General features: G+C 40.1%; 2 protein-coding genes across 6 annotated transcripts; one reads left to right on the forward strand and one right to left on the reverse strand.

The window, feature by feature from the left end:
* Positions 1-45,741: 45,741 nt before the first annotated feature.
* SPATS2L (spermatogenesis associated serine rich 2 like) lies at positions 45,742-121,023 on the forward strand. 5 transcript variants are annotated; one of them, XM_064717758.1, is made up of 13 exons: positions 45,744-45,848; positions 63,642-63,702; positions 82,007-82,070; positions 92,378-92,486; positions 95,950-95,999; positions 96,445-96,685; positions 98,685-98,885; positions 99,293-99,428; positions 111,456-111,514; positions 114,888-114,997; positions 115,529-115,631; positions 118,428-118,648; positions 120,443-121,023. In XM_064717758.1, the coding sequence occupies exons 3-13, from the start codon at positions 82,032-82,034 to the stop codon at positions 120,836-120,838; spliced, it is 1,665 nt and encodes a 554-aa protein (XP_064573828.1). In that variant the 5' UTR covers positions 45,744-45,848; positions 63,642-63,702; positions 82,007-82,031; the 3' UTR covers positions 120,839-121,023. The 5 variants fall into 5 exon arrangements, with proteins under 5 accessions (XP_064573831.1, XP_064573828.1, XP_064573829.1 ...); XM_064717759.1 differs by lacking the exon at positions 45,744-45,848 and adding an exon at positions 46,136-46,355; XM_064717760.1 differs by lacking the exon at positions 45,744-45,848 and adding an exon at positions 46,418-46,436.
* A 5,061-nt stretch (positions 121,024-126,084) lies between these two features.
* Positions 126,085-131,488, reverse strand: KCTD18 (potassium channel tetramerization domain containing 18). Its single transcript, XM_064718432.1, is given in 8 exon segments — positions 126,085-126,115; positions 126,494-126,604; positions 127,326-127,365; positions 127,368-127,427; positions 127,772-127,865; positions 128,900-129,091; positions 129,991-130,202; positions 131,298-131,488. Coding segments are annotated over 8 exon segments (921 nt in total). The 5' UTR covers positions 131,479-131,488.
* Positions 131,489-133,676: the final 2,188 nt, after the last annotated feature.

Consider the following 133,676-nt stretch of genomic DNA (forward strand, 5'->3'; position numbering starts at 1 on the left):
TTCAGTCACTGCACCTTTTCCACTTTCCCAACCAAAATGTTTAGGATTCCTATCAAGCCTGCAATTACACAGGAGTAAACAGAGTAAGAAGTATTTTTACAGAGGTGTTGGATCTTTAACAAAGTAAAAATTGTTACAGATGTGTTTATCCAAGTTCACTAGCTGTAAACTCTTTGATTGTTTAGTTTGTTGAGCATCTCTAGGTTTAGGATTGACTCATCCCTGTATTCAGTTACATGGCCAGATGCCCAGAACTGTTGTTTTGCAGAAGTGGTTTACAGTACTGCTCCAACATTGTGTGGGCTTGTTCTGCCCACATGTGCCTACAAATATGTAAAAAGCCAGCTCTTTGCAAACTTTTTTGTGTCATGTGTCCTGTGTTAAGCACAGTGTCCCACTGCCATGCCACTTCCACTCAGGGCCACCTGTTTGTCTGCATGCATGGTAGCTCCTCCCAGCAATGATCTCAGCTGGTTTTTAGTTAGAAGAATAATAGTTTGATGTGACTTTTGCTGTCTTTAAGACAAATTGCTTGCTGTACTACTTGAAAAAAGATTCATGTTTGCCCCCTTTTTTTTACTGCTTCTCTCAAGACTGTTTCCAGAGAATTTGCACTTTTATCAACTCCTGTTTATACCTGCAGGAACCACAAATAGCACCATAGGAAGTAATGATGTCATTTGAGAATGTTAGGAAGAACGGTGGTGAGGTGTGCACAGCAATGTGTCATCTTCTTGCCAAAGCAACCTGTATGGGCATTGATATCTCTGTGTATCTTTCACTCTGATCCTGTGAAGTGCTTTTGCTGCACTGGTTGCAAGTGAGATTCTGTGAATGTCAGTTTGGGTTGTGCAAGGCCCCTGCATATCAGAAATGTGAACTAAACTCCTGTGTGCCTGGTCCATCATCAACATAAAATCAAATGGCTCAGGTTCATCCACCTTGAGGCACTTGAGCAGACAGTAGTAGTACCCAGGGGTACTATGTAGTAGTAGTAGTAATGACAGCCCATAGTAGTAGCATCCAGGGGTACTACTGCTATGGGCTGTCATTATTCCATTATGGAATCATACCTTTATGGTTTCTATAGCTGTTTGCTGTTTATTATTGATTAGTTTTTAAATTTGCAGAACAATGAGGAAAACATCAACTCAAGTAATGTATTCTTCCCTATCTGTGCAGATTCAACCTTCTTGATCACAATTAATTTTCCTCATTGTCTTTCAGCCGTAAGATTTAGATCATGTCTAAGGAGTGAGAAAAATACCCACAAGTGGACATACATTCACACTCACTGTGGCAGTCAAATTATAGGAAAATGTGGCATTATGACATATGAGAGAGCAGACACAACAGAAATGAGGTCTTCTCTTTTTCAGTCCCTTGACAAAAGCATGAAGGCAGTACAATCCATCTATCATTGTTGTCTTGGGACGTTATAGCCAGGCCTCCAGGCTGTAATTGCTTACTTTGTGGCAAGAAATCAGAGCTATTTTTGCTTACATAATCCTCAAGCCAGTCAGGTTTTTTAACTGGCTTGTCCTCATCCCTACTTCTACCACCGTAAATTAGAGCAGTCTTGAAGCTCGTTTGGAGGTACATTTACTACATGTATGGCTGTGGCTGACTGGAATACTTGTCCTCTGGATTTAAGAGGAAATGTTTTGAGCTAAAGAGAGTAGGCAGTGTAAATCCAGATCTAAAAATATACTGATAACTTTTGATTAAGTATAAACTCTTCAGAGATGACCTGACTTTTCTGAAGAGGTGTCACCAATGAGGAGTCAGCTGATGGTCTCTGTTGATGTGAATGTCAGAAATACCAATAAAACTTCTAGAACTTCCAAATTTAAACTTTTCTTTCAAGTACACACATTTTTCTGTGTTTCAAAGAAGGCTGTTACTGGGTTTTTATATGTGCTGAAAATTTAGAGTAATTTTTCTGCTTGTAAAAGTAAAAAAATTATAAAGAAGCTGACAGCCATAGCCAAGAAGTACATAATGCAAAATGCTTGCCCAAACACATTCCTTCTAACTTACACCACATCCTGTTAGTCCTTTAATAGATCTTGTATGAATGGATAAAGCAGATTAGAGGGTCACCAACACCCCAAGCTATTTCAAAAGGACCTTAAACGAGAATTCTACCACCAGGACTATTCATTGGAGTTGGCTATAGTGAGAGTGTGAATGCAGATCCAACTCTGGACATTTTTCTCATTCCTTAGAGATCTGAAATAAGAGTGAAAGATTCTTAACTTCAAAGCAAAACAGACAAAAAGGACTTCTTTGGGTATGCCTAAATAATACTTACATAGAAGTAATTGATTTGGGACTGCTAGTAAGGCTAATTCTTGTGATTAAAATCAAAGTCTGAGAAGGAGCCCTGTCCAGTGTATGAGAGGAAATAAGCTCTTAGTTCAGGCTGGAGTCAGAAGTTTGGTCTTGAGTAGACAAGATCTGTGCTGGGATCAGTCTCTGCCCAAAATGAGCTTTCCCTTGGGGAGTTATGATGAGGTCAGTCAGGCAGCTGTATGATAAGCAAACTCACTTCCTATCTGTCTGAATAGCCATGTTTCCCTGGGTTATGCCTCCACAGTATAAATGTGGCAGGAGTAACTTTCTGTAGAATAGGGAGTGCAAAAAAGGTTCTGCTCAGGTCCTTAGAAATATCTTTTGGGCTTCTTCCTCTTCATTCCCACCCTTCCCCAAATTCAGTTTAAGCAATTTGTCCTCTCCTTTTCTGAGTGCTTTCCCTTCATTCACTTTGAGATGTAGCCATCAGACGGACACAGAGCTGTGTGTGTTTATCATTGCAGTATTTGAAATGTAAATGGCTTGCAGATGTCTACAGGCTGTAACCAAACTTGGCTGTGTCAGTTTTAACATACACATGACAAAACCACACTGGCTCTGGACAGGCCTCAGTGTAATAAACTCTCTACATTCTCCTCCTGCATAAACACTTTTATGTTCTTATTAATTAGAAACAGGAGTCTGTTTCTTTCAAAGTTCATGTGATAGCTATCAGGCCAAAGAATGAGGTGCATGCAATATCTGAATGGTAATATGTTGATAATACTGCCAGGGATCTGAAGTTTATTTTTTGGGAAATATATGTTTATGAGTGTGTTTGTGTATATATGCGTGTATATATCTATATAAAGTTAAACAGGCATAAACAGTAAAGCTCCTGGAATATTTGATGTGGTATATTTGCAGTTAATTAATTTCAGTATATATTTCACATGACATATTGTTGACCTTAAACTTTAGTGAATATTTTCTTGCCCTTATATCTTAATGTCTTTCAGCACAAACAGATCTTGAAGCTGCTTTATGAATTGGCAACAGCACTGTGACTTACTGAAATAAAAATATAAGAGCAGTCTGGTAATAATTATATAAATCTCCACTCAGAAAGGTCTTTAGGTTGGCTGTAATTAGGAGTATATATCAGTAACTTCTGTTTTATAGCACTGACGGCAATATTTGAATGTGAAGTCTTTTAAATAACTGTGGCCATTTTAACTTTGGGCAAATGGGGAATAACTTTGTTATTGATCATTTATTGACAGATAAACTTGCACAAGTAAGTGAGGACATGGTTTGATTACAACAGTCCAATTACCAGAGTAAATTTTGTCAAGAAGTTGTTACCTGCTGTGCCAATCAACAAATAATTTTCAGAATTTCCTTTGGTTATAAATCACTATAAACTGTAACTTTCTGTGCACTGGTGTCATGTAAGTTGCAGATGGGTGGTGGTACAGAAGCCAGAAAGAGGATGGAGAGAAGGCAGATGGTAATGAAGAAAGCCCCCTCTGGCATGAAAGGGTGTGTTTGCAAGTTGCAGTGATGATGGAGGTAATGAACAAGCAGAGATTTGGGGCCCTTAGTAGGCCCATCTCTTGGGGCTGTAATGTTATTGGAGAATAGTGGGAAATTCAGATAAATGTTGACAAAAATTCCCTAGGCTTACTGAAGAAGCCAGAAATGTTGATGAGTTACAACTAGTTGATGCTGACTGCTTCATAAAGACATGGCCTGGTTAGTACATATCATCGAGTCTGCTTCCCTTCAAAATCTCATCAGCATCTATTGCAGTCCCAATCACTTTCCATCTCCAATTTATTCCAATTTAAACTCCCCAAGAAGAACAATTTAATATTCTCATGTTTAAATTTCCCTTGCCATCAGAATCCCACAAGTCTTGCTGCTTTTGTCCTGCTTTGTGTGAAAAGAGCAGTAACATCTCAAGTGAACTTTTCCATTTAATTTTTTAAAATTACTTTGTGCCTTTAAAGGATTGTGTGCATTTTCTCAAAGTCTTTGAAATTCAACCTATTTTGGTTTTTGGGAATATTTTTCCTGAATGTTTTATTTTGTAATTCACCTCTGTGCCTCTTCAGGAAGATGTTAAAATGGCTGTTTCAGGTAGTTGGTAGTTGGAGCTCCTTTCAGAATCTTGGTTCATTGCACTCTGCCCACCACTGATGTGAAGGGGATAGTGCTGCCATTTCATTGCCCTTCTCTTGGCTGTAATCATGTACATGAAAAATAGATGTATAAATACAGCAGGTTCTTTCCATGTTGCTGCTGTAGGTTGTCTGCCTTTGCCATCTTTTCCTCTCTCTTTAGAGAGAAAGTACTCCAAACATATTCTGGAGACCAGGACTGTATTTTGACTGTGTAATTAAGACATGTCAGCTGTGTTTCACAACTCAGTTTAAGGTTTTCCTTGTCTGGATTGTGGCATGTATGAACTATACAAATGCTTGAAAGTGAGCTATTTGTGAAGCTGTAAACCTGGATCAGAAGATTCTGAGTTTGGTTTCTGCCCCTTCTGAAGTTTTTCATGATTTTGGATGAAATGGTTTCATTTGTATGACCCTCCTGCCTCCAGACAGTAAGGACTGACTGGTCTGCTTTTCATCCAATGCTTTCTGCACATGTATGCTCAGACCCAAGCACCAGGGCTCTCAAATGTGATCATGGCTTTATTGATACTGAAGTGCTAGATTAATTCTGTGTTTGTACAGCACTAGCAGATGAAAAGCAGAGCATCGTTTGGGACATCTAAGTACTATGGTGATACAAATAATGATGGTACATTTTACTATATAACAGAGACAACATGCATACTTTGGCAGTGAAATCTGTTTTAGATAATTAGCTGCTTAGCAGATTGGAGAGAATTGCAATTAGCTATAATCACTAATGAAAAAGCATGACACTTTGACAAGGAAACAATTTAGGGGATTAATCTGCAGGATGGATGTTGATTGTGATTTCTAAAGGAAGTAAAAAGGTCAGTACTGATACTAGAGTTTGTATGGCATTAAGATAATTAGATTGAGGTATCTTTATTTTGAAAAAGTCTTTAGTAGCAAGATAATATTAGTTCTGCAAAAACTGTCTTACACTGAGGCTAAAATATGATTAGTGGTATCAGTTCAAAAACTCATGCTGGATAGAAATCATTTGACGGCAGCTTTACATATTGTACTGCTGTTGGGACATTGAGCTGTAACTGCTGTAAGTGGTAATTTTTTAAATAATTTAAAATATCAAGCTTTGTTTTTCCAGTCAGTTTCTATACTGTAGCTGCATTGTTATTTAAATAAATGTCTGTTCTGTGTAAACTGTAAGAATATTAAGTATTTCCTGAATTTGCTGGTTAAAGCAAAAGAAAAACTACATTTTTCCTTGGATTGATTCTGTTTGCCATTTGTCCCTGGCCCTAATGGAGAACTGAAGAGAGTGGCTCATATATCTAATGCTGGATGGCAAATTAAAGGCCAGGTGTCATTAGGGTTTTGGTTTTCTTCTAAATTCTCAGCTGAGCCAGTGTCTGAGCAGCTCTGTATCTATTCTCAGTCCTTTCCATTGGCATCAAAGCACCATCTTTTCAACAAAACATCTGATTCATGAGACAACCATACAGGAGTTAAATTAGGAAAGGAGTGTGCCGTATGTAGTCACGTTGGATTCATCTGTTGTTTGGAGAAGGAAAGGTAGTGGGTGTTTGATGCAAATCTGTCCAGTAAAAACACTTCACAGCTCACATCATTTCCTGTGCTGGGATAAACTTGGGTGAAAAAAGCCTATTTGTCCTCTTTAATTACTTGCTTTACTCTGTCCACTTTCATCTTGTTAATTATGTACAGAACAGAGATTCTGCAAGGGCAGTGTCTTTGCACTCAGTCAGGACCCACCAAAACAACTTCCTCACAGGAAATTCTCCAGGACTTCATAGGCCTGGGGTTGTGACTGGCATCTTCTGACTTAAAGGAGAATGGAGATCAGTGAGTACCAGGAGAAAGGATAATATTTTTGCTTATCTGAATCTTCTTTAAGCTCTACCCCTGACACTAGGAGAATGACAGTAAAGCACGTCAGCTCCATAAACTCTAGTTTGAGACCTAACAGACTTTTCTCAAGGTTGTTTTATAACCTTGAAATTAAATTAAAAATTTTATATTATTAAAGACTGCAGAATGACAATCTCTCCCTTATGATCCCAGATTTCTTGTTCCACCAGAGCACCCTGAGCACCTCAGTCAGGTGAAAACCATCAGGGCTCTGAAATGTTTTCAGCCAAGCCTGAGATGCATCATCCCAGTCGGAAGGGTACATGGCACTTTCAGCACTGGAAACACACAATATCTGGTGGAAATCAGCAAAGTAACATTTACTCAGCCCTTTGTGCAATGGTCCTGTTTGCCTCTTGCTTGTAGAATTTATTATTTCTGTGACAGCCCTCTGTTATAATTGGATGCCTTTATATGACCCAGGGTCACACACTTCTGGAACGTGAGTCCAGCTGTACTGACAGCAATATCTGCTGTCATGCTGGCAGCAAAATCCTCTGTTGTGACACACTTACATCTCAGAGTGAGCAAAGCCAACAGGTTTCATTAGCACAGGCAGCAAAGAAAACACTTTCTTCTGTATTCAATGAAATTCCATAAAGATGAAGGGCAAGGTTAAAGTGAAAACTGAGTTAAAACAAGAATTTGAGGGAGAAAGGAAGGTGGTGCCAAGAATACTTTAATAACCTTTTTCTGCTTCAATTTTTGTACCAAAGTAACCTCTTAACTTCTTAAGCAAAATACTATATTTGTTGTCTACCATTCAATCACTTAGGGGAAACATTTAGTCCCCCATTTTATATGTGCTGTGATACTGTAATGGGATTTGTGTACCACTGACAAATCAATGTGGGAATAGTATCCCATCCAGAAAAGCTTTGAACTTTTCCTTCAGAACAAAAAGAACAAATGAAGTAACAAATCTGGTTTCTATAGATTTCTGCTTCATGATTTATGCAAACTTTGACTTTTTTATGGTTGCAAAATTTGGAAGAGTAGCATTCCAACTATGTTCTCTGATGTCAAAAGCTGTTCCTTCAGCCAGATGCTGAAGATAGTGTCCTCTATTTAGCTGCCTGTTTCCTCTTAACTCTGAATTGCCCATTCCTCTGTGAACTTTGTTTGAAATCTGTTAATGAATTTACAAGTCACACAAGATGCGAGCCTACACGCACAAAAAATTCCTAATCCATTGTGACTGTGACAGTCCCATTTCCTTTGGGAACCAGCTGATTAACCCAAAACAGAACTCCTTGAGCTTCCAGGAGGTGCTTTGTAGCTGAGGGCTAGACTTTCTCACACAGCTTGGCAAATCTGGGCTCTCATTACCGGTCAGCGATGAGTCAATAGTTTTTTTTGGTTGTCTGAAGTCTGGGTTGCAAGATGTGTGGTGGTGTATAGAAAACACCTCTGAGTTTGTTGAGATAGGTCAATATCCTGTAACACAGACATGCTGAAAAACATTGCTCCAAGAGAAGTGTGGAGTGATAGGCCATCCTTCCCACCACATAGTGGGCTGATATATGATTATATCCTGGTTTTGTAGTAGTTTGCCTTTCTTGTTTTTAAATAAAATACCATTATCTCTCCAGGTAAGATATTTTCAGAACTTTCTTACTGCTATCACAAGATTGTGCTAAGAATTAAGAGACTTTTGAAAGTTGTAAGCTCTGCTATCAGTTATATCCAACTGAGAGTCTGTTGGCCCCAGCATCATAGAGGAAGATGTAAATAATTAATTTATTAGCTGTGTTTAATCTACTAATATGCAGGGTATAATATAGATTTCTTCCTTATAGTGAGGCCTGTGGAGTGTCATCTAATTCCTGTTCTGTACTGATTCTGTGCCTCTGAAGGGAAAGACTCTGAACCCAAGCTTTTCTGCCCATGGATGTAGGGGGATAGAATATGAGTAAGTAAAGGTAGTATAGAAAGTAATCTTACCCCCTAAAGAGTTGCAGCTGAGCCAATTATTAAAGATTAGGAGCAGGCCTGATGTTAACAGGCCACAGCTGCAGCCAATAAGAAGAGTGTTATAAAAGAGTGGATTGGTTGGTTGAGGGGACCTGCAGGCAGTTGGCCACTGTGAGGACAAGGAAGAGTCAGTGCCTAGAGGAGCTGTCTATGAGAAACATCAAGGAGGTATGAAACTCTAGCAATGTGGAACCCTTGAATGTAATGGTAATAGAACTCTTGTGCTATATTTACAACAAGTGGAGGAGTTTATTTTTTTTCCTCCCATTTGTCCCACTCATCCTTTTTCTTTGTCTTGATCGTATCAACACTTTCACTAATAGAGGTGTATTGCTTTGACAAAACACGTGGGCTAAGGATTGAGGTGTAACTGCACACTGCTTTAATGATACTGTAATGTGAGCACAGTCACATGTGAAAATGGCACATGAAAGACCTTGCTGGTTTCTCTCACAGGTTAGATTGTTCTGCTTGCTCTACAAAAAAACACCTCAGCTATGACATCTGACAGGAAAGCTGAAAGAGTAAAAAGGTCTCTTATAAACATCCACACAAATAAGTATCGAAGCCTTCTGGGCTAATCCCTGTACTAGGCATGTGAGCTCATAGGGGTGCAGCTCTCTGCATTTCCAAACCTGTTTCTTATAAGAATATCCTGATTACACAAGGGCTGAAACACATGAGGAATATCCCTACTAGCCCTGACAGCATCACCCATCCTGTTGGTGGAAGGACACAGTTTTCATTGGTCAGTGATAACCTCTCCCAGAGTTTGTAATATTTAATGCTCAGATCAGACTGCTCTGGAGGCCCAAGAAGTTTGCTGCCTGCTGCTGCCCGGTAAAACTCTGTTTTGCAGGAACTCATGCAATTGGAGATCTTTACTCATGCAATTGGAGACCTGTCTGTGTAATTCTCTGGGAATCTGTCTGGATGTTATTCAGTAATCCGTTCCACATCTCTGTTTGTAGGGACTGTCAGGGTTTTTGCACTCAAGATATATAGCTGCAGTTCTTGCAATCTGCTGTGTCTCTGCACTGCTCTGCTGACTGCTCCGTGTGCAGATTTGGAGCCTCCTTTGTTAAGAGCTACTTGTTAAGAAAAAGTTGCTAATATTTTCTGTCTTGCATTATCAATCATAGCTACAATTAAATTACTCATGTATGGCTGAAATATTACTCAGAAGTGGGTTTTTTTGTTAACACTAGACAGGTGCCTCTGGAAAATCCTAACATCCCTATCCATCTGTAGTGTAGGAATTAAGAGTTCTGGAGAAAAACTGTAGGACAGGGTGTGAATGGCAAAATGCCTTGGTACTGTTACAAACATTGCAACAGACTTACCATGGATAGATCATTTTGCCTCTTGGGTTCTCTTTTTCCCTGTGCCCTTGTGTCAGTTTAGACCATGATTTCTGAGGAATGTGGTCCTCTATTATATATGTTCTCTGACTTATGCCTCTGCCATAATGCAGTTAATGAATACTTTTTATTGGCTGCAAATAAGCCACAGTCCATAAGTGTTTAGCATCATTCCTTCAGTGATACAGCTCTAGTGATCATAGAAAAGCAGTGTTAACTTCAGTTGAGAGATTTGCCAGAAGTATCTTTGCTTGCTTGTTCAGTCCATCACGCTTGCCCATGGAGCTGCAAATGACACAAAGCATTCTCACCACCACTGCATCCTTCAGGGCAAGTAAACACATACCTTGCAGTTTGGGCACTTGTAATTGGAGGCCAGCTCACTATAAGCTGTTAAAAAGAGAGGGTTTTGACACAGGTGTGTCCTACCTTGGCACCTTAGAAAATGAGACTAGTGAGTTCAGTGACTTTTGGGCCACATTTAGGACTGTTAGGAATGGGTGCAATTCTGTTAAGACAAGTGAAGTCATAGTTACTAGTTACTGTTTTTAATTTAACAGTCAGAGTTCATTATTAGAGTGCAGTAAGGAGAAGCCTGAAAATTAAGTAGGCTTGGTTATTAACAGGTTAATGGCTTTTTAACCTAAAATTTGTGTGTCATTAATTCATATGTTACCTCAATGTTAACTGTGTTTTGATGCAGGTGTACTTCAGAGCAAGAGTTTTGTCCTCTGCAATAATCTAGTTCTGACTGCACTGAAAAATGAGACCACAGTGGTGTCTGATGTATGAACACTATGCTAGAGAGCAAGTGTGTAGAAAGCTGATACAAAGTGTGAAAATGTAAATCAGGTGCCTGCCAAGCCAGGACATGTGTGAAACAAATGTTATCTCAGTGGTGCTGACAGGTGTTAGCAGCAGCCAACACAGGGGTTTCTGCTAATGCTTAGTAGTTAGATCTTTCTGTTAAGTGCATCCCATGTGGAGAGCTTCTCTCTTTTTATTGCTTTTGTATAACAACAGATAGGTAATATGGTGGAGTGCTTGGTTTTAGACTAGTTTGGGTCTTGCAGCCCCAGTGCTTTTGCTGACAGCTGGGATAGGCCTTCAGTGCTCTCGTATTGGCCCTGTACCTGGTAAGTCCCTGGCTCCTCCATTTTCTGGTGTTTTCTGCAACAGATTAGATGATACAAAAAATGCCTTGGCTTCTAGTTGCAACTTCACATATGGTGAAATGAGCTCAGCACTTAGTTATGGGGCCTTTTCCTCGATCCTCCCTCCTGGTGACAATTCCAAAAGCTTATTTGGATAATTGAAGTGGAAAATAGGAAAAATTGAAGCAAGTACTGGAGATCTCAAAGCATCTAGCTCTTGACACAAGCATATGTCAAACAGAAAAGCATCTTCATCTCTGAGAACTCACAGAAGAAAATATGATGCATGAGTCTTGTGCAAAAGATGAAGAATCTGGAATGTTAATGCTCTGAGCTAATTTGGAGGCATCTGTACTGGCCTGATACAGAGACAATAGCATGAATGAGAGATTAAAACCTATCAGCCAACATTTGCTGGAAACACAGAAATTGAATGAAGCAGTAATGGAGCCAGTGGGACAGGAAACATCTGTCATACTGGCATAGTCAGCATTATAACTGGAAAGGGCCTTACCTTGCAGTCTTTGCTAGGGTGGGCTGAAGAATTTTAGGTTGAACTACATGTAGTTAACATTTTAGAGAGCATATTCCAACTTTCTGCATCAATGACAACTATGTTATTTTGTTCTCAACTTTGATGAACTGGAATTTACTTACTCAATCCTAACCATTTGGTGGGATTGTTTAAGCTATCCTCTTGACAGACCACTGTTAAATGTTTTCCTCACTTGTGCACATTTGCAGTTCAGCTGCTGAAAAAAAAAATTCATCTATAGTCATGACTATTACGTCAAAACATTTATATCTTCTTAACTGCAGAATGTCTAAAGTTACTGAGTGTGGCTCTTATTAAGTGACAGAAAAAGCAAAGTTGCCACTAAGAGCCAGGCACTGGATTTATAAAGATACATCAAAGTACAGGAACTACAGGATGCCAAAGTCCATCCTCAGTTCTGCTTTTCAGGGTAGTGATAGAAATAGGACCATATGCAGGTGGGCTCACCAGATTACTTTACACAGGCTTACCCAGTGATTATCTCAGCTCTGTGTAATTGCCACTCAACTCACAGCATCTGCCAAGACATGCATGGTTTTGACAAACCTTGTAACAGACAGATATCTGCCCTTGAGCTCTCTCTCAATTTCCTTTTCTTGCATAACCACTGGTGATGCTTTATGCTACAAGATTATAATGCTGAAGCTGAATGTAATAAAATTAGCATCCAGATACAGTGCTGAAGAATAAAAGAACTTTTAAGAAGGGAAACATGAAAGAGCCAATAAATACTCCCTAACAAGCATCTCTGCTATGAAGCTTTGTTTACATGTTTAATTTAACGGGCAAATGATTAACCAGCAGTCTGTATCAAGAGCTTCTTTTAGTCTGGCTTGCTCCTACTGTTTTTCTAGTAACTGAAGAGAGTGCTGCTGACCATTTTGCAAGGCTAGTGGAAGAACAGACCCAAGAGATTTCAGAGATACAAGTAAGTTCCTAATAGCTGTAAATAAAAAATGTATTATGATGTCTTCACATTAGGTTGTATTTTATAGTTCCAAATACATCCTGCTGTGAGCCCTGTGGGAGATGTGCTCCTGCTGTGCATCTCCGCAGGGACATGAGGCTCTTCCAAGGTCACACAGAGCTTTCAGTGCAGTGTGTTTTCCTCACTGATGTGCAGCATCAGCGCTCTGTCCACAGCAGGCTCCAAATATTCCCGAGGGAGAGGCTTTGCTCTTGTACTGTGCCATATGGAGCTGAATGCTTTAACACAGCCTGGCAGTCAGAGTGCTTCAGACTTGTCTCTGAGACCATTAGGACTGATGCCTCACTCTTGAACTTGATGATCAAGCAGCTTTTATTACCAGCTGAGCTGCTCTTTTGAAGAGGAGAGTCCTTGGCTCCTGATGAGACTTGAGACAGGAGACTGTTGGTTGTGGATGCACACAAACACCCTCTGCCTGGAGAAATGGAGCTGAATTGCTGTGTAGCTGTGGCAGAGCCACTCCCACAGGGCTCTGTGGGGCAGGTGCCTTTCCTGGGATAACTGCATTGGCTGGTGTGGATGCAGGAGCAGGAGGGCTGTGCATTGTCACTGTAGCATGTCCGCCAGAAGTCCTAGGAGCGTGTGCCCTCTATGACAGGAGCTGAGGGGAGAGGGACAACCTTCTCAAAACTTCTCTATTAAATCAGCCTCTGATAGGGGACTCTAGCTGGATACTGTGGCTGCAGTGGATTTATACTTGAGTAGATATTAACCTTTAACCTTTACAAAAAAAAAAAAAAGGTGAAAAAAGCAAAAGGTTTTTGATGCATAAACTGAAATCAATACCTATGTTTTCCTGGAACTCCTGAGGATGTCTGAGGATTTCTTCAAAGTGAATCACATGAAGCCTTAATATTTGCTTTTTCTGGAATAGTATTACATAAATACATCCTGGGACCATGACATCTTTCTTACAAACATGAAAATGATATCAGACTGATGCATGAATGTTTTTCTCTGTGGATTCCCATTTCCAAGTATAACTCTGGCATATGCAATGGGATTTTTACTAATTTTTATGAGAAGGATGGGCAGAAGTCCAGTGATCTGTGAGACTTTTGCACAAGTTTTGCATTCTTAGAGTACAGGAATTGCTCTTGAACCTTATGATCATTGCAGTTGCTTGAGATTCCTTAATTTAGTGAAATGTGTGCCCCAGTTCTGAAGCAACATAATTAACTCTGTTGTCTCTGTTACCTAGCAGATGATGTTTGTTCTAAACAGGTGACATTAACATCTAAGAATTACTGAAGTTTTAATACTTGTTGAGGATTTAGATGGAAAACAAAATGCTGCCCTTGTAAATTGTTCTTTGAAATGAATTATATAATGGCTAATTGCAGGAACTTAATAGATTATTTAAAAGAAGTGCTGGTACTGGTAACTCTTGTGTTGAAGGATTTTCATAATGGCCAGAGTGATTCAGTTTTAAGTGCTACTAATGTTCTTACTGTGAGAACTGTCAGTGTATTTGATGTATCTGATACCCTACTGAAATCAGTAGGGCACTTTTAGCATGTAGGATGTGTTTTATGGGTCATCCAATAAGTTTCCTGCAAGGACTTGATGACAGGAGAAAAATTTTTGTTGCATGAGCTTACACAATATCTGAATTTTTGCAGTGTACAGTGGTACAACTCTGTGAAATGAGTTCTGAAAATGTATGTCGTTAAACTGCTAAGAGCTATAAACCCACTTTGTTAAAGTACAGTGTGTACTTATTGTACAGGAGGAGCTGTAAAGTTTCTGGAGTAGAATCTAGCCATAAATTACCAGTAGTTTTTAAAACTCTTAGACAAAGTGGTTCAGTTTTTCAAAATTTTCATCATTTCATGTTGACAGTAGTTTTCTTTACAAAATTATGATCTTGCCCCTCTTGATGCATCCACAGCCTCTTTATTCACATTTATCCAATGGAAGTTAAAACTGTGAACCAAGAGAGGGATCTGAGATTGTTCTTCTTGGTTCTAATGCGCCACAAGTTTTGGTACAACTAAACAATAAAGTGTTAGTTCATGATGTGATGCATCACAAAGTATTTAAAGCTTTGTCATCAATTGCTTTGTATATGGACTGTGACCGAGCTACCATGGTGCACATCTCTGACATGGAGAGGTGTGGGGGCAGTGAGGCAGAACTTTCCCAGCCTGTGACTGTGGGTCTGTAGGGGAAAGCTGTGGAGATTATTGGAACCACCAGTACTTGACTCTTAGCAAGTCGGGGAGAGGAGAATTGTGAATTCCGATACCCTGATATAAACTCATACAAAACCTATTCAGGCTTTCACACAGTGAAGAAACTCAATCATCAGTACCCATACAGCACATTATTGCTTTTAGAAACTGGGTTTTGCTACCTTTACCTTCCACCTAACAGAGTAATAAATCCTAGCTTTTCACTAAGTGAGCTCCTGGGCTAGGACACAATCAGGTTGTGTGTGTTATTCTGAATCTGTCCACTATGTGCTTAACAGAGGTTTTGGATAAAGGGTAACACATAGGTAGTGCAGCTGCCTTGTTTTTCTTAAGTCACAGAACTGGAATAACAGGACAGTTTTGTCATATTCACGGAGCTGCTCATTTGCATGTGGAATTCATTTGCATGCTATTGACATTTGGGGGGGAAGCACTGGGAAGGTTCTGGGAGGATCTGCAGTTGATGCAGAACAGATCTCTGGCTGCAGTTGGATGGGAACAAAATTATCCTGGTCTGTGGGAAAAGTTGACAAACTTGGCTTTACAAAAATGTCTCAGTCGTGTGCATTTTCTGTTTGGAAAGATGCAGCAGTACCTTGTAAGTAAGGCATAGATGTTAGGTATTCATAGGAAGGAGAATTTAATTTCAAATCACCTTGTGCACAGCTTCCTTTTATCTTTGGGAAGTTCTTGTAGATTCACTCTTTCCATCCTCAAAATGTTTTGCTGGTTTATTGCAAGGCTTTATATAGTCCAAAGTTCTGTTCTTTACTGTGCCAGCCAGGTGTGTGATCTTGTATGAAGGAGACTTTTTCAGACATCACCTATGATTGCTTTCTGGGGTTCTGAAATACACCAGCTACACACTTGTCAGCAAAATGATCCTTTGGTTTAATAAGTACAGGAGCCAGGAAAACTTGTTCTGTGTTTACCAGGACCAAACAGTCTGGTGGAATGAGTATTCAAGGTAGTGAACCGTGGCTGGAATGACGCAAATGTGTGTGGACACACTCAAAGCTACTCTTTTGCTTGGGGTGAATGTTAATGACACTTCCATGTCTCATGATAAATTCATTCAGACATTAAGTCACTGGAAAAATTACTCTCTGAAAAATATGCATGTGTTCCTGCTGACTCAAACCCTTGTAATAGCAGCATGCTTGGGAAGAAAAAGTTTTAGTTATTTTGTGATCTTAAGAATCAAAACTTGGCTGAAAATGTCACGGATTCAGATTAACGTGGTCATTTCAGCTCTTCCAGCACATCTAACTTCCCTGTGGCTCAATTAAAGACTGGAATCTGGGATGTCTGTGATTAAAGGAGGAGGCTCCTGTTGCATATAACTAAAGAGCATTTTGAGCAAATGGTGTATATCTGCACTGCAGAGAGGACTTTTATGTTCAGTTATTGTGTTTGGTAATTAGTTGAATTTTAAAAGTCTTTCTCGAAGATGATAACATGGTTGTGATCTAATTTATTTACTTATTTCTATAATTAATTTCTAGACCGGTACTGAAAGGTTAATTTTAATTAGTGAAATACTACTGTCTGAGCAAACAGAGCAGCACCTTTAGGGACATCACCTGAGGTGAATGTAGAAGAGCATTTTCTACACAGTCAAGCAGTAAAAGTAATTGTTCAGCTTGTGCAGTGGGGATGTGACTGTTCTTGGCAAGGAATGGCCAGTTCTGGACTTGATGAGCCTTCCTGTGTGATTTTGGTCTCCTTTAACTTGATCTTTTTGTGCCTCAAGTACATCTGTTCAAAAGTGTGGTCATTTACCTAGATGTGTTGGTTTGGTTGTTCTGTGAGGATCATAGATATTCTTCCAGGCAGAGCTGTCTCCTTCCTGCTCGTTTTGTGTGTAGCACCTGGTACAGAATGTCCTCAGAGGTGCTATTGTGATACAGAGCTCACTCCTATTAATAGTTATAAAGCATTTCCATTCATGTGAGCAGGAACTGAGCCTTGGGAAAACCAGGGAAAAGGTTTCACTGAGTGTTTGGAGGGCATCTTGGCCTTGTGCTCGTGTCCCTCAGAGGAACATTAAGTGTCTGCAGCATGAAGCAGGGCTGGGCACTGTGTATGCCTCCCTGGTGTTTTTTCATGTGAGAAAGTTTCAGGATCATCTTTAAATTCTAAATGTAGTTCAGGCACCTGAATGTTTGATATATGTTGCATAGAGTAGCTTTTCAACAAGGGTTTAAGGCAGTTCAGTTTAGAGTGGAGAGGAAGAAATATATCTAAGGAAAAAATTCCTCTTCACTTCTACAAAGATATTGTCTAAATGACCAGTTTCTGGCATGTCCTGTATAGGGAATACTTGCATTTATGCTTATATATGAGCAACCCACCCCCACTAAGAAGCTTTCTGCTAAGAAATGCATAGCAATATGCATAAGCCAGGAACTGATAAATCAGTCACAAAATAAAGGCTTGCCATTTCCTCCTTAAAATTCTTTTTTAAAAAACCCCATATATACATGTTCTTTATGTGCAGGAATATGTAAGCTTGTGCTGTTTTTTTAGTGTGGGGACAATACACACAAGCTTACAAATCAATTCAAAACTAAGGGCTTAGGCAATATCAAGCTGGAAGATGAATTTGCAGCAGAAGTTGCTGCTAGGTGAACACTGAAAGGAACATTAGTTTCCAGTTTCTCCTTCAGTGGCTCCTAATAGGAACATGGATCCCTCAAGCCTGACCTTACATAAAAATATTAGTGTATGAATTCCAAATTTTGTGCCTTTTGGCTTCTGAACTCCTTGATTTAACCACATAAAGACACACCTTGGAAAGGTCTGAAGGATGCTGATTTACATCAGTTGAGGATCTGATGTAGGGGCTGCATCATCACCTCAACAGGCACAAATCCCTCTGTGAAGAGTTTTCTGCAGTTCCTGTCCTGTGGGCACTAACTTCAGTTTGCACAGTGCACTGTAACTGAACTGGAATTCACAACTAACCCAGAGTCACTTCTGCAAAACTGTTTCACAGGGGACTTTATTTGGGTTTGAAAGATATCCAGGCACTTAGAAATGGCAGGTAAATCCCTCATTGCATTAGAAAGTCTCATTTAGTGCTTACTGCTAGTTACCTTCCATGTGAATTGAGTTTGTTTGTGTTTTTGGAAAATCCCATGAGTACTTATATGAGTCCTCACCTACTCAAAATTCTGACTGTTGACAGTTTTGAAAGTACTGTCTGACTAGCAAAGTGGGGAGTTGTTTTGTGTTCCTGTCTTGGGATTTTAGTGCTTGCTAACATGGTCCTGTCCAAAGGGTGAAAGTTGCCTTTAGCAGGAAGATTACCCTCTGGCAAATGACAATTAAATGATTTGTCATTTAATTTACATTTGTGATATTTCTTCTGCCGTGTTTTAAGGTGTTGAGCTGCATGGATCAGAAAGGATTTCTGTGCCTGGAAGTTAAAAGCATTCAACAGAAAAGTGTTTCTGACCTTTAGAGTTGCCAGCACTGTATTTAATGTGCTTGTAATTTATTGGAAGGCTCCACTGATTTTTATTTTAGGTTTTAATATCTGACACATTCACATTACTTAAGGGATTCTGCCAAAAGCAATTCCAATCACAGCTGAAAAGGAAAAGATGCAGAGTCAAACGCCTCGCCCCTTATTCATTGTTCATAGAAAATCTCTGTGAATGGGGATATCAGATATCTGCCTAGTCTCAGAGATCAGTGATTTTTGGAAAGAGTATCAGCTACTTGCACATGCAAAAAGTGTCTGGTTTTTAACAGCCAAGTAAATAACTAGAAACACAGAGTGACTTTCACCTTATGAAGTGTTGGTAGTGAAGAAACTGACAGATCATGAAAGCAATCCATCCATCCAGCAAAAACTAAGTTGGACTTGAGTAATATATATGAAAACTTCAGAGTCATTTGTTCTTTGAGTGCTGGCAAGAAGCAGTAGCCATGGCTGTTTGTCTTGCTGCAGTGATAGCCTGCAAGAATAGGCAGCCAAGCCAGGAGGAACAACTGCAGCTGACATTGGCTGCTCAGGGAAAGAGCTCAGATGGGTTTTAGCCCTCTGGATAAAGTTTACTTGCTGCAGCTCCAGACCCAAAACTGTTTTGAGACAGCAAATCTTCAATAGGAAACAGAAAGGTACAAACACTGCAAATAGAGGCCATGGGCCCCACACTGTGAAGCATTTCTGACTGAAATGAGTTATTTGGCTTCAGAGTTGAGTAAGACTGTAAAAATACAGAAAAAATACTTCTAGAAATGGAATTTCTGCCAAATTCTAAATTAGCAACTGAGTGACAATAGTTAGCAGATGTCAAGTTTCTATTTATTTACTTGTTTTATGGAATGCTTATAAGTTTAGTTTTAATTTTTTTAATATGTTAGCCTTTCAAATTGTCTCATGTGAGGTACAGAAAATTTGTCTACCAGCTCTTTAAAGTGGCATCATTGAGGCATCTGGGTGAGATTGTATAAGGAAATTTCTCTGTATGTTTGTTGTTGCTGTGGATCTTGTTTGTTTACATGAGATGTAAACAGAGTGTTCACAGAGTGAAACATTATTAAACAGCTCAGCAGATAGGCAAAGCAACCAGCCTACTCTCACTGGCCTTTTGTTGGCCATTATCACCCACCTAGCTTCTCTGCAGAGCCTGCTGATAAAATTAACATCCCTCCAAACACTAAGTAGCTGTCAGACAAGGAGTCTGGGCAATGGCAAGGCCATTTCCCTTCCCTGGAAGAGAAGAGCAAGGACTTGCCAGGACTTACCATGCCACAACTTAGTGCAGCAGCTCGGTGCTCTGGAGCAATGCCGGGAATTGGTCTCTGCAGAGTAATTGCCACAGCTGGGGCTGTCTCCTGTCACTCTCCACACTTGCAGGGAAAGCATGAAAGGAAAAGGAAGAGGTATATAATGTTGCTTCCAAGGCAGTCCTTTCACTCCTGGCTGACATTGTTCTTGATACAACAGACACTGCAAAAATCAATGTTAGCAGCTGTTTTCCCAATCAAGCCATTTGCCTTGGATGAGAGTGTCAGCTGGCTGAAAACTGTCTCCAACCATCTGACTTTCCACAGTGGGGTTGAGGGTGTTACTTTTATCACCAATAAAATATGAGAACCTTTGGATGTGGCATTACCTGTCTGACTTACACATCCTGGTAACATTTCCAACAGCTTTTTTATTACTGTCAGCTTAATTTAAATCTCCTAAATTTTCTGTGCAGGAAAATGAGTAATGTGAGCTGAAGGGTGGATTTTTCAATTGGCTTCTTCACCAGAAGGACATATATTTTGTATGTTGAGGAGGGTAGAGATGGAATGGGATGGGACATAAGCTTACTTCTCTGCAGTTTGAAAGAAAATTTGAAAAATTACTCTCAATTTATTTCGAACTTCCTTGTGTTGAAAAAAGTTAGAGCATTGGCAAGGACTTAGTGTCCTTCACTTCAGGAATGATGTCTTGGGAACCATACGTGTTGACTGTCTGGTTTCATTCCATGTCAGAAATATATGAAACATATATGAACAGCCTACTTCAAGAAAACCGAAAGGTGGGCTAGAGAGGGCAGAATTCTGAGAGGTCAGACACCTAGGTCCTATTTCCATAGCTATTATCTGATGCCAAATTGCAGGCAAATCACTTATATTTTCTTCTCGTGTGTTTTTCTGCTTGCCTGCACCCTCAAAAGTGCTGCACTTGACATAGAGGTGTGAGTGGGGCTGCCCATACAGATGGCAGTATCTCTGCAGTGTTTCAGCTGTGTCATGTCTTCCAGTCCTTACCTGTCCTATTTGGCAGCAACAAGTTGATTTACTTACAGGTCTGATCAAAAATGTACCTTTCAGTGATCTGGAAAGTTCTACAATGGTGAATACAATAGCGACTCCCGGCCAGCATCCGGGGCTCGTATAACTGTTGCGCTTCCTGTGCTAGTTAAAGTGTCCTCAGGCTTAATGTGTCCATCACACTTTTCTTGACATCTTCGTTCTCTGCTGGATACAAGGTGTTCCAGAGATCTCCTAGGTACATAGGTGTCACTGAATGTGTGCCCAGATAACTTGACCATTACAAGTGCTCCCATTTGTTTGCTATTGCTGTGGAATATACAGAGAACAAGGCTTATGCTAGAAGGTGTGGAATCTTCCTGAAGCCTCTTCATAACAAAGCAACAAAAAAGACACATTATAATACTCTTTTCCTTTAGTGGGTATTGAGACAAAATGGTGGAATTAACATTTGATTAATAGCTTCTTTCATCTTGATGGGTGAAATTGTAACTCCAGGCAAGATGACTGAAAGTCTGTTAAAGACTTAACTGAGAAAATACGCCTTCTGCAAAAAGGAAATTTGGATTTGAGGCTGCAAGCTACTGTCTGCAGCTATTGTTTATTCAGAGCTCTAATATGTTGCAGAGATGGAAGATAGTGAAAAATATTTCAAGGTACAGGTACTCAGAAGCCTGTCTTCATTTCAGTGCTGGCATCCTTTCAGCCATAGGCAGGGGTGACATTGCTTAGCACTGTCTGCACCTGCCTGCAGAACAGCATCTTCCATCTGGGCTGTCAGACTGCTCTGCTTACTTGGCTCTGATAGTTTCAGGGGCCCCCAGTGAGTTACATCAGAGATGGACTTTGTCCAGGGATTCAGCATTAATTTGAATTTACCACCTCCCCACCCAGAAGCTAGGCTCTGAGGTTATTTTAGGAGTGTATGTGTAATGATTCTCATGTGTTTGCCTCAGCAGGGTCTGATGGACTGCTGCGTTATTTTCTTTATTTCCCATCTTTGGCATAATGAATTGTAGCCACAATTGCATGAAGCCATCTACGAAGTAATTTTTTCCAATGGTGACTTTTTTTCCAAAAGGTTACAGACTACTCTGCTCTCACTGTTTACTTAAACAGAAAGAATGTAGCCACATATGTTCACATATATAAACCATAACTGGTCTGATATTGTACTGTGTACAATGCTTTTTTAAAAATAAGTGAAAACAGACCAGCACACAGCTTCAAAAGCTGAGTGTACAAGGGAAAAGGAGGAAAAAAAAGCTGAAATTCTTGTTCCAACTTTTTTACTAAGTATTGGGAATACTGTACAGCAAATAAATGGGTAACTTGTTTGAAGTTTCTGCCCAGTTTGATAAAACCAAAACCCTGTTGTAAACGTTTGGAAAGACAGTGATACTGACGTGGGATCCCCTGGTGCAGTGTAGCTGAAGCATATCTAGCAGCAGTGCTTCTGAACAGGGCGGGAATGGCTTTGTAAAATCCTGCTTGGCTGGTGATTTCTGAAGTAAATAGGTCACAGACTCTTGATGGTCTTCTTGCTAAGTCTATATTCCTCAAGGTAACCTCAATACTTGGCTGAATAGGCTCTGTATCTTCCTGCCAAACGAGGCATGGCTTTCAAATTAGAGCGAATCACACCGGTAAATGATTTCTGAGGCCCAGTTATGACACCCTTGTTCCAAAGGCTGAGGAGGACATGGCATTTCCAGCTCTCCTGCTCTCACTCCAGGACTGTCAAGTAATTTGGCTACTGTGGTTCCAGGAACCTGGCAGAAGTTATTTTCCCTGTAAAAATTGCTAGAGCGATTGCTGCAGCTTTTAGTTTCAATTACAGAACATGAGAGAGACTGTGCAGAAAAACATTGGGTTATGGATAAAACACTGAGCAGAGATGTGCAGGAGAATAAGCCCCAAATTATTGCAAAGGAGTAACACAGGCTAAATGTGGCAAGTAACAGGGAGGAAGACAGCTCACTGTGATGTTTGGATACATTCAGCAAAATATGGTGATTTATCAGAGCCCCACCTGTACCCCAAGTGTGGTTATAAACATGGTTTATTCCATGCATTATGTAACACTCGGGGGTCATAAACCATGCAAGGCTGGGATCCATAAGGTTCTTCTGAAATGTCTGATTGCTCTTCTGGTAATTCACAAGTGGTCTGCACATGCAGACCTTGCTGCTTACACCATAATATTGTTGTGTGAACTCTTAGTTTGCTAGAAAAAGTACATTATTTCATGTTAAAGAAAAGGAAGGAAGATTATAGGAGCAAATAGGAGATGTAGTACAGGTCAGTAATAAATTTCTATTTCTCTTTTCCCAATAGTTACATATGTGTGTTGAGCTATGCTAAGTACAGGGATGTTGTTGCAAGTATGTATGCAGCATATCAGTGACCATAGAAGTATGCAAAAAATTATCTTCACTAGTACCATGTGCCCTGGCAATAATGTGCATTTCCTGCTAAATGTTTATCTTATTCTATCTGTGTTTACTTAGATAGCTAAATGTGTGCTTTGAAGCTATGGGGGCTGCTTGTCTCCCTGACCAAGGATTATGTGGCAGGCAAGCAAACAAGCTCATTAATGAAATGTGCTGAAGGGAATTTAACACATTTATATCCTCTGAGTGCTACTCTTCCTCTGGATTGAAGGGTTGTGCTGTTGATAGTGAAATGATGCACAGGGATACAGGATGATAAGTTAAAATCCAGTTGGAGTAACTGAAAAGGCTTGACTGACAATGTAATTTAATGATAAACACAGAGGAGTCTGTTGCTGAACTGGGAACTGTGCAAAGAAGATTACTTGCTGATGTGCACTGTCTTTGTGGGGTAGCTGTAAACTTACTGAACTATCTTTGTTTCTTCTGAAGACCTGAGAACAGGATGTGTAACTAGCATAGGATTCTTAAAAATAGCAGAGAAGAATGTGTCCTTCAGATAACCCTCAAAACTCACTGAAGGACAAAGGGCTCTTCTACAAACCAAGGCCCAAAATATTGAATTTAAAGAATATTTTCTACCATAGCCTCTGCTGCTGATCTGTGCTGTTGGACTCTGTAAGATTCTTAATTGTTTTGTCCTTCTTCTGATTTATGCACTGTGCTTTCCTCTGGTGTATGTACTCTAACTTGTCCACCATGCAGAATCCCTCCTTACTAAATAATACAGTAAGAGCTCTTCAGAGCTCTTGGTTATCTCTCTGCCCATAAGAAAATTCACTGACAAATTAGACCTATTGAGCCTGAACCATTCTTTTTCGTAGACCAAGGCTTTTCTCTTCTGGTTGCTGTTTTTGGTAAATGTGTTCTTTTGCTGTTTTTAAAGGTATTTCTTAGAGGGAAAAATACTTAGTAAAAAAAATAACACACAAGCGAAACACTTTCCTTACTCTGCTGTGAGTGTTATGACAGAGTGTAACAAGTAAAATATGTGTCCATTTAGGGAAATAAAAAAGACAGACATCTAGCAGGAATCCATTTGAGCTTATAAGAATGCAGAAAGAATTTCTGGTTTGAAACAGGAGTAATTGTGCTGACGGAGGGAGATTTGACTTCTTATACCCAGCTAGTTATCATGTGATTTTATTATTCTGTAAAATCTCCTTCACAACTGTAAGCAATGTCATACTGAAAAATTGATATTTTAGTTCCTCTGTTGTGTGCTTAATGACATTAAAAAATGCAAAAGATTCTGTGTGAAATGGAGAATAACTTAAAGTAGAAGACCAAACAAGTCTTATGGTGTCAGCCAAAGTCCACTGAGTTCACTTGTGTGATTTGTATCATGCCCAAAATAACTAAATGAAGCTTATAGATTATCAATATGTTCATTTTCTTGCTGACTTTCTAATGGAGTAGTAGATTTTCCCAACAAAATTGAAAAGTGACCTCATCATTTTAGAAAGGGGGAAGTAAGAACCTCAGATTACACATTGATTTCTGAATATACAGTGCTACATAAACATTTGAAATCACTGAATGCCATGCACATGCTTAGAAGGTAAAGCAGTTTTAAAGATAATTGATCTGCTGTCAAATTGAAAGAAGTTTCCAGAAATGCTTTTAGTGAAAAATAATAAATAGTGGATGAAGAACACTTCTGAAGTGTATCATTCTTATTCTACATTATAAACTATAGTTGGAAAAAGCTGTTAAAACAAGTCTGATTTCTGTAAATGTAAAACCACCACCTCATGACACATTTTTCAGCTGCAGTTTGTAATCAAATCTTAGGCCCAAGTGAAAAGACTGATTCTGTAGTAATGTAACCCAGGTTACACCACTCGTGTGTGCAGTCAGTGGATTGACAATGGTCTGTGCTGTGTGATTCGATGTGGATTACTCTGAGTTTAGCAACTCTGAGGAATCCAGCTTGAAATAAAGTGTGAGCACTGCTGGATGCTCTTCTGGATGTGTGCATCTGTGACCTTTGCAACAGTTTTGCTGGAGGCCAGTCAGTTATTCAGCTGCACATTCCAAAACCATCAGTGCATCTGCATTCTTTCACACAAGCTGATACTCCCTCTCAGAAGATACTGCATTATCTTACCCCAATGCTAGCAGCAAAAGCATGTAAATCAATTTATTAAATTTATTAAGGGGAGTAGGCTCATGAAAAACCTGTTGGATCACATCCTGTAAGATTAACTTCATTGGAAAAAATAAATTATTGTTTTCTAGAATGGATGCTTAGCAATAGATTATGGTATTCATATTTGGCCAGTGCTGAGAATTGAATTCTCCTACTCATATGTGCTGAAAAGGCACTAAAAGCTATGAGTGTGTTTTCTGTTCCAAAATCTCATTACTCAGTAGGACGTGCAGGAGATATCCCACTGAGCTATGGTGAGCCCACCCATTGTGCCCTGCCCTGAGAGCAGCAGTGGTTCAGTGAGCAGAGCAGTCACCTATGAAATGCAGAATGTTCTAGTTTGAGTTTGATGTGTGTTGACATGCCACAAAGTAACACACTGGTTCCACCAAAATATTTATGGTGGCACCGGTGGGAGTTCTCCCATCTGCCAGGTGTGGAGAGAACCCATTGCTGGGAGCTGGAGAGGGAGGGACACTTTGGCACACAAAGCTGCTGCACCAGAAAACAGAAGCATATAGTGGTTGTGAAATGATGCTACTTGTTTGGGTATGAGATTAGCATAATCTGTCACATAGTGTCATTTCTTCCATTTATAATAGGTTGCAATTATGAATTACTCTAGTTTTGAATTATATATAAAATTCATTTGCTTCATACCATAAGTACCTCTCCAAGCTTATCTGTGAATTTCATTATAATTCATAGCTTTCTCCTAAGGTAGCCCCAAACTAATCAGTGCTTTACAAGCTAATCAGCTCATACTGTCACAAGTGGCATAATGCAAGCAATTATGCTTTAATTCAACTTCTAAACAAGGAGGGGAAAAAAATCAGATTGAAGAAAAAGAGGCTTATCATGAACTCATGAATTGATAATCATGATTAATGGAGGCTCTCTGGGAGAAGATGTGGTTAAATCTCTTGCCTGTGACCTTTTCATTGAGTATGGTAGAAAAATAAGTGCATGTACATTGACCCAGCCAGCAGCCAAGAACCTGCTATCTCCAGCATCTTCTCCTAATCAAATCTGTTATCACTTTCACATATTGTTTAAGAGAAAAAAGATTTTTTTTAAATCTCACTGTTAAATATGTATGTCCTGGTTCTCTATGTCACCTATATATTCAAGTGAAAGGACAAACTGTTTCTCTAAAATTGCATAATTTTGACAGTGAGAGTGAGTGAGGATTTTCAGGTCCCATTCTTCATTGTGTTCTTGAATCCTGATAAACATATCAATAATTGTCTAATATTTATGTCCAAATCTGCAAGGAAAGATGATGTAAGCACAAACCAGTTTTCCTAGACTAGCTAACTTTTAGTAGGTCTTTGTTTTAGATGAAGGTTTCTGTGGTTTGGGTGGTAATTCAACATGACAGAAAGAGAGAACCTCTGTGACCTCACTAGACAAGCCAGGTGAGAGGGGATCCCTTTGGGAGGGGAAAGGGAAGTAGTCAAAGTTCCACCATTCTATCAAAAACAGATGGTATAGTGTCTTCTCTGTATCAGAAATCACAAGCCAAATATACCTTCTTTTCCTGGAAAATAAATCAATATCAAAGCAGAAGTTTCATCTTATTTAGCACTGGCAGGAATTATTTCTAACTTAGGCCCATAAGGCTGCTTAGAAGTCAGTCACTAATTCAGTTAGAACTTGTGTTGCGTTAGAACTGGTGTTTGAGGAATAGATAAATTAGATTTCACTTGAATATTTGCCTTTGCCACTTTGCAGAAATAATGAAAGGCATGAAAAGGGTAAATCAGGATAAGACCCAGACACACACAATCTGTCAGCTCTGCAGTTTCATTTTCTTGGAAATGAAATTGAGATCCATATGAGAGTACAGGGTTGTAAATGGAAAAACTTTTCTATTTCACTGGACTGAGTCTAGTGTAATACTCAGGATTTTTTCATGAGCCAAGAAATTCTGCATGATATTGGATTTTAAAATTTTATTACTTTTAGAATTTACCTCACAGAATTTGAACTAACAGAACGGTAATAATCTGATGGGACTGAAATACAAGTATTTTATACTATTTAAAATAAATACACATTGGTTTAATATATCGTGTCCTTTGGTAATGAGTTCCATCAGTTTAAGTGCCAGAGATTAGCAGGATTTAAATATCATTAAAATGTAGATGGTGAAATCAACTGTTACGTATGCTTTTTAAGATTAGATTATATATTCCTGAATCACATAGCTGGAGGATATGAGAAGAAATCTCCCATTTATCAGGTCTCCAGTGAAAGCAACTGCTCAGTTAACCAGACTAGAAATGGGAGGGCTTGGTTTATTCTCCAGGGGGGTGTGATGTGCAACCTGAATGTGAAATGGGCTCTCTAAGTGCCACAGAACTGAACACCAGCCTCCACTTGCTGCATTCAGCAAGGAGCTGGAGGCTGGCCCAGGCTGCCAAATGTAAGTGATTGACATCAGTGGCTACGTTTATATCTTAGGGTTTTATAACAGGCACATATGTAGGTAAAGTGCTCCTCAAACTGTGTACTATTGGACATAGAAGGAAGAAATTCCAGGCAAATGCTGTTCTGCCCGTAGGAATGGTTGCAACTCTGGGTAGTTGCAGTAAATGCAAACACTGAAGTTAGGTTTATTTTTTCTCCCTTTAATGCAAGGTAAGCTCTGTGAAAGCACAGTACTAAATAAAGTTCCTGTTCTTCTAAGCAGCACCTGACCCCAGCCAGCAGCTGCTGACGCTCCCTGCAGCAGCTCCTCATAGTGGGGAGAAAATAGGAAAAAGGAAATTGAGAGAACTCTACGGTGGAGATAAAAACCAGTTTAATAGGTGAAGAAGAGAATGGATGGGGAGAAAACAAATGAGGCAAAGGAGATGGCATCACCTCCCACAGGCACAGCAGTGCCCAGCCAGTCTCTAAACATCCGTTTTGGAAGCCAAAACAACCCCCAGTGTTTTTCTTCCAGTTTTTATTTCTGCCCTTGAGGATACATGACATGAAATGTCCCTCTGGTCACTCTGAGTCCCAGCTGTGTCCCATCCCAGTCTGTTGCCCACCCTCAGCCTGGCTGTGGGGGTGTAGTGGGAAGCAGAGGTGGCCTTGACACTGTGCAAGCAGAGCTCAGCAATAGCCAAAACACTGGTGTGTTGTCAGCACTGCTGGAGCCACAGAGCCAGAACCCAGCACCGTGAGGGCTGCTGTGAGGAACGTTGACTCCATCCCAGTCAGACCCACCACAACCCAAATCATACTACTTTTTTTTTTTTTTTTTTTTTAGTTTAGCTTTGTATATCCTAGTTTAAAATTCAGATGATCCATTTTCTTTGAAATAATTTTCTCACTGTAGAGACATTGAATACTCAGTTTTCCTCAGGTGGCTGCCACATTTCATTGCTGCTGAGACTCCTTGGCCTATTCAGCTATGTTATAATCTCCGTCATGTTTTTCACTAGCAGGCTGAGACCTATATTTGCTTAGGTTACAAGGAAAATCTGTTTTGTTTAGCCTGGCATTCTTCTTGATACTCCTGGTAGGTCTTCACAGGTTCTTCAGAATTATTTATTTAGGACCAGTAGAAAAAGTTATTAGGCCTCTTTGTTCAGTCACCAAATGTCTTTCACATTTCTCCCTTTTATGATTGCTTTTCTACCCATCTCTGTTGTGACAGACATCTGCCCCTGTCTTGGCAGATCATGGCCTTGCAAGCACACAGAACAATCTCACTTCGATCCAGTTGTCAAAATCATTATTGGGAGATTCTGGGGCAATGCTGCATCCCCATTACAGTTTGCTACTAGACAAGGTGTGTCTAGTTTTTAATCAAATGGCTGGGTATAATGCCTAGCTCTAGACTTTGTGTCACTGCATATTTGCATGTACTCTGTATTTTTCTTGGAGCAATTGTGAGTAATTTTCTTTTGCCTTCACTATCATATTTCCCTATGACTGGAACCCACTTCATTCCTTCAGTTTCTCAATGTCTTTATTAAAATTGACATCCCACATCCATCTTCATCTTTGCACAACAATTCTTTCAGGTTACTGGTTTGGAGCAGCTGGATGCCAATTTCACTCCCTAATTCACAGTGCTGAGGAGCCTTTGTAACCCTTATTTGCCTGCAGGAGCAGCCCCAACCCTGCACTGACCCATTTATAACTCTTACTCTGCTGCAGTCTCCCTGACCAGTTTCAGAAGTTCCTCGTGGCTGATTCCATCTCCTCAGGTCAGTTTATAATCTCCCCCTACAGCTTTTCTGCCTTTCTTCAACATTTTTAGGTTAAAAAAAATGCTATGTCTACATGGAGTGAAATTAGTCATACAATTTGCCCCCTTCACCTGCAAAGATACTACAAATACTTGTTGAATCTGGGGAAGGGAACTCTTTTGATATCTTCTCCTTTCCTGTGTCTCCAGACTTCTGAGCTTCTCACAAGACTTCTTTCTGAAAAGAAAACACTAAAATGTTTCCAAATGTCATCACCTTTAAAAGTAATGTAACATTCCAGTAATTGTGAAATGTTTAAAATTCAGAACTACTAGTGATATTATCCAAGGGGTTTGTATATTGTCTTAAATGTAAGGTACAGTACAGAATAGGCATCAGTGAAGTTCTTCAACCAAATGCAATTGAAAAAAGTACTGCAGGAAAAGAGGAGGATTGGTGTGGAGGGGTCGTGAATCTTTTGGCAGTGATGACTCTCTTGACTGGCAAGTTAATATAAATATTTTAAAATGTAATGGGGGTTGGTTTTCATTGGTTTAATTGTTGCTGTTTATAAATGTACTTTTTTGGGTGTATATATAAAGTAGGTGACAAGTTTCTGTAAGAACTGTTCAAAGAACCCAAGCCTAAGGAGGTTGGAATAGTGTGAAATCTAAGAAAATACAGCTAATGAGATCAAGTGAGGAAAGGGACTTCTTAGTCCAAAAAAAGGAAAAGCAAAATGGAGATAAAAATGAAAATATAGAAATTGTTCTAAGAAGAACAGTGATAAGTTGTCCTTCCACTAGGCATGGGAAATTAATTTAATACACAACAAGGAAAACAGAAGTTTGATAAGAGGAAATATTTTTTTATTATACAGGCTTTGAAATGCTGGAATTTTGAAGGAGGCTGAGGAACTTTCCTCAGCAATGTTGAACACACACCTGCCAGGATGGGCTAAGTCTGTTCTGGCATTTTTTTCTGCATCCCATCTATTTCACATAATAACTTGATTTTTAATACTACAGTACAGGCAAGATTTTTCCCACTTTTTGTTCTCACAGAAAGCTGATTCTTAATATTATTAATGTGCACGCAATAACAAGACCGTAAACCTTTTGGTTTTTTAATTTTCCTTTTTAATTTATTTTTTCTGTTATTTTTTAAAGGTTCAATTTAGGGACACATCAGACTTTCCCCTATTTGGTTCAGTTTTGTTCACTCTCACAATTTAATTATGATTTCTGCACTATGTTATTTTTTTTTTCTTTCAAGTTTCCGCTCCTTGGCAGCTGTGATCAGGTAAAATGTTGCTTCTGGTTTTTCAAAACTAGTAAAAAATTTATCCATCATGGGAATGTTTGACTGAACAGCAAACATTCAAAAAATCAAAGGTAAACAAATTATTTCTGAAAGATATTACTGTTTGAAAACAAACTCATGCATTTGGATATGCCTGAACCACAATTTTTAAGGCAGACAGTGCTGAGCCTGTCTAGACTATGCTGAATTATTTTAATGTATTTCCCCAGTGTTTCTGATAGGAGAGCTGACTGGCACTACATGACTCCTTGCTTCAGGTCCTCCATGGCAAACAGGAAATGGTTTTGTGCAAATGGCAGAAGTGCTGGATTTTGTTAAAGCCAGTGAAAAGATTTTCAGAACAAGAATTTTGGAAATGGAGAGAACTTTATACTGACATAGGTTGCTTTCGTTGAAATCTTTGGGTGACTTGCTGCTGAGAGCAGCTGTGTATTTGATTTACGGAATTTGGCCTTTTAATTTGTGTATCTTTTGTATGTATTGCAAATTATTATGCAATATTTCTGCCCTGTATATGAACAAACCCCAAGCTTTCTACATTTGACTGTTACCTGTGACTATATGTAATGGTAATAATTTTTTTGTTTAATTTTATAAGTACAAATTTTAGGTTGATACAGAAAAATGAAATTCACCTTAATTTATCTTGCACTTCTGACAATATTTTTCTGATTTATTTTACTGATGGTTTTGGGAACATGTATCTTCTTGTTTGCAAGAATTACTAAATCCCAGACTTCTTTTGGTCTCTTGACTAAGAAAAAAAATGCAAGAAATAATTATTCAAGTAATTATTATATATTTAACATGTTTAGGAGTTGGGGATAAAATTCTCCCCCAATAAAGTCAGCTGCCTTTAAAGAAATTAAATCCTGAAGCTGGGTTGTTTCCTTTCCTAGGATTGAGCTGCAAGTAAGTTTTCTTTATGTGCTTCCTTTACCTTAGGCTGAAGTATTCTAATGCTTGCATAACTTGTTAAAGTTCTTTGGAAGTTTGCAAAAGTGGAAGGAAAAAGATCTCCGGTCCGGCCCAGTGTTTTTGGGGGCAGAAGTGCCCACTCCAGATGATACCTTTGAGTAACCACTGAGATCATAACAGAGTTTAGGCTTGCCTTTGAAACTCTGGCAGCCTCAGAGTAAAATCAGCCAGGATTAAGAAATTATCCTCCATCTCCCATGGTCCCTTAGACTTTAATGTTTCAGTTCTGCAAGGGGCTGAGGAGCCTGGCCTTGATCCAGGCAACTATTTGGATTTTAGGAGTTGTCATCCATATAAATGACACACTCAGGTGCTGTTCACCATTTCCGTCATTCAAAGCCTGAAAGATTAAGATCTTCATCCTGATAATTTCCACTATGCCAGAGGGAAGGTGCCCAAGATGCACAGTCCTGGGAACTGGGAGACTTTAGTGGAGAAGACACACTGCCCATTTTCTTTTTTGTCACACTATTTCTTAACCATTAATTACTGACTGTGACTGAGAAATGAGACACTGAGGTCAGATTTGTGATATGCCCCTGTGCCTGGTGTTAACAAGTTCAAGTTTTCTTTCCTGGCTGAAATGTCACTCCCTCAGCAGACAGAGGGTGTGTCTCCTCATCTTTAAAATGTAGAAATGAGCATCACTTTACCAAACAAATAATATCTGAAAACCACAACACTGACAGGCTTTTAGTCCTGGTGTTGCAAGCTGCTGAGCTGGTAGGGAACAGAAGAAGAGATCTTAGTGGCAGTAATGGCAGTGGGCCCCTTATTTTTCCTGTATTGTTTTCCTGGGACCAGGTGTTTTAGATGACTGGTTCAGAATTTTACTTCCCAGCTTATCTTTTAACTCTTTTATTCCAAATAAAAAATAGGAATAAATATTTTAATAAAACATACTTAGTAGGAGATGTGAGATGCTAAAAGAACTAATCTTATGGGTATGGAGAAAACTCTCAGTGCTCTGAACCACTTGTAGGTTATACTTAATGCCAGTCCTATATGTCTGATATGATGGGAAAAGATCTCTTAAAAGAAGTTACTGGTTTATGAATACTCTCAGGATGTGTGTTTTTCCACATGTCATTTCTGGAGTGATTATTCTAATTATTGTTAAATACAGTCAGAAAGTGGCAATAAATATAACTGAAGTGAAAGATTATTTCAAAAACCCTCACAGAAACTTCTTGGTTCATTCAACTATCAGATAAGCAGGTTGGCTAGCAATAAATCACACTTTAGAAGTGACAGTTGAATATCTTTTATCTGGAGTGATACTCAGGTAAGAGTAAAAGATGTCAGAGAACATGAAATTGAATTGATAACATCAAATGATTAATAATGAGTAAAATTTGGAGGTCCTTCCTTGGTTTTTGATTCAGTGCTCTACTTTAACAGAAGCTGAATAAACATTAAGTAACAACTGATTCTGAACCTCAAAATGTGACCCAGTAATACTTACCACTTATGTTGTGCTCTAAACTTTCAGACCTCTTCTGTGGGTCAAATTTTGAACACAAAGGGGCTATTGAAGTGAGCATGATTTGGTCAATTAACCTGTTAAATCTTTGCGTGCAAGGCAGTCGGAGGCCTGCTGTGGTTTTGGAGAGGGCTTACTCAGATCCAGCAAGTTACAATATGCTGAGAATCCCATAGAGGTTGTATCCAAGTAGGGGCCTTGTTGGACCCCTGCTCCTTGTGGAATACTAAATCACATGGAACTTTTTCAATTGGAAAAACATATTAACTTGTCTGCTACTCCAGCTGGAGAGAATAAAATCATAATGTTTTATGATAAATTGCATATATTTCTTATATATACACCATTCATCAGACATTTTTCTCCTGAAGTTGAAACTGCAATGTCACATATAAATGGGTTTTTTATAATGCCCCTAAATGGGTTTTTATAATGCACCATCCATGGAGACTGGAGGAGTATTAAGGATTAATTAAAAGCATAAGTCACCAAAGTTGATTAGAATGCAAACTAGGTTTAATTTCATGCAAGATCCATTAAAGGAAGCCAAGGTTGTAGCAGAGAGAAAAAAAGACTGAAGAGCTGCTATATTTAGATGAAAAAAAAATACACTACAGGGAAGAATCCCACAGATGGGAGATGAAGGGTCAAAGGCAATAGGAAGCACAAACCAAAGTGGGGAATACTGTTGCTGGATTTCAGTCACACTGAAGACTTCTCTGAGGTGACTTACAAGAGCAAGCTAAGCAGTGTTTGGTTGGAATTGCTGAGTGTCCTTGAGTTCTGCTTTCATGGAGGCAGAAGTGCCAGCTGGTTTTTGCATGGACAGTCCATGTAGGTCTGTCCAGCAGGCAAGATAGAGGCAGAGTCCCAACAGTGGCCCAAGAAAAATCAGTTTTTTGTAACTCTGGCATTCCTATTGCCAGCTTAGGAAATCTGGTTCCAGTTGGTGTGCATCATTCACTGTTCTTATTCTTTCTCCTGGTGTTCCCTGAATTTAGCCAGTGACTGCAGCTGACTCAGAAGACGACAAAGTTTCTCTGCTTATACCAGGTGAAGAGATGTATAGACACACTTTTTGTTTAAATTGTGAGCAGCAGGCATAAGTTCTTCTCCTTCAAAAATCAGCATGGCACGATATGGCGTTTTTTAATAAAACTTTTGATAAAATTCCTGTGTTGTGGGTATTAGCAATTACCATGCTGCTTTTCCATTTCTCTAAAGCTTTCTACATGCTAATAGCAGCTTCACTTATTAATTTCTAGCACCATCCTTGCAGCCGGCTGTGTCATCACAATTGCTCAGCCATTCAACTCACTGTAGTTACTGGTTTGATGGATTATAATCAGGATTTTGATCCCAGAGCAGCTTTGCAATAGCAATCAATGCTGAGCATGACAAATTATATCATCCTGAACCCATATTTGGCTAATTGCCAGCATTTCATCTCACTTGGCCACTGTGTAGCTTTTGGTCTTTTTTAATCACAACTCTTTGCTAAGGGGTTTGTAGCCATTTTTTGGTACCTCTGGAACAAGTATTAGAACTGCATTTTACTGTACCTTAAAGTCCCATATTACATTTTATTGTAAATCTGAAGTTTTCTCCCTTTGGAGAGCCATTTTAGAAGAAATATGTGTAGGCTTGTCTTTTCTTCATTGCTTTTTGTTGTTTGGGGCTTTGCTCTTGGAAATGCAGCTGTTCCTTTATATAATTTAGTTTAAATTAACAACTGCTTTCCAGCCTGTTTTATTACAGCTCAGTACTTCTGGGACTTAAGGTTTGATATTGCACATAGTCAAGTTTGCAACTCTTAATTTACAGCTGTTACAGAAATACAAATGCACAGCAACTATTTGTTGAGGCCCTCTTCATTAGTTCTCATGGAGAATATAAAACTTTGGGAATTTTGATACTGATATAAGTGCAATCAAATCTCCAAAGTCCTGGTGATCTCCTAGGGAGCAAGGGTGAACCCTTTAAATACTGAAGCAAGATCTATACACAGATATATAGAAAGATCTATAGAAAATAACAATGACTTTCTCCCACTGTTGTGTGTGTACATGACCTATAATTTTGAAAGCTCTGTTAGACATGCTTCCTGTCCTGCAACGTTCTGGTTTTAGCAGAAAGATAAATTTTGTGGATTTGATTGGCAAAATTGCCAAGCTTCCTCAGATAGGTGCAAACTTAGTCTCCATTCAGGAAGTTATTTGCTCTTCTCCTTGGTATTTATAGTCTAATTTAATGAGGTGTAGGAGAGAGGAGAGTGCTATGAAACTCAGCTCAGCAGCTTCAGCATTTATTTGTTCACATGAATATTCTCTTTTGTGGCTCTTGAAGATCTTTTCAATAAATGAAGTTCACAGACATGATACATGCTCTTTTTCAGTAGTTAATTCGACTTTTCCACTGTGAAGCTGTACCATTCATTGTAGAGATGAAGGTAAATTTTTGAACTGTGCCTGCAAAACAATGTCACTTGCAACTGTAACATTTAATACTGCTGCAGCTAATGAGTGCTGGATGTGGGGATCTGCGTAGAAATTTTCCGCTGTTTTTTTCAATGTTGAGTATCCAGTTTGGATTTCAAGTGGGGTAATTTTTGCAACTGTAAACACTGATGCAGACTGAAAAGCAGCTTTTTTAACATAAAAAAAAACCCTGTTCTACTTCAGAGGGTTGATTTAAAGCTGGGAATCAGACAGCATAGCTGTTGCAGCCTGCAGCTTCACTCTATCCACTTTCTTGATTTCTTTTTGTCTGCCTCTGTTCCTGCGCAGATATTAACTCTCACTTTGCTGTAGACAAAACACAGCTCATACAGTGTTTATGACATAAGGGGGAAACAGCTAAGTACTTTGTGATTTTGTGGTCAGCTCAACAGGATGAACTTGGATTACATGACAGGTTTTACAAGAGAGAACAGGTTGTTCAGGTAACTGTCTCCCAGGACCTACATGAGCAAACTACAGTGTTGGGTGGAGAAGACCATCTGGAGCTTTCATGATGTTCACACTCACACACTCTGAACCTCCTGTTCAGAAGAGTGATACTTGCTGCCTTCTGCTTCCCCTGCATCTCTCTGTCTTCTCAACCTTCCCTTCCAGTTGTTGTGCTTGTTTGTGTCAGAGTTCTGTTTCACTAAGCCCTGCTCTCCTGCCTGCTATATTTCACCCAAATTGTTTCTACTCAGGAATGGCAGGAGAGCTCCTGTGAGTTGTTCATCCATGAAGCTTTGATGAAGGGGTTTGGTGGAGGAATTTTTTAATGTCACAATGACCTCTTAATATTTAGTCCTTTATGGAGTCAGGTAAGAGCCTGAACCAGCTAGGCAGTGATCATATTCCTTAGGTTATTTGTCTGTGGCATTCTTTCCCTTTGTCTTTTATTCTCTAGACAGGTTCTGAAGTGTCAGAGTAAATCAGAAAATGCAATTCCCAGAAAATGATGTCCCAGAGCCTCCTCATGCACCAGTTGTCCTATTAATACTGATAACATACTGGATATGCAGATGTGAAGTGTAAGGATGGCTGGCATGTTACATGTTCTTGACTACTCCTTTGGAGTGCTCCACTCACTGTTTCCCACATGTTTCTGATGAACCCATTGTAATTTTATTGTACGTGTTCCTTCTTGGCAATCACAGGTGTCCTGCAGGCAGCAGCAGCATGCTGATCCCTGCACTTCACTGTGAGCAGCAAAAGAAGATGCAGATAGTTTCTGTGCACATTATACCCAGAAAATACTTGATCTGAGTTTTGTTTGCTTCTTTTTATGCACGTTGTACTGCAAACAGCATAATCAGCCTCCTAATGCTCAGTTAGGCTTACGAAACGACAGCCTTTTGTTCCACCTTTTCATTAAACTTCATATCAGATTGAGCTTTCAGGACACAATGCAAAATCTGGCCTCAGACATTAGTTTCTGTTAAGATTCTGTATTTGGAAGCGAACTGTCAGTTCTGAGGGAAGAATGGGGCAGAACAAAATGGTCTTTGCCTTGCTGCCATGGTAATGGCAGTGAAGTGCTGATAAGTAACAATATCCATCTATGTGTGAGTTAACTCCTTATGTATTCTTCAGGGAGAAGTACTCTGGCATAGAATAATATCATCTTTCTCAAAAAAATAAGAAGTCAGCCCAATGATTTTAATTAATAATGGGTTATATTCTTGTGTAATAAATTGGGTCACAAACAGTACGTGTTCATTACATTGTAGATGATTTGGGCACCATGACTACAGAAGTATTGTCTCAATTCTGTGATATGAAGTAAGATACTTGTACAAAGGATGACCCCAAAGTTGGAGGGTTTTTATACTGAATCTGTATTTGTATAGCTCCCTTTTTCAGTTTTGTCTTCTAGGTTTTTTAACGTTATCTCTCTCTTCTCTTAGTCCACGAGCAGTCCTTTCTGGACTTTAAGAGTAGCAGGCTGTATTTGTGCATTAAATCAGGTAACTCCACCTAGATGGGTTTTGTTCTTGTTTTTAGCCGGAGTGTTGTTTCAAGCAGATTTTTTTTTTTTTAGGATACCTTTCAACAACCACTATAAGGTAAGTGTCCTGGTGGAGGGCCACATTCAGTCCTCACACAGCTTTCGTGTGCAGCCATGGGTGAGGCACTTTCTGAGCTGGGACTCTCTCCTTGTTAAACAGAGGTGCTACTCTCCTAGTGCAGAGCCCTGGGGACACTTTCCTTTTCCTTTTGAAGAATTTGGATTCTACATAGTGGAGCTTTCCTTCAGTCTTTTCTGAGATAAACCAAATCTATGCTTGGCATTATTCCATATTAAACCTTAAGTTACCTTGGTAATTTCTGAATCACATTGCTCACATATTTTCTGTTATGATCACTGGACTTCTAAAGCACTCTGCTGATTGATCAAACCTTGGGGATGTGATACCTTTTACTTTGTTCTGTAATTAATATGTTTTAGTACTTTGCTTTAATTCCCTGTATGCTGTGTAACAACACTAAAACTATAGTACTTCCTGCATTTACTGTTTTTTCCAACTTGATGATATGTTTTTGCCTGTTGATCATCCCTTCTTTCAAATACTGTCAGACATGTAATTGTATCAACCATAATCTCAACTGCCAAACTCCTGATTTAGTAGTTAAATCATCATTTAAATGTGCCACTTTTGTTATTTACATTGCTTCCCAGGTAAGTTTCATGTTGATCTTGAAACCACACTTCAAAGCACTCAATACTTTTGCTCGCTTTTTCCTTAGGCTAGGATTATCTTGTGCAGATGAGTTTTTGATGTGAAGGAGACCAGAGTAATGTCCACATGCAAAGCCAGTCCTGGAGTGTGGTCCCTACTTTTCATGGCTGCCTGCTACATGCATTTTTTCTTTACACAGGTGTAAGTGTAGTTAAACTCCCATACATCTCCAAATGGCAGGGGAATACTTGGTTATCAGATTTGGTGTTTAAGGGAGATTGTCTTGCTTTGTATTAGTAAATGATATGGTGTTTTTTGCATGGAGATTTTTGTTTAAATTAAGCCTGGCATATTAATAGCAGAAAGTAAATTGTCATCTATAAACTCATCTAGCCCCATGGAAAAAAGTTCAAAGTGTTGTAAATTATTCTTGATAGCAGAAAGGAGAGTAGGGCAGGGGTTGAAGTAGCATTTTGAACACTGCCGAAAACAGAACTCTGAAGCAGAAACTGGAATTGCTACACTTTTTGTGGAGCTTTTTTTTGGTCCAGTGGTGTGAGAGAAAGGATTGTAAATAGTTTCTACTACAGATCATCTTGCACTGCAAAACCTGGAAGCAGATCTGTGTCTTTTAGATGTCAATTTTTTCATCTGTCTTTAGTTCCCACATGAGATTAATGAGACACTAGGACTGAATCCACTTTAGAGAAGTGGAACAACATTTAGAAAGTTAATTAATTTAAAAGTCATGGTGCACAAACTAAAGATTGTCACACAGTTGCAGCATTTGTACACCATATCTTTAAAGCTGGAAAAGTTTGCATACTGGACTATGACTCAGTACTGAGTTTTCATGTTTTAGAGTTACAGTCATAAAAAAGAAAAGGGCTTTTTTGCTAGATTTTGTTCAGTCAGTGTGTTTGCTTTAACATCAACCCTCTGAGTTGGCTGTGCATCTTTGAAAGTCAAAAGGGAAGAAGTGACTTCTCTGTCTAAAGCAGTTCTCACAGACCCTCATTTGCTTGTGCCTGGAAAGACAGGGCTGTTGGTTTTAAAATGGAGACTGTCATGTTCATAAGCTCATTTAGCTTACGAACTCTTGGTTTTCCCCTCACAGTACCAAGTCCAGACAGAGGACAGCAATCTGCTAGTGCTACCAGCTAGTGGAAGTTCCCTGTTCTTTTGTTGCTGACGTTTTGGGGTGGCCCAAGCCCTGTTGGAATATAAAGCTGCTAGATCAGACAGTGGCACAGTGCCTTCGGGTTACTGAGGGCAGTTTTCTTTACAGGCAGGTGCTTCAGGAAAGTAACACAAGCAGCACTGTGACAAAGTCATCACTGCACTAGGGATTTTCACAGTTTAACTGTGGGCACCTCAGTCTAGTGATCTGGGGCTGAAGGCTCCTGCAGGGTCAGGGGGACACCCACAGCTCCCCTGACAGCCCAGGCCCTGAGGCTGCTGCCTTAGGCACTCAGGCTGGATGCCTGAAGCTGAACAGTGAGAGAGAGCAGCCTCTGTAGCCCAGGGTCCAGTTCAACCACAGAGCAGGAGTCCACCCCAGCCGCTACCAGAGGTACCTCTTTGGCTGTCTCTTTAGCGCTGAGTGCATACCAGCACTCTGAATGCATGGTGGGACTCCTCAAAAAGATGAGCATTAACCCAGCTTCAATATCCTGGAACTGCAAGCCATGATCAGGAGCTCTTCCAATCAACCACTTTGTTTGTTTGTTTGTGTAGAATTTTTTTGAGATTGACTGATGTCACTGAGAGTTGTCCCTGTATCTTTCCCCTCCTTTTTGGATGCTCCCTCAGGGCCAGGAGTGTTGTGGCCTCAAACAGCTCTATAAATAAGTACAGAAATTTTTTTTCTTCATATGCTTTTCCACCAACTGATGAATTAAGAGCTTGTGCAAAAAGAAACAGAGAGAGGACCAAAGATACCAAGCCTCATCTTGCTCACACAGAATCTGCTGCTTTGCAGACTGCCCTTCTCTAGAGTCCTGGGAAACACAGTGAGGAAGAGCATGAGGTTGCTCACCCTGTGTGTTGCTCAAGCAAGAATGGGTGCCAAAGTCAGAGTCAGAATCCCAGGACCTGATATATATGGTGTATTGTTAGCTGTGTTTGTTTTGGGAGCTTTTGGTAATTTTTCTTCTAGGTTTTTGTCTCTCTATTTAATTATCCTTTTCATTACTGATTTCCTGACTTAATCTGAATGTGCATAAATCTCCACCACAGATTTATCATCTCTATAGAAAGCGCTTTCAGGGTGGTTGTGCCGCTTCCCAGAAAAGGGACACCGTTGGAAAATGAAGCTTTCAGATTCAACAATAAGCCCACTATTATGCTGATTTTTGCCAAGCTTTCCCTCACTTTTTTCCCAGTTACTACAAGAGTGAGCTCAAGGCTTTTTTTGTTTGTTTTTGAACTTCAGTCATTCTTAAGTGTTTATCACCCTGCTCAAGTCCACTCACTCTGAGACATCAGACACAAGATACAGCTGTGTTGCTTCTGGAATCAGAAAATGCTCAGGTTCTTTTTTTCAGCTGCATGTTTCTGTGAAGGTTTTAACCAGCCTCTTTGTCAATCTTGAAAATGTAAAAATAAAAATATTTCTTAGAATATTGCATTCTGACTGTCACAGTCCTTTGGGGACTTTGTGAGATCTCAGAAAAGCAATTGAAATTAACTTTGATATAAATAGTCTCATTGCAAGACAGATTTTTTTTTTTTAATATAGTATATAGTCTGCATGCTCATAAGCATTTAATCAAATTCAGGTCTTGTCTGAGCAAACATAATGGCCATTGACTTATCTGTGGATTGTGAATTATTCTTTCTGAATTTGACCTGCTTTGAGAGCTAAAAAAGATGCTGTCCTTCTTTTTTTTATAGGCGAGTGGAGAGGCTTTTCTATTTCTAAATTTTTTTCTGAATTGTGAATACAACTTTCTTCTGATAACATGTAGGAAGCCAGCCTCTCTAGGGTTTTGGTCCACTGTGGCTGTCAGAATTTTTTGTAGTTATAACGAATTTTCTTTTTCTTCTTTCCATGCTTTCACTCTATATAATGCTTTTCGGGATTCCACCCCAGGTTCCTTGAAAGGATCCTCTGTCTTTTCTTTGCTTGGCTGCTTTCTCATAAGCCAAGCATGTAAACACCTATCTCCAGAAGATGTATTCCTGTTAATCACTTATCTCTTTGAACTTCTTCATGCTAACATTCCAGTTTTTAAACTGCTGTTAACAAAAGCCAGGATAAAATGTTATTATCACTCCTTCTTCTGGCTTAAAAAGACCCTTGTAATACTTATGCCCTAGATTAGCAACTGCTGCACAACTTGTAATTTGCTGTTTTCTATATCTTCACCCTCAGATCTGTTGCCAGACCACTGTGACTGTACTACTTAATTTACAAATTTTTGTGTTGAATCAATTTTCCCTTGTTGTGAGCCAGAAACAGTTTTGAGCCAGGAGAATATAAACTGATTTATTTTGTTGCCAATTAACAAACTCCTAATCACTGACTCTGGTATTGAAATCAACAAACTAATACATATTTAGAGAAACACACCTCAGCTCCCTTCCAGACATCCCTGCTCCACAGTCTCCTGTTGCTGCTGCACGTGGCACAGAGTCCCTTTGGGGAGGCAACAGACCTCACCAAATAGCAGGAGATGAGGCTTTGCAGTCAGTGCATTGGGCAGGACTCAGAAAACCTGCACTTGATTTCTGCAGCTGAGAGGTTCTCTGCACCATTTCTTTCTTTGCTGCTGTCTCTTTTCTGTAGCCAGGAAAAGCAGCAGTGAGCTGCTTGGGGCAGTACCTTGAAGCTGATTGCCAAGAAGCAGTCCAAGAGGATGTGGTGTTACTGATGCAAAGCAAGCGCTGGAGTCTGTCAGTCCTGTGCGAGCAGTAGGTGTGTGAAGGAGATGAGATCAAATATATCCCTGTGCAATTGTCCCATTACCTTTGCTTTCAGTTGGCTCCTCTTCCATCCCTAGCCCCAAGGCTAATCAAGTAGAACCAGATATTGAACCCATATCATACGTGAGGGGGGTTTTTCCCCTTCAAAAACAGTGACTTTACTAAGGCTGTGTTGGGACATCCCTCTGGATTACTGCAGCTCATTATCTGATGTTAGAGTATTACAAGTCACTTCTTGAGGTCCTTTTCATGACAGGTCACCAGCTGCTGGAGCTTTAATAACAACTGGATCTCAGTTAAAAAATCTTTAAAGAATGAGGGGTGTGATGTGGTATTTTTAACCCAGGTCATTTCAGTGGTCTGGACTGCAGTTAGGTTTCAAAAACTGAATAGAATAATAGATTATAGTGCCAGGATGGAGTCAGGGAGGCTGCAAGTGAGCAAGAAATCGTTCAGGCACCTTTCCTGCCAAAGTTACTGCATTGTACAGTTACACCTGGAGTATCTGTTAATCTTTGTCATATACACTGAGGGCTGGAAATTCCTTTCTTTCTTTGCAGATGGCAAACTGAGGCTGAGAGAAATTAAATTAGTTGTCTGGGATCGCCACAGAAATATGGCCATGGTTGTACAGGAAATAAAATGACCTAAGGATTTAATGCGAAATCCCAAGTTGCTGCTTTGAGCAGGTCATCTCACTTCTAATATAGCCCAAATGTTTTAGCTGGGATGCTTAATTGTTGCTGCTTATCATTTTACCTTTATCAATTACTAATATCTACACATAAAGTGAACCACTGCAACATGTATTAACCACAAGGTTCATACTGCTATTTGGCATAAACAGAAGATGAGAATTAAACTCTGGGCAGCTAGTGTCCTCCTTTTGCAAGTGTAAGCTCAGCATACAGTCAAATATGCTGCAAGTCAATGCACATTTGCACATTTGCTGCAAAAAATTAAAAAGCTGGTGGAGTAATGCTAAAATCCTTTCCATTTCTGCTGTAGAATCTCTGTCACCTTGTCTGTAGATTGCCTTCTAGCTATTGGCCTATTTCCTAGGAAAAAAAGGTTGGCAGATGTTGCATCAGTCTCTGTGTGAAGAGCTCCCGTTGCCTGAAGATTTGTTTGAGGCAGCCATTCATGACCCCCACAGCAAATCATACATTACCCCTTTTATGTTCCCATTTCAGCCTCTACTTTCAGTTGCTGTAGATGGAAATTTCCTTGTGCCAGCTTTTGCATGCACCTGAAAGCTTCCCAAAGCTGTTATTCCTCCTCTATTTGTTTACAGCTGCCTAGTACTTAGTGGGGTTTTTTCCCACTTGTGTTTAGAATCCAGAAAACTCCCCCTCAAAATTATCCATGTACACCATTTCTCACCAGAGCAGTGGATGAGAAAAAAACCCTTAGGAATTAATTTCAGTTTACACAGAGTATATAACTTTATAGGAAAATACATTAAAAAGTAGACCACTTAACTTTTGTTTAACTTCTCTAAATAGATTTCCACTTCATCTTAAATAATTAACTTTAAGTCACTACTTTTTCAAAAGCCAGAAGTAAAGATCTGGAATGAAGTTTCAGTTCAGGTTTTTCTTCCTGCCACGCTGTCACACAAAAACCCTAAGCTATTTCTGGCTGTTCTTATTTTTAGATTGTTCTTCATATACCATTTACTGTCATTGAAATTAATGAGAAAATAAAAGGAGTGACCTTTGGCTAGACACATACAGTTTATGTATGAGCTAAACAGCAGGATCCTTTTTCATTCTTCTTTTTCCCACATTCTCTTTCTCCCTGCTCTCCCTCATCCAAATATAATTTGTAAAGCCTTTAGAGCCTTTCATCCTGTGTGTTGCCACTGTGTTCCTTTAGATGAATCTCATCTCACATCTATTCTCGTGTGCTGAAAGGTTAGTGGCACCCTTGTTTTATGAATATAATCTACCATTCTCCTGAACTTCAGAATAATTTCCAAAACTCCCAGGCAAAATTCATACAGCTCAGGGTGCAGACAAATGGTGGCATTGCTGTAAAGAGCACTCTCCCCACACAAATACAAGCCTGGACATTCCAAGTTACCTTGTTTAAAATAAACAAGCATTTACTGAAGATCTGAATATTTTTAAAGACGTGATTACAATTGCAGACATAATTCTCAACCTGTGGCCTCACCATAACATTGACTATGTAATTCATGCCCAGCTTTCTGCAGCAGGTGGACAAGTGCATTTGACAGATTCTCACTCCACGAAGGCACTGTGCCTGAGCAGAGTAGAAAGTGCCCAGTGAGGTTTCCTGGGGCACTGTGGTCACAGTGAGCCTTGCACTGTCCCACTGCAGAGACTCCTGCCAGGAGGAAACGCTGCCAGCTCTGCCTGGTTTGCAGGGTGGGTTGGAAATGTTCTCATTATAAATTGCACCTTGAATGATTTTCAGTGCAACAGTTTCAGAATCCTTGGTTGAAAGCAGTAAGGCTCAAGTGTTGCCTGCGGCCTGTGAGGGTGAAAGTTCATTTCCTGGCTGAGGGGAGGGAATCAAATAGAGGTGTGGTATGACCAAGCAGGTCCCATTTGTGCCAGCTGGAAAAGAGGTATGCAACCATTCTGTGAGGGAACACCATGACTTTCCACTACTTGTGGCAATCGTTGCTAACAAAAATGAGAACTGATATGTGCTTGGCTTAAGGGAAATGCTTATGACACTGTAAGACACCAATGCTGATAGTATATCTGGCTTGTAGTTACTTATGGAATCTTGGGCGCTTTTTTTTTTGTTTGGTCGGTTGGTTGATCTTTTGTTCCAAGTGCATGGTTGTACCTGTGCATTCTAGTGTTTAAATTTAAGTGTATAGTTATTGCTTCTTAATCTTTGTTTTAATAATCCTAGCTGCATTTTATTTGCACCTTTTAGGTGGTACACTGATTGCTGGAAAACTTATGGTAAATTTTTATATTCTCATTGTTTGCCATGAGTATTCATAGAGATCTATAGCATCACAGAATGGGTAAGGTTGGAAGAGATGACTGTGGGTCATCTGGGCCAACCTCCCTGCTCAAGCAGGGCTATCCCAGAACATAAGGCACAGGATTGTGTTCAGATGGTTCTTGAGCATCTCCCAAGAAATACTACAGCCCCTGGGCAATTGGTTCCCATGCATGGTCACTGTACAGTAAGGTTGTTCTTTGTCAGGTTCAGGTGGAACTTCTGTGCATCAGTTTTCTGCTCGGTGCCTCTTGTGCTCAGCATCACCGAGAAGAGCTTGATCCATCCTCATAGCACACACTCCCCTCCTCCTTTAAATATTTATACACATTAACGAAGAGGGACCCCACTCGGTCATCTCTTCTCGAGGCTGAAATTCATCTGCTGGCCGTGACCGATGTCGCCTGTTTACTTTCACTTATGGAGAAGTTCGTGACTAGTTCCTTACAAGAGGCCCAGCGCTGTCCTCGCGCGCCGTGGGTGTTTTATTTGTGCGCGGCAAGCGGGGCACACGTAAATCACGTGCCCAGCGCCTGGGGGCCGCTCCCCGCCCCTCACAGCTCCCCCGGCCCGGCTCGCAGAGCGCCCAGGACGCGGAGGCGCCGCCTCGGGCGGCCTCGCCCCGGGCCCGTCCCGCCGCTCCCGCCCGGCGGCGCCCGGCCCCGAGCCCAGCCCGGGGCGGGCCGGGGGCGGTGCTGGCGCGCGGGGCGGGGCGCGAGGCGTGTCCGCGGGAGGGCGGCGGTGCCACGGCCGCCACCGGCCCCAGCCCCTCCTCGGCCTCCGCCGCGGCCGCACCAGGTAAGGCGCCGCCGTCGCCTCCCCTCAGCAGCACCTGCGGGGAGCCGGGGCCCGCCGGGAGTTCCGTGCCGAGGGGTGCCGGGGAGTGAGGGGTGCGGCTGCCGCGGTGCCCCACCCGTTGCTCTGTCGCCTCGGATCCCGGCGCCGAGCCGCGGCTGCGGGTGGGCCCCTCCTGGCGGCACGGGGACCGCAGCCAGGCCGGCCCCGTTCCCCGGACCCCGCCTGGTGTGCGCCGGGACCCGCTCCGCCAGCGCCCGGGAGCCGCTCGCCGCCGCTCCCCCTCGGCCGCCGCTCCGCCAGCCATCGGCGCCTCCGGAGCCGAAGCGGGGCTGGGCTGGGCTCTTCAAGGCTATTCGGTAACAGCCTCAGCCATAAATGATTAACTGCGAGCCGGCTGTCGCCGAGCGTGGCCGCCCGTGCCCGGCGCGCTGAGCCGGCGGAGCGGTCGGTCCCGAACCGCCGCCGGGGGCTCCGGCGGGGCTGGGAACGGCGCTGCCACACCGCAAGGTAGGCACGGAGCTTGCTGCGCCTCAGCTCCCGTTTCGGCGTGAATCCACCCATTTGCCGTTCTTTTTTATCTCTGCCAAGGTAAAAGACCGCTAGGATGATAGGGGGGGTTTTGTAACTGATTTTGTGTTTGGTTTAGGGTTCGGTGGGTTTTTTAAGTCTTTGTTGTCTTTTTTACTATGCATAAAAAAATTAGTAGGTACGGAATTCATTGATAAGCAGTGGCAGCTGGCAGTACTCTTATTCTCTATCAGAATGCAATGCTTCCTTTGTTGAGCTGTAAATTAATAGTGTAAGCTCCTTCCCCACCCTCAGCCTCATCACTTGGAGATGTGGATCTCTTGTACTACCAGATTTGTTTTCTTTAGGAAAACTAAGAGGCACCACAGAAAATCCATCTGTTTCATTCCAGGTCACATTGCACTGGATTGATTTGGTTGATTTCAGCTTGAAAATGTGCTTCAAGGCAACTAATGATCTTCTGTAGGAATTTTTTTTTCTTTTGTTAACCTTTTAATTTGAATTACCAGTGTATGCAAGAGGCATTTTCCTTCTGTTTCCTTGAGCTCTTGATGTAGTTATAAAGTATTTTCCAAAACATGCTGATTTGAGAAGGTAAACTAAAAACTTCCAGCACAGAAAGTGGAAAAGGCTGCTGCATGTAGAACATCAGGTTACCTAGGAATGTATTTGCACTGTCCCTGAAAGAAATCCTGGATGGCAACCTGTTGAATGCCACTAACTAGAGTCTTCAAGCTGCTGTGAGCAGGACACCGTGCCCTTGCCACAATTGTTTCTGTGAATGCACTCAAACCGTGCAAATGCAGAATGATTTCCAGGTCAGAACAGGTTGATCAATTTCGTGAGGCACCATCACAAGCTGCTGGAGCCGAACACTGATGCTAGGTTGAGTGTTCTCCCTCTAGTTGTGCTAGGGAAGTGGAAGGAGTTTGGCCCTTTGAGAGCAGCAGGATCTGTTAAATGTAATGAGACACTAATCAAGATAAGGCTTGTACTGTGTCAGGTGCTGTATAACTGTGTAAGGAGGTAAGGTCACAACTACGGGAAATTCACTGCATAAAAAAGTGCTATGATTAAGATGAATTAAACTAAGTACCCTTCAAAATGTCCTCAGGGTTATCCTTAAGTGAAGGGTCTGTTTCCACAGTCCTTATGCCCAGGCAGATGCCGGAGAAGAAATGTGCTTGAGCATTATTGTTTTGTCTGACATACAGTAATGAGCCTACAAATTGAGCACAAGCATCTTTCTGTGTTGGGAAAGGTTTGGTTCTGAATGTAGACTGGTTATTCTTATCTAGTCCTTCTTGCTCAAAGAAACGGAAATGAGGCTGGGTCAGGACACCTTCCTGCTGTTTCCCAAATTTTAAGGAAATGCTTGTCTGGAACTGAAATTGATTCAGGCCTGTTTTTAAGAGAAAGTACAAAGTTTCCAGTGGCCTACAATGTGTTTCATATTTTCTTCATGTTTTTCTCTAGCAATCATGGAAGTACCAAACGTGTGCCTGTCAGCAGTTGTACACAGCCTGTATTTTGCATTAATTCTCACAAACTGTTACATTTGTGTACTTTTTGACCCACACACATGACCTCTGTTGTCATTCTAAGGGACTATGTTTCCTGGTGTGTTTTCAGAGACCAGGTTTGTGACTTCTTTAGCTGTTAACAATGTTAGTCTTGCAGAATAGGAAAAAAACCCACCTCAGTCATGTTCTCAAAACAATCTGCTGTGGTGCTTTACAAATCTGAAGGAAAGGTCAAACTCCACTTTTCACTGTGCACTGGAGGATAAAAGTAAAGCTGTGTAGTGACTTGGAGCAAAACACCAAAGGGCAGTGAGACTTTGCAGGAAGATCTAGGGAAGAAAAATAACAGTTAACTGCTAATTGTAGTTGATTTGTAGCTATTATCAAGGATTTTATTGTCCATGTTGCTCTTGAGAAATATGGCTCCTGTCTGGTGCTACTCTTTACTCTGTGTTTTTCTGCACTTGTTCTAATGCTTCAGTTTTTCTGTTCCTCCTGCCTTCCTTCCTCGGATGTGTCACCGGCTTTCTCACAGTTTTCTTCTTCTAGTATAAGAGGAAACAGTAGTGAAGTACCTTTATTTTAGACTGGAAAGCTTCTCCTATTAAAAGTTGTTTGAAAGCAGTGCTTCATATCATTAAATCAAAGAATTTGGATACTGAACTTCACTGAGATTAACAAGGGGCTGTGCATGTCACACCTCTATGCCCTTTGGGTTTCTGAGCACCTTGAGCTTCAAGATGTGTGGCATTGTTTAGCTTCTGCTTTGCATTGGCAAGAGTCTCTTTACAGTCCTCAGAATGGTAAGCTCTTGTTTTGAGGGAGCATGAGTTGAGGGGGTGTAGTTACCTTAGGGGTATATTTGTCATGGCAGGACTTCCCATGTAGATATGGGAGTGCCATTGTTGCTGCTTCCTACAGCAAAAGTTTGGCCCTCGTGCAGTCTTGTAACATGCCAAGGACCAGCTCCTTGCCTGATGTAAGTTGATAAGGTGGTCAGAAGAGCTAAGTGTAACTGGCACCTTGACCAATGGTGTGTGCAAAATAGATTGTTAGCCTTCGGTGCCATTGTGGGAGCTCAGGGAATATAAATTTTGGGATATGGCAAGGAGCTGGGTGGGGAGTGACAACTGACACTTTTTGCCTATTTAGTTTCATGGTATGTGAGTGGAACATACAGGGAAGAGGGTAAGTCTGTCAGCTGTAACTCTCGTTTTCCAGTGGAAGTGCAGTAAGTCCCTAGTTCTGGGTATGGGTTAGAAGAAATGTGTTTCCGGTTATTAGCTTCCACTGTCATTCCTGCTGAAAGTTTGTGCATGTGAAGCTTGTTTAGAAACTGTGATGGAGTCATGTGTGCAAGTCCCTTTTTGAATGTGTGCACCTTTGTGTGTACAGTCTGGGAACTGAAGTGTCATTGGGGTAGGCAGAGAAGTAAAACCTTATTTCTTCTGGGAAGTTGTCGGCAGATGTGGTTAACTTTTTTGTGAGGGACTTCAGAAACAGACTTCAAAATTAGTCTAATGCTGGTTTCTCAGTATAAAAGAAGTCTTTCTTGAATTGGCCATCTTATACATCATGGGCAATGCCAAATTTGCTCAATTACTAAAGTGATTATTAAGCAACAGTGACAATGGTTTCACTTATTATCCCAGTACAATTACACTTTTACTAGATGTACCAAAAAAAGCTCCCGATGATTTTCTGTTTATACAATAGTGCTGCAGACCCTAATTAGGATTTGGGAATAAAGTCAAAACTCTGCAAGCGTTTTAAGCTTCTCTTATAAAACAACAATAATATAGAATGCCAGCCCATCTTTTTATAATACAAAAGAGACCAAAAATATGCTCTGCATGTACATAGTAGGAAAGGATTGTGGCATAACATTTTCAAAGCTTGTTCTTTTCTTGGTTTGCTTTTAACTGAAGCTCTGCAGTTTCTTCAAAAGCCATGAGTTGCAAACGAATCTGCAATACTTTGTGACTCCTTGTCCTTTCCTTCAGACAAAAGGCCCTTTCAAACTATTGTGGAACAGTCACTGATTTTCATGTGGTCATTCAAGAAAAGGATAGCGATTGGCCTTCATAATAGGCCTTTCAGTACTCTCTCAAGTGGTTTGCTGGCTGAAAAAAAAGCCTATGGCAGTGTACTGTGTCCAGTATTTAAATTAATGATGAATCTAGTCTCCCAAGTGTTGGAAAGGTAAGAGTTCAAATGGCAAAGAAGCCTCACCTGTTTGTGAATACCGGTGTGCTGCTAGTCAGAGTTTGGGACAGATTTTGTCCAGTGTGAACTGGTGCTTTTTTATTTGATTTTCTTTGACTGAAGGTCTGTTCTATTTTATTTTTTTTAAGTGGTAGCTTAAGCCTGGTGTTGCCATGAAGTGTGTTTCTGAGAGGGTTGATGCTGTTTTGTGTCCTGGGTGGAGCTGAGCAACGTTATCTGTGCTATGCATAGTCAAGCGAACTGTGAGTGTGGTTTCTTGGATGGTGACTATCCTTGAAGGTTGTGGGTGTGTTTTGAGTTGGCATTCAAGGAGCTGCTGCCACTGTTGTGTAGACAGCTCGGTCTCATGGAGTTATCTTTCTGTGCTGGTGAAGTCAACCTGCCTGGCAGCATTTCAAAATAAACACCTTACATTTGGGGTAGGTCGACTGGTGTTTGTTGGCCCAACCTTGTGTAAAATGTGTGCAAGAATTTATGGTGCTTGACTGAGTCTTACCTGGAACACCACCAAAAGATATTGTTGGTGAGACATTTCCAAATCAGCATAGCCCTTCAGGATCCTGGCTAATTTTCTTAAAAATGTGTGCAGTTCTTGCCCTGAAGGTTCAACGCCGGAGTGTTTGCCTGAATGCTGCTGTGGCACCTGGCTTTCATCACTGCAGGAGAGTGGTTCATAGTGGCAGATCAAGACTTCAGACTTTCTTGTTGGTTAGGTACAATTTCCACCAAAGAGTATTTGGGCTCTGGATGACTTGTAGCTCAAGCACATACTCATATGGGTGTTTCAGACTAAATTACTTAGTAATGCATAAAACCAGCAGTGTCCTACACACATCCAGTTTGTGGCTTCCTATTCTGCACTACACATAAGTTATTCCCTTTTAGTATCTAAATTACAGTGCTGTCTGTGGTTCTCTATGTAAAATTAAAAGCAATAAAACCATTGCACATGCAGTTTGGGTGTGGTGGCACTTCTCAGTTGGGATGAGTTCAGAAGCTGTGGTTTATGGTAGCAGTGGAAAACCTGCAAGTCCCAAAATGTCATCACTCTGGGACTTCTCCTTTCTGTGTTGCTGAGGGAATAACTGTCTTATGCAGTGATACTAGCCTGTGTAGATTTTGACTTAGTGATCTTTAGTACAAGGTCTGAATGAAGTGGTGTCTTTACTCTGTTTCTGTTTTCCATTAATAACTCAGTTTTGGCTAGAAATTGTTTTGAATTGGCCAGTTTGTTCAGGTGCTGTCATGGCATTGTGCTTTGGTGTTAGAATTGGAGCTTGTTGTCCTTGTGCTGGGTTTGTTGGAGTGAGGGATGGTGTGGAGAAAGGCTGCACAGCTCTAAGGTGCAGACAGGCTTCATCATCTGTTCCCACAGCTGCAGAGGTTTTCCATGAGCTGCATGCACTTTGTTAGTAGGATGAAAGAAGGAAACTTACTTCTCATTAAAGTTCTTGAGCGTTTCTTCCTCTTCAGTAACCAAATTATGTTGTATACAAACACAACGGAGGCCAAAAAGGACTGGATAATTGATCTGGCCAGCAGAAAGGCAGGCAAGTCTGAAATGTAAGGAAAGAGCAGGAGAAGGAAGGCAAAGGGTCAGATGTGTGTTGTCAGGTGCAGAGAGCTCTAGTGCAGGTGGGGCAAGAAGTGCCCTGAAGAAGTGTGAGGCAAATACAGATGAACTGGGGCAGCTGCTATGTAAGTAAAGTGCCTGTAGGCTTGTGAAGAGATCAGAAGGTGGTAGTTGGAGGAAACCCTGGTGGGGAGGAAGATTGGGCTTTTTGAAACAAGATGATCCAAATTTTGTGCTATTGGGTCTGCATCACAGCATGGCTGGTAGCCTCAAAATTTTTCATGTTGTGAAAGACACAAGCCCTTCATGTCTGAAACAGGTGCAGTCTACATCCTCTGTAGCTGAGTTTCTGGGAAAGAGATATTTCAAATTAAGGTCCTGTCAGACCTCTACATCCATTGGCAGTTTTGCAACACTTTGATGTGAGTAGGAGTTTGGTTCTAGGTCCTTAGCCAAGAATATGACATGAGAGCCAGCCGTGGAGCAGTCTGCAGCAGTTCCACTGAGTGCTCAGTCCTGAAACTTGTGACTGTTTTGTCAGAGGGTTCAGAGTCCACAGGGTGTTTCAGGATGAAGGGTACTCTATAATTAGAAATGATGTACTTTATTTTGTAGTAAAGAGAGTGAGTAAGCCTACAAAGCTAAGGAAGTTCTGAGCAAGGAAAGCTGTTTGGATGTGGATACCATCCCTGGAGGTGTTCAGGGCCAGTTGGGGTGAGGCTCTGGGCACCCTGATGTAGTGATTTACGTTGTTACCCCTGTGGCTTGAGGGTTGGAACTATGTGGTCTTTAAGGTCCCTTCCAACCCAAACCATTCTGTGATTCCATGATTTGGCAGTCTGGGAAGTCACTCTGCTCTTGCATAACCTGGCAAGGGATGGTCATGTATGTAAATTCATCCATTGCACTGCCATGGGTACAACAAGATGACTGAAAGGGACTCTCATCAATGTGTATAAATATCTAAAGGGAGAGTCCCCAGAGGATGGAACAGGCTCTTCTTGGTGGTGCCTAGCAATAGGATGGGAGGCAATGGGCAGGACCTGTATGGGACGCTCCACCTGAACGTGAGGAAGAACTTCTTTACTATGCAGTGACTGAGCACTGGAATAGATTCCCCAGAGAGGGTGTGGAGTCTCTTTCACTGGAGATACTCAAGAACCACCCAGACCTAATCCTGTGAAGTGTGCTCTAGGATGGCCCTGCTTGAAAAGGGAGGTTGGAGCAGATGACCCACTGTGGTCCCTTCTGACCCAACCCATTCTGTGATCTCTTGACAAATAATGTTGGGTTTCTGGGTTTTTTTGCTTCTGGAATGAGGTTGACATATTGGCATTTTAACACCTGATTCCCCTCTCTGAAGTTAACCCAAGTATACAACCATGATTATTTTGTGCATTAACTTACAGATGAGGAAATGTTAGAAAATTTTAATTGCTGTCCTGGTGTTGGATTTCCAGAGATGTTGAATGCAGGAAGTTAATATTGCAGTTGTGTACAGTCAGGTCCTCTAAACATCAGCCTGTAAATGAGTGATGGTGCCTTGCAAAGCTTATTAGTGAGAACTGCTAAAAAGCAAAACATGATTTCTTAAGCTGTAACAAGGGACTTCTTAAAGGAAAGAGGGATCATCTTGTAGTTGCAAGGTCTATAAAACTGCAAAAGGGTTAGTCATTAGCATTGTTGCCCCATATTAAAAGCATGCAGCAATGTAAACTCATTAGTTAAACTGAATAGCACACTTTCAAACTACTGTTCACTATTTTAAGTTAATAATATCTTCTTCCATCTAGAGAGAAACTTAGCCTCATATTAGAGATTTCTGTGAATTAAAAAAGAAAAACCTCAGGATTGCTGCTACTGATGACAAAAACCAGACATTTTGTACTATGGTATAGTACCTGTTCTGGGCTGAACTTGACCTGCCAGGCTGTGCATCCTCACTGAGCTGCTGTGTAGTCAGAGCCCAGCTCTGCAGAAGTGGTTCAATAGAGGGAAATGGTCAGACATGTGATAGCAAGGGCAGTTTTTCTGCAGTGCCAAAAGAGCTGGGCAAGGACAGCTGATTTTGAGATGTCAGTCTGTAAGGTGGGAGTGTGGTGAGGGTGCTTCCATGTGTGGGAGCGGGGCTCCTGCAGAGCTGTGTTCCCTCTCCAGGCCTCTGGGCAGCGAGGGGACCGCTGGAGCTGCCGCCAGCTGGCAGCTGGGCTGCTTTGCAAGGGCTGCTGCTGAGTGTGCTGGTTTTGGTGGATTTTGTCTTTAAACAAATTTGGTACCAGACTCCATAAAAGGCTTTGCCTTTTGCTCGTTTGGGATTTTTTCTGAGCAGGACCTCAGGGACTCTTATTGCTACAGTTTTGGACATTTTCAGTTTCCAGTACTGATCACAGAGCTTTGGGAAGGAATCTGCTGTTATTTGAAATTGAAAATACAGCAGATGGACTCCTTAAGAAACAGGCCATAAATCATTAACTGTCTGTGTTAATACAAAGCTAGAAAGGTATCTGTTCGTAGATTACAGTTTAACACCCCCTACTTCCAAAAAACAACCACAGAAGGTTCCACCTTAATGTAAGGAAGAACTTCTTAACTGTAGGAGTGACTGTGCACTGGAACAGGTTTCCCAGAGAGATATTCAATATACCTGGAAATATTCAGTAACTGTGTGGATGAAATCCTGTGCAATGGGCTCTGGGATGGCCCTGCCTGAGCAGGGATGTTGGTCCAGATAAGCTACTGCTGTCCCATCCAACCTTACCAGATCTGTGACTCTGTGAAAAAATATGATCATCTCACTCTTATTTTGCAATTCACTAATTCTGCTTTTAATGCTCAGCTTTTACAGTGTGCTGTATTCCTGAACATAATCCAGGAGTTGCTTGTCTGGCTGTTCAAGGTCACTGACTTTGGTAATTCACTAGAAGAAATGTACTTATATCCTAGGGTGACTGAGAAAATGTTAGTATTTAATATATTGGTGAACATGAGGCGGTCAGTCAGTGTGTGTGTTTGAAATCTGCAGCTATGGATGTTGAGGGATTTGCTTACATGTGAAAGCTTCAGTTTTTCATACTGAGGACCAGAGTAATGGGTGATGTTGAGCAGAGCCCCCACCTTGCAGGTCCAGCTGTGGAAGCCAGGAGATCTTGGAAACAAGAAAGATAGATTGTAGTTACTGTGTGCCACTCCTCTCTTCTACTGAAGTGGCGACTGTCTTGGGAAATAAAATGGAAAAATAAATAACGTCAACGTACTATAACTTTGCAAAGCTAAAACATACAGAAGGCTGATAATTCACAAAGCAGAGGTTGGGCTACAGATAGTAGCTTGGCCACATGGCCTGCATGTAATGTTTTTCATGCAACTTTCTGTCATTAAATGGGATGTTATTTTTTTAGTGGACCGTGAAATATTCAGACCATGTCCTGTTGGCAAGTGGTTATTACTGGAATAAACTTTACTCTTGGTATCTCAAAGGCACTTGGAGCGGAGGTGCCAAGTCATAGATCAGTTGCTGAGTCTCAGTGTCAGCAGTAAATGCGTGTTTGTTCCTAGGAAAGTAAATGCAGACATGAATTCAGAGTAAATGATCCATATAGAAGATGCTAGCCGAGAATATGGCATGAGAGCCAGCCATAGAGCAGGCTGCAGCAATGAACTGAGGCAAACTCCCATTTGCTTTAACAAAGGGTTTATCTGAGTTCCCTGAAGGGATTCCAGATTTGCACCAGCACCTACTTGCTTTTATCCAAACTTGCTAGCAGAATAGAAAACCACACTGTGTTTGTGCTTTATTTTACCCGTGTTCCTCCATGACTAAAATACTGACACAAGCATTTCAGCTGAAGCCCAGGCTGAAATAATTTAAATCATCAGGAAACAGTCTAAGTTCCAGCGTGAGAAACTTGCTTAAAAACTTTGGGTGTTATTTTGTTATTTGTATGTCATTCCCATGAAAAGGCTGCTTTGACGACCAAATTACTGTTTCATGGAAACCTTCTGTCTCAGGGCTGTGAGAGCTCTGTGTTTTCCTTTGTGATGTGAAATACCACATGGGAATGAGATCTCATTTGCACTCATGGCTGAGTCTGACCAAGATCCCCTGGATAATTTTGCTTCTCCTTCCTATTAAAGCTTCAAAAGAGGCTAGAGTTATATTTATGTTTGTAAATTGATTTCATCCTGCATTTTTGTTCATTATGATCCCACTCTTAGAATCTGAATGCACAAGAGTATTTCTGCATTCTAGGTGGAGAAGGATTGGAGTTTTATATAAGAAGGACTATGCCTAGCCTCTGTGCTGTACAAATATTCTAGTGTAGGACTGTCAAGAAGAAATGTGAAACTGCTTAGGTGATGGCAGTCTGGGAGTTCTTAACCCTCCTCCTGTCCACTCACCAAGGCCAGGACAGTGGAGTGAAGTGGAATTGGACTTGAGGACCCATTGCTGCTGCCATGCTGGGCCCTGGCACTGTGCTTTCTTTCTGAGCAGGATGCAGTACCTCCTGCAGTGGGTGATGCAGAGTGTACATCCCTCTGCTGGGCTACCTCCTGCTAGAGATTCCCAGGAGCTCCTGTTCTTTGAACCTCACCCATGTACCCCGTTACACGGGCACACTCAGCACGTGATGTTGTGTTGACAAACAGTTCTACTTTTCACAGTCATGGTGTGATGTTTTTCCAGAAGTCCAGCAATGGTAGCAGTAGACCAAGTTCCCTGAAGCCCCCTTGTGTCTGTGTCCCAGTGTAACTTTCAGGGGACATCTTTACATGTAGTCTCTTGGGGCTTTTTGGTGATTTTAATACTTATTTATTGGAACCTTTGATATTGGATGCTGCACAATAAAACCCAGTCTCAGCTGGATGTCCGTATGAGGAAAAGTTGAAACCTGTTCCACAGGATTGAGCTTTTTAATGCCCTTCCAAAACCTGCATCCTCTATGTCTTAAGCACACATCTGCTATGGCTGAGCTGTCTTGCTGTTGGTACTGATCTCACTGTCTTACCTGTGAGACTGAGGTGCTGTCTGCTGAATGGCAGCATAAACTCAATATCCACAGCCTTGATGGATCCACCCACCACACATTGGTTGTGTGCAGTAGTCACCCTTTCTCTCCTAAAATAACCCCTCATTCACTTTTAAGCATATGCACTCAGACATATTTTCTCTGCCACCGCTTTTTTGAATAGGCAAATAATATAAACTTTTTTAAAAAACATCATTTGCATACTTTCCTTTCTCAGAATATGATTGTCTTGAAATGTTTGTACAAAAATATATAGATTGACTTTGCTATTAAGAAAGAGCCTACTTTTGTTTTGGAGCAGTTTGAAAAATTTTGTTATAAAATGCTGAATAAAAACCATTTGACAGAGTGGGGGCACAGCTGATTTTGCTAGTGTGCAAAGTAAGAAGTATTGCTTCCTTCAGAAGCTTCTCTCCTTCTTTGGGAGGCTGAAGACTGATTACATGGAGGATGTGCCAGTTTGAAAATAGTGCTGATTGCACTTGCATGGAAAATGAGTTACTTCAGCTGTTGTTCATTGCAGAAGCTGTAAAATGCTTGATTCTTCTGGTGTGCTTTTCTGACCAGAAAATAACATTGCAGATTTTTTTTTTTCAATTTAGTTACACTTTTTATCATCAACATTTGGTTGTGTTCTGTGTAAATGAATACTCAAATTTACATGGATCCACAGTGATATTTCTAATAAATCCATGGATGTTATTTTTAATTTCTTGGCAGTCTGAGACCCAGTATTTTTGAGTTCCCAAGCCTTGGTAAGGGGAAGCTCTCCTGGCAGACTGACCTTGCAAAAGTGGCAAGTAAAACTCACAGTGGACTCCCAAGTGGCAGCAAAATTCATTTCAGAAGGAGACAGTTTTCATACTGAGGCATGGAGAGTCCACAGATTGTACAGAATATTTTCCTCATTCTTTTTAGAATCTTGTGGCCCCTAGAATGTACAGAAATGGAGATCCCCTAGTGCTCCTCTAGGCACTGAACACATCCTGCCTCATCAGGGTATCAGCAATTGTCTTAACTAGGGCTTTCCAGGTTTGTGGTGTTGCTTGGTTACCATAATTCCCACAAGTCTCAAATAAAGAAATTAAGACAAATGTAAAAAAATAAATCCACCTGGTTTCTATTTATGGGCAAGGCTACTGTACAGTTGCAAACAAAACAGAATTATAAATCCTCTAAAGCTTCTGTAATGGTCATTTTTTTCCTCAAGTATTCTACTAGGCTACTCCCAAAGGCTTTCTGTTTGAAATATGTTTTATATTGGACAATTTCTAGGATTCAGCACAAACTCATCATGTTCAGAAGCTGGAATCTTGACAAATTATGGCTTGTGTCATCAGCCAGTCTTTCTAAGTCCAGCTGGGATACCTTTTTGTGCATCCTTAGATCAGGGCAGGGAAGAGTGTGCAAATCATAGCCTGGAATATGTTAGGGAGTGTTTTCTTTAGTAGTGATGATAATGAGCTAACATAAACATTCGGCTGAGGATGTCGTGTCATTTTTTTAGTGTTTCCAAATGTAGTTTCAGAAGTCCTCACCTGCCCTTAAGGGGAATAATTTTGGCGTGTGGGCTCATGTGTTTCAGGGAAAATTCTCATCTTAATTTCAGTTAGCTGATCAAAGTACACACTCTGAGAACTTGATTATAGCATATATGTCTAAGTAGCTATTCTGCTGCTGTCCCTGCTCCACCAAAGAGTTCTGCAAAATGGAAAGGTATCGTTTTTTTATCACTTCCAGGCTGAGATAAATAACAACTCTTAAGACAGTCATTCTGTTGCTGTGTAACAAATGAGTTTAGGTTGCTTTTCATGAAGTTAACTCCCAAAATAAGACATTTTTGGGAAATTGTGGATTAGTTTCTTAGTGAAGAGAGCTTTCCATAAATCTGCTAGGGTCATAGACAGTGTACCTGGTTATGATACAGTTGGTTACAGAAACCCTCTTAGTTTCTGAGAGTGGAGAAAACTAAAATAAATTGAGATATCTGTGAGTCAGAGATTGAGGAAAGATAAACACATCCAAGTAAAGCATTCCCAGCTGTGGAAAAAAAGCTATCCTCATCTATCAGAAGTATGGTATATATTTGAAGCAGACAACAGCTCTTGTAGGAAGTTGAACTTGTAAGGATGGCGCTATGTTAATTGTCTGACAATTTGTGCTTCACTGGGACATAGAACTCGGTCCTCTAACCATTTTGGGCTTCCAATGGGTCCAGTTCTTCTAACAGTGGAGAGATTTCCCATCTGGTGAGATACCAGGTGTTCAGTGGTGTGATGTTGGATTTCTAGTGTTATCTGGCTCATCTCTGTGTGTGTTGTGGATCTGTTCTGGCTCCAGTACTGTCAGGAGGAATTGGATTAGGCTTGTAATGCTTTGGGAGTAAATTGTTGACTGATGTTACATTAGGAGGAATAAAAGACTGAAATAATGAGAGATGACTGGTAGGAGAGAATCAAGGTGCTTGCAGATATCCTATCATTTGCCCAACTGTGATATCATTGTCTGATATCACTGAATGTCACAATTGTGTCACTGAACAGAAATCTGGTGTAGGATGAGAGGTGATCCAGTCCTGAAGCTTTTATTTGGTTGTTTCCCAATACCAATGCCAACAGATTTTTCTTCTATACAGTCTTTGGCAAATACCAAATGTGGATGGTTTTAGCCAGAAGGCCTCATGCTGCTTTACAATATTATACATCTTTTGTTGCAGTAAGAAGCGCACGGTGTAAATGTTGATATGAATTGTGCTCTGAAGGCTGGATCCTGCCGAATGTGCTTGGCACTGCATGCCCTGGCCAGGGTTAGAAACTGCAGTGCACAAAATGGGGCATCTTGGGTTAAAGGCAGGCAGAGTTCAGCTTTGGAAGTTGTTGTTACTGACTGACTGATACTGACAGGATCTTACCGCTGTGTTGAAGTGTAGCAGTGGCAGACAAGGAGAATCCCTGATTGGCTACATCTGAGCTTGCAAGGGTAGATGTCTTAAGGTCTCACTGTCAAAGAAAGTGAGGTTTGCTTTCCATGTGCTGAGCAGCTGCATTGGCAGTTAGGGAAATGTGACTCACTAGCTAGGCCAAAAGCAAAACCCAGAAAAGGGCCAAAAACCCCAAGTGCCATAGTCATCAACAAAATCTCACTTTTTTGTGTGTGGACCAGCCGACTGTAAATAGCCTTTGCAGTCATTCATAGCAACATTCAGAAGATCACCTGCCTTGTGCTGACTTTCTTCTCACCTAGATGTTCCATCAGTGGCCTTACCAAAGAAATATCCTGAAGTAAAAGCTAACTGTCTATAGTCCAATGTTTCCTTGTGTTATCACCATTCATCCCAGCTCAATATGCCTCTGATTCCACTATAAACTTAGCTTTTAATATTTTTTAAAAATAAGCAGAAAATCATCCCAAACCAGAAGCCAAACAAACTATTCTTAACAGACTCTGACAACTTCCAGTTAATTACAGTGCTGCTATAGTCACTATGGGTGATATGAGATGTATTTAGCACAGTATTTTGCACAGGTGTGCCAATCCTATTTGTGTAGGAAATTTACTTGGGGATGGAGGGATTGCAGGTTGTGTTTGCTCTTAGGGTCCAGAAGGCTCATGGGTATACAGTGGAATTAGAAGAGTGCAATGTTGGAGTTTTTGTGCTTTTCTGTGTGAAGGGCGTGTTGTGAAATCCTAGGTTAAGGCTGCAGTCAGGGTTAGACATCAGAAGAAAAGGGGCCAAAGGCCTTGTTTTACTATCTGAAGAGTAAAGATTCCTGTAGGATGAGGACTCCAGTCTAGAGTGTTATATAGCTCATGCTTTGATTCTGCTATTTAGGTTCATTAAGAGCTGTGCCACAATGAATAGCTGTTCTGATCTAGAGTTAAACTTCGTGTCTCGTTCTTCTGTTGTCACATATCACATTAATGCTAGGATTAGGGAACTGCCGAAAGAGTCGCAGCTCAAGATGGGGAGGGATTAAAATGCTTGGGTTATTTGTACGTCCTGCAGGGCTGTAGCTCTGTGATGAGCGCTGATTCCTGGCAGGTGTTTGGGCCTATGTTGGTTTTGGTGCCGTTGTTTGTCACCGAGCTCTGCTGCATGTGCAGTTTGGTGATGTGATACCTGTAGCTCTGCTTTTTCCCTCTCATACTGTGCAGAGGAGGACAGTGTGCTGAAGGTTCTGTGAGGGGGTATCATGTAATCTCCTCGCACATGGCTTTCATCAGCCATGGATCTGCCACAGAGGAATATGGGCCAGTGTTCTTCAGCCTGCATTGTAAGGCCTGCAGAGTGACAGCATGCCTTCCTATTCCAACATCTTTTCATTGTTTAAGAATAAAAGTCACTTCAAGAATTGACCTTTCATTATAATGGAAAATTACTTGAACATTTGCATGTTAAGCAACAGTATTATCTGTGATGATACATAAGTTAAATAACTTCCTTTTAACTGTTGTACCTTTACTCATGATTTCCTTTCTCCGCCCTTGAGTCATTTTTTCCCCACATAGTGTTTGATAACATGTCATGGACCATTGAGTAAAGACAAAGTGGTGATTTAGGAGAGGTGATCAAACTGTGGAAAGATGTCCTATAGAATTAATTAATTTTTTCAAGGTAATATATCTCATTTGGTTGGAAAGAACAAGTCTTTACTGTTCACTGTAAAATGGGGAGGGTTTAGAATTGTGCTGTTGGCTATCTGCTTTGTTACTTTATGGCGATGCAAAAGAACAACTTTGGACTTCAATTTTTTGCTTATGTTCCTTTGTGTTTTAAAATAATTTTTAATAATACCTCTCAAGGGGCAATAATTATAATTTGAGCTTGATTAATTTCATACCTGTGACGATATTTCTTGACCACATCAATAAATGGGATTCTGACATTATCTGTCACTTTCTTCTTCAAATCTTGTCACGTTCCAAAGGACAAAAATTATCAAAAGAACTCACGTAGGAAAAAACCAATTTTTTCAAGTTATAAAGCTCTTCCCATTTGACTTTTTCAGGTTTTAGTTTTCCAGTGAAGTTGGAGATGATTCTCCTATGTAGCCTGGGTTGAAAAAGATCCAAACTGGGGTTTAGCAGGAGATGTGATGCAGGGGAAAAGAATTGCTAGGATGCCTCAGTGCAATAATGTCTGTGATCTGATTTGCTGTGTTTAAATCCTAAAAATACTTCCTGCAGACTATAGGCAGTACTGGAAGGAGTTCAATGTCTGGATGTTGACATAAGAAGTGCAGTAGCTATGAGGAATATTTCTGTCTTCTCTGCTGTGATTCAGGTGCTCACTGGACAAAATGGATGAGTTCTCAGCCCTTCTTTGTGTCCCTTTGAGAGAACAGCCAAATCTTACCCTTGCTTGCCCTGAAGACAAAACTCCTGGTAGGGCCATCACATAGGCCTCTTGCCCAGTGCTTGGTTGGGGTATTCTGCCCAAAGACAAGGAATTGGGTATGCCTCCCTCATCAGGTTTCCTAGCCCTCTCTTCATCTCATGGATCTGTGCCTGTTGTGTAGATTCCAACACCCAGAAATGCTCTTTAACACTGACATGTGTGACTACTTGTATTTCTTCATTGAAGCATCACATTTTAAATTGCTCTATTCATTCCTTTGATTTTGAACATAACTGTGACTCAGCAAGCCATGCAGAAATGTGTGTTAAGATGGTAATGGACTTTGGGACATAAGCTGAGAGAGTCTTTGTTGTGGGAGCCTTTGCCAGGTGAAGTGCTTCAGGGAACATCTGGCTGTTTTGGATGCAGAAGCAATTAAGAGCTTTCTGCCTTGCTTTAAACTAAAATCTGTGATGCTGACAGGACTTTTGCAGTCTAAAACTTGTTTTGGCCGTGGCAAAATATGTAGTTTCAATAAGGATAAAATGAATTAAATATGACAGCAGTCACACATTTCTAGTCTGTACACAGAGGTAGTATTTTGTAGTACAGAAGGAAAAATTTGTCTGTAAAGACAGTCCAGTCATAGTGGCTTAGTAGAGGCTGATTTCAGCAATCAGGATGTTCAGAAACATTGCAATATTCTTTTAGGATTAGCTGAGGGACTGCTAAACAGATCTTATTCCAAAGCAAACAAGGACCAGTGTGCAACTCACTTAACAGCTGCCAAAGAGGAATAATTTCTATCTGGCATGCATGGTAAGTCAGAGACCATGACTGCCTTGTCCTCACAACTACACAAGAGAATACAAAACTTAACTACTTCCCTGCACTGATGAAATTGGGAGACCAGTTTCCATTCATCCATGTATGGATGTAAATAGGCACTCAGTTTTCCATGTGGTTGTGTGTCTTTAACTTTGGGGACAATTCCTCTGAAATTTATATGTAAATCAGCAAAGACCTTGTATTGTGAACAAAGTGCTGGTGTCACCCTTTGGGTTTCCCTTTGTTTCATCTGAGTTAGTATTCTTGAGATGATAATGTTGTTTCTGGAGAATGACCACCGTGGAGCTGCACTAGTGCTGCTCAGAGGGGTTGGATTAGTAGCTGCTATGTTACTGTAACTTGCACCTACTGCTCTCTTGCATTAATGATAAAATAATTTTCATTGCTTAAGTTTATCTTTCTGCATATCCAACGTGCTGGCTAGTTTGAGCTTAAAATACAGGCTTTAAAAACTGGGTTTGTTTCAGGAGAGAATTGTATCTGTGGTCAGGAATGGGACTAACAACGAAGCTTAGGTGATTGCCTGAGCTTTCATGGCAGTGGAGATAGACCCTTAGAAAAGAAAGGCCCTGTAAAACAGGTAAGGGCATCCCCACGTGTTGACCACAGCAGTAAAGGAATGAGGGATGTTTTTTTCACAAAACTCTTCTGTAAGAAGACAGTAAAGCAAATTAAGAAAAAAATCAAGTACTTGTTTGGGTTTTTTTTTAACTTCAGCTATTTTTGCAGGAGATACAGTCTTTTGGAGAAGACAGAAAAATAGGAAGAGAAACTGGAGTAATTTGCAGTGGTAAGATACTTCTTATTTCTTTGCTGATCATTCAGATAGGAAGTTTCTTTGCTTACAGGTCTATCAGTGCAAGAACAAGAAGCCAAGAACTTTGGGGGCTGCTTTCACCAGAGCAGTGCGGTTCTATCCTGGAACTTGAATCATATGTAAATCATAGAGTGGCTTGGGTAGGGAGGGACCTTAAAGATCCTCTTGTTCTGAGCCTCCTGCTGCAGCCAGGGACACCTTACAGTAGACCAGGTTGCTGAGGGCCCCATCTAGCCTGGCCCTGAACAATCTCAGGGATGGGGCAGTTTTTTCTCCAGAGTCTGTCACTCACCATTCTGTATAAAATTCTCTCCTTTGTCTTCTTCCTCTCTGTCATTAAGTTAACCAGCTTATGCTGTATGGTCCTACTGCTTCTCCTCACCATTTCCTCATGTTTTGTAATTGTTTGGATGACTATGAAGATGTAGCATGATTTGTAACTGAAAGTTCTGCTGAACTGATATTCTGAAGTCATATCACACTAAGTATAGTCCAAAGTGATGTTCAGAGGATAGTGGGAAAGGGTAGTATTGTAGTAATTAAAAAAAAAATTAAATGCACATGTAGACTACAAAACTGAGAAATGGGAGCTCTGCAGTTGCCTAATTTTAGAGGTCCAAACTCTATGGGTTTTGTCACTTGTTTTGGAGATAATATTTGTTTGAACATATCAAGGAATTCCTTTTGTCTTTTTGTCCAAAGGAGATAGATTTTTAACATGCTGGACACAGAGAAACATAAGCTAAATCTGTTCCAAACCTCAATCTAACAAGTTTAAAGTTTTAAGGACCTCATCCTTCTGTGTAATTCTAATAGAGATGACCAATTTTTTCAAATGTCTGTAAGGTTCTCCAGTTTCCTTGCAGCTTAGGACACCTGGATTGTGTCCCCTATGAATGGCTTCCTGAGAAATCTTCACTGCATCACTTAATTCCTCAATTTTAAATCTGTAAGATGAGATAACAATACTCCTGCACTTAAGCACGGGTGTCAGAATGATAAATATGATTATGTATTGAAGTTTCTGAAATGCTCAGCACCATAAATAAATAGATGGAAGGAGAAGTAATTTCATTTGCCCATTATTCACTTCATGCAGCCTGTTACTTTGGTGGAGGTAGTTATGCTGTTTCTTAAGGATTTCCCTTTTGCTTCAGACTTTTTACACAGAATTGCCACATGGCAAAGTTTCAAAGCTTTTGGTAGTGGAAAGCTCACAGGGAGTGGCTGAATGGAGTCAATGTGGTAGTTAATAATTCAGCGTACTGAACTCCGTAGTGGTGAGCTGTGTGACTTCCTCAAAGGAAAGAAGAAAAAGATACGTGCCCAAAGTGGTTCTGCGGCATCTGCTGATCACAAGTGTGGCCAAGTACATGATGAAATATTGCTTGTCTGGCTCTGAGCTCTGTACAGTACAAGCAGAGTGACTCATTGGGTCAGTTGCTGACCAGAAGTTGAGCTGTCAGAAACAGATGGGCTGCCTAGAGAACGAGATCTCTTGGAAGCATCTCCACCCTTGTCAGCAGTGTTACACAGCACAGACATTTCTCAGAAGCAGTGATTTCTGGGAAAGATGCTGGTTTTTCAGCTGCACTTGGTCTTTCACACCAGAATGATGCCTTGTCACCCTGAGAATAAGGAAACTTACTGGCTTGTTAGTAAAGATCCATATTTGTGAGTCTTGTACTTGGAGGGGTAGTAATAAGGGAGGTCAGTAAAGATCTTAAACTTGCAAAGAGATTGTTTTTCAGCTCTGAGAAGCCTTCATGTTGCTACTAAAAGATAGCTGTGTGTAAATGTTCTTTTTGCAAGTGAGGCCAAAATTTTTAATCAGCTCTGAAAATCTTTTCCTATAGTTCCCTCCACTTCTTTACCTTTCAGCAGAATGAGAATAACAAATGCTTCCTCAGATTGTAGAGCTGGGGTGAGGATTATACTCAGCTCAGATATATGGAGGTAAAGTGCCCTTACAAGTGTCTAGAGAAATAGAGTTTTTGTATACACTGAATACTGGGGCAAGTTCTGGATCAGAATCTGAGAAGAGAGTACACCAATCTGGGATGGGTTTTCAATGTTACTTGCTGTGGTAGGTTCACCCTGGCCAGCAGCCAGGCACCTACACAGTTCCTAACTCCCTGCAGCAGCTCTCCACAGGAGGGTGGAGGAGAAGATGGGAGAACAAAAGACAACCCCTGAGTTGAGTTAAAAAAAAACATTTAATAGGTGAAGAAAAGCTCAGGGGCTCAGGGGTTGAAAAAGAAGCAGAGCAAGGGAGAGGGCACACCAGGTGATGGCAGACTGATACCCAACCAGTCTCCAAACAACAGCCAAAAAATTTGCTTGAAAAGAAAAATATCCTTTTGTTCCTTTATCCCAATTTTTATTTATGATCTTGAGAATACATCACATGAAATATCCCTCAGGTCACTGAGTCAGCTGTCCCAGCTGTGTCCCATCCCAGTGTCTTGCCCACCCTCAGCCTGGCTGTGGGGGTGTAGTGGGAAGCAGAGGTGGCCTTGACACTGTGCAAGCAGAGCTCAGCAATAGCCAAAACACTGGTGTGTTGTCAGCACTGCTGGAGCCACAGAGCCAGAACCCAGCACTGTGAGGGCTGCTGTGAGGAACGTTGACTCCATCCCAGTCAGACCCACCACAACCCAAATCATACTACTTTTTTTACTTACTTTTTAATATAGTACTGAGAAAGGAATTATCAGAAGAACAAAATCCTTTTGTAACATCTTAAGAACAGAGTATTCTTCATTAAAAATGTTTTCTTGTATGTGCAGATGTGAAATTTTCATTAGAATCATGGACATTTCTGAAACAGTTCAAAAATACTTAAGAATTTGCTGAAGTTCATTTTTCACTGAAAATTGTGTAAAAAAAAGTTGTTTCAGGAAATTCAGTAGCACTTAAGTGCTTGTCTGAATAGTGTTTGCAAATTCAAGCTGACTCTGTCCTGCAAGAACAGTTCTGGAGAAATTTAACCCAGTGTGAACATCAGACCTATGTCAGAAATGGGTAATTCTCTAATTGCCCATAGGTGCATCTTGTTGCTGTCTGTGTAAGTATATAAAATTCTGTGCCTTAAAATAATCAGCTCTGTGAGTCTTATTTATCATGAGACTGGACCAATAAAATGCTTTCAAAATTGAAACATTAAGAATTAGACTTATGGGCTCATCATAAGAAATGGAAAAACTAAAAATTAAAAGATTTTAAGTAGGAATGAAATCTTAGTTCACTTCTGAAAAAAAATCAGTGAATGGCCCTGTTCTTCCCTGCAGCACCTTTTGGTTATGTATGCTGCTGTCAGTGAAAAATAACTGGCAGCTATGTGATGCAAAGAGTTCAGGTAATTGAGATTAGAACTCTCTGATTACTTTGATCAATATCAAAGTCTGAAACTGAAAGCAAGTTGAGCTTTCACAGATTTTTTTAGAGAAAATAATTGAGATTAAAGGAGACTCTCGAGTTCTTGAATTGATTGTTTATTTTTAGGGTATTTGGCCTGCTTTGTTATTGGTGGCACTTCTTTATTCTACTTGTTAATGTCAAGAGAGATAAGTATTTGTTCCTGGTAGTGAGAAACATCACAAAGCATACACAAATGGGTAGCAGTGTGACCGGTCTAAATGTCAGAGTTCAAGGCAGCCACCTCCAAACCTCTTACTAGGTTTGTCAGTCAATGCTGGCATTCCAGGAGAGAGATGACATTATGGGATTTGGTTGATCATGCAGTAAGCACAGTGAAACCGAGACTTCAGTGCCTTCATAAAAAGTTCTGTGCAATTTCTCATGCCTTTTTAACATTGAAGCCCTGACTTCAATGAAACTTTCCTTGTATGGTGGAGAAGAGTGAACATATTCATAAAGGGCAGCCCACACTGAAGGCAAAATAGAATTGCCCCCCTCCAGTATGTTTTGAAATAGTTCAGCTGTAAAGTTTATGATTCGAGCAGGTAGTTTTTCTTTGCCAGTGATAACTTCATTTTTTGTTCCCTCTATGGAGCAGGAGTTGGAGCAGGTTGGAAGAATTATGGAAATCTTTGTTTTCAATAGCAAAGGAAGAAATGTTCTCTGGGGCTACTAGGATGGAGTGTGTATTCTGCTACAAGGGAGGATCAAGGCAGTAATTTGTGCCCTGTCCAAAAGCGAGGTGTATGTGGGGATAAAGTGGTGAAAGAGTTCTTGTATTTTTCTCCAACTGCACAGTTCAGGCAGTTTAAAAAGAGCCAAAGCATTCCCTGTTGCTGTGCTCTGACTGTGAGCAAGGTGGCTAGGCTGTCTGAACTCAGTTAATGAGCAGAACCCATGGAAAAATAGTGATACAGAAAGTTCAGGTCTTGGCAATGTGTCAGTGTTATTGGCAAGTAAATTTCATGTTTAAGGAAGACAGCCAATGGAGCTGAATCTCATCCTGTGTAAATTGTGTCTCATATATGGGTCTTTTTTTTTGTCCTCCATTATTGGAGAGTCCAAATATTGAGCAACTATGAATCCAGCTCTCTTCATCCAAAGTCCTTGGTTCTGTGGATGCCAGCGACAGAGCTCTGTTAACCACAGAATGCAGTCACATCTCATGTCTGCTCCCTGCAGAGCCAGCCCTGCTTGTTTTGGTGTGTGGCTAAATTGGAGATGTGAATTTGTGGCAGCTCTGTGTTTTTGTCTACAGTAAGAAATATGTATGAGTGACTGCCAGGACTGCTCATTATGAATGAAGTTGATAACTTTGTGAATGGCTTCATGAAAATACAGTCAGACAATTTGTAAAGGACTAGCTGTTCAGGAGTTACCTCTGCCTTTACTTGGTGAGGCTGTAGAATAATGAAGGAAAGGCGTGACTGATACAGCGCTTTACTTGATAATAAATGCTGTGATCAGCTCTTCTGTGTCTGCACAAGCCACAGTAACTTCCTGCTTTGTTAAGCTGAACTTTGCTTATCTCAAGTTTTGCTGTGATTTGGGCTTTTTGGGAAAGGATAGCTAGCTAACAGGGATTGGGGAACCCTTGCTTAGCTGGTGCTTGAGAAATGTTTTGGCTATGCTGAAGCAGCTTCACCAAACCCCAACAAAACCCATTTGATTGGGAAATTCCTAGCTAGCTCAGTTTATTGTCTGGCAGTTGCAGATCTTACTGCTGACAGGATGATTAGAGCAAGTTGAGATACTGGGTGTTTGACTTGCTGAGACTTTGGCTTGCTCAGTGTGGTAACTGTTAACCAGCCTGGGGATTTTGATAGTGCCTACGTGCAATACATAAGAGCTTGTCAGTGCTGTTGTAATGTTGGTAATTAACAGCAGTGAGAAGAGAGACATAGCAGTTAAAGCAATTTTGAGATTCCCATAGAAAACGTGCTTTTTTGTGTGCTTCTGGTGGATTGACCCTGGCTGGATACCAGGTGCCCACCAAAGCCTCTCTGTCCCTCCTCTCCTCAGCTGGGTAGGAGAGAGAAAACATAACAAAGGACTCGTGGGTCAGGAGGACAGGGACAGATCACTCAGCCATTACCATCACAGGCAAAACAGACCAGACTTGGATAAATTAGCTTAATTTGTTACCAGTCAATAAAAGGAAGATAAAGAGAAAAAAACCCCTAAATTTTGAAAAAACGCTTTCCCCTCAGCCCTCCCTTCTTCTCAGCTTAACTTTACTCCCAATTTCTCTAACCCCTCTCCAGAGCAGTGCTGGTGGGTGGGTAATGTGGGTCATGGTCAGTTCATTGCCCATTGCATCTGCTGATCCTTGTTCCTCAGGGGAAGGATTCCCCACACTCTTCCCTTGCTCTAGTGTGGGGTCCCTGCCAGGGAACATAGCCCTGTGTGAAGCTCTCTAACAGGGGGCTTCTCACGAGCTACAGTTCTTCACAAACTGCACCAGTGTGGATTCCTGTACTGCACCAGCAAGGGTCCCTTCCCGTGGGGTGCAGTCCTTCAGGCACAGCCTGCTCCAGCGTGAGCCCCCTGTGGCATCACAAGTCCTACCAGCAAACTTGCTCTGGCATGGGCTTCTCTTTCCAAGGGTCCACAGGTCACTGCCAGGAGCATGTTCCAGTGAGGGCTTCCCACAGGGATACAGCCTTCTTCAGGCATCCACTTGCTCCAGTGTGGTGTCCTCCACGAGCTGCTGGGGAATCTCAGCTCTAGTGCCTGCGGAACCTCGTGCCCCTCCTTCTCTACTGATCTTGGTGTGTGCAGAGCTGTTCCTTTTGCATAGTCTTTCTTAGTCCTCCCTTCACCTGCAACTGCTGCTGCACAGCTTTTTTCACCCTGCCCTTCTTAACTGTTATTCCAGAGGCACTGCCGTGGTTGCTGGTGGGATTGACCTTGGCCATTGGCAGGTGCATCTTGAAGCTGACTGGCATTGACTCTATCGGACACGAGGGAAACTTCTGGCAGTTTCTCACAGAAGCCAAGCCTGTAACCCCTCCACTATCAAAACATTGTCACACAAACCCAATCCAGTATCTGAAACCTGCTGGTATCCATGTTTGCCCAAGTAAAGTGGGTTTGGCATCCTTTAGCACGCTGAGAGTTTCAGCTGGTAGGGCCTGCAGTGATAACTACAAGTTAAAGCTTAACTCTTGAACACTGAATTCTGTGCAGCAAGTAGTATTTTATCTTATCCTCCAAAGCTGTGTTAAAGGTTCATCTTCAGAAATTCTGGACAGATGCAAAGTAAAGGTTTGCCCACAGATTTTATCATTTCATGGATTCTGGCATGCCAAAAATAGATCATTTATGGTGAATAGAGACAAGCAAATGAGCTGAAAGATGCTCTAGAATGTGTATCTGTGCTATACAGTGTAAGTGAGCTTACCTGGCTTTGAGAAAAACACCTTACAATAATACATACTTTTATTTTCTTGAAAATTTTCCTCAATAAATAAAATATCTTCTTTTTATTCTGTTAATAAAATTACTCCATTTGCTGTCCATATGTTGCAGCTAGTCAGCTTTATCTCTGGGTTGTCCTTTCCAAGTTAAAAAAACCTGTAATTTAAAAAAAAAAATCCAAAATCTTAATATATCTGTCTAAACAGGGACCTCAGTTCATGCATTTCAGCAACATTTCATATGCTGTTGACCTTCAGAAACAGAAAAGTTTTTGAGATTGTCCCTTTTCTGCTGGGGAGGGTATGAAAGGGGGGACTGGTTAAGGCACTTTTGCATATTTTTGGCAGTATGCAGTCTGCATTGATTGACTGTACTTTTGCAATTAATGTTGACGTTGCTAGGTAGTGTGGGTTTCAGTTAAAAAATTTATGGGTTTCCTTTGGGTTTTACCTCTAAAAAGTGCAGTTCATAGTCCAGTGAATGCTCTAATAGCTGCTTATTCATGTGTAATAGCAATTAGGTTGAAGGACTGTATGAAACAATAAGCAATTATTGGTTAACTTATTTATGTGCTTTTGTTGTTGTTTCCAGGAATACTTTTTGTTAACATTAGAAAATCAATGTTTTCCTCAGCAGTAGGAAGGTGGGGGAGGAGAGGAAGACTGTTATGTGTTGTAAATCTGAGAATATCAAAATGTCAGTGGTGAAAACAGTGTAGTGTGTGATTCTACAGGTACTGTTAATATGGGAGTGATGCTGGGCCTGTGTCTGTTCATTGTGGATATACATCAGGTGATTTTACTAGAGAAACTTGTAAACATTTGTTAGAGCTTTTATGTACATATATTTTGTATGTGTACATATGTACATAAGATATAATAATTTAAATACTGTTCAAGGAAAAATTTGCATCTTCTTCAAAGGAGCTATATGAGGTGACTTGGTTATAGAAAATGAAAGACTGCATTTAATTTCAGTGTTTGGTTTTGGAAGGTTCAGACTGCTTTGCCACATTTAAATCAGGTGTTTACCTTCAAGCATATACATAACCTCACTGACTCATAAAGTATGCTTACTTATACTTTGAATATATGTTATTTACCTGAGGTCTCACCACACTAAGGCTTCTTCAGGTCTGTCATGCCTCCAGTTGAGCACCTGGACTTATCAGCTCCCTTCAGAAGCCCTTTATTCAGAGAGCACTTTCAGAGCTCTGGTAAAATGCTTCCTTTCCCCAAACTCACTGTAAACTTGTCAGTTCATCATGACTGTGGTGCTTCCTGGTGCGCTTGGTCAGGGCAGCTCTGCTGACTTCTCTGTCTGCAGCTGGAGGGGCTCCTGTGGGACCAGCAAGCAGCTGGTTCAAGTCCATGTAGCTCTTTGAATTCAAAGGATTATATTTGCTGAGAGCCAGCCTTGCACATCTAACAACAGTCAACTGGTTCTTCAGAGATGTCTGAGCAAGAAAGAAAGGTGATGTGGACTTTGAATACTTAATAGAAAGAAGGCTGAAATCAGAATAGCTCCAGAAATCAGATTATCTTTGAACTTGAGGTTTATTCCAGCCTTGAAAATTTACTATACTCTGCCAGCCTGCTGGTAGAAGTTTGATTCCTTGTGATAATTAATGATGTCCAAAACAGGTGTGAAATTGTGTACTTCCTAACATTCGCTTTTTTACTTCTGCTCTTACTGTTTAGAGAAAACACTGTGATTGAGGCGAGTGGTGCTCCCACTTTCCATCCTTGCCTGTTAGCATTCCCATGCTGTGCCCTTGTAGCAGTCCACATTTGGGCAGCCGCAAAAGCAAATGAGCCAGCGCTGTCTCTTGGCACCCGGTTCTGAGCTGAAATAGGAGCCAGCGTAAATGGCTTAATAGCTCAGGTCCCTGGCAAGAACAGCTTGGGAGATAATACCTCGTTTGTAAAAACTGAAAATTAACCTCTTCTGTTGTTTTGCAGGAGGGTCATGCAGATGTAGAATTGGAGTGGATTGGTTTTTGCTATTTCACTGCTCTTTATCTGTATGTTTAGGAAGATATTTTGAGGCGTTTGAGGAGGAGCAAGAGGCTAATGTTTATTTTGGCAAGTCTTACTGTGGAAAGTGAGTTTTCTCAGTCTGATTTTTTTTTTTCCAGAACCACCATCCCTTCCTCCTGCCTATCAGAGAAAACTGTTTACTGACCATGTAGCTGAATTCATCTATTGTCAGTTGGGCTCAGCTCTCCTAGTATGATATACATAGTAAAACCAGGAATTCAGATTATGCTGAATCACAGTGATGCTCTGCAGATGTTCCTTTAGGATGCCAGCCAGCAGAACACAGGCTCTAGGCTTCCAGCAGCATTGTCCTGCAGAGTGGGGAGGGTATGGAGCCCCTGCATGCAGTCCCTGAACTGGTGAGCATCAGAAGCCAGCAAGTGGATATTTTATCCTGAGCAGCCACTGGGTAGTTGTGGTAGCTATACAGTGATGCTGAGTTTCCTGCCTTTGGAGGTCTGGAGTGGAGATATGCCTTTGCTGGCTCTTACCTGGTTCTAGGAGGCTCATAGATGTGTTGGAGGGAAATAGGAAAACTATTTAGAGAAAATCCTTTGCTTTTAAGAATGGCCTAGGGGTTAAAGTACTCTTCTGGTACAGCAGCAGGCAGGTTTGGAACAGATACTAGATCTTCAGTGGGCTGGAGGCTTTCTCTTGTCACTGGGCTGCTGAGATGAGTTTTTTCTGTCTCTTCTATTTGAGCTATTTCATGTTCTTTGTATAAACATTTCTAGAACAAGACTCCTCGTTTTTTCCAAAATTTCCGAAGGATTTTAATGAGTCGATAATTTCCTACCATGAAATGAAAAATTGTTACGAGAATTTCTGGCTTATACTATTTCAGCCTTCTGGTATTTTTGTAGTTCACTAGAGCTTCTTGATGTGGAGTAGAGTTGGTGTTGCTGAGCGTTCCGTTCTCTGGTAAATGTGTGGTGTAAATTGGATGGGTCAAAAAGAAGAGCAAAGGAAGTGCTGTCACCTCAGTTTAGAATTACATGTGCATTTGACCACTCAGACTTTTAGCAGTATATTTGATAGCTGTTCAGGTGACAAAACCAGCTGGATAGGGACTTCAAACACATGATTTATACATTAATTTAGGTGGAAAAATGTTGGCTTTAGATTACCGACTCTGCTTCACATGGCAAGTTATGCAATTTTAGAAAGGATCTGGCTTGAAAATAAGTGTTTGGCTCCTAATCAGTATGGAAAGAGGATGGGAGGAATTTTCAGAAGTTGTGCCTAAGTCCCCTGAATGTTCATTAGAAAATTACTCTTCTATCCTGTAAAATATCCTTTCATGGAAAAGCCTGCTGCTGTGCAAGACTCCTTTCCAGAAATTTGATATTTTTTTGAATTTGAATTCCTAGGTTTTGTTTAAGAGGTGTACTGCCACATGTGTTTTGGGGAAGTTTTTATATATATATATATATATATGTATGTATGTATATACACCCACACATATATATATATGTGTGAGTGTATATGTCAGCAGTTACAGAGTATTTACTTTGCACTGGTACCTATCTGTTGAAACAATGGAAACATAGCTCTACACAGGATTTGCATGTGTCCCCTTCTGCAGCTCTGTTCTTCATTCTAGTAAGTTGCTGTAAATAATGCAGAGCTGACCTTTCTTTATGTGCTTTTTAAATTGCTCTCCATTGCTCAGATGCAGGATGGCATTAATGACCTTCATATAAACTACTGGTTTGGATCCTTTTTAGCCCAAGCTGTATTCTACAGAGGTAGGATTGGTTGTTACACCTCCAGGTCCCTGTATGTAACTGGTAGTCTGTAACAGTGTAACTGGTGGTCACTGTTTGAGGGTGTCAGTCACCTGTCATGAGGGAGCACCAGCTCACACAGTGACACCAGTCTCTGGGGAAGCCACACTGAAGCTTGTGTTAAAGAAGAGCTTCACTTGGATAGGACAGAGCCAGGATTCAAAGGCTGTACAGGAAGAGGTTTTGCTAGCTGCCTTGCTTATAACCAGGGGTGACCAGTGATAGAAAATACAGCCAGAATCTTTTGTGATGTCAGTATCAAAAGATGTGGTTATGTCACTGAATACTTGTAAACTGTTTGGATGAAATATTAATGGAGTTGGGAGAGATGCCAGTCAGTAGCTTTCTTTTGACCCACTCTTATTGTGACCTTGTTAAGGGCTAGAGCATTCCTCTGCAGGATTCTCATATAATGGAGCTGCAACACCAAGTGCAGGGAGGACCTGAGGACCCCTCACGCACCACATCTCTGTGAAAACACTAATGCCTGTGCTGCCCACATAAGCAGTGGGCTGGCTTCTCACACACTGGAGCTGGGAGAGGGAAGCAAGTCAGCTGACAAGAGGGGAGAAGCACAGGCTCTCCCTGGGTTACATGGATGGTACCATCTCTGCTTAGGAGGGGGAGAACCTAACAAGGTCAAAGAGCAATGGGTTTTATCAGAATGAGGTACAGAACTTACTGATGCCTAACTGTTTGATTGCAACACTGACTGGACATGGCAGTGTGTCTGTGGTACCTGCTTAGAGCCATTCCTGCCCTTGGCAGAATTCTGAGGAGGATAGGAGACAGAAGGATGCTGAGCCAGGTGCTAAGGTCTGTCCTTCCTCACATATCCCACTCTCACCTTTGTCCCTTTTTTATTTTTAGCAGATAGGTCTGTGTTCTCTCAGATATGGACTTTATAGTGTTAAGTAGCATAATTGAGTTCTGATGTGCCACTGCACATTTTCCAAACCTTTACCCTTACTCCCCATTTGCAAGCAAGCAGCCTGCAAACCTGTAGATCTGAGACATCTGCTTCTTCCTCAGACTGTGTAGTCAGACATTTCAGAAATCCTCAGGAGAAGGTGATAAACAATGGAGGAGCATAAGCCTCCTTTCTCTAGGACTCCAGAGCTACATGTGGAATCAGTGAGATGCTTTATTTCCTGCATCCTGTTTTCAGATCTGCAGCCAATGGGTTTCAGACACAGTGTGGTGACCAGCAGAGTCTGGCTGCAGTAGCTGAGCAGGAGGGAGAATGCAGAGGCAACAGCTGCATTCTGTGATTGAGACAAGCGTGACCGGGGACAGTAGCGGGACTGGACTCTGCAAATGAGGAATATTCTGGAATGTTTGTGCACTTCCATACATATCTTTATGCAGGCATTTAAAGGAAAGGATTTTAAAGCCCTCAGATGTCATGAAACTTATCTGGGGTGTTTAACTAGTCTGAAGTGGCTAATCTCAGACTTCCAAAAACCAGGAAATACCAAATGATGGTGTGCATAGAAAACTTCTACATGCAGTCATTAGAAAGATATAAAACAGTACTGGAGAACACCAGTTCTGTATTTATAACATTTTATGTTGTTTTTACTAGATGTGTTCATTCCTAGTGCCACAAAAGACTCAAAGGAGAGCTGTGAGGATACTTGTTAATGTGTTCTGGGCGCTCCTGACTCTGGTTATGTTTATGCATTTAATTATTATGTTTGTCTTTAGACGGGAGACTACAGCAAATAGAAAATCATACCCATTGCTGATCTCAAGATACTGAAGACAAATATCTGAATCTTGGTATTTCTTGTAGCTTTACACACAGTGGCATGCTGATGTTTGCCCATTTGACCTAATTAATTTTTTCTTCTATTTAAATAAGATCTGAAAGAAAACCAAAATAATTCCTTTCTGAAATGCTTGAATTTTGGAATCTCCCCCTCAGTTTTTTTTCAGTCTTTCTGGTGCAACAATATTAGCTTAAAACTGCTTCAGAAAAATTGTGTTCATCTCAGGCTTCATGTGCCTGCAGTTTTCTAGTAGCATTTCTTTATAATGAGAAACAGTGAAATGTGCAATGGAGGCCATGTGTCTCTGATTCTGCTGGTTTTGGTTTTACCTAGACCATGTGGAAGTCTGCAGGCAAGACAGTGTAATATAATATATATGGATGGATAGGAATCTTATTTGAAAATGAGATGTAATTCTGTAGAGAAGGTAGAAATAGAGAAGATGAAAGCATAGTGCAGGCTGCTACAATCTCATTAGATACTGCCATGGTTTAATCCCAGCCAGCAACTAAGCACCACACAGCTGCTCATTCACTGCCTCCCCATGGGAGTGAGCTTTGAGTGGCAGAGCTTTGTATGCTGAGCCTGACATCATATGATATGGAATATCCCTTTGCTCAGCTGTCCCTGCTCTGTCCCCTCCCAATTTCTTGTGCCCCTCAGACTCCTTGCTGCTGGGATGGGGTGAGGGGCAGAAAAGGTTTTAATGCTGTGTAAGAAATGCTGGCAGTATCTACAACATCCCTGTGTTAGAGCTACTGTGAAGAAAATTAACTAAATCCCAGCCAAAACCTGCACAGGTACTTAGCTTTTTTTTTTTTTTTTTGTTTTATTTTGAAGTTTCTATAAAATTGTGATTCCTTTGTTCTGCCCATACCTGTCTAGCTTTTAGGAGCTGGGGGATTTTGACTGAACTATTTGGAAATGAGAAAATTATCTGTAATTAAAAATAGAAAATAATTAAAATTCATATTCTGATGCTGTTCTACTTCATGAAAAAGTTTGAGGGACAAATTTATCAACTCAAGTTTCTCTCTTAATAGACAAAGCTCACTCAGTGACTGGGATTAGGGAAGCATTGGCAAGGGTCAAGTCAGTTAGACCTGAAATTCTTGGTTTGCTGGGGTAGTGTTTCCTTATAAAAGGAAACAGTTGCAGTGGGCAGATGAGGAACTAAGACCTTTTTTGGGGTGTAGGAAAGCATTCATCCATAAGCCTACAGATGGGAAATCCTCCCAACACCAGATTATTAGGTGCTGTTTAATGGGGAGTTCTCTGATCCCCCTTTCCAAAGTTGTATTTTCAGATGTCAGAAGTGGTACAGCAGGTATCACACACAGTCTCTACTCTGATAGACTTTACTGTGACTGGGTATTTTCACAAATTGTGTCTTTCTGGCAGCCCTCATGTTTTTATAGACTACTTTTCCACTCTCTGTATTTGCAAGAAGATTTTGTTGTTGTTGTTGTTGTTGTTAGAAGTGGGTAGCACCTGACGGAGTTTTAAAGTGTGAAATTTAAATGTGCCTGGTTTTGCAGCAGTGGCAAGACACAGAGTAGTTGTTGTGATTCTTTGATGCTTGAGATGCAGGCAATCCCCCCCATCCATAATGTTGTATAGAATGGAATGTTTGTCAGCATTACCTGAGTCTGGCTGGCTGGAAGGTGTCTGTGGGCCAAACACCTCTGATGCTGGTACCAGTGGGAAGGTGGTGGGCATTCTTTGGAAGCTCAGCACAGCAGCAGTGGGGTTTCACTGCTGCTTGGAGACAGGAAGGAATCTTCTGTGAAGGCTGAGGCAGCAGGCACATAGCTTAGGCTGTGTCAGGTGAGCTTTGACATGTTTTTGTGCAGTGGTTAAAGGCCGTTCCTGTAACTGTCTGCCTGTAACGTTGCTGCTTACAGTTAAGGTCAGCAGGACAGAGTAGGTGCCAGCGCCATAGATGCCCTGGTTCAGGTTCATGGTAGCTTAAACTGCATAGACAAATACAAATTGCTTCATTTGGTAGGGGAGAGAAGTAAAAATCTGCCAAAAGTAGTCCAGTCTTCTCTGAAGCATTCCCTTGAATGCAATTGAAATGCTTCATTTTGCAAGGCAAGTGAAATGTCTCATTTGGGTGTGTGTAATAGCTTTAGAAAAAACACCCTGTCAGTGTTTGAGGTCAGGATGTAATGAGAAACTGAGAGTGATCTCCTGCTGCAGGTAATGCATTTGGAAATTTATAGCAGAAATTAATGACCCATTTATAGAAGGGATTTTGTAGTTTGTTGGGATTTTCTTTCATAAATTTTTTTTCTTGGAAGTTTTTTGGCATGATTTGCAATGACATTTCAGGAGCAAAAATGCAAGCAGGAGATGTGGAGAAAGACAAAGCATGTAAGCTGACATTCAAGCTGAGAATCTCTCATATACAGTATGTTTTCTGTGTTTTAAATTTAGTACTTGTATTAACTTAAGCTTGGCCAGTGCAGAAAATTTTCTATCAGGGATCTTTGTCCAAACATTCTTTTGTCTGCATGCTGTTGGCAACATGTAAAGTACTGTTTCCCATTGGCTTTAGGTCCCTTTTGGGCTCAGCTGAGGGTCCTATTTTGATGTTCCACAACTTGCACAGAAAGAAGCTTTGCTGAAGAACTGAGGACAAGAAGATAAGGAGATATTGAGGACTGGAGATAAAACTTCAGTGGACTATTTTGTTCATAAAATTATGGATATGCTGTAGTCTTTTGCCACAGAAACGAAGTAATTGTTAAACACTGAGATTAAAATAACACCAGAGCAAAAACACTAGTTAAGTCAATAAATCAGTTGGTGCTACAGTGAGAAATTTAAATTTGTTAGCTATTAAGTATAGCCATAAAGGATGATGCTTTTAAAAATTAGTGCAGCATTGACATTTTCTTTTTAATGTATCATCTGTATTTTATGTAACAAGCAGTGCTGGACTGAGTTATATAAACGAGCAAGTGTTTTATAAATGTTATTTCAATTATCTGTCCTTGGAGAAGGTGAATGAAAAATAGCTCCAACTCAGTTTTAGCATCTTCATGTTGACAGTTGTAAAATGCATATTAATGAAGTATGTGAAGTACAGAGAAATGGGTCCATTTGTAAAAGCTGGTGTCCTCTTAGTTCTTTATCTTAAAAGGGAAAGAAAAAAGAGAAAGGAAGAAAGAAGCAAAGTGTATGTTTTGTGTAGTATGCCAGGTCTTTTTGAAATAGCTTGCAGTTGCAAGCTAGCTGAATCAGCACCACATTTATTGGTGGAAGGCTATAATCATAGAAACACCTGCAGTGTACAGCAGAGAAGAGACACATCAAATTCTGGCAAGGTGTTGAATGAAGTTTTTATGTCTGGTTTTAAATCAAGTCAGAGCATTGCTACGAAGAGTAGAATTGGCTAAGTAGTCGGGTTTAATCAGCAAAATTAATTTAAATTTCAAGAATTGCTTAGCTAGTATCTTTGAAGAAACCTTAGTTGAGAGGCATGAGGGTTTCACAAAGTATCATTATTTGGATTAATTTGCTTCATACAAGATGCAGTTTTAAATTTTGGTACAGAATTGATAGCACATGTTGAAAAAGAACCTGAAGATTTAAAGTGACAAAGATCTTTTCCCATTACTTAGTGGTTTTTATAGATTAATAAACTTTGAAGGCCAGAAGAGTTTGTTACCTCCCTTAGTGAGCTTGTTTCTGTGTTTTATGCTTGGTTCTTCAGGAACAGATGAACTTTTTCTTGTTAATGTTGCTCTGAGGTTCTGGATCAGATTAAGTGTATTTGAATCAGTATGCAAGAGTGCATTGATCAGTTGTCTCTAACATTACAAAATCTGCTTTGTACTGGATACAAGAGCAAAACAGTTGGATTCCTTAACTAATCCTTACCATACACTTACCCCTTAAACAGAGAATAGGACCCCTCCAGCGTGGGTTTGATGTCACTAGATAGAAGCCATGCTTTTATGAGAAGCAGCAAGGCAGGTGAAGACGTAGAGTAGCTTTAGAGCTGACTTTTCCAGTCTGCATGGGAAAATTTATCACCTGTATCTCATGTTCTTTGCCCCTTTGGCATGAGAAATAGCTGACAGCAAAAGACAAGAAGTACATTAAAAAAAGTTGTCTAGAGACTACAGGCTACAAGCATTTCTCAACACCTTTCTTTTGTTATTGGAACACACTAAATATTGGAAACGGAATTGCCCTGAACTTACCTTCTGAGTGATCTTCCTGCCTGCTCTGTCCAGATGTTTTTAATTCTGCTTCTAGCCTTTGGGTGGGCTTGACAAAGAAAAACTAATTTGAGCTCTTTGATTCTGGGTGTAAGGAGGGGCAGGAAGGGCAGCCTTACGCTCTGAGATACCTGCAGACAGTAACAGTGTCTGCTTCCCAGGGACACAGCGGCCCAGCTGCCAAGGAGGCTTATCCAACATAGTGACACTCCAGGCTTGGCTAAGCATTTGGGCCACTGACTTAATACAGGTAAAAGGCATTTGAGTTCTGATAGAGCATCTCTTCATAGTATAGTAAGATGGAGATGTCACAAACAACCTTACTTATTTCAAGCATGTCTTTTTAATAGCTGGTAATGGAAATGGTTACTTTTGTCTTTTTGCTCTTCATCAGACCAAATCTCAAATGAACTTCTTTTTCTTCTTCCTGTTATCTCTTCCCTGTATGCTTCCTCAATTCTCATCTCTTTAGTTAGAAAATGGCTGCATACAGAAATTAATTATATGATTTAAAAGTTGTCAGTGAATACTGCAAGAGACGTGCTTAATTTCTGGAGTTTGAGCTCTACTAAACTTCTTTGTTTCAAAGAAGAAGTTGAGGGAGCATTGTTTAAGGGCATTAAAAGAGATTTAGAAGAATTTTTGGAACGCTTGTCAGTCCATAGCGAGTGCTCAAATGGGGAAAAGGAGCTGTTCCAACTTTAAAACAATCTTAAGGGTTCGTTCTCATATATCCGTACCTTTTTATCAGTGTACAGTAGAGTTAGAGAGAGAGACCAAACCAAACTTGTATTTCATTTGACTTAGTCTTTGCAGTAATTCTTGGTATATGTTATTTAATTTTAAAATGTGAAGATTTAGCTCTGTTCCTTAGTGAAATTAAAGGCAGTTGGTTTTGATGGAAGCAAGAATAGGCAATGGGACTCCTTTCCCTGTGTTTAACTCTTCATCATGTGGTAGAGTGTCTCTCAATTACCCAGCCACATGACTAGAAATAGAAAGCATATTGCCGGATTTCTTAATCATATGCAAATTCCATTCATGTGCCCAAGTTTTCAGAGAAGACTTAGAGATTTAAATCTACCGACCCTGTTAGTTTCAGTAGGAGCTGTGTGACTAAATCTTCTGAATTAGTTATGAATTAAAAACAAACAACAAACAGCCATGCAGCACTTGTCAGCCCACCCTCCTGGCACATTTAGCTGCCTTTTAGGACTGCATTAATTGATACATTCTTTTGCAAAAATTGAGGATGCTGGTGAATGAGAACACAGGAGCTGTTGAGTTCATCTAAGGTACTCCTGCTCTTTATAGCCTCAGAACAGGGTATGGGAGACATGGCTGGGAGAAGTGTGGTATGCCTTTTATCCAGAGTCATAGCTATAAGGCATTTTTAAATGTGCTTGCAGAACTAATCTGGGGAAGGTAAGAAATTTGTACTAGCTTTACCTTTGGCTGGATTGAGAACTGCTGTGCAGGACATTGTGTTCTCATTTTTCTCTAATGCTTACAGGTAAGCATGTGCAATTAGTCATTACAGGTGTAGCTTTGACAGGTTGGGACTAAAACCTCCAAATTAATCTCTTTGATTTTTTTTCTCATTTCAGAGACACTACTCTCCTCTGAATAAAGATGGCAGAAATCAATTCTCATGTAAATATCAAGGAAAAGGTAGGTTCAAGTAACAGTACAATACAAACCAAAATTATATTTGCATACCTATTTAATTTCTGCTCTTTCCAACACTGTTTACATACTGAACTTTATAATGTATTGACTCTGTGCATGAAGTGCACACACAGATATTGATAGGACTAATCTGAATTTTGCATGGTGAGAAGCATTTTTACTTTTTTGCAGAGAGACTGTTTTGTCAGCTAGAGTTCTCTTGTTCCTTTGTAATTCCTGTGCCCACTGATGCTGTGGAGAGCAGCAATTTGGGATGATTGCTGCTGTACAAAATGCAACCATTGAAGAAACATGCCCTTTAGATATAATTTTCTGCCAAAAAGTGTTATACCTGTAATATTTAAAGTGATTCCTAAAAGTGCAGGACCTGCAAAGAGTAGATTACTTTTTCCTATGAAAGTATGTCTGCTTTTAACTGCATTCCATGTGCTTGAGTGAGCCTTCTCCGTATCCTTGGCTAGAGCTAGAGCCTCATCCCCCTTTCAGGAGCAGTAGAGGACCTAAAGCTAATTAGGATGTGAGGTAGGTCAGGAGATCTTCTGTGACTCCCAGCAGTCAGATTGTGAAGGGACAATCTAACTACAGAATTTCTCTATCTCTCTTTATGGGAAACAGTTCCTTACCTGTTGCACTGCCCAGATGCCAGTGGTTTTACCTTATATTTGGTGTTAACATCTGTGTTGCTCATTGTGCTTGAGGATTTGCATGGCAATATGAATTTCTGTCTTGGTGCTGAATGTCTTCCTTAGTCCTGAATAAAAGCACAGGGTTTTAAAATGGAGTAGCATGATGATTTTGTAGCATGAAGTAATGTCATTGAATTCTTTTCCCTGCTGCTAGAGTACAGTAATTCCCAAAATATAACTCAGTAAGTCAATTGAAGCTCTACATATTTACTGTGTAGCTTGAAATTTTTTATTTAAGTCAGTTTTACAAGTGCAGGATTTTATAAATCATGTGTTTGTCTTTTGCAAGTTTAAGAATGAAGAGCTGCAACGGGAGTTTTATTTGCGGTAGATATCTGGTGTTCCAAGTGTAATATCAGCTGGGAGTGCCCCAAATCAAATGTTTATGAGCATATGCATTTTAAGGCAGGAAAATAATTTAATCAATACACTCTTTTATAAATTGCTCCACTCTTTATTCCTGCATCTTCCATTAGTATTTAGTGCCACTAAATCCCTATGCCAAATTCAAAACTTACTTTAATAGCAATTGAAATTGTTTTGCAAAATCATTGGGTTTTATTCTGGAAAAAATAGATTAATTTAATGCATAAAGGGTTACTGACCAAACAGCATAAGCCTGCTGCAGTTGAGAGGGTGTTGTGCTCAGGGAGCCATGTGCCATGTGCTTGCAGGGCAAGTCCCTTGTGTTTTAAAACAGGATTGCAGTGGCTCTCTTTGGTGTCTTGTATTTGGTTTACTGTATGGGCAGCAACAAACCGAGTAACTATGAAGTGACTGTAGCTCCAGAAGTCTTTGAGTGATGCACTGGAAATACAGGGAAAAAGTTTAAAAAAGTCCTGCAGAGTTGCCTTGGATAATATTTGCACATAAACTGCTGAAACATGAGGATTTCATTTGCATGTTTGAAAAGCATACATATTTACAGTGTGCTGGTAAGGGAGTAAAAATCACATCCCTTTCTCACTTAGCTTACAGAGCTTCCATAGTCATCCCTCACAACATTGAAGCAGAGTGAGTTTAATGTTTACTTTTACCTACCTTTTAGGAGGCAATATTTCTGGATAAAAAAACTAAGGTTTATAAATATAATATTTCAGCTGAGCTTCACAAATCCATTGCCCTCAATGTAAATACAAGCAGGCCTGGTTTAAAAGAACAGACCAGAATACAGTCCCTTTCCAGTTCTCCCTTTCTTCTGCCTTAGTGCTTGCAGATCATGATGTACTTAAGACTTTGATCTTGCTAGGACTTGCATGAAGCCAAAGGAGCTGTACATCTGCACACAGATACTTACTCATGTAAGTTTCTGCAAAAGTAGCACTCAGGTTTCTCCTTACATTGAAGGTTGTTTCACTGTGATAAAAATGTGATGAAAATCCCATGCAGATTTCAGCATGTTTGTTCTTTTGTTTGGCAGTGGGGCAGCAGTTGTTTGGGGTTTTTTTCCAGTGGTGACCTTTCCCTGTGTTCTCTCCATGATCAGTTTCTAGTTATTCAAGAAAGTAAAACCTCTGCTACTGTTTTAAAAGTGGTATGATGCCAGTGCAGACATTTTGGACATTACACTCATAACCAGGCTCTGTAAAGCCCCACCCCTGAATTTGAGTCATAAGAGAACGCTACTGTGGTAGTGATACTTGTATAATTCATTCTTGGCATTTCAGCTGAAATAGTTCATAGAGTCAATAGGTTAAACATTCTATTTTGTATCTTCTTTTTTCTCCCTCAAGAGATTTATATAAATGTTGGCCTATGATGTTAGGAAGGCTAATGAAACTTTCCATAGTTGGCAGAGACTCCTGCAGCTGTGATACTCTTGTAGGGGAGCCAGGACTGTTTCAATTACCATATTTTCATGCACATAACCCACAGATTTTCTGGAATAACCTATGTTCTGCCTTTCAGCTGACACAAAGGTCATTAATTGCGTGCATAACCAGTATAAGAAGTTTACCATCAGGACCTCTCTCAGAATAATTCCCTCTGCCCTGACCCGTGCTGTAGTCTTCCTTCACTATGCCACTATCCCTCTTGCCTTTGATAACACTCATAATCATCTCTGTGCCTGAAAATAAGTAAGGGTTTATTTTTTGTATGAGGATTTTCAGAGACCAAGTGTTATACATAGTTCAGATCATATGCACAAAAGTTCACCGGATTAAGGGGTAAAATGAGCTAAACTCATTGGCTTGCATCCAAATCCATAAAATCAAAGGAGGTATTCAAGCATTAGCCTAGTACATCACCAGAAGAGGTGCTGAGATTCTGAATTACAAGTCTTCCAAAGAAGAAGAAATTGGAGTGAGGAAGACAAGTGATGTATTGTCTCCTGCAACAATTAGGCCCTCTTAGTTTAACAAGAGAAGAGTGAGTATCATGCACTCCCCAGAATAACCATTCATCTCTGGCATGCGAGTTTGGTTTTGATCCAAAGAAATATCAAGAATTGTTTAAACTTTACACTTGCTTTTGGGTCCATTTTTTTGGTTAGGTTTTTTTGTTTGTTTGTTTTTGTTGTTGTTGTTTTTGTTTCTGGGGTTTTGTCTTGTTTTTGTTTGTTTGTTTGCTGTGAGATCTGCTGTCAGCTGGAATTAGCAAAATACTCATTCAGATGAAAATTCTCCTTTTGAGATTCTGTTAGGAGTGAAGTTTTGCTGAAGTTCTCCTGAAAGGCTTGCTTTCTCATATTGTCATTTCAAGTGTCAGAGCTGGAGGAGCAGATGGGCAGCACTGCAAGAAGGAAATTTTATTCAGATGTGGTTTTGGAGGTTTCACGGTTTTGTTTGCATCACACCATAAATGTGGTTTTCATAAGCAATAGTCAGCATGCAAGGAAAGAGTAGGATTTAGTGGAAGGAATGGAAGTAGTATGTAAATTTGAAATCATTCATTACTGAAGCAGATAGTGAAATCACAGATTGGAAACTTTCTCCTTAAACTTGACCTTTGCAGCTGTTCTTTGCCCGTGTGTTGAAATAGATGGACTGTTCAAAGACCAAAAAGTTGATCAAAATGCACTTTTGTCACTTGATGAGCCATTTAACTTGGATTGAGGATATCACAGACCCATGTCTAAAAATGGTGCTGTCATCACTCGAGTAGAACAGTTCTTACTAAGCCAAACTTCTCAGGAATCCTGAAATAACATATTAGAATGTCTGGCTTTCTATTTGATGGATACGGGAGAAATAATAAATCCATGACAAGTGCCTAAAGAAGTTTACTGCAGCAAGTAGAACTTTTTTGGGGCTTACTAGGAATTAATGATCAGAATGTATGAGAGTGATGAAGAGATCATGTAGCAGAAAGAGAGGCACAGATCTGATCAAAACTGTCATTTTGCTCAAAGGGGATATTAGCAGCACTTGTTCAGTTTGCCATGATGAACTTAGTAAAGCTTCTGGAAAAATGTCTCCAATGTAAGAAATAGTCTCTTAACACAACCAAGTGAAATTGTATTCATGAAATATGTTTGTGTAGAAGTTCAAAACCTTTTTAAAAATTCTACCATAAAGTGGTTTTAAACTGCATTTTCTTCCTTAATGTAGCCAGGACATCTGTTAATGCTAAATTCCCAGATTATCAAAACCAGCAGTGTTCTGCTGGCAGCCCTTCTTCCCTGCTTCACTTGCAGGATTTGGGAGAACTTGGGGGTGTAATGGAATTGAATGATGTATCTGCGTACATAAAACATTTGCTACTGACATGCAGTAAAAATAAAGTAGGAAATGTCTGTGTTTATTGATAACCATACTTAGAAATTAATTTAATTCCTAACTTAGAGAAGATCTGTTGATCTTAATGTTTAGTACAAAGTGAAGGTGTTAGTTTTTCTAACCAAGCATGAATAAGAATATTTCTGTCCAAGTGACCATAATAGTAACTTACTTCAGGGGGATTAGAGCAGCTGTGTTTAGGGGTTTCAGAACAGCCGTGAGCTTTCAGCAAAGAAGTTTAATTTGTCACTATGTCAGAAATATATAAACAAACTCTCTGAACCCCGGATATGTTACTTATTCACCAGAAACATCCTCTTTGAGATGATGCCAAGGGGGACCAGATGGAGCAGAGCAGCAAACAGGCAGTGATTGAGTCCATGTTGTTACAGTTGCCTGGGAACCATTTGAAACTTGACAGAGAAAGTAAAGGGCTTAGAGGAGCGCACATCACTGTCAGCTTGGTTCTGCATGTGGAATAAATAATCTGGTATCACAACTTCCAGGCTGGCTCTGTTTCTTTTTGAGCTTTGACTTACCTGGAAAGTCTTGTGAGATGGGTGTTTGTGAGGACTTAGAGTAAGCTACCACGAGAGGGTAGAATTCAGCATCCTTTCCTGTGCGCTATATTCCTCCAAAGTAACCTGTTACTGATTCATTTTATTTATATATATGAGTGTGTGTGTGTATAATTTTTTTTTAGGTGAGCCAAAAATTTGCCTCAAGTGAGATGCTTAACAGTAATCATCAGAAAAATAGTCAAGTATATCTGATCAGACCTTGAGGATTTTATTGTGAGGTAGACACTTATCTGAGGAGACTTGATATCTTTTTCAGTTTTGATTCCATTTCTGGGCAGTCTTCAACATTTTTTGTAAGAGACAGATAAAAACATCCTCATGACTGTGGAATTCTGATGAGACACAGTCTGGCTCAAATTGCAGCAAGCATTAGCAGGACTTGAGCTCTGGATCATGAGTTTAAATGGAGGTGGACCTGTGTTCTGTCTTTCATGTTCTTGACTGTATACAGTCAATATCACAGGTTTATATTTTAGGTCTGTGATTGCTTTGAAGTAGCTTTGGTAAGCTGAAATTCCGAGAAAGTTTTCTTAGTAAACAAAGGAATGTGCTTTCCTGTTAGGCTGCAGGAGGGAAAGCCCAGGAACTTAACTGCTGTCAGTGACAGATTCTCAACTAATGCTGACATTAATAGCCTTAATTATCTGTGGTTCTGAAGGTATGTTACTGAATTCTCTGGGTGTCCTGGAATGCTGTCTAGCATCCAGATGATGACAGCAGTTCACTGGGAATCTACACTGGATAAAAACAGGATGTTTCACAAAATAATTAGTCTGGTAATGCTGTTTCTCCTATGATCAGGTTTCAGTAAGTAGGAAAAAAACCGTTTTCTCCCACATAAATGGAAATCTAATAAAGTAGACTGCTGCGTTAGTCTTTGCAGAATGGCATTAATGCAGTACCATTCCCTGGGAAGGGATTCTTTTGCTCCGGTACTTTCTTTCGTATTTTAGGATGCTGAACATTTTTTAAAAGAGTTGGTTGTTGAGAAGTCATAAATACCAGATGATTCTAGTTGCATAATCTGTTGTTTACATGTTAAGAAGATGGATATTCTTACTGAGTTTGAGGGCTATGAGTTTAGAGAAACTTAGGAAAGTTAGGAGTTGCCTCCTGCCCTGGCATCATCCTATCAACATCTGTAATGAAAATGAGCTCTATACAGTTTTTTGGATTGGGAAGTGATGGACTTGTCCCAAGCAGCTGGAGGTTTGTAAGCAGTGAGAGGTACAGCTGTACTAGCACAAGGGCTGTTTTATCACCTGAGCTAGCAGGTGAACCACAGAGCAGCCAGCATACCTGGAGTGGCTGGATCCAGATCACATTGAGCCCTTCAGTAAGTCCACCTTGTCATCTTGCATTTGTCAAGCGTTCCTGGAGCTTTGATATGCTTCTTTTCATCACAGTCTGTGTTAGGTCTCTTATGACCTACAGTTGGAGAAGTGCATTTGTGTTAGGCTTATGCTGTCAGGAATTTTCCCATCTCTCCCTTTGACTTTTTCTTTTTTATCACTAGGTCCCTTTCTGGAAACAAATGGGACACTTTTTGCATGAGGGGATAGAGATGAGCTTCAGACCCATAAATCTACATATATATTTGAAATCAGGGTTAAAGGACTAAGGGCTGGAATATCTGGGACCTTGAAATTGGCATTTCTAGGTGAAGGTTGCCTGTTCTCCCTCCATATATTATGTCCTCCTCCCAGATACACTGTCAGGTCACAATCTGAGTTTTGTAACCACATGTCAGTAACTTCTGTCCAGAAATTGCTGACATTTTCATTGCCTGTCTACAACAGTTCCAATGTATTCTGGATTACAACATTGGTAAAACAGTGCATGTGTTGTAGACTTGCTGTCTGACACACAAATCTTTGTCTTTGAAATTCCAGAAGTATGGTAACATGATGCCATTTTGTTCCTAAAAATTTACTCAACAAAATACTTTGTTTTGGAGCAAAACCTTTTGGGATCTCTGTTCTTTTGATTCTGAACTGAGATTGTTATAGATATAGATGTGTGTGTATTAATTTTGATGCATTCTAGTGATTGCAAATTTTAGTTTTCATCTACTCACCCACTTAAATCACTGCACAAATCTGGAAAGGAGAAACTCTAACTTGTAGATATCCTGGGTGTCACAGCATACTTACATAAGAGAAGCGGATTTTAAAAAGTCTAAGCAACTTCTGATTTTGGATTTCCTAGTTCTTGGATGCTTTCCTTTGCAATCTGATGTTCTTTTCCTGAGGAATTCTTTCATTAAACTTCTCAATTTTTTATATTTTCCAAATACAAAGATAAGCAAATGTATTTTTTGGGCAGTGGTCAACAAAAAATATTGTTGGGTTTTGGCAGTAGAACTGTTGAGCTTTACAGTATATTAATTCTCTAAATCAAATTTTTTAGTAGTCCAACTAAACCAGGGCTGTGTCCACAGTGTTGTCATATGGCAAATTTCTTTTCTCGTTACTGTTAAGCATTTTTCCTAAGATCATCATCCTGGGTTATCATCATCATGGGTTATCTCCACAACTAAAATGTTTCCCTAACCTTTTTTATTTAATTATTGTATTAGTTGAATGAAGCACAGTTTAGCTTTTAATCCTGGTTTTTCTATAATAAAAAAACTCTTAACAAAGATCACACAGTGCAAACAGAAAGTCTTTGGCTGATCTTGTCTAAAACATAGCCTGCTTGGTTGAGTTCTTGTGTGTCAATGTCCTCTACCCTGCAGATATTCTTCTTCTTTTTAAGTTTCCAAAGTGCACTGTGTGGCGAGTCGTCTGATTCTCTGAGTGAGGTCTTAGCCTCACTTGGTTGTTTCCAGATGCTTCCTGAGGCTTGCAGACCTTTCATAGCAAAGTGGGACCTAGAAGCCATGTGAGATGCTTGTGCTTAAGTTTAAAGTTGGTTAGAATACCCTAGATATTTCTTTTACTATTTTTCCTGTAAGCAGTTACCACAAGGAGATTATGCAATTTTGAGTAGGCAGAGAGACGATTCACATGATTGTGAAAGAAGAGGGGAGTTTTTTGTGAGAATATGAAGATGTAATCCACATGGTGAAAATGTTTGAGAGCTGTGAGCTTGAACATAAAATATCTGCAGCTTGTGGCCTGCTCTACCTTAGTGTCTTTGCCAACTCTTATTGTGGAGCCAGCTCTGTTCACACTTGTTGCAACTTTATCAGTAAATAGCACGCCTGTGCCCACAATCACTAGATTAATTAACTCCCTTTCCCAGTGCTTTCTCTTCACATCCTATTGATTTGGGTTAGTTTTCACTTGGCTGCCTGCAGCACTTAGCAGAGAGCTATACTCATTACTTCTTCCCATGCATGCATGTCAGCTGAAGAGAGAAACTTGAGCAGACAGGGGATTTTCTGCACAGTTTCTGGCAACAACAACCTCTGGCTCAAGCAGTCCACTTGCCAGCCTACTCTGTATGAACTTTAACATAAAGTTAGCCCTGTTTAGTAGATACTGTAAAGCAGCCTCTGTTGGCTGGGGACTGAGTCTGTGGGCCGGCGTAGCAGACATAGCACGGTAACATCAGACAGACAGTGGGATAGGCCTCTGGGAAAAGGTCCTTGGGAAGCAGGCAAGCACTTCAGCTCCACTGCCTTCTGAATTCTGGGTTTGGCCTGGACTGCCCAAGGCTAGACTTGCCACCTGACAGGTGCTGTGGGTGAATGTGAAGCTGCAGAGAGGGGTGTGATGGGATGATGGACAGGAGCACAGTAAATCATCCCAAGTAGCTGTACTAACGTGCTGAAGCCAAGCATGAGCCTTTTGCAGTTCTGAAGCTGAGTCCAGTAGGCATCAGGAATCTGAGCTGTCCCATCACTGCAATGAGACAGCATGCCATGATTCCTGGTTTACGGTAGTATACAGGACAGGGAAACACAGTGGTTGGGGAGTGGGATGCACGTACTACAAGAAAATTAGATTATTTTGGTCAAATCTGAGCACCTTCTGATGTCTCCATTGATGGAGACTCCATAGGGATTGTCCTTCAGCACGTAGCTGGGCAGCTACAACAAGGTAGTGTGAATGCTTTTGCCATGTGAGCCGCCCTAATGCCCTTAAACAGCTCTACCTTCATGTATTACTTTTTCGCAATTATATTTCTCAGTACAATAAAAAGACCACACTGTTTCGCAATTAGCATGATGGCATTGGGATGCAGTAAATAAAGTACACCCTAATCAAGGATGTATTCCTACAGAAAGATGACAAAGGAGGGTGCCAGATAAACATTTGCAGGACAATAACAAGTTTCTGATTGTAAATACGTGCTGGATATCTTGACTCAGAAGCTCATAAAGCTAATTTGGAATGGCTAAACTAGGCTGGCAGTGTCTCTCATTTTTTATCATAGGCTTTTGTTTTGCTAATTATGTTTAAATTTTTTTTTTTTTTGGTCTTACCTAGTAACATTTTTGTAGCATTAAAATAAAATAGCAACAAAGTTTCACGTAGCTATTTGCTTTCAGTTATAATATATAGGAATGAGAAAATAAATGATAATATGATTCCAGTAGGAATATTTTATTAAAACGTCATTAGTTGAATTCCATTTGGTATCAATGGATACTGACAGTATAGCAGTAGCAAATACTGTGAAATTTAAGCATTGCATGCCAGAGTAATCTGTGGGTGTAACACCTCATCCATCAGCAGTTTCCTGAAGGAAGCATTTGGCATCCCATGTCCTTTGTTCAGGATTTTGTTACACAAGCTTCCTGGTCACTTGTATATGGAACAGCAAACTGAAATAATGTTGAGCAGCCACTAAAACTTTTAAAAATTATATTGTTCTCTTTTAGCTTCCAACTGTTTTCATGCACATGACTGTTTTTCAGCTGCCAAAAAAAATCAGCCATAACTTTGATGTAGCAAGGCGATGCAAGAGCCTTGTTGAAGAGGTTGTGTGCTCACTAAATTTGCATAGGTAATATATCAAGACACTTGGCAGCAAATAGACCATTTAGGAAAGAAGCATAAGGCCAAATTCTGTCAGTTGGATTAAGCTAGAATTCTTCTGCTGTGACTGAGTTGGATTTGTTTCCAGGATTACTGGCTACCAGTTCTATGATTTGATGTCATGAAGAAACCACTTCATTATTTGCATGGCTGGGTGAGGATAGGATGGGCATTACTTTGTGCAGATAGATACATTGCTGTGTGCTCGTGAGCACCTCAGTGTAACAGGTATTTTTATAAACATGCATTGGCACAGGTACCTTACAGTCTAAAGGAGTATGGTAAATTCATGTGATTGTCTTCCTTTACTTACAGATCAATGCAATCCGATCAATTGTTCCGAACAAAAGCAATAATGAGATAGTTCTGGTGTTGCAGCAATTTGATAACAATGTAGACAAGGCTGTTCAAGCTTTCATGGATGGTGAGTACAATGTACCTTTTTCACTAACGCAGGAGAGATTCAATGACATGCCAATTATTTGTTGTCTCTAGTGGCTCAAAATATATTCTGTAGTTCTTCTGAAATCTAATGTGTGACACTTGTTAATTATAAAAAAATTGATCCTCTTGGCTGCATCTTTGCTTCTTTATAGTATGAGATTGACATGGTTGTTCATCTGTTCTACCTGACTTTGCTGTTCTTGAAGCCATTCTTACTGCAGACCTGCTTCTTTATTCTGCATGAAAGTTAATGCTTTTTAAAGTAATATGTCAGGAAATTATTCACTATTGAAGATCTAAGTACAGTAGCTAAGAACAATTCAGGATAGTTCTGAAGCACATAACCAGGCCCCTAAACCCCTGAACTTGATGCATACATTGACATTCAAACCTCAATCTGAATTTTGCAAATAGTCTTGACATTTATAATGGCTGAACCGAGACTTCATTGAAAGTTCGAACCATTTAAACCTGGATCCGTGTTTGTATTTTGCGTCATGAGACCACCTCTAATGAAAGGTCACTTGTATTTTAATATCACTTTTCTGGTAAATATATAAAGTCAAGTATTTTGAACTTTCACCAGAATCTGTGAGAAACCCTTTGCCGAAGTAATGGCATACCATGAACAATCTTTTTCAAAATTTTTGTAGTTTGGGGTTACATAAATGATAGTAGAAGTTTGGTGGTCTCAAATGGCCCTGTAGATCTTAAAAATGCCTCATTTTTGCTATCTCAGCAAGTTGTTTAATTCATGCCTATTTTGCTTCAAAATGAAGTTTGGGTTTGATTTGGAATAACTTACTAAAATGTATCACTCAAAAAGTGTCATCGTATACTAGGAATTAGCAATATGCAAAAAGCAGATGCAAGCAAACTGGAGTATTTATAAATGTTTCAAAATTCTTCCACCAGATCTATATGATTCTTTTTGCTTCAGGTAGCTGCACAGACAGTTACGTTCTGAGGGATATATTGAAATTGCATTTGTCTGTGCACATACACACACAGGAAAAGGGAAGTGTGATGTATCCAATTAACAATAATTTTTTTTCCTGTAATGTATGTCCCGAGGAAGGTAGTGGAGGACTTTTTGATGACTATTCACTAAGTTGCTTTCACTTTATTTTGTAGTAAGTTATCATAGCTTGCTTGTGGCTTATCAATTGTTTCCAATGGCTCCTCAAGAGAGGAAGTTGTTTCATTACCCACTGTAAGGAAGAAACAGGGCAAGCAATAAGCTTTGCAAGAAGTGCAATAAAGTCATGAAGAAAAGCAAGCTGTTAGACCTGGGTTCAGATGACCTTTTTTTTGAACTTCACCAGTTCATGATCACTGTTCAGAAGTCTTTGTGAGGGAGTGTTTGAAAATTGCTAATATTTGTTATTGTCTGGAAAGAGCAGAAAAGATACATATCCACGTAGCTGCCGCTATGGATAGAATAAAGAACTGAAATATTTTTTCAATGAATGACAAAAATTGCTAAGATTGAAATAACACTCGCTGAGAAGTCCTGCAATGAAAAACATTGGGATGGCCATGCTGAGTGGAAAGGTTGAGCTGCCTCCATGCAGTGCTTCTCTCAGAGGTGCTGCTTGCTGAATCAAGAAATATTCATATTTAATTTCCAGTCTTGCTTCATATCTGGAGTGACATTTAAGTGATCCCTCTGTTACAAATTTTATTCTGTATGTAAAATTTGATTTAAATGAGAGAGGGTTCAAATGTTTTATTTGCTATGCTAGTTTATCTAATTAAGCATAACCAGAAGGTCTGTTCAGGTGCTTTGTAGATGTGTTCAAAAAAATATACTGGTGTATTCAAAAGAGGGCTTTGGGACTTGGACAGTTAGTGCATTTCCAATTGGAAGAAAGAGAGGATAGTTGGATGAATCCCTAAAGTAACTCTCAGCATGCATAGTATTCACAGGGAAGCTGAGGGAAGCAAAGCAAAGACACAAGAAGGGTGTTGGTTGCTACTGTGAAAACAGTTATCAAAGCTGTCACATGAAATCACATATTTTCAGCAACATGGAGTAAAATGGGGAGCAAATGTTTATTACTTGATACAGAAACATGGTGCCTGTCAAAAGATGAGGTACCTTTAGGGGAGGGGCTTGTACTTACATGTACATAAGTGTGTGTTTAACTAATTGTAAATATGTATAGAGTTATACATGAAATAGAAGTTGTCTTAGCCGTCTATCTGCATTGTCATGTCATCTAGCAAATAAAACATGGCTTTGATGGATTCCCTGCACGTTTTTTCACAATTTAACAGATTTGACTTAGCAAGATACGTAATCTTTCCTATTGTGTGTGACAGGCTCACCAGATAATCTTGGATCTGGCTTATTGTGATAGAAAAGTAATTTCTGTACATCTGAAAACCTCACACGTGTTTGGCTGAATGCAGGTTGACAACTCACGGTGATCTGAAAACAGCAATTCTTCTTAATACTAATATCAAGATTTTGCTGAAAGAATTGAGAAGAATGGCTGAGTATGAAATCCACTTGAAAAGGCAAATAATTGAGTATTTACTGGATTTGTGAAGTGATAGTAAAGTGATTGTTAAATGCAAGCAGAAGGCCTTTAATCTGGTGGCATTTAAAAATATTATTGTAGCAGATGATGCCATAGTAGTTTGGATGACAGTTCAGACTGCAGGCTTACCATGAGATCTATTTTCAGCATTAGGCTACAGGAGATCAAAATGATGATGTTAATTAGAAGGAGAAGAGTTTTCTTCTAACATTGCAGCAAGCACTGCTCTGACCAAAGCTCTGCCTGCTTTGTTCCATAAATTTATATAAGCAACTCATTATTTAACAGGCAGAATTTCAAGTATAACTGTAATTACTGTTCAGTATAGTTTTTTTATCATTCTTTTCTGCCAGGCCTAAGTTTACTGCATTTGTGTGATGCAGATTTTATGCAAGAGTCCACAAAATTACTCTTTTGTATGCTAATTCTTTACTTTTTATACTCTTATGTCTTCTGAAGATGACAGGTAACTCATAGAAAATTCGTTATAAAAATGCCAGAAGTTTTTAAAACTTTTGGATGCTCTAGAGTCAAGGTGGACTATTTAACGTAGTCATTGTTGACTCTGGGTACTGAGATACTTTCCTTTTCAGGCAAGAGATTTGAGTGTTGATTTTTCTGGGTGTTATGCTAATGTTTTAAGTTAGGCACACAATCACTTTGAGCAATGAAGTCCATAAAAAGCCAGTAGTGCCAAGGAGACCATCCACGATAAGTAATGAAATCAAAACAGGTGGCTGAGAAGAAGAAAGGCAGCAGTGTCCATTTTGTTCCCCCCACATAAGAGAATTCACAACAAATTGAAATGCTCCTCAGCTAGGAGACTAGAAACTGATCATGAACATGTGGTTCTTTTGCATAGCTGATCTTTTGTTGAAATGTTTTCTCTTCCTCTAGGCAGCGCAACTCAGGTTCTAAAGGAATGGAATATGACAGGGAAAAAGAAGGTAAGAACTTGCTCTTTAGAGTCAAGGCATTTAAATGACTTGTCAGCTGTCTGTACTTGAATTGTGCTACTTTGGGTCAGTACTTGGCCTTTTCCATCACAGGTGACTTCATTCACACCTGTAGACAGTACTTGAAAGCAAATGTGTGTACTGTTTTTAATCCTGTTCTTCTGTCATTGTCTCACTAAGCCCAGTGTTCTGAGCAAATTTTTGGGACAGCAGAAATTTGCTCAGAATTTCCATGAATTTCCATGTACCTGGATGTGGGACCCTGGACAAGCACACAACAAATCCCAAGACAGCCCATGCACAAAAACACTTTTAATAAGAAGCTGTATCCTGGATAGTCACAGCCACTTTGAGTGCTCCATTTACTGATTGTATTTTGAGTTTGTACAATTTGCATTGAGTGATGTCTCTGTTCTGGGGATATTTCTCCATTTAGAACAATAGGAGAAAAAGAAGCAAATCTAAACAGCACCAAGGCAATAAAGATCCTAAAAACAAGAATAGTGGACCTGAGAAGGCATCTCAAGAGCCTCAGCAAATAAATGTCTGTCATATGAATGGATGCCCTAAGGACAACTCTGGCCGTGGTTCTGCCAATCAGAAACTGGAAACCACTTCTCCTGAGAACAAAGGCTCTGGATTTGCAGGGTCAGCACTGGACTGTCCAGAAATCAAAGGTCAGTTTGTCTGACAGAGAGCACCTTTGCAACTGGCAGTAGCCAAGCCTCCATTGACATAAAGACCATGGTATTTTTATTGCCATGAAGATGTTGTAGAGATGTTTTTGTGGAAAAATAATGCACATAACTATCAGTGTCATGCCAATAGATTAATGTCTGCACACTGTTCATCTTGTAATATGTTTCCATGCAATATCTCTTTCTTCTCCTATAGACAGCCCAGCTGATCCAGAATATTACAAGTAGACATATAGAAAAAATGCAGGGTTAGAAAATGGCTTGAGTGTCAGATTGTTAGCAAAATTATTAAATCCCTCATGTGGGGTAAAGATATCTGAGCACTATGAGTTTTTGGCATATTACTGGATTTCTTTATTGCTTATTCCAAACTAGTCCATTTTTTCTTTTTCTCATCTTCCCTACGCATGCTAGTCACAGTAGACCTCCACTGGCTTTTCTTAGCAGGGAAGGGAGGGCCATTGTGATGTGGAAAGACACTCTGATAGCCTTTTAGTACATGCTAATTAAATGCAGTAAAAACAGTTATGCACGTTAACAACAAATTTCAGAAGATCATATCTTAGGGACAGAACCTGAAGAGCCCTGGCCTTTATAGGTCAGCTAATAGATTGCTGGTTTCTAATTAGCTGTTAGAGTTATGTAGCAAGGGCAGCCTCAATTGAGAGTAGAAAGCCTTGATTTATAAAGAATGTTCTATGTGCACTAGTGTGAGATGCAGCCAGGGTTGAACAGGTTAGTGGCAGTTCGCCCAGAGCAGAGTTCCTCAGTGCGTGCAGGACAGTGTTGGCATCGCAACTTTGATGTGTCCAGAGCCCTGCATTACTGGAGTTTCTTGCTTTCACAGATTCACAGGTTTCTTTGACTTCTTTCATTACTTTCTTACATACTGTTTTATGCAAGATACCTTTCCTGGTTTTAGACTCAACCTTTTAAAGCCCTTAAAAGCTGATTTAAAATGTGAGCACTAATGTTCCTCCTTGTTCCTCTGGTGGTACTTGATTGCCATTAAATATACCTATATGTGCTTTCCACCTGTCCTAATGCCCAGCCAGGGCAGAAAGAAGTCACTAGTTGATCCGCTGTCCCTGTCCATGTGATATCCCTCAATCCCAGCAGTTTGTCCCATTCCATGGGCTGTAATCCAGTTGTTAATCTGATAAGTCCCTTTTCTCCAGACACCATGCATCATCAGTTGAATAAAGTGATGCATAAAAAGCATCTTCAGAATGAAGAATCATTCATTCATTGAAGTGAGTGCAAAAATTAGAAAAATAAGGTAACACAACAAATCACTTTTTATGCTTGTTTCCTTAACTAAAATTCACAGTGGCAGCAATAGCTGACCTTGCCTGTCAGTTTTCACAGTCATGCTTTGGCTGCTTGTTCCTAATATGATGCTAGTATCTTGAATCCCTTTGAAGTTTTAGAAAGAGGAAACCAGGTTGTCTTGTGGCAGCCAAACAGGCTCAGGCATTGTTACCTTATCCCTCTGAAGCTGTTGAACCCAGGAGCCTAATCTTTGACTTACTTCATTTCCTGCTTGGTTCCTCTTAGCAGCAGCTTTTGATAGAAATCTGTAGTCAGGCAAGGTAAGTATTTCAGGTAGGAATGTTTAGTCAGAGCTTTTAAAATGTTTTTAGTAAAATTAGGAATATTTTTTGTGTGCTATATATATGCATATATGGACAAATACTATAATTGGTAGCATGCTTTTTATGTTATGAGGTGTTTTCCCCATTGGCATGAAAGAGTTGATTTTTTTCATTGAGTTTTTCTTTTATACACTGTTGAAATAAGGAAGTTTTCCAATTAGTGTTTAATTACCAAAACAATTTCATTTGTTGTCATAGCTCTCTGAGGTTTTGTAGAATGTGTGCCAGGAGAGCACCATAAAGTCATTCTGACTTAAAAGTAAGGCTTCATACCTTTCTTAATCTTACAACTCCCTGTTTTCTTCCTTAATGCTTTCTTGCAGACAGAGAACGAGAACGCCAGAGAGTATCTGTGGAATCAAGCCCAAAGACTGTGAATGGAGTAGAACAGCACGAGCCCCTTCAGTCGCCAGTTCAACTCCAGTGTAACCCAGGCAGGCCAAAGTCAAAATCTTCCTCAGTTAAATCACCCAGTGTGTCAACCCAACCTGAAACAAAGACAGATGATTCAGTCAAAAAAAGAGGTAAATTTGGTTTCTGGTTCCTGTGTTCTGAGGTCAAAAAGAGCAGAGGCCTCCAGGAAAAAACCTCTGCATTCACAAAAGTTAAAAAGAGACGTGTTGGAAAGTACAAGCAGAATTATTTTAAAAAGGAATTAATTTATGCTCTATTTAACATATTAAACTGAATAATTTTAATTAATAATGCCTTTCTAATATTTATTTGATTTGGGGGATGCATTTCAGCAAACATGTTTAGAACTGAAGAGCACTAGGGAGGGACTATGAAAAAGTTGGATTTATGGACTTCAGTAGAATACCCACTTCATTCTAGTCTGGGCAAATAATATGTTGAACTATTTCTGGTGCCTCATTCAGAAAAACTAAAACCAGCTTTCTGACTACTGTGCAATTTTTGTTTTCTATTTTAGGGCCAAACATTGAAAAGTCTGTAAAAGACTTGCAGCGTTGCACTGTTTCTCTAACCAGATATCGTGTGATGATCAAAGAGGAAGTGGATAATTCAGTCAAGAAGATCAAAGCTGCTTTTGCAGAATTACACAGCTGGTAGGTAAATCAGCTGCAGGGATCCATCAGCTCCACATGGAAAAGGGACTAATTAAGTGACTGGTATTAGTGGGGATGGGTCACTTACACCCTCTTTGTTTGCAGCATTTGGTTTCATTAAAAAAAAACCATGGTGCCATTTAAGCAATGACGTTCCTCACCAACCAGGAAGTAATATATGCATATATTGTGTACATACATAAAGTTCTTTGAAAAAAACTTGGATTTTTTTTACTCCTTAATTATCCATCTTGACCTAATTATTTTGTATCAGATTCAGTGGCAGCATATATGAGCAAATGAAAGCTGTTCTAAATATCCTGTCTGGGATTTTCTGAAGTCTCTTTTTACCTTCTTTAAATCTCTTCTTTCTGTACTGCATCTTTGATCTTACTTCCTTTGGCAGACAGTCCTTTACTGTCTCTTCATGTCCCATCATCTTTGCTTCTTTTCCTACCATTGTTCTCTTAACTTTCCCTCATAGTTTCTTCTAAGTTTCCCATCCATCATTTAATTTCCAATTTGCATCTCTAATTCATTCTTTTTCCTCATTTTTTATGTCTTTAATCTAAAAAAAATTATAATAATTTATTATAATTTTGATTACTGCTGATCTTTAGCATGTATACGTACACCCTTTGAAAACTTATAGCAGAAATAATTGCTGTAGTAGCAAGTTGCATATTTGATATATTCTTGTCATAGAAAAATATTTCCTGCTTTGAGTTTCACTCAGCCTTGGTTAAGCACAGATGTCATATAAAACCTGTGTATTAGACAGTGTTGGAATAAAAAGAAGAAATCATGTTAAAATGTACAATACTTGGTTACAAATCAGAGAAGAGTAAAAAACCTCTCCCCTTTAATTCAATCACAGTATTTCTCAGTATTTTCATGAGCATATCTTATAGAAGAGCAGTAGTATTGGCAGAAGTTTGTTAACATTGGACTTCAGTGGTGTATTCATTGTCTTCAAAGATGCATCTAAAATAACTTTAAGGCCATTGGGGCTCCACTTCTCTATGGGCAGAAAATCCAGGTGCTGCTGAGCTGATTTTGGGGAAGATTCTGGTTCACTGAGCCCCCAGTGTACTTTACTGTATAGCAGGGAGAGCTGTGTTTCTGTTTCTCCAGTGAATGTGAGCTGTGATCACCCGTTGTACTAAACTCAGTAATGTCAGGATTGTTCTGGAGCCATTACAGTGATTTTTGCTGATGAACTTCCATGTAGTAACAAGATTGTTGGGATAGAAAAATTGAGTGGAGTTCATCAGCTCCTTGCACCTTTTTTTGGTCATTCTCAGAGGGGACCTTTTCTCTGAGAAAACTATAGTTGGATCTCATTTGCTAAGTAGTTCACACTCACTTTTTTATTTTTGGTAGGAGTGTTAAAAATATCTTATGTCACATGTCTCACCTTGGCTGCTGGCAGTCACAAGCAATTCCGTCTTTAAGCAATTGTCACTCTGATCACAGAACAGACTTATAATTCTGTCATGATCTAAAAGTGCAAGAAGGTAGTAAGTTCAGAACTGAAATTCTTCATTTTTCATGTATTCATATTGTAGTTTGAAAAGCAGTAAAACATATTGCCTAATACTGAAATACCCCAAAAGAGTTTGTAAATGCAAGTACTTAAAATTATTAAAATAGCCTGGAAAACTTTTCAATAGGCTTAATTTTATTTTGCCTCCTACCAGCTTCAGTGCCTAAATTATTGAAGTGGAGTCTGCTGGAAGCTCTAGAATCTAACAGATCTGTGGTCTGAATATTTGTGCCTCAGCATAACATTGCAGTGAGGACAGTACAATGTCAGGAGATGTTTATGGAAATCTCAGTACTGGCTATGTTGCTTTTGGCAGCTCGTAAGTCTAACATTTAGCTTTTTCTTCAAATGAATGAAGTAGATTTTTTGTTTAAATAGTGAACTGCCTGACTTAACACCTTCTTTGCTAAAATTAATGAGTTTTCTGATATTTCTTATGATCTTGTGGCCTAAACTTTGAGGAAGATGGGCACAGCTGTTTTAATGGCTTGTTTCCAAAAACTCCCTGACAACTGCTGTAGATTTAGTGGATTTGGGTAGAAATCACCTGAACCAGTGATACATACAGCCTCAGACCTCATACAAGGATCACACTGTACTCCTGAGCTGCAGGGTTTAGTGTGTGTTTTTTACATGGGAGTTTCCTTGCTCCATAATTGAACAAAACATCCCCAGTGCTAGCAGGAGGGTAAGGTTTTAAGTGAGCATATTTATTGCTCTCCTTTGGCGTGGACTTTCACTGTGGCGCAGTCAACATGTCATGAGAAAAATTAAGGAATTCAGCTAAACTGTGTCTCCCAGAATCCTATGGAATAACCAAAGCAAGGGCATGATGTCAGGTCTCCATTGTGATCGTGATTCCAAAGGTTTTTCCAAGTTTCTCTCCCAGTTCCTGCTGAAGTGTGGGCTGCTTGAGATGGACAGCAGATACAGCCGCCACCAAGTGCTGCCTGTGTACAGAACTGCCAGGAACACTGGAATGAGCTCAGTACTGTAACCCCTTCCTGTTACACACAGCTGGCACCACCTAAGGGGTTTTAGTGAAGCTAAATGAAGTCAGAAGCTTTTATCTTGCATTGCAGCTGAATGCTGAAACACATACTAATTTGTCTCTTTTGGGTTTATTTTTCTTCCTTTGATAACAGTATATAAGACTGCTTTTGTGTCCTTTTGTGCTGTCAAGGTCAGAATCAAAACTGCATTGCGAGAGTCAGTAATATTTTTGACTTTCTGATAATCTGTTTTGGTTTTTAAAATCTTTCCTTATTTTACCAATCACAGACAGAATGAAGAATGCAAAGATAATATCATGTGTCTTCCTTCTACTTTCAGACAGTAAATGAAACCATTATTATGGAGTTAAATGAATAGCACATGTGGCCTAAGATGTCCTGAAAGCTTCAGCAGACACATTCACAAGAACTTCTCCTTTTAACAGCAGAAACTATTGAGTGATAGCTGCCAGTGAAAATCCATGTTTCTCTCTTGCTGATTTTTCACAGCTTGAGCTAGCCAATAGGAAGTTACTCCTGAACATGTAATATGCTGCTATTTAAAAAGTCACCTATCTGGCAAGATAGTGCATATCCTCCCACAATCTGAAAACCAGTGCTAAGGAGCAGATGTGCCGTGAACTCCTGTAAAAGCTTGGGGGAAAATGTAATGCTTACTTCAGTTCTGACTTTGTAGTAAAATGGGGCAAATAACAATCCCAGAAAGATGTTTATTTTAAAACATTGCATTGGGCTCACTTCCTCTTTCTTAAAGAACCTCACTGAAGTTTCTGGTAACTGCAGTTATTCTCTGTGTGCTCAGAAGAAGTGATAACAGCTTGCATTTATTGAGTTCTTTTCATGCAGAAGACTCTATAGCATTTTACAAGCCATGGGCTGGACCAAGCAGGGCACTTAGCCCCGCAAGAAGTCTTTTGCAGTCTCATGTGGATTGTGCTCCTGCTGTGATCCAGCACTCTGGTCACCCCTGCTCTTGCTGGGCTTTCTGTGGCATTGCTTTCCCAAGGTTGTGAGAGCACTTGGCAAAGTGTGCTGAAGGACAGTGTTCCTCAGGCTCACATGGACCTGAAAGTTGGGAGAGAAATTTTCTTGATATTAGCTCTTGATCCAGTATTTGTCCTCGTTGCAATTAGCTTTGCTGTATGGTTTTCAGGAACACCTTGGTGTCAGTGAGAACATGAGGTGCTTCCCCTACTACTTTGATATAAAATATATCAGAGCGTAGCCATGTCCCTCATGGTAGTGTAGAGCACAGAAAAGAAGGCTGCCAAATAGTCCTTAACTTGCAGGGGAAGGTTAAAAAAGCTAAATGAACTCTCCTCTCAGTAGAGTGCACTTGAGACATTTTTTGCCAAGCTTAAAACCTGCATGCATTATCTGTGTTCTCACTTCTTTTCCACCAAGGGACTGAATAACCATCTTGGGGATAAAAGGACAGCCCCAGGAAATCTGAGTGAAATGTGTAGAGCACAAAAGGAGCCACAGTTCCCCATAACACCTCTTGCCAGAAAATAATTTTCACATATTGGGCATTCGTACAGTCATATGGAAAACTAAAAGGGAACATCTGCTGCTTGCCCATATGGTCTGCTGCCAGCCACAAATGGTCTATAGAAAACAGTAAGAACCAGGTTTAATTGTGCTGCATGCAGAACTGAACCACATAAATACAAGCTTCTCTTCTCTTTTGTATATATTGATATGTCCAGTGCTGTGTAGAGAGCATGAAAATCAACACAACTGAGTTTTTGGACTGAAGAAAAAGTAGTTGAAAGCTTTACTACAGGCTAGATAAAAAAATGATTCTGACATAGTGCTGGGAAAATGGAGTTTGGCAATACTGACAGTTTAAAAATAAAATAGATTCAGGGTAACAATTAGAAAACATGTACTGTGTGTTTGGGGAAAATTAAGAAGTTTTCATATTGTTTTCTAACTTAAAGCGGAGGAGTGGTTGAATGGGGGAAGAAGTAATCTAAAAGAACAGAATTATCTCTGTACTTACATAGTTGTGTCTGTGCTGACTCAGTGTGGGGTAGGGAGCAGTGGTGCCAGTGCTCAGTTGCAGAACAGTGAGAACACTGTTGCCCCTTTCTGATACCCCTACTTGGCAAACTGTAAAGATAATGGTCTTGTGTCACCCCTAGCCCAGAATCAGTGGCACCAGATGAGAGCTGCCTGTTTGTGCTGTGGTTGTTTGGAGATGGGCAGATGGCTGGAAAGGCCAGGACTGGTATTGCTTTACGCTGAACAGAGTTCTGTGCTGTTTTTCTCTCCATTTCCAGGCAAGTCTTCTGAGGTTTCTGTCTGTCTGACAGCCAGCAAAAGGTAGTCCTTTTGCTTCTTAAGTCCAGGTCAAACCCTCTTGCAGTTTGTTGTGATGTTTGTTCGCCCATCAGTCACATGATCTAGTCCTTAACCTTGTCAGCACAGAGAAGATAAAAATAATCACCTTGTGTTCCGGTTTCCTTGGCCCCGCTGGGTTTTCAGGTACTTCCAAAGATAAGTGCTTTGACCAAGGCCCTGCTGCCTGGGTGGTCTGGGAGAACCTGATCCAACAGCTCTGGCCCCAGGCTGGGTACCTGCCTGGAGAGCTGCAGCCCCGGGAGAGGGGCTTGTGTTGGCGCTCTTCTCACGACCTCCAGCAGCCTGGGATCACCCTTGCTGTGCATTAGTGGAGAGAACAGACAGAGTTCTTGGAGCTGGGGGGAGTTATGTTTCAATGAGATACCTTCTGACCCCTTTGTCTTTTACAATTACTTACTTCATCACAGTATTTTTTAACAAGTTTGTGAAGCTGGATGAAAGAGGTGAGCTTCAAAGGTGGATTACATTGTTTCTTAGCTGTTGTCTCTATTTCATGGTGCTGTGTCTGCCCTCTTCCCTCCCAGTCATTCATAGGCGTGTTTGTCATCCTCAGTAAAACAGCATACACAAGTTTTGAGGCTGTGAGGTACGCTCTTGATTTTGTACATGTCATTTTGTACGTGTAATAGGTGACTGTCTCCTTTCTGATCTCACAGTTGTCAGACTAATAAGAAATCTAGCTTACTAAACACAAAAAGAGAATAATTATCTTGAAAAATTTCAACTGACATTGCACCAAAAAGCCAGACCTTCCTTTGAGGCAACTTTCCAATGTGTTTTTGAGAAAGTGAATTATTTTCTGTAGCAGGAGCTCAACAACTGTCTTCTCCTTGCTGAAGTGTGTTTAGGTTAAAATATTTAACCAGTAAGGTATTCAGATACCTCAGGAATCAGGTCAGAACTGAAACTCAAATCAGAAATCAATACTTTACAAGTTTGTGTAAAAATGTGCGGGATGCTAACAAGCCATGGTGCAGCTCATACTAAAACTCCCAAATTGTGAGACGATGCCTTCATTTCTAAATAACTAAAATTCAGAAATGTTCTTTCAGGAAAAGGTTTTCCATGTCAGTTTTTAGCTTAAAAAGGCTTTTGTGATGAGGCAATAATTTTCTAATTGTTTGTAAAAAGATCTAAAAAGAAAATTACAAATAGGCGTTTAATTATGGTACATTTACCAGATCACACTGTGCTGGCTGGCTGCTAGGGAGAACAGGATTAGCGAAGGTAGATAAAAAATTACACAAAATGAACTTGAATAACTAAAAGCCTTTGGGCATTTTCAGTTCTACTAGATTGTGCTCTGTAGAGGGAAGAATTTCAGTGAAATTGATTTATGCTGTCTTTTGTTTATATTCTTATTGTCAGACTGTACTAGTGATCAGAATGAAAATTCATGTAATCTGGTTTGCTGTGCAGTCATTGTGCATATGCTGATATGGTAATCAAATAACCTTCAAGCAGTGTGAACATTTACATAATATTGAGCTAATACTGGAAGAATATAATCTACTGAAACATTGCAAAATATGTAATGTACCAGCTTTTCCTACAAGGTATTTTCTACAATAGATATCTCCTATTACTATGAAGAAAACTAGAAGTATCATTTCTCCAATTACAAAATAGCATGGCTAGTCAGTAATCCTGTAACACTTATAATCACCTAGTACCGGTAATTGGGCTTTATATTTACATTCTCATCACATCATTCTAGCTCTTTGTGCCAGAAGTTTGACAGGGACAGTTCTAGTTTTTGGATTGACGTGCAGAATTCTTTTGTGAAATACACAATTGGATTAGAGATTCTTATCAGTTGTCTTTTCACACTGCCTGTGGGTCAAATATGTTCATGCTATAAGGGAAATATGTGCAATAAAAAAGCATGATACTTAAAGGAGAGCTTATCAGGACCATCTCATGAATTTGCATGTAACCTCAGCTCAAATACCTCAGAGACAGTAACAGTGCTAACATCCTCAATCTTGCTTGGGCTTGTCAGCAGCTTGTCAATCAGCACAGCTTCAAGGAGCTGCTGGGGTCTGTTCCAAGGCGTTGACAGAGCAACATCACTGGAGTATGTTGTATTTTTGTTGATGCATAAACTGTCAGGCTCAAACAGTGTCTCACTAATCTAACTCCCTTCCTCGTGAAAAAGGGTTCAAATTGTACCTCAGTGTTCAGCAGCTCTCCAGCTGAACCAGCCCCCAGAGGATGCCCAGGAAAAATGGCTCTTCCCCCTTCTGGATGAAGAGCCCTGCTGCAATTATTCCAGATACCAGAGCTGACACTGTGTTCCTCAGTCTCCAGAAGAACAGTCATTCTCAAACTGGTCACAAAGCTGGTTCAGGGGGAGTAAAGCTTATTAAACATCCCAAGGAGAAAATGGGCATTTTGAGGGGTTTTAGAGGGTTATGAAAGGACTCATTTGAATTATGCTGAAGAGTAATCTCTATGCCATGCAGCTCTGACTTACCTTTGAGAGCTGTGTCAGCATTTCTGCCTCCATGTCAGCTTGGCCTTTTTATTTCCCCATCTCTTCAGGCACAATAGGTTTGTCATAATGCCTAGAAGAGGCAGAAGGAAAGAGAAGACTCTGGTCATCTGGAAACCTTATGATTCTCATCAGTAAAACTATAAATTAGCCTGTCTGGCAATCTGAAGCAGCTTTTCTTAATAGGCACTAATAACTTTAATCATTTTAGTGGAATTTGGGGGTATTGCAGCTGGCTGAAAATATCTTTTCTTTAGCACTGTGCAAATACTAGATTTCATGCTGTAAACTAGAGGAAGATTATTTTGTTTACTAATGTCAGAACAAATTCAGAATTCTGAGTACAAAACTGTGAAATGAGGCAGCTGTCAGCATGATTTGCCCCTATCATTGCTGTGCCCAGCAGCTCATTGTAGTTTGGCATTTGCAGCTCTTTTGCCATTGTACACTAGTGTGAACCCTGCCAGCCTCTGTAAGGCCAAGGCATGAGTACTGTTCATTTGACCAGGAATAGGGCACTTCTGGTTTTGCCTTCAAAATCCATTCAGCAGAATGATTCCTAGAGAGCTGCTGTCTCTCCTGCTGCATCTCGTAGCTCTACAGCACACGCTCTGGCTGTGTCTCATTTGCATGCCCTCTGTATTAAGCCTCTGCTTTGCCCTCAACAAAATTGTCTCCTTCCTGAGTCCCAGTTCAAAATTTCACCTGGATATGAAACTCAAAAGTGCTAAATCCTGTGCTCCAAACTGCAGATACTCACCTGTGGTGAACAGTGATATGGTGCTGATCCTGAAAACGTGAGGGGTAAGAAATGGAAGAATCAGTCCTTTTAGGAGACAGGTGTGGTGAAAGGAGCAGAAAAGGAGGAGATAGTAATGTTACTCTTGTCTTTCTATATCATTAGTCCTAGAGTCATAGAGATAAGGCTCACTTGATTCAGATCTGTCTTGAATCTGATTGGTGAAGGGAGGAATTGAGTCCCAGTGTTTGGTCTACTGCAGCAGGGGACTGATGATTAGGGCATGGATTCAGGTACATTCAAAGTAAGAAGTGGTTCTGAGTTGTGTGTTTGTCACCAAATAGTATGTGGAAATATGTTCAGGTGTTGATATTGATATTCAGGGTAAGGAGAAGGCATGGCTTCAGCCATGCCTTTCAGATTTTTAGTGCTCAGAGTAATCAGAAAAAATTGACAGGATTATGAACTCTTCAGAACATCAGCTAAAATAGTATGTTCATGGTTTTAATCCCAGTTCCAAACAGCTATAGAAAACCCAAGAGAAACAACCTAACTGGAAAGGAAGGAATTAGCAGAATCTTTTCCCTCAGGTGTCTTTAGATCTGAAATGCATTCTGTTTCTTGCTCTGCTAGAGCTCAAATCTGATCATACCTGATTGTGCAGAAAGTTCCTGTAGCAGTCAGTATCCAGTTCTCCCCAGCACACCAATGGCTGCAGGCTGTGCACTGGAATGTACCAACTTGATACAACATTTTAGTGCCAAATGACACTAGGAAGCATTAAAAGAAAATGCTTTCCTGGGAGGTATTGCTGTGCTGAGCTTCAAGCAGGTCTCAATAATGCTTTTGCTGTGGTCTAATCACAGTCACTGTATTAAAGCTGAGTACAGTATTTATTCCAGAAAATGCATTAAAAATGTTTGAACTCCCGAGGAGCTGTTCAGTTTGACTGTCGGACCTTCATATGAAAACAGTGTGGGATACTAGCAGGAATGAGAGACAAGATGTGATCCATTGATTTTTTCCACACTGTTCTTGTCCTTTCTCCTTCTATATGTTAGCATTAAGATTTCTCTTTGTATTTGTCTTTTGTCTTTTTCTTTTTCCCCCAGGCCAGGGTTTTTTTCCAGTTTTCTGTCTGTTGTTTTCATTTGTTTATAACTTTGATAAATTCTTGTTGGAGGCAGTTTTGCATTTTCTGTTGCTGGTTGGCCTACGACATTTCTAAAGAAACATTAACTTTCCCCATATATGACACATGGCAGTTTATGGTTTCCAAGCTGAGAAATGTGGTTGTATGCTTCCAGATGAAAATTAATGTTCCTTTCCTTTAGCCAAGAGAGAGAGCATGTCCTCTGCTGATGTAAATTAGTACAGCTGCATTGTCTTCAGGGAAGGAAAACCTTTTCAAGATCTGTCTGTTAAAGAAACTTAGTTTCTTACATCGACAAAAGCACCAAACGGTTTCTCTGTTGTATTAGTCTTTAATTTTTTCCAGTTTTAGTTTTTAACTAGAAAGAAAGTACTCAGGTGATTGTTCTTTAAATTTATCAGTCCTGTCCTCTACTGCTACATACAAATGCTTTCCTAAAATGTTCATCAGAGATCAAAATGAAACATTAGGAGTGGAAAATTGTCTAGGAACAGGTAAGATTTAACTATAAAATATGATAAATAGAGGAACTGCTATGGCCTTGTTTTCATTCTAGTATTAAAAGTGGTTTTATTTGGCATCAGAATAAAAAGTTAGGGGCCACGAGTTTACTAAGGAGCTGTTGTTGGAATGCAGAGAGGACAGTCCTGGAACGAGCTGCACTAAAACACTCTTCTGATAAGCTCTGCTGTTGTGACCTTGTTCCTTGAGTGTTTTCCAGACAAAAGTTTGTTTATATAACCTGTGTAGTGCACTAGGGAGACACTTCAATAACAGAGACAGAAAAAGTAAAAATCTTTAATTTTTTATTTTTTTTTTTATTTAAGAGAAAGTAGTAAAGATAACTAGATTCTCTTTGGGGAGGATAGAAATAGGTAACTTACAAGACTCGTTTCAGCCACCTGTTGTGAAAGTCAAGGAAGCTTATGAAACCATGTAGTTACAAAAGCTAATTGAAAATAGATTAATTCTGATAAGCTATGACTATTTAGATTAGCAAGCTGGAGTCATCACCTGCTTATTTGGCATTCAAGCTTAATGCTTGTGCCTGGAGAGTGTTGAGTGCCAACTGGAACAATTGTGTCCTTCCATTGTCACTACCTCTTAACTGATTTGCTCTACCGTAAAAAAACCCTGCTGTTTTATTTCCTCTGGTGGATAGGTCACACTAAATTGATCTGGCAGGCTAAAACAATCATTTTAGTCTTGTTTCTGTGTATGAAACAAAAATAAATGTGTTACACTGAGTTTGTGTTGGCTGGCTGCAATCTTTGCCATCAGCCAACCTCTTCTGTCCCTGTTGTTGGCTACTGGGAGGCAGTGTAAAGGTTTCCTCCTCTCCAGGGGGCATGGTAGACTGGGAAAACTCAAGGACAGAAGACTGCAGAGCTTCTGTTGCAAACCTCCTGTGTGAGGTTGGTTGGAAGATTTCAAGGAAGGATGAATGGCACTTGAACATGTTGTAGCTGGTGAATGTTTGGTTGTCAGCTGTGTGTTTGCCATGTGTTCCCCACACTGCCTGCTCACCAGTCTTTCCCTGCTTTAGTTAAGCACCTGTGAATATTTCTCTAAGTTTCTGTCTCTCTTTACGGCCCACTGAACTCTGCAGGGTCTTCCCGTTCTTGCTAAGGATGTTCTAGACAAATGTTTTGGTTTTAAGTTTTCTATACCATCTTCCTTCAGTAGAAGCTTGTTCACATGTAGCTCAGTGTCTTCACTGGGTCCAGAAACTAATGTCTAATGTCTGATTTTACTAATGGGGTTGAGAGCCCCACTCTTCCCTTGAGTACGTGCCTAGATCCACTCCTGCTGTCCGACCTACTTTTTGCAATTTCCCCCTCAGCTGCTTGAATTTACTCACTTGTGCAAACACAAACACTAACATTGGTGGTGTTTATTAAATGTGAACTTAACTTTAAGAATAACCTAGTGAGAGGAAAACAGAATTGCACACCAGAGCACTGTCCCCTGGAGGGCATTCTGCAGAAACATTATTCCCCTGGACAGTGTCACTGTGTTCATAATGGGACCAGCTTAGCACATGTCCTGTCTTCTCTCAGCAGACCTACCTGATCAGTTGCACTCTGACAGCTTATAGGCACTGTCAGGGATTGCACACCAGGCATTTTTAAAAGGAGAGGGACACAATTCTTTTAGGAAGGCCAGGTAAAAGTGGAAAAACTCCTTCCCAGTCCTGGAGGGAATAGGGGGCAAGGAAGCTGACTTCTATTATGGAGATAGTTCAATGCTTGTTTACATCATAAACAACTTTCTTGTTTACCCTGATATATTTTGCAAAAATATCTCTAAGCTAGAAAAGGAACTCATTCCAGCCATCTTTAATTTTTTCATGCTTAGTTTTATGCTGACACCTAAGCTGTATTAATCTGGGTAGCAGCAATGGTCTATCTGGCTTAATTAGGAAACACTGTTTAGTCATTTGAGGATTGCTGTGCTGAATGAGACTGATTTCCACATCTGTGCAGATATGTGGGAAGGCCAGTGAGATGTTTGTGTAAAGCAGCACTCACTCATTATCACTCATTTTTTGTAGCTGGCTTGCCTAGGTATTTCTTCAGCTTCAATTTTTTAAGTCTTACTCATTTCAAAACTGCCCATTATTAATGCCTGAAGTCTGTATAGTTATAGCTTTTGATTTTGATGGAGTTCTAGCATGAATTAAATAATTTTTTTTCTTTTTTTTTTCTTTTTTAGCATCGTAGACAAAGAAGTGTCATTAATGGCAGAAATTGATAAAGTTAAAGAAGAAGCCAGTAAGTAAAAAAAAAAAAAATACACAGGGAAATTTTGTAATACTGTTGAAACAGTTGTTTTGTTTGGCAGAAAATAACATTATCCATTAATTTGGTTAGCAGCATTCCATCATCTTTCACTCTATATGTGTAGTCAAATAAGGCTTTGATGTGCTAGGGTAGTTTCTATGAGGATTGTGCATCAAAATTTCAGTATTATGAAATTAAGGTAAACCAAAAGGTGATACGGAGTTAGATTTATATTACTTACTCCTTCTGCTTACATATCAGAGCTTTTTGACCACTCTTTTTTTTTCTCTCATTTCTGTGGCTATTCAATTACTTTATTTCCATTTATCAATCACTTTTCGCTTGCTTATATTACCTACATAAGTTAGAATACTGGAATTAGGGAGTAGGTTATTGTGCTGCCTTGCATAGCTTTAAGGGATAGTGATCAAACTTATAAATTAGAATTTTTTTTAAAAATCAAAAAACAGATCTTTACTGCAGTCTGTTTTCTTAATAATCTGTGGGAGTCAATCTGATTCCAGGCTTTTATGTTGTCTTTGGTTTTTGCATTTTTATGTATATATTTTCTGGTAGCAGAGGGGGGGAAGCAAGATGAGCCTTGTATTAGGATGCCACAATGTCTGTCTCAGGGTCCCTCCAAGATACAATGTTTGTATTTACCTCCAGAAAATACAGGAGGACGTGGTTCAGTAGAGAATGCTAAGCAAGAAATTGAAGAGTAACCAAAGCTTTATTAGAATGATACTTTTCCTGGCAGATGAAAATGTCCTCCATAGGAATGCATACAATCCTTTTATTGATTTGTGAATTTAAGGTCCTTCCAAGCAGGGTCACAAATACATTTAACATTCTTGAATGCTTCATCTGCATTTAGAACTCACTTAGTTTACAGAAGTATAACAATTGAAATTTGTTGAAAAAAATGCTCTAAATTCTCTGTTGCTGTCCAAGTCTCTTGCAGCTGTATATGTGTAGAAACTAGAAGGTAGAAAGTTACAATGGCAGAGATTTGCAAAGTTTGTTGTTTTAATTTTATTTGCTAATTTGCTGGGAAGAACTTGAAAGAGATGTGAATTTGAAGCTTTGTGTTATTCTGGGAAGGACTTGTGGAGGAATATATATCTGCAGTTTTTGGTTACCTTTGGTTACCAGATACCAGGTAGCCATAATCAGCTACAGAACATGCACTCATTCCCAGAAACACCAATGGCAGCATTCCCACTGATCAGCAGACACAGTTTTAAGCCCTAACTGCACAAACAAATCCACATTTTGGAAATCACTGTCCATGGCTGACGGTTTTATTGGGCCCCTTCATTGATCTTGTCCAGTTATGGGAATTTTTGCAGAAAGTAAAGCTAATTCCTACCTACCAGCACACAGAGTGCTGCATTTGCACGTGGTTTGTTCTGTGTCCATTTCCCTGCCAGCTCCACACATGGCAGCTGATGGCCCAGTACCTGCATCCAGCAGTGTGGTTTCTGCTGCCTCTCAAGGCTGCTCTAGGCTGTAAAGTGCCTTCAGAAACTTAGGCAAAAAGTTGTTACAGGACTGTAACATGCTCTTTGCTGCACTCAAGGACTGTTTTACAGTGGGTGATCTTATTCTTGCTGTAAACACTAGGAAAAAATCCAAATATGGTAATTTCAGGGTTTTTTTAAAACATGGGTATTTGGCTGGCATCTCATGGAAAAGAATGCCAGTATGAGATGAGATCATATGGTCTGGGTAGTCACTTTAGCAAAGAGAGGATATTGATCTTGGTGAGGAACAGTATTAGCATTACCTAGAATAAGCAGTAAAGCAGAACTATTGGACAAGGTAAGCACCTGGTGAACTGTTCATTTAATGTGGTAAAATTTTCCCACTCTTGTAGACCATATTGTAAAAAAATGAAATAGAAAAGATCAGCTGGAAAGATAGCAGCAGTTCTTGGCATAAGTAATAATGTAGGCACAGATTTACCAGCAGGGCTAAAGGAGGTGTAGCCACCCTCTGCCTTCCCTGCCACGTGTGACACACACTCCTCTACAATTGCACAGTTTGTTTGCTCCCACATACTGTACAGGTGCAGCTGTGTCTCCCTGTGCCTGCTGGACCATGTTGTACTCAGTGAAACATTGGAACAGGTTTCCCAGAGGAGAGGAGATCCTCATCCCTTGAAGCATTCAAGGTCAAGCTCTGAGCAACCCCATCTATTGAAGATGTCCTTGCTGATGCCAGGGGGTTGGACTAGAGACCTTTAAAGGTCACTTCTGGCCCAAACTATTGACTTTACAATGCTTTCAAAAGAAGGTGTTATCTGATTAAACAAATTATAATGGGTTGAGGAACAAACTGTCCACGAAATACCATTATTTCTCACCTTTAAAAACTGCATTAGAAAGTATAGGCTAGTTACATGACTTGTCAAGTGTGCTGTGGAAATTTGTGGACAAAAGAAGGCAAAGAAGCTAAAATTTCTACTGCTGTAATGGAGTCTGTGTCCTTAGGATAATTTACATTAAGTACCTGACTGTATGTGTAAGTTCAAGACAAAAGACTATGATTCTTACTGGTTTACATTTAGATGATGTTTCCTCTCTCCCATAAGTACTGATTCTGTCATCCAATTAATCACTTGTTGCTTTTTCTCTGAGTCACCATTTTGGTAATAGTTCGCATATATTTCCACCAAAATTATAATGTCATATTATCTTGTGTACAACTAGACCATTGCTTCATGGTTTATGATTCATCTTTCCCTATAAGAATACAACTAGTCACCCCTTGCTTGCATAGAATATACAAGACAGGCAGTAATGAATATTTAGTATTTTTTTCATAAAGACTGTTTGCCTTCAATGCTGCTTTGCTGTTGAAATGGCAAATACATATATTCTATATGCGAAAGCAAAATTGTGATGCAAATGACTTTAACATAAACTGTATATGAACAGGTTTATTTCAGAGGAAGTGAAATTCCCCTCTGTAAATCAAATATAGCATGTCTTCAGAAACAGGCTGGTGACTCAATGTAATGCTTCTTTCAATGTCTCTGGAAGGCTCCCTGTTTTTATGCTTCAAAATAAAACACTAGAAAACTCAAAACAGCACGTCTTTGCCCCTGTTCATCTGAATGTTAGAGGATAGTTTTAACTTTGATTTTCTGACAACTATCCTGTTTTCAGATCTTCTTCAAAATCAGGCAGTTCAGTGTAATCAACTTAATCTGTGCTAGTATCACATTGGAAGTCCAGTTGAAGTCAATGGTCCATGTATTTGTCTCACATGGGATGTACCATCTTAAGGCCCAAAGACTAATAAATTACAGAGCAGTTTACCTTCCTAGCATTAATGACTGACTGTTGGTATTTGGCAGTGGAAATCCTGACTGCTCGGCAGAAGAAAGCAGAGGAGCTGAAGAGACTGGCAGACCTAGCCAGTCAGATGGCTGAAGCACAACTCTCTGAACTCAGGGCTGAAATTAAGGTCAGGCATTCACTTCTGCTTGGGTGTTTTAGCCACTTGCAGAAATGCCAAGGAAGAGTTGTCACATTAACATGCCCAGGCTGTTTATTCCTGCTATTGGATGAGGGGTAAATAGCTTTCCATAGGGAAAGTGTAGCTTCTTAAAGCATTGTAACACCTCTGAGCAGTGTGCAGATGCTATCAGAGAAGTGTAAGCTATCCCCTCCTAAGTGTAGCAGTGGGGAGTTTTGTTGTTTGTGTATCATTTAGACTCAGCAAGTAAACCTGATAGCGTCAGTAATCAAACATACATTCTCTGCTGAAATGAAGTTCTACTTCCCAGGTGTGGGAGTGATCCACCCATCACTGGGCTGGGAGATGTAATTTGGTGAGGATGGGAAAATACTTGGTTCTGCACAGAGATCTTGTGAACAAGGCAGGGTCAAGAATTATTCAGCCTTAAGGTGAACTTAAGTATGGATTGGTTCTTTTATCATCCATACAGTCTTTTGCTCAGAATGTGAATCGCTGTTAACATGTCTGTTTTTGCAGCACTTTGTGAGTGAGCGGAAATATGATGAAGAGCTGGGCAGGTCTGCCCGATTTTCCTGTGATACAGAGCAGCTGAAGACCCAGATTCAGCTCTGTGGAGAAAGTAAGTGCTGATGATCCCTCTGACTGAGTTTCTCAGAGTATATTTGTTCAGCAGAGCTGACAGCACATGTGCTGCCAGTGTGTGAGTGTGCAGCAAGCCCGCTATGAGTGGTGTCTCTGGATGCAGCAGGACTGCTGAACCCACACAAGTCAGCAGTTTGCAACATGTTAGATTCACTGTGCCTGGGCTGCACGCTCCATCTGCAGGTGCACAGTGCCATCTTTGTCAGAGATGTCTAGGTATTAGTCAGATCAGTTGGAGTTTTCAATCTAAACAGGATCCCAACTCTAGGGAATAAACTAATTCAGTAATTTATAAATAAATAGTAAATTGGAAGCTTCTGTGTGTGAGCATAATGTCATAAGACCAATTCAGATCTCTCCTGCTAAGAGGTAACTCCCCAGCTTTTTAACAGTATTCACTGGGTTTTTCAGGAGCCATCTAGAGTCCCAAATCATAGAATCATTAAGGTTGGACTGATCCCACCTTGCTACAACCTCCTTTTAGGTACTTGTAGAGAGCAGTGAGGTCTCCCCTCAGCCTCTTTTTCTCCAGGCTTCTCTTTCTAAATCATCTGCCCTTCTGCTTGGAAATTCAGGTTCACATTTTTTCCTTCAAGTATCATGTCCCTGTTGCAAAATAGGAGCCTATTTCTTGTCTCTGTCATGCTTTTTTCCCCCTAAAACAAAGTAAATTATATAAGGCTTTGCCCAGTACATTACCATGTCCTTTGTTATTCCATTCAGGAGAAAACTGGTAAAACAATACTGAACAAGTGCATCTTGGTAGAAGGAAAATAATGAATGTTTTCAAGTAGTTCCTGAAAGTAGAAAACAGAGAAAGTACTACACAGTCTGCCAATACAAGCTTCTGATTGCACAGCTAAAGAACTGACTGCTTGGAGGCATAACCAGTTTAACTCATTAGACCGTAAGAATTGCTTTTGCAGAACACTTTGAAGTTCCATCTAACCCCACATCCTGTCTCTCAGTGAAACCAACCCAGGATGTTTCACAGGAAGACATAAACTTCCCAGTAATGCATCTAATTGTTTACAGTCACCTCATAGATCCTAATAGCCTGAAGCATAAGAGATTGAAAATTCCATAAAGATTATCCTGACTAATAATACCACAGCTGCTATTGATACAACCATAGACTATGTTTTAAAACTCACTGAACTACTTTCCTGAATAACTTGCAGCTGCAGTTAATTCTGCAAGTTAATTATTTATACCTCATTTCAGTAAAGCATTACATAAGCATAGTTTGATGCAAGCCTGTTTAAATCAGGTCAGTGAAGTCAGAAAAGCAGCTATTATCAGGGGAGCAGCGTCATCCTAGAAATGACTGATAGTGCACTGAGTGTCTGAAGAACTTTGCTCATACCTGCCCTCAGTGACCTTAGATGAGCAATTTGTGATGACTGGTGTTTTTGACAAGAGCTTTTCAGTACAAAAGACGTTTCTCTTAGCATCAACTCTCAATGAGACCCATACCCTGTTAGAAGCTGCAAATACTCCTCAAACAAGAGATTATACAAAGGCTGTAGCTGAGAACAGCCACTCTTAAGGGCTTTAACAAAAGCAATAACCAAACCTACAGAACTTGTGCAAAGGAAGGAATGTTCTAGCATGAAGAGATCATAGACAGCATATACTCAAAATGAAGGACAGGAAGAAACAAAAATAATTGGATTGACATATATCAGAACACCTAGTATCCTTTCCTTGTACATCTTTTTTGTTAAAAATAGATTTTTATTATGAGCATCTGGATTTTTATATGGGCTTCCATGTGCAGCAGTCTGTTTTAGATGAGAGAGAATTAATAGAATTCAGGGGTGGTTGGCCTCACTGAATTCAGGAGAGAAAATTCAGTTCAATGTGCAGATCATTGCATTATTTTTCTGAAGAGGACACCTAGTGGGAGAAGTAGCTGTTGGTGTAAGTGAATAAGATCCTCAGAAAACCTAACAGATGATGCTTAGTTACTAAAATGATTCCTCATCTTATTTCTCTGTACTAGAAGGGAAAAAATAGAAATACCTCTTAGATAAAAACAACAGGTGTCTCTCTGGAGTGAGCCTCAAATTTGTCATCTGTACCAGAAAGAACCAGAAAAATTCCATAATCAGAAAAGTCAGGAGAGCAAATTAAGATCAAGAACTTCATTAGCCTCAGAATCCTCTTCAAGACTGCTTGGGGGCCATTTCACAAAGGCAGCTTGAAGAAATGCAGAGAGGAATCAAGGATATTTTGGGCGCATTTCATATCCAAACATGACAGTGCTTAGTAAATTAGGCAATCTCAAAAAACTGAGAAGTAGAGAGTAGAAATATACTGAGATGCTCAGTAGTGGTTCCTGATGGTGCAGACTGCTGTTGTCTGCATAAAAGGGGTTAGTGCATTGCATTCAGTTCCAGTTTTTTTATAGATACCCATGATACAGAAGAATCTTTTTTACCCATTTCCTTTAGAGAGGAATAAGTCAAGTTCTCTTGGATGGCAAAAGCCTGGCCTTCTGCCAGGCTTCTTCCAGTTGTAGTGCAGTGCCACCACAGTGGCTCTTTTATCTCCTGAAATGCTTTGCAATGAGGCAGACTTAGAGTTGTAGAACACTATAGCCTGACTCCAGCCAAGTTACTTCAATGGTTAGCTTAAGTTAGCTTACTTCATTACTCAAAGTGAGACTGAAACAGTGCTTCCAAAATTAACTGTAAGCAGGGTAAGAATACAGCCTTCTGTTTAGATGGTGATCATGTAACCGATAACACATAATCCCTTTTTTTTACAGTTTCTCACCCAAAGAACAACTATTCCTCAAGAACACCATGTAGTTTACTGCTGTCTTCAGTGACCTCACATGCAACAACTGGCAAGCAAAATACGCACAACCGAAAGTCCTCTAGTAATGCCAAGAACTCTGATAATAAAACAGCCAGCAGTAAAGTACAAAGTCATCCTTCTTCCAATCCTACAGAATCTTCCTCTCAAGGAGTCCCAACAAATAAGCAGGTAACATGTCAAATCAGCCATGAACTGAACTAAATTACTTCAAAACTTTCAGAAAAATACAGCATTGAAAGTTGTTAATACAAAATCAAATAGAGGTTGGTGGTCTATATTCAATTAATAATTTTTGAAGATAGTAAGCATATATTTTCCAGCTTCATTTTGAAGTTAGTGTGAACATACAAAGTAGAAATAGCATATGAGTAAAGACAAGACAGCTGTCTGTTTAGAAGTATCTAGTGGCAGTAACAGAGTGAAAAAGAAAACCCCTTCATTTTAGTTAAGTGGTATGGAGGAGAAACATGTAGTCCTTGACAAATTATTACATACACTTTGAAAGCAGAATCTTTGCTTAAATGCCAGGCTTAAAAGCATATTATTTCAGAAGCTCTATAATACAGGTTATAGTATTCTGCTATATTAGTAGTATTATTTTATAAATATAGGATTCATATATGAATTATATTTTGTTGTAATAGTTCTTAGGTAAAGCTGCTGTTAAAGTTGGTCTGAACTTCGTCCTAGTAGGGATTTTAGGCTCAAGTAAATGCCTGGAGAGAAATGTAAGACAGTGCATAATGTCAGAGCATGTATGGAATCACCTGGCCTGTCAGGCATGCAAATAAGAGTAATTCAGCCACTTCCCACTAAGAATCAAAGCATCCTCTGAGCAAAAATATCACAATGGACGTGTCTTCCAGAATGAGGATTCTTCACTTGACTTCAGTGTACATGTGGCATGTCTGTTCTTCCTGCAGTCATACTGCAGTACTTGTACAATGCTTTACTAGGAAAGCAATAGTGATTATTTTGGAAAAAGTCAGTATTAAGTTCTTCAGTACTTCTTAACTGCTCAGAGAATCCCAGAGTATCCTGAGTCCCACTCCTGGCCCTGCACAAGACACCCCAAGAATCCCACCATGTGCCTCAGCATTGTCCAACCACTTCCTGAGCTCTGTCAGGGTTGATGCTGTGACCCCTTTCCTGGAGAGCCTGTTCCAGTGCACAACCATCCTCTGGGTAAAGAACTTCTCCCTGATACACAACCTAAACCTCCCCTTACCCAGCTTCAGGCCATTCCCTCTGGTCCTGTCACTGGTCACTATGGAGCAGAGATCTGTGCCTGTCCCTCCTCTTTCCCTCACAGGAAGCTGTGACTGCAGTGAGGTCTCCTCCAGGCTGAGCAGACCAAGTGACCTCAGCCACTCCTCACACGGCTTCTCCTCAAGGCCCTTCACCACCTTCCTGACTCTCCTTTGGACACTCTCTAATAGTTTCATGTCTTTCCTATATCATGGCACCCAGAATTGCCCCCAGCACTTGAGATGAGGCTGCCCCAGTGCAGAGCAGAGCAGGACAATCCCCTCCCTTGCCCAGCTGGAGATGCTGTGCCTGGTGACCCCCAGGACACGCTTGGCCCTCCTGGCTGCCAAGGCATTTCTGATTCATATTTAACTTCTCTTGACCAGAACCTGCAGATCCCTTTTCTCAACAGCTGCTGTTGAGATGTCTAGAATTTCATCCCCTTTTCTGTATTCTCTTGAATCATGGCAGATTTTAATTTGGCATCAGTGACGAGCCTGCCATCTGTATCTCCAGGCTACTCAGATGTAGTGGGGTACTCATAGTTCTGATTATAGGTATTATAAAGAGACTCTGGTAACAACTAAAACTTTTTAGTGTTCTCCCTCTCCTGTTCCCTCCTAACAGCAACACTGTTAATTTTGACTGCAGTGTTTCTTGGCTTGTTGGAAGGATTCAGACAACCTAACAGTTATCTGATTTCTTTCTGGGTAGAATGGGCCTTCTAGCCAGAGACGGAGATTCAACTCACAGCACCAAAACATGCGGCTCAATGGATCTCATAAGTCACAAGGTGCCAGTAATGAGGCAGATCAAAATACCAAGAGTGGTTCCAGGCCTGAACACAGAAGACAGCAGCATAACAGCTTTCGATCTAAAAATAAAGGAGCTCTGAAAAATCAAGAGCAGTCTACAACTGCAAGGACCACAGAGAATGCGACGCATTCGGAGAAGTCCCGACGGAAGCACCACACACCGGACACCGCAGAGCACAGGCCTTTCCAAGGCAGCGCTGGCAGGGCGTCACAATGCAATTTATGTCCTGCAAGGATGGAGGTCTCTGCTGATGCCACTGTTCTTTCAGTGCCAGCTGTGACTTTGGTAGCTTAAAATGTCACAGTGATGGCAGGCAGAGAAATTCAATCTCTTCATTTTAGTTTGTTGCTCGGAAAGCTTGTTGGTGAAGAAAATAAGTCAGAACGTAGTCTTTTAAATCTTTTGCTGCTTAAAACTTGTTGGTATCTTTATTACTACTAATTATCAAAATTAAATCATACTTTCAAGGCTTTCCCCAATATGTTCGCATTTATTTTGTCATGACTGTACAGAATCTTACCAAAGCAGCATTTACTTCTTAGAAAAATTAAATCTAGATTGGAAAGATAAATTAAATTCATAATAGCAAAAACATGTTGTAGATATGTGGTTATACCAGTCAACCTTATTATTTCATAGAACAGCCCATGTTAGAAGGATCCCAGGAAGTCTGTATGCTATGGTCTGCAGTGAAATCAAATAATCTTGTAGAATTTTTCAGCAAATCTCTATACACTTCTTTCTTTCTGTACGTGTATACATGTACATGCATGCACACTGTATACACACAGAGTATTGTTCTATACAAGAAGAGTTGAAAAAGCAGTTAATTTGATTTTAGCTTATTATTCCATAATCTGAGATCTTTAAATTCAAGTATAAATTGTATTAAATGTATTACATATTGGTATTTTTCATGGACAAACTATTTTTATGAGGCTGAGGAAATATGCTCATTTAAGTTTGGAATGTATATAGTAATGGCTATTCAGATGCACAGCCCTGTTCTCCATCCTTATCAGCCACTTTTCTATGACTAGTTGGATTTATTTTTTGCATATGAAAAGTTGCAGGTCTTCTAGACTTGAATTCAAATTATTTTTCTATATTTTTGCTGTAGGAACCATCTGTCCATAACAAGAGCTATGACTAATAAATTACTTAGTCTTTATGTTCTGATTCTGTATTTCAGAAAACCTGTTTCTTCCAAATAATTAAAATCTTCTTTCTAAAATACTCTGTTGTTTGCTGCTTTGCAGTTCCTAACCTGTGCTCTTACTCAAATTGTATTTGCGTAGTGGAAGTGGTATCCATGGGAGGCTTTCAGCTGAGTTTGGACTGGACTAAGGCTTTTGCTTCCAGCTTTATTCTAATGCCACAGCCTTGCCGTGAGAACCACCTCCATGCTGAGCACATTTTACAGGAAGTTACTGTTTAACATTGTAAGGTGTCAGAATCCAAAGCTGGTGTCAAGTGACCTGTTGGCCCAAGTGTCAGAATCAGAAAGGTGTTAAAGGTCAGTAAGAGCAGGAGGACACTTAAGTAGCTTTAAAAGTTTACACCTAGGTGATTGTTCACTATTGCTTTTTACAATTTCCTCTGCCTAATTTCTGTTCTCTGACTGTACACTTCCTTAGTACTGACTGGATTATTCCCTTCTGGGGCCTTTGAAAAATAATCTCCAAGGGAAGAGTGAAGTGCATTCCCATATTTTAATTTTTCTTTATATGCATATACAGTGTCCCACATGTGAATATTGGTAAAACCTGATTTTAAAAGGCCAGTAACTCATTGTCATCTGCAAGAGTGGTGAAAGAAAAATAAACGTGTTGATAGACATTGGCTTTCTTAGCCCTGCAAGCACCACTATTATCCTAGTTAACTACCTATCACACTTTTAAGCTGAATGTTTTGGAGTAGATGGAACTGAAATTCCAGAATCTCTGTTGTGCATACCCATCAGATAGGTAGCTTTTCAAAATTTATCTGCTGCATCACAGTTTTTAATTATTTACAGTTTATCTACAGTTTCACTGTAACCTCACTCTTAAGAGATTTAATTATAAATTTTATGCAGATATTACACAGGAACTTCTTATCTACATCTAAGCTGTGAAATGTGTCTCTTCTTGTAATCCTTCCTAAAAAAAAGAAAATCTAACTTACCTGTAATAACATTTATTCCTTCCTTATAGCTTCTACATTTGATTTTTGCATTATTGAAAGTTACTTTATTCCTTAAGTCAGTTTCTCACAAGTGACCTTCTGCAGATAAATAAATAAAATCTGTAACATAAGTCATAACTCAGCACAACAGGACCATCTTGTGCTCTTCAGTACCAGCCAAGCTTTGATGTACTGGAGGCTCACTACAGACAGATCCAGGACTAACAGGTGAGAGATGGCATTTCTCTTTTCTCTGATGATATAGAGACATCTTTTTTGTTAAAGAGCTGTGTGTGGGTTTGGTAAGGCTGTAGAGAGGGCTGCTTGTGGGCATGCTGCAGTTTTAGCACACCAAGTTTTGTCTAGTGTCTGCACTGGTTTGGGAAGGTTATTCCAATGTACATTTTAACCCTATTTTGTGACTGCACTCTGGAACTGTGTCAGACTCTTCATCTTTCATTTCATGGGTGTCTCTATACTTGGAATTATATCTGCCCATTTCATGGTAGTCACAAGTAGCCAAAAGCTCTTGGGCTCATCTTCAACAAAACTGGTTTAATCTTCTCATTGCAGAGACAACTACGTGCAATTCTCCTTTTAAGGGACTTGTTGAGGGGCAGTAAAGGAATTTATGGCAGGACAAGGCTTCCCTTCCAGGCCAGTCCTCTTTTATATAAAAGTCCCCTCACTTGGCAAAGCAAATACAGCTGTTTGGCCTCACTCAAACACAAACATGGAATTCCCACTTCACTTAGTGCTCTTCCAGAAATGGAAACACATCTTAAGGAGGCAGTATTTTAAAGCAGGTTGAATCTATTTATCTTTTGTGTAAGATTAAATTCAGTGTAAGGTCAGAACCCAGCAAAATAAAGATCTGCATACACAGCTGGAAAACTAAAAAAGTGAAGGTAACTTAATGCAGTCAAGCTCTTTGGAAAACTTACATTAGTTAACCATGTTTGGGAAAAAAGAAAAGATAAAGAACCCTCCATTTAATGTGCTTGAAAAACGTCTCCTTTAAAGAAAACCTAATTATTCTGGAATTGGAATAACTTGCTGAACACTTCTTTTTTAACATGATCTCTGCTGTAATGATTTATAATTTCACAAAGATTTAAAGTAAGCCATTGTCACACCACTTGGCAGTGCATCTAGTTCCAGCCACCATGAAAGTTAATGCTATCCATCTATCATAAAATGCTTCAATATCACTCTTAGCAGTTAATCAAGAGTGATCAAGATTCTGTGATATAAAAAACATGCTGGAAGTGCCTACTTAGATAAGTTAAAAGGCCATGTTAGCACCTCATCCCATTGAAAATAAACAAATAAAATCAAGTCCTTCTTTCTTTACCTTCTTCACTACAGCCACTTTCTCATTTCATCTACTGAAATTCAAGGGGGTTGGTTTTTATTCATTTAACCACAAGCTAGTATGTCCACGACAAAGAGAAGACTCATTAATGCTGCTGTAATGCAAATGGCACAAATGTTACTTGAAAAATACTGTACTACCAAAATAATTAAGTAAACACTGAGGTAGTACAAACTCAAAGTCCTGTAGGAATGTTCTCAATGCTTTTTCTTGTGTGCCTTTTATTACTTAAATTATATTCTCTGATTCCATGTTTATAGAAGCTTTCAAATTCAAAAGTTGAAAGAAATCAGCTTTAGACAGCCTTGTAAAAATATTTTAAGGTGCATGGTAAAGTGCTCAGATATTGAATAAATAGTGAAGTAGAAATCACACAGAAGTATTAAAAACTGCTTTTCAGTCAGATTATTATGAAAAATAAATTTCACAAATTTAGTCTCAAATGATCAAAGAATACTAGAGTACATGATGTTAGTATCCTTCAATAATTTCTGCTTTGTCCTTTGTTCAGTGAAACTTTTTTTGTTGAGATAGGAAGAGCCTTGGGATTGTTGATCTCCAGGTTTATTTTTAAAGAAAAAACACCAGCTTAAATAATCTAAAGGTCAGCTGGTCTTCCATATACACACCAACAGCAGAAAATTATAGTGCTCTATACCTTTATAGTCACTACCGTTTATGGCAAAATGTCTCATGTTAATACAGAAAAATTTGGGGCTTTTTACTTGTGCAAATTATGTTTCAAGTCCTTATGGTTGGAAGCAAAACCTGAAAATGTGATGGCTTTAATGTTCTAGCAAATAAAACATTTAAAGAACCCTTCTGTAATTCTAATAGTCTCAGGAATTTTAAGAACTTGCTTTTTGGCAATGTTCTTAAAGACAGCTGTATTTACTGTGCTGGAGAAGCAAAAGTAGTCATAAAAACAGCAAAAAAAACCCGGCACCCAACTCTTAGCAAGCATACAAAACAAAGCCAGGTTTTGTTCACTGATTTAAACAGCTAAAAGGGCTCTTGAAAATCAACAATCCAAACTTGCCTTTCCTCTGCTGATAGAAACATACAGCAGCTCTTTGTTTCAGTATCATTCCTCAACATTTGCCCTGCTACAAGAATGTCTCCTCCAGCCTGCATGAGGGGAAGGAGGGAGGCTTTTTCTTTAAACCACGGCATTTTGACCTCAACTTCTGTGCTTTGCTGTAGTGCCCTCCTGATCTGAAAGGACCTGCAGAAGGACATGGAAGGCCAGGTGTAACTCAGACCCTGCAGCCCCAGAAAAGCCATCCCCTAGCAGTGTGACACAAAATGCCACAGCTGCAGCAGCCTCGCCCCAGTGGCAGATCACAGTACAGTATTGTGTGTCTGTAAATGGGTGTCTCTCCAGAGAGAGCAGCCTTGTTACTCACACAGCACACTTCTTCCCTTCCTGTGTTTCTGAATTTTCTCTCACTGCACAAGCACAGGTGATCCCTTGCATTGCCAGTAAGAGCAGAAATGGTGATTTACCCTCACCAGAAGTGCCAGTAAGTGCATTCAACTTCTGGTGCTCTCTGCAGCACACATATGTTGTACACTTGTGGCAAACTTCTATCTAATAAAAGCTACTTACTTTTCTTCCCTTTCTTCCTCCTTCCCCCTTTTAAAGGTAAAAACTGAGGTTCACTGTAGTTAAAATTGATAAAGAGGTTTTCTTTTATGCTGTGCAAGTACTTACGTTACAGTACAGCGCAACAAAATACAAATGGGAGTTACTGGAATGTTAAGCTGCATGTGCTTGAGTGATTTTTTAATCCATTTTTCTTCCTCCCTTACCAACATCTAAAAATACGTAGAAATAAAGCAGAAAACACATTTCAGTGCTCTTAAAACAATTTCTTCCTGTGCTTTTTATTATCTTTTTCAGCACAATTTTCTACCTCATCTTGAATAAAGAATCACATGAGATAATGACCTCTTCTTCAACCGTACAATGTAGAGCTGTCCAGTCTATCAGACTGAGTCAAACACTACCCCCTTTATCATTCTTAAGGGTAATACTTTCTGCTAATACAGCTGGTTCTTTCTTGTTTAGCACTGCAGGAATTTCAGCACAGTCCTGTTCACTTGTTTTACTGGATGCAGAAGGTGGTGGCTGAGATGGTGTCTCAAGAAAAGCAGAGTCCTTTTCACCTTCACTGCACGGTTGTTCACAGGCTTCCTACTCCCTGCAGCTGGAGTGGCATTTGGCTCAGTGGCCCATTGCCAGCATTCGGCCTTCCTCAGGGAGCCTGGGACTTGCTGGGCACTGCTGTGCACGTTGTGGAGTGGTTTGAGAAACTTCTTTGTGCAGCATCAGACTTTCACTATGGGGTCATATAAGAATTGCTGCAGAATGTGAAGCATTGCAAGCAGCTATCTTTTATGAAGATGAATTTTTGACTTTTATGTGGGTACTTGTTGAAGGACCTGAGAATTTAATTGGCTGGAGACCTACTTTACATGGTAAACAGCTTTCTACTTCGGTACAGTCAATTAATCATCTGTAAAACAAAGAACTTCAATTTAAAAAAATCAACCATATATGTAAATTGTTATTTTTCTAACATTATTACAAAACAGACCATCTGCAACAGCCTTTCACAAATAGGTTTACATGATACTGTAAGAAGCATAAATTAGTGCTCCCAACAGTTCATCACTACAATCAGGGCTGCCTTTCTGTGATTAGAACCATCAATCTCTTCTGCCTCTCTTAGATGACACATTAAAAATTGTAGCAGTGAAGTGGCTGTAGGCTGGCTCAGGTGACTGTGCCAGCAAAATGCTGCTTTTAGGTAACATGTGGAGAATGGAGGTGTAATCATAAATATCACCAGAAAACTGCAGAGAGGAAGTTCTAGAAATTCCTTTTAAAAGAATACATCTCCAAGTTATGAAAATCAGTTAACCTTTTAAAGTTTTCATTTAAATTTCTGGTTTAGCAGTCCATTTAACTAATACTGCTCTCAAGTTTTGCAAGTTACTCCTTGCCAGGCTGCTGAGAAATCTCACCAGCCTAAAAAAACCCCATAATCTTTTTTCTAGCGAGTTCAGTTGTGCAATTAAGAACTCTTTGACGTTTAATAAAAATGTAAATTAAAAAAACCCAGAGAAATCTCAACATGCATAGATATTTAAGGAACATGAAATTATAGAGGGGGAAAAAAAAGATGGCACTGTATTTGTTTATTAATTTTACACCACCTATGCAAATGAGTATACCTTTTATAAACTGGAGGCATATGGTGCAAACTGCCTCTCGGGGGCGTTCTTCCAGAGTCCGACATTCAGTCAGCTCCTGAGGCACTCTGCAGTAGCTGACACCTGCATTTCATAGCAGCACTGTACTGGTGAGCTGAGAAAACACAGCCATGCATATTTACACCTGACTAAATACATGAATACATGTATTTTATTATGCAGAATTTAGGCTCTCAACCTGCTGACCTGAGCATTGCTCCCAGCCAGCATGGTGCTTCATTCATGACAATTTCTGTCCCCTCTCTGGAACATCCCATAAAACATTTTCTTCCCTCCAAAGAGGCACCACTATTTTACAATGTTACGAAAGTTTATGCAGAGGTTTTTATTATACTTAGTTGGCAAATATTTTTTCTTCTTTTTATGTTAAAACGTAGTAATACTGAAATACAAAATTATTACTCTACCTCTCCCTTTCCAGGCATCAAAAGCATCCATCATCTTTTTCAGCTCAGCTACTGAGTAATAGCTCCAGATGTATTAGATGTTATTTCAGCTTCTCTAGGAATATTATTTTAAAGGTAACATTCAAGTGATTAGTTAGCTAAGTCCTTAGAAATGTACCTTGGTGAAATATAGAATTCTTTTTACTAAATCTTAACTATAAGGACTTAGCAGTAAATGTTTTATAAAGCATAAGGAAAATGTTACTCTGATTTTTTTATTCAAATAAGAGGTTCTAATCCTCCTGTGAATGCCTATTGCTAAAATTGGATATTCATGAAAGGATAGATGTTCATAGAAGAATAATTACAGAATTAATTATGTAAAACCTATTTTCCTAGAATATACAGTAGGAGAACAGATACCACATATGTTGCCGAATACCACTGGAATAAATATTAATGTTCCCAGCCTAAATTTAGGAAGATATGCATCCTAATTATAAAGATGATGAAGCATCAAGAGCTCTGTCTTCATCAAAAGATGCACAGTGACACTTCTGACACTGCGCTGTGAGAGTGACAAAGACCAACTGCTTCCAGTTGTAAGTACAGGTCTGCCAATAATTTCAAATTGCTGCCATGTAAATACATTAATAGTGCAGTACAGCTGTACACGTTCTTTAAAGAATTAAAGCCATTTCTTTTCATCTTTGCTTCTCAGTGTTCAGCTGTCATAGAAGGCTGAACAAAAGAAGTGCATAAATCCCAACCAACTTTGCAAATATTTCTGGAGGTTTTTCTGTATGGGGATTTATTCACTGTATTTAGTTTAAATATTAGAAAGTAATTTTAATTGTTGTTTTAATTGTATTTTAAAAATATTAAGTCAAGCACAATAAGAACTTAACAGCAACTGCATGCTAACAATCTTGTGTGTACTCTCTCAAATTCTTAACCTCCAAGTTTAGTTTTTATCTTGGTTATTTGTTTAATGTGGCCATTCTATTATCCAGCTTTGGGAGCTGGAAAGATGCCTTTCACAGATTTATAGTACAATAATGCTGCATTATGCTACATAGGATAATATTTAGGCATAGTTATAATATTTATTTATTCTCACTTCATAGTGCTTTCATGTTTGACAGTCACCTTACATTTGTACATGATTTTACCATGAATTTTCATTCCTAGCACCTTATTAATTGCATCAGTCCCATCTGCTCTTGTGGTATACACACCAATAATTTTACTTTCACAGCTTCCTCCAGAAGTGGAGATAGTGCAGGAAACTGTAGGCTTGGTGCAAACTAAATTGTAAGAATCACAGAAATCCAACAAATCCTAGAAAAAACATAAAACATATAGAATATTAATAAGAATGAAGTATTTTTAGTTGAATAAGCTTTTATATTTAAGTTTTCTTAACTCTACCAGTGAGCTCTTTTAAATAAATCAAGGATATAGTTTTTCTAGAATAACGTCTGCAGTTATTTCTTATCTGATGTTACCAGAGAATGTTGTGAAACTAAGAGGTTCAGAAAGGCAACAGAAATAGTTAAAGGCAAGGCAGCTCCTTAACATGCAGAGAAACAAAAAGGCCTGGAATTGTTTTACACTTTTTAAAAGGAAATGAGTAAGGGAGAACGTGAAATACAGAGACAACTTGCTAAGAGAACATAGATGACTGTCAGGAATAACACAGCCAGAGCTCGTAGTATGAGTTAATTTCCTGCCAGTTAATTAGAATTAGCTTTTAAGTTACAATACTCTAAAACCTTAGGATTTTAAATAATACACTAATTATCTTTTCTCCTTTCTCATTCTAATGAAATGTCAGAGTACATTTTGGCTTACAAGTTTTAGGAATAATTTGTAAAACTGAAAAAGAAACCCCATCCCAAACTACTTGAAGGGGTCAAATCTAATTTCAAGTAAGATTTGAAGCCAAATAGGAAACTAAATTTCCTTCCTACTACACAAGTTCTACAGCAGACTTGCATGTACAACACTCACATTTAAACTGTTGCTGTATTGCAATGATGGTAAAAGCTGGTGTCCTTAATTATACCGACTGCATTATCAACTCTAGGATTTCTTAACCTAAAACTCTGAATTTACTCATGATTTAGTGTGGTCACTAAGAAGTGCTAACTTGGACATTCTGTAATTTTAGTGTTTGATGCTAAAGAACGGCATGGGTTGGGGAGTTCAGCATCAAAAATTTTAATAAATGTCAGGACCTTTTTAAGCTCTATATTGGACCTTGAAGAGTGTATTTCCATTTCATTAGCCAAATGATCAGACAGACTGTATGGATAAGGGATTCCAAAATAATCTGCTTCCTCCTGCAGTGCAGTTCTAACTTTTTCATCTTCAGGAATCTGAATTTCTCCATTAAGATAATCCGAAAGATATTTAAACAGGTTTCCATCTTGATCAATTAGACATGCTCCTGAAAACATTAAGTTATTTAAAATACTTCACCAAATCATCGAGTACAGCCTTTTGTACAAAATTTCTGTGCTGGTTTTACTGAGGAGGAGTAAGTATACTGTCTTTATTCTTTTTAAATGGTCTTTTATTTTCCTGGAATATTTGTTATTTGAAGATAAAATTCTTAGTGCAGTAAACATTTCTTTGGAGTTTTAGTGAAATCACTTTTTACTCACTGTTGCAGGGATCTGTTCTATTTTGCTTCTAGACCATTTAAAAGAGTTAAAATCAGCATCAGTTCCCGTACACATCTAGTGAAACCTTCCCTGGATATTGTTCAAGTTATACTGTGTTTGTTTCTTTTTCTCTCCCTTGCCTGCAGAGCTCGAGGACCCCACAAAAGCCAACCAAACCATACAGTCTGTACAACAGGCTGTTCACTGCAACTGTGAAAGATGGTAGCAAAGTCCTGCTGTGTTATGCAAACTCCTTATGTTAAACATTTTGGGTATTTTCAACAGTTTTATGTATGCAACAAGGAATTACTATTCTTCATCCATCATCCCTTTTAACTGGATCTACTTTGGCAGGATTTCTAAGGCACAAACAAGTGTGAAATTTCACCCATGAATAGTTTTATTCAAACTTTTATATCAAGCCATGGTGGTGAAAAATGCAATTTTTACTGTTTGAAACAAAGATCAGACCCAAATCTCTATATGTAATGAACAGAGGGAATGAGATGCCTCTGGAGATTATAGGGGTTCACAGACAGACTCAAGATAAATGCCAAACACTCTGCCAACTTCAGTTTTATCTATTTTTGTATTCTTACTGAAGAAGTAGATTCCAAAGACACAGTGTGGACAGGGATATGGCACTGTAAAAATGTGTGTGTTTGCAAGCACAAATAGACTTGTGGAATTCAGATGAACTACCTGTACATATAAAGTCATGCATGCAGAATTGTTTTACAACCTCGAATTAGAAGCCAACTGATGCTTAGCAAACTGGGAAAAGATAGACTAAAAAATGCATAAATATATATAAAAGCATGTATTTGCCAAAGAGCTCCATGATCAGAATGTGGTATTTAGAGCTTCAATGTATTTACCTGATTCATGCACTTTCAGAGGAAAGCATCCACCAAACATGGGCACCAGCATGGAATCCTTTAAGTGGTGCAGAGACTCACGCCTGGCTGTGTATAAACAGCCTCGCACATCCTGTCAGAGAATGTCCTGGACATCTTCAACCTTGCCCTCTTCCACTGCATTTGCCAATGGTGATGTCATTACGAGCTATTCAAACCTAAACCAGATACAAATAGCAATCAAACTAATGCCAGCTACAGACTTAACATATCACATACAAGACCTAAGCAATAGCTCAGCTCTTGCACATCTGTAATAGGATACCACTTTAAAAACAGTTCTGGAGACCTAGTAAAGCAAATAGCCAAATATTCTGCACCTTTAGTGTAACAACCTATGACATTTTACTTTGCAAGGAAACACAAAGCTTACTCTTTTGAGACAAATGGGCAAGCAGAGTTACGTGGTGAGGATGTGTGACTAGAGCTCTGGAAGGATAACCTGGGAAATCCTGAGCATAGTTCACAGCACTAAAAATGCAGCTCTCTTTGAACGAACGACACCGAGGCTTCTTTAAAAACCGATCTTTAATTAGGGCAGCTTTTACTTCCCGGGCCGCTCGCTCGCCCCTCCCAGCCCCCGGGGCGCTGCTCCGCCCAGGAGCGGAAAGCGCCGCGCGCCCTCGGCCCGGAGCAGCGCTCAGGGCCCGGCCGGGCCGGCGGCCCGCGTCACCTAAGCGCTGCTGCTCCGCGAAATGGCAGTGCGTCGGGCCGGGCCGGGCCGGGGGAGCGGAGGGGCAGCCGGAGTGGCCCGGCCGCGCCATCCCCTCCCCGGAGTCCCTGCCGCGGGCCAGCCCGGTGCCAGGGCCCCCGGGGCTCGGCTGCCGCTGCTCCCGGCGCTGCTGGCAGGGGCTCCCTCAGGCGCCCTCCCGAGTGTGGCTGACCCACCTGCAGTCGGCTGCTCTGTGACGCACAAACCGTGCTTAATTTTTTTTAATTTTTTTTTTTATTATTATAAGTACGGGTTTACTCAGAGTGGGTTTGATTCTATTGCTGTTTCTATAGGTTCCATAGTAAGAATCTTAGAATGGTTTGGCTTGGAAGGGGACCTTGAAGATTATCTACTAACAGCGATTCCCCGCCTTGAACACGGGTGGGGCGTCCACAAGTTTCCTGGGCAACCTGCTCCAGTACCTCACCACCCTCACAGAAAAGAATGAACAGGTTAATATTAGCTATTTTTTCCTAACAGCTAATATAAACCTGTTCAATTTGAACATATTTCCTCTTGTCCTGGCACTACATACTCATATAAATACTATTGCTTATCTTTCCTGTAAGTTCCTTAAAGGTACTGGAAGGCTGCACTTAGGTCACCCCAAAGCCCTCTCTTCCCCATTCTGAACAAACCCAGTTCTCTCGTCTTTCCTCAAAAGAGAGATGCTCCATTTCTCTGATCTCTTGGTGGCCTCCTCTGCACTCACTCCACCAGGTCCCTGTCCCTCCTGTGCTGGCCCCAGAGCTGATGCAGGGTTCCAGGTGGGATCTCAGAGCAGAGGGGCAGAATCCCCTGCCTTGCCTTGCCCTGCTGCCCACGGGGCTTTGGATGCAGCCCAGGGCAGGTTTGGCTTTCTGGGCTGGGAGTGCCCATGGCTGGGTCATGGCCAGCCTGCCCTCCACCAGCTGCCCCCAAGCCCTCAGCAGGGCAGGTCTCGATCTGACAGCAGCTTGAGCTGACTCCTGTCATGGTGCTGCTGGGTTGATGGCAGAGGATCTCGAAGGTCTCTTCCAACCTTGATGATTCTGTGATTCAGTAAAGCAGGCAAGATGCCTGACCCTCATACAGTCATTTTAAAAAGACATTCAGAAAGTGTCCTATAAAATTCCTTGTCTGACATACAGTTATGTGGTCATCAAAATGCATGCAATAAACAATAGAAAGGTGAAAATAAGTTCTTGTTAAACATTCGTCTCAGCCTCATTAAAGAAAGTCTATATACATGAAAAATATTTCTAAAATGCAGCTGCATTTTCTTTAAAAATATTGCAACATTATGTCTAGTTCCCATTTAATTCTCCTTTATTTGCTTACAAAGTTTGTTTTTTGCCCAGTCATACAGTAAGAAACTATCCTTTTGGATACAACTGCCAAGTAAGTCCTAGGAGTGCAAAAACCAGCACCAAACTCTGGATTTGTGCAGACTTTCTGGAAGGTATGAGCTGGTTATGTGTTTAAAATATAAAATATACAATATATTATACAAAATATATAATATTTTATTTATCATATTTACTATATTATGAGATAACTAAATCCCAGATATTAACAGTGTACTTTTATTGATACCTGAAGTGCAGTAAAAATCCACTTACTTTACTGTATACTGCACATATAAGAAA

This window comes from Zonotrichia leucophrys, chromosome 7 (genome assembly GCF_028769735.1).
Source record: "Zonotrichia leucophrys gambelii isolate GWCS_2022_RI chromosome 7, RI_Zleu_2.0, whole genome shotgun sequence".
NCBI classification, from domain to species: domain Eukaryota; kingdom Metazoa; phylum Chordata; class Aves; order Passeriformes; family Passerellidae; genus Zonotrichia; species Zonotrichia leucophrys.

Bases quoted from the DNA above. Each gene is read 5' to 3' on its own strand.
- SPATS2L (XM_064717761.1), top strand. From the start codon at position 82,032: ATGGCAGAAATCAATTCTCATGTAAATATCAAGGAAAAG. The intron at 92,487-95,949 runs GTGAGTACAATG...CTCTTCCTCTAG, and splicing joins TGTTCAAGCTTTCATGGATG to GCAGCGCAACTCAGGTTCTA. The intron at 111,515-114,887 runs GTAAGTAAAAAA...GGTATTTGGCAG, and splicing joins TAAAGTTAAAGAAGAAGCCA to TGGAAATCCTGACTGCTCGG.